The 135,689-nt window shown below is 39.1% G+C and overlaps 2 protein-coding genes, 1 long non-coding RNA gene and 1 other non-coding gene across 4 annotated transcripts; all 4 read right to left on the bottom strand.

Moving 5' to 3' along the window:
- Positions 1 to 37,220: 37,220 nt before the first annotated feature.
- On the bottom strand, positions 37,221 to 45,121 carry LOC103151361 (uncharacterized). The gene is made up of 3 exons (XR_001664662.1): positions 45,034 to 45,121; positions 38,052 to 38,141; positions 37,221 to 37,793 (listed from the first exon to the last, which is right to left on the bottom strand). It is a non-coding gene; the product is annotated as an uncharacterized LOC103151361 (long non-coding RNA).
- A 1,330-nt stretch (positions 45,122 to 46,451) lies between these two features.
- LOC103151368 (heparan sulfate glucosamine 3-O-sulfotransferase 3B1-like) lies at positions 46,452 to 69,166 on the bottom strand. Its single transcript, XM_007571388.2, has 2 exons — positions 68,348 to 69,166; positions 46,452 to 50,371 (listed from the first exon to the last, which is right to left on the bottom strand). Exons 1-2 carry the CDS (start codon positions 68,872 to 68,874, stop codon positions 49,753 to 49,755), a joined length of 1,146 nt encoding a protein of 381 aa, XP_007571450.1. The 5' UTR covers positions 68,875 to 69,166; the 3' UTR covers positions 46,452 to 49,752.
- A 4,154-nt stretch (positions 69,167 to 73,320) lies between these two features.
- cox10 (cytochrome c oxidase assembly factor heme A:farnesyltransferase COX10) lies at positions 73,321 to 106,267 on the bottom strand. Its single transcript, XM_007571398.2, has 7 exons — positions 106,111 to 106,267; positions 102,789 to 102,931; positions 102,276 to 102,666; positions 100,995 to 101,119; positions 79,631 to 79,701; positions 75,277 to 75,509; positions 73,321 to 74,192 (listed from the first exon to the last, which is right to left on the bottom strand). Exons 1-7 carry the CDS (start codon positions 106,139 to 106,141, stop codon positions 73,768 to 73,770), a joined length of 1,419 nt encoding a protein of 472 aa, XP_007571460.1. The 5' UTR covers positions 106,142 to 106,267; the 3' UTR covers positions 73,321 to 73,767.
- Positions 106,268 to 106,379: 112 nt separating this feature from the next.
- Positions 106,380 to 106,452, bottom strand: trnak-cuu (transfer RNA lysine (anticodon CUU)). The gene has a single exon. It is a non-coding gene; the product is annotated as a tRNA-Lys (tRNA).
- Between the last annotated feature and the right edge of the window lie 29,237 nt (positions 106,453 to 135,689).

The following is a 135,689-nucleotide window of genomic DNA, read 5'->3' on the forward strand; positions in this document are numbered from 1 at the left end:
ATATATAAATAAGAGAGGCTGGAATATGGTATCAGCTGGGAGCAGACCTTTTTGTTTTTGTGTCACTTTATGTGCAACTGTACAACATTATAAACCCAAATGTCATGTAATACCAACTAATTTCCATTAAATAATGCAGTAATAAAAGGCAGTAAAGCAGATGAAAAAACTACATGAAGGAGGGCCTTGTTGGAAAAAAACAAAATAAAAATCTAAATTCACATATTATACATAAAGGTGATGGGACTTTAATAAATTGACATTTCTTATTGAAATATTTACAGTATTTAATGTTTACTTACACAATCCTTCTCAAATATTATATTGTTGTGTGTTAAGATAGAAACAATAACATTTTTTTGTCCACAACTAACATTGACAGTCATTCTAAAACCCCCCAAAAATGACATAACCTTAAATAAATGTCTCTAATTATCATCATGACTGTACAAAGAATAAACACTATGCAAATCATATTCACTTGTGGAATAAAACAAATGTCTTAATCATTCATTCCACGTGGGAGTAAAGCAGAAATATGACCTGTCCAAATTCTGAGAATATCCTAGATTACCTCTAGTTGCTGGGATGTTTGCTCCTTTGAACCCTCATGAGAATTTCCACAAGAGTTTGATGAGCTCAGTTGGCTTGAGTCGGTTTGAATAATCCTGAAGTCTGCAATTCTTCAGCAGTTTCAGCTGGTAAGTGTGATCCCCAGTCTTTCAGTTGTGAAGCAAACAGCAGTCGCTTAATCATTTCATAACGTTTGATGGCAGTGAAAGTCGTGTACGGAGCCCCCAGCATTAGTCACCATCAGGACCGGCAGATCAGACCAAGAAGAAAAACAGAAATCCGTACTGGCCAGGAAACACCTGACCCGCTTATCTCTGATGAGAACAATGCCCTTGAATTCTTGAGCATTTGTTATTCATTCTTTGTTTTTCAAAAGTTGCTGAAGGTCTGATGCAGACTCTGAAGACAACAGGTGGGAAAGAACTCAAGACCCTTCCATAATGAGCTTAAGAGTCACACCACATCAGTTCAGAAGAAGATCTGCCTCAAAGCCAATACCTCACAGCTCATTTAGCTCTCTGCACATTTTTCATTTAGGGGATCCTTGATGGTGAAGGGAAGGAAAATCCCAATACAGGCCCCCAGGTAGACAGTAAGGAGGCTCCTAATTCATTCAACCAGTAATACATAGGCTTTTAAAGACATTTCATCTGCCAGCATTCCAGCTTCCAAGAAACCCTTCAAAACTGAAAATTATTCTGCTCAAAATTAGCAGATTACCAATTTGCCAGTTTGAAGTTGTGTGGACACTTAACAAAAATAATAATAATAATTAAAGAGCTTGACTCTGCCAAACAAAGAAACACACGTTCATAAACGGTAGAGGCAGGAATTTATTCTTACCAACTGGCACTGTGGGTCACACACACACACACGCACACGCACACACACGCACACACGCACACACACACACACAGAGAGAAGTTCACATTCCACTTGGAATTCACCAGAAAGCTCGTAGCTTTTCTTTATGTTCTCCAGCTATTAAAGTCAGATGGGAAAATAAAATCCAGAGGTATTTGGGAAGGAATCTGAGAACTGGGCAGATGGGTAGGGGGAGAAAAAAAGTTCAATTTTATTCTTTTCTTCTCCCCTAAAACAGGAAAATAAAACCTTTACCACACATCAGAAAGGAGAACACATATGTCAAACATTATAGGAAGGTGCCGTCACATTACAACCTACTCTGACAGACGAAAAAAAGAAAAAAAATATATATCCCAGAGGGTCTATGAATTTTGAATATCAGATCAAGCTTTCAATCACACCACAATGAAATAAATTGATTTTCCAGGACAAAATATGAAATAAGTGATTTTTTTTTTTTGTAACACACAAATAGATTAAATCGGATTCCATATAGTATCTGTAATAATCATTGTCCTCTGCCCAGACGCTGCGCTGTGTAGCAGATTACTGAAAAGTCTCCAAAGGGACAAATAAAAAAAAAAAGACACTTAAACATAATGGCTCATGTTAGCAGTATGGAGCATTAAATTCTCTTTTCTTCCCCTGAATTCATCCATGTTCGTTATTATTTGACTTCTGAGTTAAATAGAGTCTATGCGAGTAGGTGAGCGTGCGACCAAATAGCTTCTTGGAGACACGACCGTGACTTTTCTCGTTGAAAAACCGTAGGCTGTATATCACCGGCTCCACTAAAATCTACACTGTAACCGAATCAATGATCCAACGGCATTACAACAGGGCCACCCAGCAGAAAGACCCCATTTATGGAAACATAAGAGAAGGGGAGGAGGGTGGGGGGAAATGACCTAACTGCTATTTGGCTTAGAATATACTGAGGCTTTGATACAGGGCAGTCAACTGATGCACAGATTGAAAGATCTCATTCTGCTTTAAGACGCTGTAAGGAGGATATAATGCAAACCAGCCACAGACTGGAGGAGCTTGCGTGGGAGTTTGCATCAGTAGAGGGAGATCTGCCACAGCGACAGAAGCTCTCCGTGTTTCAAGCGTGATTTAGACATGAAGAAGCGGAACAGAATCTGGGAAGCGTCAACGACGACGAGCAGCCACGGGAGGGGACACCCACACGATCCGTCTCCATTAACTCCTGTTCACCTCTCTTTTGAACTGTCATTATGGATCTGCGCGGAAATTATTTACTGTATGTGTGTGTACGTAATCTTTGACCACCGCTAGCCATCTGTTTCTAATCGCAAAATAAACACCGTCACTGAACATCTGTGGTTAATTTCCGATTTCGTTGTTTAAGAAAAAGTGGCAAAACAAAAAACGATTTTTGCGTAACCCTTTAATGAGTCGAGTTCAATTTGGTTTATTTTACAGCGTCAGCTTACAGCAAATGTCATCTGAAGGCACTTTTACGAGACACAAATTATATACAGAAGCATACATCGTGAATTCAATCCAATCATAACGTCAAATATTGGGTCAACACTCGCAGAAACAGTGTGCAAGAAAATTCAAAAGCGTGTTTATATTAGTGCGAAATCACCTTCAAGGGATTTGGTTTGCAACACCATGGAAATTGTAACCATTTGTCAGACTTTATTGATAAAATTATAAGTGATTGCCAGAAGACAATAAATAGATTAACTGACTTTGCAGGAGCCAGTAAAGGAAAAAAATAAAATAATAGTCAGTCATTTCATTTTCTGGCAAATTTAAATCTTAAGGAAAAATGTATTCAAAATCCCTTTTGAATGATCTTTTAACGAGTCAGAAAAACTAATGGAAAAGAATGATTGTGACACTCCTTGAAAAACTAAGGAGCTTAATGTTCCCATCACTTTTCTGTTTTAAGCGTAAAGACAAATAAAAAAATGTTTACCCCCTATTTGTCCTTAGGATAAATCACTGATTCTATTTCTTTATTCAGCTGAGAGGCTTAAACCAGCTTCAGAGGTGAGTCGAGTTCTGTCTCACAAATCAGAAATAAAAAATAAATAAATAAAAAAGATTTTTAGGGTTCCTCAGGCTACACCAGTTCCCCAAGTTTGAACATCTACAGCCAGACTATTTATCCTCTACCCAGGATGTCACTCCATTCATCATCCTGCTGCTTGTCATAAACCTTCACTTAGCTGCATTCTTAGGTTACAATCAGGCTTTCATACTCATCCTCTGATGACTAAGCCAGACCCGAGAACAGACAGCAGATCCTCAGATGGTTCCAAATGGCATGGCATTTGAGGTAGAATGGTATGTGGAGATTTTGAAGAAAAAAAAGAAAAAAGAAAAAACCTGTAGAGTTCATGTGAAAAGGTCACCTTATATGATTGAGTTTCCTCTTGAAATCAACAAATATTGGAGGAAAGGTATAGTGTAATAAAAGCACAGACTGTGACCAAACGTTTGACTGTTTGGCAAAGAAGCCCCGACTCTGGAAAAGCTAGTTTAATAAGTTTCAAGATCAAGCAAAGAACAGCAAAAGTACAAAAAAACAGTTGAAAGAGCCAAAAACATCTACTCAGATCAAGTTAAGATAAATTTACCCCACAACTCATGTCAGCTCTGTAAATAAGATCTGAATACTTCTGTTCCCATGGCAAACCTCATCCGACTGAAAAAAATGCAAAGTAATGTTTTTTTCTCTGCAGCTCAACGAGTACATCAGATGCATTCCAGTTTTGTTTGAGGCAGCCAGGCACGGCTGCTGGAACGACAACACATATGTGTGTTTCTTGTGCAAATACCAGGATTTTGTTTGATTTTAAATAAAGCTAAGCAATAAGAAGAGCTACCCTGATGACAAACTGAGAAAGCGAGAATGGGCACTACTAACAAGACAAATGACAATATGAATGTCAAGAATTAGGATGGGAGGATTTACGCAATTCAGCACTCTGTGTATACTACTTGGATCTCTTCGTACCAGATCTATATTATGGATTTTGCAAAACAAACTGAATTATTGGATCAGAGTCGCTGAGGAAACAACTGCCAATAGTTGATATGATGATGCTCACAGAGATAGAGTTTCTTCTCTCAGGTCTCAGAATCAAGCCAGAATCAGAAAACACACAAAAAAATATTTCTCAAAAGGGGTTTCAAATAAATATAAAGAGACATCCCACAGCTTTGGTTAGTATTCATGTTAGAATTATTCTAGAGTGAAAATGGTCAAGAGACTCTTATTCCATGTCCCTTAATACGATATTTCCAGTACAGAAACAATGCAAATCATTGTACAAAGTTATTTATAAAAAAATAAAAAATCTGCACAAAAGATCAATCATTTTTACTGAGTGCTATTTAATCATGACAAAACATTTTGAAAAAAAAAAAATCTTCATTATTGTGAAATGGCAACATGTCTGAACAACTAAGTATTCAGAATGTTAAGATAAATTTAGTACAGAGAAAGCAAGCTGCAAAAAAAAAAAGAAAAAAAAAAGAAAAAGAAAAAAGGTTTAGGACCTGAGAGAATTATTTCCAGTTTTGGCTTATGAGGATAAAAGGGAAATCCACAGCAGAATTCCTAGACTGGAAACTTCGCTCAAGGGGCTGATCTGTAATTAATAAATTTGTAGTGTCTTCCTTCAGGAACATAAGATGGAAAATACCCTTGGCTTGGCGGGTATTTATGATTTAACTTCTCTTTTAGTCCACTCTTCTTTTTGTCTCTGTTTCTACTCTATGCCCAAGAGTAGAAACAGTCAAGACGCGAGAGATTGATATCTGTCAAGCTTCCTTGATCCAATCTGATTGACAACTGGCAGGTAAAAAACTCTGAAAAATATATATTTTTTTTCTTTAATTTCAATAAATTTCTCAGAAAAAGTGATAGATTTTGGCCTGCCCCCCCCCCCCCCCCCCACTCACCCCCACGTACTTTTAAGTTCTGTAAAAACTAAAAATTTGATTACTTTCTAGATTTCGCACACAAGGAATAAACACATTTCTCATCTATCTTCGCTCATGGGACGATCCACGTGTTCGACTTTTATTCCACATCTGTTTCTGGACGCTAATATCGCAATTTTTTTTTTTTTTTGGTTTCACTTGTCTGGCACAACGTCAAAGGATTCTGACTTTAATTCTAGCAGTAAAAGGGGATAAATGCTTTCTGAAAGCGATGCTAACACCATGACAAGCTTTTCGATGATGATTTATCACAGGCAAACATATGTGCTCGGGTCTGTGGGTATGCATTAGTGGCCTGGCCTGGATTTTAATGTCAGCTCTATTTACTATATCTATTTCATGACGAAAATACAGACATACCTCAATATCAACTGCAATGAGTTTAACGGTGCTCATGTACTGTGGGAAATACCTAGTCTGAAAGTATCCACAACAACTGCAGACAAAAAAAAAAAAATATCACTCTCAATCACTTGAGGGAAACCCTCAACTATGTGATGGTTTGGCTCTTCCCAGGAATGATGGACACATTTATGCCTGCTCTGGTAGTCGCATCAAACATATCCTGAAATCTTTAGTCATTTATTCAAGTAATGTTCATAGTTTTTTTTTTTTTAGGCATTTTAAAAAGTAAAGAATGCAAGTGGGATTGGAAATAAGCCACTCAAAATTAATTATATACTCAGGTTTTGTTTTGTTTCTGATTAAGTCTGACATAGCCCATAAAATAGATTTAGACGGATGTTAAAATCACGAGGAAGGAAAGGAACTACACAGTTGAAATGAAGTGACAGATTTAACATTTATACACGTATTTGATTAACTATGAATAAGAACATCACTTCAGAATTACACATTTTTGTCATATTTTGCTTTTGTAAAAGCCTTTTCTGATTTAAAAAAAAAATAAAAATTTATGGTCATGGCTTTCAGCACAAGAAATCCCAAAACTGTCAAAAAAGAAAAAAAAAAAAAATCGTTATCTAAGACCAGTAAAATATAAAAATTATGGTCATGTTATCGTCCATGGGCAAGACCGCTGACTTAAGTAAGGTGATTCAAAGACAACAGTAGCATATTAATGGGAATTGAGTTGAAGTAAGAAAGTGCATAAAGTGCTTTCTTTTTCCACAGACCATGCTACGTAAGCCTTCTGCACTTGTACAGCGTTTTGTCAAGTCCATAGGACCCCAAAGCACTTCACATTCACATTTCCAGCAATCAAATTTCTTGTTTTAATAGGATATGACATCACAAGCAATCTTACCTGGGATAAGAAGTAAAAAGAGTGGGCTGTTGTTCATTAAAGACTCCTCTTTTCATATGAAAGAAAATGTGCATTCCATTAAAAAAAGAAGTCTAATCCACTTTGTTTTAGGTCCAGTATAAAGTTTTCACCACCATCTAGCTTTGTCATTTGCTGGTGTTGGTTCACTGTATTTGATAAAGTCCAAAGTAAGCGCGGTCATCTGTCAGGGATTCTTGCAGCACTTCATGCTTCAGCCTGTTCATATTGTTTTACGGAGACTCTGGTTTACTTCTCCAGCAGTTCACACTTCTGCCTGCAGCGTCTTCACTCGCTATGAGCCATGTTCATCAAGAACACCAACAATGAAGGCTATAATATATGTCTGTTTCTATAAATCTGTTTCACAATTTGAACTGAGCTACTAAAAAGAAAATTGACTTTTTTATTACACATATAGTTATTAATGCTACACCTGCTATTGTGAAAGCACTGTGTTTTTACCAGACGGCCACTACGTTAAACACGTTGACTATTTGTAATGATGTTAACTACATTTTATACGTCAGTTTTTTGTTGGCGACACCAAGTTTTCTTTGAGGAATGTTCCTGGAAATTCTTCATTTGTAAGGTCGGATAGTAATACCACTTCTTTTCCTCTAAAATCACACGATCAAGCAGCTCTAAGCAAAATTTAGGTTTAAGGCTAAGTTAAAAAGACAAGGAGTGAAATAGGATTCACTTGGATTATTAATACAAAGGAAAACAATTTAACCATTTGTAGAAGACACTCCTCTTCTTCTCTTATGTTGATTATAACACTAGACTGGGAAGTTCCATTTCCTACAAGTAGTCTTTTGTTTTATGTTTTACAATTTGCCATTGATATAAAAACACTCTTGAGTGACTTCTTTACAATTTAAAAAGTGATTAAAGTAAAAAGTGATTTTTATTTATTTATTTTTTATTTCACTTTAGCAGAATGTCCCATAAAAATAATGTCCCTTATCATTCTACCTAGCAAAAGCTTCAATAGTTGTACCATTTCGGATAAACAAGACCAAACACGGACCCCCTAATCACACTGACCTTCTCTCTTCCTCTACAGTTGTGGTTCCTGTGCGAGCTTATCAGGCTGATAAAACCTTCTGCCTCCTTTCCAGGGAGCCTTGGAGCTCTCGGGCCCCCCCCGAGGGCTCTGAAGAGGATAAAGGCCGTCTCTCAGGGCTTATCTCTTCCTCACCCGGAGCAGGAGCCAAGGCCAGCCAGGTGGGCATCGCTGCAGCTCGTCAGCCGCATGCCAACTCCAGCAGCTATCACTCGTTAGTCTTGTAGCCTTGGGCTGTTTGCCTGAGTCCCCTCCATCACTATCTGCACTTGGCAGCCAGGGTCAGCAGACACCGAGGAGCAAATGTTGGTGTTATGTGAAAGACTACTGAAGAGCAAAGTGTTTATTTTGTACTGTTTTAACACAGAAAGTATTTCCTTTGAGGAAACTATCTAGAAGAAACTTCCCTGAAAGCATCAGATATTCAGATAAATGTTTGATTTCAGAGTGTTGGGAATATTTATGTGTGTACCAACGTGGATTGGATCCCTCAAGTTATTATGTGTGCATATAGGTATGAAGGAGGTTCATTAGCAATCTTATCGGCTTATTAATCTTTAGGGCAAAAAAATGTTTTCGCAACAGCGCCGAATCAGCAGATCGGGAAAGGTAACCATAGGGAGCGGATTCATAAAATATGAAATGTATATTTTTAGTTTCCAGGAAAAAAGCTGAGAGCTCCGATATCAAAGGAAAGAATGAATATTAAACAGATTTATACGTTTTTCTAATTCTGGTGGCAAAAGCTGAAAACTTAAGTCAAATGAGAGTGTGCCTTTATCTTTTAGCGGGAAAGGTTCTCAGCACCATTAAACTGGAAGCAGGAGAGCATATCCTCTATGTCAACCCAGTCTTATAAAAAAGAGAGAAATAGTGATTTGTTTTGGTATATATGCAGGGGTGATATTTTCTAGTGAGGTAACAAAACACAATGAAAGCCTGTTGTTGCATACATGGTTAAAATCCAGAGTTATCTTTTCATTTGACCAACAAACTGACTTGTATGAGCATCCACAGTGAAATATTATCTACATTCAAGCTCATGTAGGCAGACGGTTTCATTGTGCCACCATACATGAAATGAAATCAAGCAGAAAGCAACCAGACACCACTTTAAGTTCATGTTTACTTTGCTGCCGATCACATTTCCAGACTGCTGCTTAAAAACAGCAGACGTAACACAAGTGGTTTTCTGGTTTGCATTTTTAGGGTTAGCAATGAGCATCAAGTGCACTGCGGGGTACAAGTGAATACATGCTAAATTTAGTTCAAAAGAAACCAAACGGTGGATCCTTTACATATCAAAGCTGCAGAACAAGAAAGCTTATTTTCAGGATTTTTCACTGTAAGCTGTACACAAAATCCACTTGGTGCCAAGTTTATGAGAGCTGCGGTGGAAATCACACATGGAAACGTGCAGTGAATGCTTCATTTCTTCTCTCTGGATCTTGGTCTCTGTTGTTTATCTCAGTGGGTGCCAGGTTTCTTAAAGGCATCGACACAGTGACCATGGTTCACTTACCAATAAAAGGAAAATTCTTTTATGGTGTGTGTCGTTTTGCAACAACAACAAAAAAGAAGAAATCTGTGGCATGCAAGGGAAGTTTTACAACAAGCCCACAGAGCAGCACGAAAGAAAAACAACACCGGACTAAAAAAAAAGGGACCGCTGAGAATCTATAAGAATAAAGCACTGACAAACTGGCAAGCTCCAAAAAACCTTCAGGCTCACACATCATAGGCCTGACGATTCCCCGAGTCAGAGAGCGGGAAGGTGTGAAGGCTCAGTGGTGGAGGTGGGAGAAAGGGCAGCAGAATGATGCATGAGGTGCAGGGAAAGGGCAGGGCTTTGATGAGGGAGACTTTGACATCCCTGGGAATTTAACTGACAGGTGCAGACAGGACTGTAGCAACAAGAAGAGTGCAGTTACTTTAGCTGCAGCGTGCAATGCCGGGGAAGATGGGGGCAGGAGGGAAAAGACAACAATGAAAAGACCAACTGTGACAAATTTGTGGACCTTTCCAGGTTAAAGGCATTAACCCATGAAAGGTGTGGAGAGGAGGTTGTGTGCTCATTGTTTATAGATTTTGATAGGAAAACCTTTACATTTAGTTTCTAACATTACAGAGGTAGTCTTGATTTTTAAATCTGAAACACTAATTGGTTCAAGTTTGCAGTGGAATACGTCAAAACGTCTCCTGCTTAAAGTGGAAAAACTGCAAACCTTTGCGTCAAATTTCTTCCACTTTTACATGAACTCATGTTTCATTTCAAACAATTTAAACAGCAAAGGTCAAAAGACTTTCATGTTCTAAAAATTGCTCTCTAATGTGGTTTTGCTGCTTATTTAAGTTTACAAGTATCATTAATGGAAGCAGACTCCAAAAAATAATTACAATGAATTAGTCTTTTAGCAGTATCACACTGAATACTTAAAGCTTCAAATAAGAACATTTACACACTGGAAAAAAAAAATATATATGTTTGTAATAAGGTGTTCCACACTTGTTTGCACCCATGCTGTTAAAACTTTGTAAAATACCATTTAATCCACAGGACAGTCCGTAGCAGTGTTGTATAAAGTACTGAAATCTCAGAGTCAAGTAAAAGTATAGGTACCTCTCCAAAATATGACTTTGGTAAAAGTTCAAGTCACTGACTGAAATGTTACTTGAGTTAAAGTCTTAAAGTATCTGAAACGTCTCGTACTTAAGTATGGAAATTACTGTAAAAACGGATGTACTCAAGTAATGAAATGAAAAGTATAAGTAAAAAGTAGAACAAGCAAATGAAGTTTGAATGACATTTTTTATATTTTGGTAAACTTGTCAAATACATTTAAAATAATGTACACAACCAAGTGCAGGCAAAATTAAACCTGCTAATTGATATAACTGCAGGCATCATTTATTTAAGAAAATTAGGTGCTTTACCTAAACCACAAGGTTAACTTAACCTGCATTACAAATGAACCAACTTCTTAGTATCCCCTCCAGGACAGAAAATACAAAGTTTTTGTAAGCCTTAAGTTTTCCCTTCAAGTAAGGTCAGTGCTGAAAATGAGAAAAATAAATAGTCAGTACAGAAAATGCGGCCAACATGAAGAAAAAAAGCCGTTACCATTACTCTACTTCACAAACTATTGGTGTGAAGTAGATAACTGGCCTTGCAAAGGTCAAGTTAAGATATTCTAAAACCTTTAAGCACTAAATACAATATCGCTATGGCTTCCGTCCCCCCTTGAACAGAGGAGTCTAGGTAGCCTGCTACAGTCAACATTAGGCCTAAGCTAAATGCACCACGTGTGGAACTGAAACAATGCCAAACAAAGTTCATTTATACAGGCAACGTTATGCTCAAGATTTCACAATAGTGCCTAGTGACCAAGCTATAGTTACTGAAACACGAGGATTATAACCATTTCATGAGAAGTTACCTCGGATGCGTTTCTTCAAGTTGGACGGGGAGTTTTTGTAAGATAAAATTTCCACATCTTTGGGGAGGCATAACATACACTTCATGCGGTACGACGAATCTTTAACACCCACGAAAGAGTATATTGTGTTCAAATAAGCCCATGGGCTCTCATCACCAGCTGGTGGTTCCCCTGGAGCCGTGTCCGACGTAAAAGTAAAACGTTGTTGGGGTCTTCGTCTCCTCCTCCATGTGGCTGCTGCTGATTGCGAGACTTGCTTTGTGTTTAATGGGAGAAGCGAAACAGGTGTATCCTATTGGTGGTGATGAACAAGCCCAGGCAAGTAGGCTACCGACTTTGTTGCAGTCAATCGGTAGGTGGGGTCAAAGCACTAGCGTTTCTCTCTCGCGCTTTTTTGTAACGAGTAACTAAACCACACATTGAAAATGTATCGGAGTAAAAGTATGCAATTAAGTTCGGAAATATAGTGAAGTGAAAGTGAAAGTTATCAAAAAATTTTCATACTTGAGGAAAGTATGAAGTACTCCAAAATATACTTAAGTAGTGAAGTGTTTTTACTTCGTTACTATACAACACTGGTCCATAGTATGCTTCTACAACATTTCATTTCACAAGGTTGGAGCATTCAGAAAGAGAAATAGCTTTGATCGTTTATCGTTAAACAATTTCTTTATAACCGGAACTTTTATTCAATGAATGGGGAGTGCCGATTTAGCATAAATGATTAGACTTGTGGGGCCCTATTTACAAAGCCAATAAAATAAAAGTAAAATTGTAGTTGATAAAATATCTACACTTTATGACACTTTAGACACTGACACTCTGCCATCCTGTCAAAACGACTAAATCACAGGAACTATCTGTCCACAAAACATTTTGTAAACATAGTATTTCTAAAACATTAGTACATTTTGATAATTATAGCTCATAAAAGGCTGCATGACAATGACTTGTTAGTGTAATTTCTTGAACAAAAATGACAACAGTGACCTGTAAGGGACTTTCCTACCAGCAAGTTTAATCCCTGCTCTCTGTTATTTATTATTTACTGTCAAGGCATTAATTGGTTATTGATGGCAAAATACTGCCCATAATTTGTATCAAAATTGAGTTTGATTCTGTTTAAATTCGAGCAGCGGTAATTTTACTTTGAAAATAAACTTTAATTAAACAAACTCCATGAAAAACTATGTTCTCTTGGCTTTGGAAAAACCTAATGTGATGACAAAACAAACACTGACTGTTCACATTTGATTTTCATCTCCAAACTTAAATACGATCTGATCTCTTAGTTTAATGTCGCCACTGTCCAGGTTAATCAAACTAGTTAAACCCAATTTCTCAGTAGACGGTCGTCAAAAAGATGAAAGAAAAGGACATAAACTACGGCATACTTAAAGCTATCAAGTGGAACTCCCTCCACAAAGTTTTGGTAATAGTAGTCCACCCCGACTGGAAAAAAACAGCAAATGGTACTCGAGAGAAATCAGGATTTGAATTATCTGTTCAGACAGTAAACTTGGATTTAGGTTTTCCCCATTGTTTAGGTTGGCCACAGAGTCTTGATCCTGTTACCAAACCACACATACCTCGCTGTGCTGCGTGAAAGAGAGAACTGGTGGTGGGAGAGGTGGGGGAGGGCAAATCCTAGAGAGGTGAGACACCCTAAGCACAAGAGGCGTGCGCCCTGGAGATCTCTCAGGTTCCAGCTAAAACACAGACTGTTTAAGAAGGAATAATAAAAATGCCTAACCACGTTAAGCTTAAGTGTAAGTATTCTCATAACACCCCCATACAGAGGCACAAGGGAGTCCAGTCATTGAACGGGTTAGGGTCAAGCTTGCATCATTCCCCACAGCAAAACTAGATTGCTTTTCCTACACTTCCAAATTAATACAGACTAGGCTGCGTGAAATGCCAAGAATGTTTCAATCTGATTTGACATGAAGGAAGGATTGCTCAATTCCAGTGTTTCTAGCTTCCCGTCTCTCACCTGGACCCACATACAGACGGACAGGCAGTAAAAATGCCTTCCAGTTGTTTATTTCCTTTTTTATCCCTCCAGCCGATTTGAAGAGTTGGGCTGTGTATCATAGCTGACTCTGGCCTCAGGATCTTTGAGCAGATAACAGAGCAGTCTCAGGCCAGATGTGCCAAATTCATAACCCGTTATTATTCAATTACAGCACTCTATTAGAAACATCGGTTATTAACAACAGCCCACAACTCAAGCTGAGACAAAGATGAGAACAAGGCAGATTCCATCTTTCAGAAAGATATCAAACGGATTAGGGCATGTAATAAAAACCTAATGAGGTTTGACCCTTTAGGCAAAAGGTTAACAATCGTCTGTTACAAGATGCAGTAACATTTTCAAGAAACTGGTGGTAAGAAAAAAAAAAGCTGCTGCAGCAGCAGCAGCAGCAGCAGCAGCACATGTTTGAGGAAATTACAAATGAGACAAAACCACAACTTGTCACACTATAGGAATCAAGTGGGTCTCAAAGCAAAACAATGAATGATTGATTCCTGGAAAATGACTAAATCTAAGGACTCGAAGGGGGAAAAGGAAACTTGTGCAACTCCAAAACATATATATGTATAAAAATCAATCTAATGATAAAATAAACCTGTCCAGGGTGTACCCTGCCTCTCTTGCAACGACTACTGGAGATGAGTGCAACGAGAGCATTGGCATCTAAGAACAAGCGGGTACAGACAATGGATGGACAGAAGACTTGACGAATGGATAAAATAAACACAAAACACCTTTACTCATGTGAGCAAAGAGGCAAAGCTATGGATTACATTTGTTTGTCAAAGACATTCAACAAATCCTCGATTGGGTCGCTGTCATGCTCTTCAAACTGTTCTTTAAACATTTTTGTTTGGTGACAAAATGATCCTCCTGGAAGAGGCCACAGCCACCAGGATATACAGTTTTCATTAAATGCTGTAGTAGACAATCTGCAACAATCTTCAACATCCACATGGAGAGTAACTCCCGACGTTTTCAAGCTGAAAATTGTCAAAAAATGTCACATTTCCTCCACTGGGTCATCTTCTTCCCATAATGCATCCTGGTGCTACATCTTCCCTAGGAAATGGACACACAGGTACCCAGCCATCCATGTGATGTAGAAGAATGTGATTCATCAGTCTTAGTCACCTTATCCTATTGCTCCATGGTTTAGTTCCAATGCTGACATTTCTATGTTTGTCGCCGCCGAACATTAAAAAGAGAAATCATGTGGAAATCTCAAATGATTAACTTGCTTTAGATATCCATTCCTACACATAATCTCATAAAGAAAAACATATTTTATATTTGGTTTTGTCCCTCTTTTTTAGGGTTTTTCCTTCACCCTATTAGCAATAATGCACATCCATCCACCTGTCCGTTGTATTTTACTTATCCTATATCAAATTTGAACTCTGAAAATACAAACAATAATAACTAAAAGCCTTAGTTGTTAGTGATTGATTTTTAAGGCATGTTATGGAAATATTCTGACTTATATTAACTTGCCAGGATATAAAAAAAAACCCAGTTCACCAGAAGGAGGTGGCTGCCTGCTGGATGCCACTGTCCTACTGACGAGGAGCCCCAGAGGACAGCAGGAGAGAAGTTGGTGAGGAGGCGATGGCCCCACACAATTTCACGGCTTATTCTCTGCAGATGTGTCTGTGGTAGCTCATGCAAAGATTTAGTTTGTCCGCTGACAGGGGTGATGGATAGGCTGAGTCCCCACAGTGACCAAAAAATGAACAATTCCAAGGAGCAGAGAAGTTTAAAATAAATCTTAGACATGCACTTTAAATTCCTGTGATGAGAATATACAAAGGGAGCTTTGGTTTACGGATAGTAAGAAGCATATTAAAGATACAGTGATCTAAGCTTTCCACGGAGAAGTTATTGTTTCCAAATCAAGTGTGCTGCAGGACATTGAAGGTTTGAAAGGATGAAACAAAGCAACTTTGCTGTAATGCATTTTGCACGTTTTCTGCTGAAGTGGAATAATGAAATTAATAATGTCCCATCACGTTGACATCTTATAGGTCACAGCTTCTTTCTGTATCTGAAAAAGTCAAGCATAAAGCGACATCTGCAAAAGCACGAAATGACAAAAGAGAGAAAGGATGAAATGACCAGAACCCACCATAATCGAGTCCGCTGGAGTTCGTCAGATTAACAACCAATTGTGCCTTCATAGATTGGGTTTTCCTTTGTAGAAGCTTTTAACACCTTCTGTGTTTCCTCTGACTTCATCTTTAAAGATCTCACTGGCACTGAAATTGGCCAACTTTGATTCTTCCTCCAGCAGTAACAAGTTCCACATGAAGAGTGCTTTATGCCGTCTGTTAGCTTTTAGGTATGGTGATCTCACTGACTGAAAACCACTAAAAATGTTTGAGGTTTCAACTAGCCATTGGCGAGGGTCACCAGTCAAGTTCTCAGTGCATCTTTAATTTTGATTCTTTTCGAGGAAGATTTTGACGAGACAATTAAGTGGTTTAATCTATGGACAAGAAAATAAACCGCGCTCTTTTAAAAAAAATCTATTCAACTTGCTTTGTTTTTTAAATTTACATAAGTCAGAAAAAACTAGAGTATTTGTAGTTTACAAACAAGACAAGTAAAAATATGTAATGAGGTGACAGGAAAAGGAAGCATAAGAAGTGTACTGGAGTGGTTTCCCCATTCACCTGGAAAAAAAAAAAAACTGTTTCACTTCATTTAAATTTTGGGAATTTCCCTCAGGATGAGCCAATAACATGCTTAAGACACATGATTGATGAGATCCTATGGCTGATGAAAACAAAGCAGATGTTTTATAACCAGCAAAGTCCTCATGTGTAGAATTTTTATGGAGAGCCAACTTCAATCCGGTTTGTTTAGCAAGATGACAAAAACATCTAGTGTTTTAAGAGGCTGGTGAAATGACTTCATGTTACATGTGAAGATAATTGCTCCCCAGAATGAATACATTTTTCCTAATACGATACTCCAAACCTGCTAATTTGATTCATGGTCACAGCGAGGCACTTAAAATATCTGCAGGGAGTCATTCATCGGGAGTATTTTCCTGAGGAACGCAGAGCAATCTGGCCCAGATTCACATCCAACAGTGTGCAATCAAGCAACATGTAGAGTTTGTAGAGTTGTTGAGTTTAAATGACTGAATCGTTTTCATGGCTGCTTTTAAAACCTGTGCACTCGGGTTTTTACAAATTTCCATGTTGATGTCAGTCCCGTCATTCCAGGTGTGCTGGTTCTCAACATCCCCTGAGGAAAACTTCAGGATGCTCGACCTGCTGAACAAAGTCTGGGGTTTTCCCGTGTTTCCACAACCTCCTCTGTACATCCGATCATAATTCCTTCAGGGGAGAGAGTACATTGCTTTTTAATGTGTTCTCTCCCCAGCTTCAGTCAGGTGTTCCAACTATTTAATTGGAATGTTTTCCTTAATCTACAGACCTACATGTGCAGACACAAACCCAAATTCTTAAAGAGAGCAAAAGATAATTTCAGGAGTAAGAATGAAGTATATATAAAAAAAGAGAAAAACAATTATATTAAAAACATGCAGCTGAAAATTGTTCAGCTGCAGTTCAATGTAGTTTGGCTCTGATTGCAGATTAACTGATTACCCCCAAATTATTTTTATCAGATCCTTTACTGGCAGTGAAATCAAGCTGAAAGCGACAAGTGAAAAATAAAACTATTGAACTAAACTCTAAAAAGTGGGTTTTAAGATATTTAAAGGGGCAATATTATGTAATTTCCAGGCACAGTGTCATTTTATAGCACAAACAAGTAGCAATTTACTGAAAGAAATCTTTTCGAACAATATACTTCAGCAAACATCACCCAGCTGCATCGGTATCAGCACTGAAACAATGACACATAATGTGTAGCCCTTACTGTGCCGTTTCATTTATCCAACTTGATCTTCTTGTTCTGTTTCACTAAAGTCCTGAGATACAAAAAAAATAAGCTTACAAAATAAACTCACATGAGCTTACTGGCTTTTCTCTGCTTTTGGCAAAGATCACATAAAATGTGATATTACTAAGACTCCAAATTGTAAGACTTGATTAATTGTTTTGCTTTATTCTGGGGTTTTTTAATATGACACATCCTGATATATTACTTGGCAAGAAAAAAAATTACTATGACATAAAGTTGAAACATGAAAAGTCAAACACACAATATTAACAATATAATGATGAATATATACATTTTAAATAAAAAAAATACAATATTTTCTCCCATAGGATGCAAATTGAATTGTAGCTTTTTCTGGATTGTCAGACAATTATATTATGTGGCTTCAGTTAACTAAAGAAAAAAAAAAAGCACATCATCTTACCATAGCTAGAGCAACTGCTATACAATAAGTACTCGCGTGTCCTGCAGGGTCAATATGAAACCCATTTGTTCCTATGGAAGATATTTAAGATTATTTTATTTGTTTCCTGCCCTCACATGAACTGGTCAGTAATCTCCCTCAACCTACATCCAAAGGCCTTTTCCTTTCCACAATACAGTAACTCTACAATAAGACAAGAAGGCTGATCCCATCAGCTGGGGGCTAATCAGCCCAAGCAGGGGAGCCGAGGTAAGTGTCTGGAGGAGTACCGAGATGGGTCAGCTGGGTGGAGAGGTGGGGGGCTGCCAGACAGGAGGCAGCGGCCTGCACGAGTTACCAAGGAAAGGAGATGACAACTGAACCTTAGATTAAGTTTCAAAAGGCTCCAGCGGAAAGGAGAGATGGGGAAGGAAAAGAGAAAAAAAATTGAGATGGAAGTACAACAAAGATCGTTAAGGGATAATCTGGAAGAATTAGGAAGATAAAAAAAAAATGTCTGTGCAGCTTTACAAGTGTCAAAATGCAAAGCAAGTTTAGATTATATTGTATGTATGCTTATTTTCTTAAACTGCATGTTTCTAAAACAATTTTAAGTAAAAATCTTCCTTAACACTGATCACACACAAACACATAGGAGAGTATTGCAGATCCATGTTTGCCAGTTTTTCCCTTTATACCATGACTTGGCCCAAAGACTAAATGTGTTTTATGGTTGGTTTTTGAGCAGATTTTATATCCAGAAAATGTTCAACATGTGTACCTTTTATTGTCTTGGTCAAAAAAATGAATGCATTGTGATTATTTGAAGAAATAAACATCTTCCACCTCTTGTGAATACAGGTTTTTATTTTCTCTTTTCACATTGCCTCAAACATAAATACAGCCTTAATGCAGATTTTTAGGAAAATAACAATAGAAAGCATTAATGGATTGAAAAAAAACATATAATAAATGTTGTAAAAAAACAACAACAAAAACATAACATTGGCATTGATTTGTTTTGCCAAAGTTAAAAAGGAAAGCAATTAACAGTATATTGTAAGCTAGAAATGAAAAAGACAAATGGATACAGCTCACATCGAAACAGTTTTTTTTTGTCCTAAATTGAAATTCTTTGCTTTATTGCATTGTACATTTGTTAATGTATTTTGTATTTTGAATGTTTACCTCTTGTCAAAAAGTTACGTACAAAATAAGAGTTCCAAAATATGAGATGTTGGAAGACTGTTCTTCATAAAGGCACTGTGTCTTTCCTCAGCATAATAACAGCTTGTAAACACATGTGGTTTAAGTATAATTAAACAGCAAATCAAAAGCACTTTAAACATTTAAAAGGTAAACCTTTTGTATAAAACATACCGCAAAAAGTTTAGCATTTGATAAAGTCTCTTAGATGGTAGAAAAGACACCACCTCTATTCTTTATACTCTCATTTTTTATTTATTTGTCATTACTAAAAATTGTTTTTACATGTTTTCAAAGTTGTTCCAATTTTCTTTTTCAGTCCACAGCTCAATGGCTTGCATTAATGCATTTGGCATGGATTTTATTTTTTTTTTGCTCATCTGTAAAGACCATTAAAACCGAGTGATATACACTCCATGACTAAACGAGAGGAGGAACCATAGGAAATAATTCAGAGGGTTTGGTAAACATCCAGACCAGCAGTGGATTTGCTTTGATATGGAAGGAGCTGGCCTATTTGGATGGGCACCAAAAGATATAAGTAATGGCATTACAAGTTCATCAACGGTATTATAGGCAGTGGCTAAAAAGTCAGACAGTCAGACAAAACAGGTGATAAAGGTCACAAGACATAAAATTCCTTGAAGGGAGATTACACACTACTAGCCAGAGCAACAACAATAGAGACCGTTTAATAGAGTTTGAGTTGTGGATTTGCAAATATTGACACAAATAAGCGAACTAAAAAAGTCCTGGTCGCCCAAGATGGATCACAAAAAGGGAGGAGGTCATATTGTATACTTGGTTTCACAGAATCTATGACATTTGGATTTTGAGGAACAGTGGCAAAAGCCATTGTTGAACGTTTGGTTCCATAAGAACCAAATGTGAAAGGAGTCACTGGGGTCAGATGGGACCAAAACTGTTTTTTTTCTTTTTTTCTTGTTTTTTGCCTGCCTAGAGGCAAAATGCAATGTGTGGCAGGAATAAAACGATGCACATCCCTATGAACACTCACTGAAAATTGTGGAGGCAGCCTTATTATAGAGGGAGTCTTCTTTTCACAAGGGACATTGAAGTGGCTGAGAAGAACAGTGACACTAAATATAGCATAGTCCTGGGGAAAAAAACAAACTGGTAAATGCTGCAAAAAAAGATGTGAGACTACAGTAGAGGTTTGCTTTCTGGAAGGACAATCACTCTAGACATATACAGCTAGAAATACAGAAAAATAGTCTAGACCAAAACAGATTTATTTGGTAGAATGGTACAGTCAAAGACCAAAAAAAAAAAAAAAAGCTAAAAACGAATTTAAGTTGCTCTTTATGAATTATTCTCCTATTTAAGAAAGTCCTTTTGGTAGTCACTTTGGTTTATTTTTTTTCCAGAAGGGATGTTTCAAATAAGACATCTACAGTAATGCATGTGAACAAATTAGGATTACTTTCATAAACAACAGTGTTAAAAAGAAGAAAAAAAAGATAGAAGCTGGTTAATGAACAATGGTTTAACTTGGCTATAAATCAGGAGGATTAGGAGGCATATGTGAGGTATCCTAATCTCACTGGGGAGGCCCCTTGGCTCGACTGGTGTGTTTTACATTAGCCAAATCAAATGCCTTCTGCCAGTGAAATGCCCAGCAGATTTGGGCTCAGACTACACAAAACACACAGCCTATCTGCTAAATGTCAAAGCAAAAAAAAAGAGAGATGAGAAACTGGCTAATATAGATAAGGGTCCTTCATTCTTCTGTCATATTCATTCCATTAGGCTTACATCACCTGCCCCCTGTGCAAGACGCAAGTTAACAGAGCATTAAAAAATTCATCATGTACACATATTAATAGACCATGTATTTTCTGCTCAAATTAACTGCATCTCATCTTGAAACATCCGCTCATGCAGAAGTAACAGCATGCACTGTATAAATATTTCAGAGTGCCTCACTTTCTCTTAAAGTTTGGAAACTTGCACAGAATTCATACGGAGAAGCAAACAATTTGCAGTGACAGGCCTGACTACAGATAAGCTGATGATGCATCAAAGCAAACGGTGAAGAAAATTTAAACTTCTTGATAAAGGCAACACTCAGAGGGAACTTCTGAGCTGAACTCCTGCTGAACCTGAAGCTTTAGCCTGTATTTTTAGCTTGCTGCCTGAATGAGAAGAGTACCATCAATATGCACGTTCGGTAATAGAGCCCAGTAACTCTATATGGCCCCTTGATGTAGATGCTTTTTGCTGCTGTGTATGGACGTATTAATTATAGGTTTATGCTTTGACATTATTTACCAAGGGAAAGCATTTGTGAGTATCTAGGTTTAAACTCTGTCATATTTGTCAGAGGTAAACAAAGGAACGGAGACTTTGGACCTCGCAACTACGCACCAGCTGTCCCACTTCCTCTTGTAACAAATTCAAAAACACAAGACAAAATAATGGAGGTTATGAAGCAATGGGATCTGAGGTAAAGGCCAGATTTGTATTAAGGTCAATCTATCAGCATCCTATTACATCTAAAGGAGTGGCCTCCTTTAGATGTATTATGTGAAATGAGGTGGAAAATCTGAAGCATGCTCGGGAAGAAAGCAATCTCCTGGGTTGGCGCTATATATTTCTTTACTTATTTCGCGCTTGTCTTTCATCCAAACATAATTACTTAAAGGCGGTTGAAGTTGACTATGTGATTTCTGCTCCTGGTGTTGATCGTGAGTGTGGAAGTAGTGACAGAAAGGGAATTTCAAGTTCGCAAAAAACAGAATTTTCGACATGAAAACTGATTGCTAGCAATGAAGATGACCTGCAGGCCATTATAAGGCCAATCTGGGATTCCTTTACAGTTCAGCAGTACCACAGGCAAATCGCCTCCTGATGCATTTATTCAAGCAACAGCAGAACCTAACCAAGCTTTGAGTGCATAGAAATGAACATACTTTTCAGAAGCTTGACATTTTGTTTAAAATATGATTTTGTTTTATGACATTGGATTGTGGGTTTTTGTCATCTCTAAGCAAAATTATCAAAATTATAAAAAACAAAAGGCTGAAATATATTTGAATATGTTTAATAAATTCATATACTGGGCTTTGCATTCCTAAAGGAGCGACAAAAAAAATACATTTATTAATGCGAGTCAACTTTTTGATCAACTGTTTTTATAGGCAGGAACTGCTGAGGTTTTCTGGTTAATATCTAGATGATTAAGAAAAGGCATGGGAGAAAGTGCTGTGGTCTGAGATTGAAACTGAGCAATTTCGCAGCTCAGATCAGCCCACCATGCTCGGAAAAAGACAAACGATGATTATTACCGGAAAAACTCAACTGTCCAGCACATGACGGAAGAATGATGGTTTGTGGATGTTTTTCTGCTTACGGTACAAGGTGATTTTACCACATCCCAGGGACAATCGGTCATTTGCTGTAAAATCTAGGATGAGACAACTAAAGATGGATCATGGATGAATCTTCCAGCATAAAAGTAACTCAAGATACACTGGTAAGGGAACAATGAAGGGACCAAAGAAAAAGACATAATGGTGCAACCTAGTCCGTCACAAGACTGTACTGTAAAATATCTGCCAGAATTTTTGTGTTTTTAGGACTGCAATTACAATGGTTCATCAAAAATGACAAATATGCAAAGTCAAAGACTGCAGCTTTCAATAATTGCTGTGTGGAAAAGATCCACAGTCCTAGGAGGCGCCGTTCAAGCAAAGCCAATGTAGTTATGTACTAACCGGTACATAAAAAGGCAACAATGGTAATACATAGTCAGTGGTCTCTTTCAGATCAAACTTTCAATTAAGGATATAAATGTATTCTTTATGCCTCAAGTTCACTTGAGAGTTACAGAATTTCTTTTATGAAATTTTGTCACCGGGATAAACATGATAAGTTTGATTAAACATAAAATATAAACACCAAAAGGAAGAACCAAAATGCCCCAGAGAGGAAGCAAAGGGTCTATCAGGTGTTTCAGAAGCTCTGCTCAGAGCCGACACACTGGAAAGGTAAAATATCATGGTTCATAGACCGATTGGCAACATTATGGATTCTAGGTTTAAATAAATAAATGTAGTCACAGCACAAAGCTTCAATGTTCTCAGTTCTGAAAACCATCAGAGAGGTTAGCTGGATAATCTGTCTGCATATACTCACGGTTCTACTGTTGATGATTGTGATGATGATGATGATGGTTCTAAATGTGATGCATTTAGCCACATATTTGCCCTCCGAGAATACAGATTATATGTTACTCCACCCATTGTCAATAAATCCATCCAGATCATCATCACTTCAACTCCTTAGTCAGTTCCCACAACCCCCAACGTCACCGGCCACTGTCCATTATCCAGCAGACCAATAAAGATGAGATCACTTTTGACCAGTGGTCATTCAGACTGTCTGACCCCAACCCCCCACATTTAGGACAGAAGAGGTTGACCACAGCCTTTTGTGGACCCATTGTGATGGTCTAAAGAGCGGGACCCGATCTGTGTGGTCACCCTTCAGTGATTGATGCTGACCTGACCTCGGCAGTGGCCCGTCCCAAAGACGGTGGTCAACATGAAGCTACAGTTAGTCTGGAGTGGTTCTTTTAAATATTTCAATCACCAGTAAAATCTATGAACCATTACACATTCTGTAACTCTGGATCTTTTGTTTATTCATGTCATTCATGCTCTTGTCTTTTTTTTATTAGTGTATTTTTATGATGTCAATCCATTGTACCGCATTTTTCATGTTTTTGCATGTACAGTTTTCTTCATTTTGACGTTCTTTTGATGGCTTCGTGTTTCAATTGACATTTCAATTCTTTATTCTTCTTTGTATTATTTTTAGCATTTAATCTCCAAATTTTATCGCCATCTTGCACCGTTCCTCTAAACTTTAAACATTCACTAGCCCCTTTCCATTTCTCAAAGTTTTAAAATGCTACTTCTTTTTTCCTTTTCTTATTTTTGGATCTTCTTTTACAAGTTTATGGAATTCCCAAATTCCCTCGACTATTCTTCTTGCACCATACTTTATTCACATTGCTTCGCCATGTTGAAAGCTGTCGTGCACACTTTTACCCAAAGTGAACCACCCTCGGGCTTCTTTGGGTAATATGTAATTTCCCAAACCTCTTCCTCCTTTCACTCCCACCATAGGACGTCCTTAAGGAAAACCTCCCATCACCTCCTATCTGCTCCTTTTCCTGTCATGGAGAGAACAGTCAGCGCACCTCTCCACAGCCACTAATGCCTTCCCGCCCCCCTGTTTAAAGAGGTGACAACACCTCTCTCACTTGCTGTCAGTGGTGCGGCTCCGCAGGGTGCTGCACAGCTGAGCTAACTCTGAACATGGCTGTAAAGTGACGGAGAAGCCCTGGGACTGTCAACCAGCTTGTAGTTTACTTCTCCCTCGTTTCTCCTTTCCCGGTTCAATCTGCCCACGTTACACTCTCACACCCTGTCAGAGATTCTGGCATCTCCATCAAAACACACTTCAAAGAAAATAAACAGCTTTTCCACCTGCCCCAACTTTTTTTCTTTCCTGCCAGAATACATGTGAATCCCAACAAATTACAAAGTTCTCAAATAGTCAGTTCATTTCTGTAAAATTCAAAAAGTGAAACAAGATATATAGATTCACTTCTCACAGATCAAGGATTTCATCCTGACAATTTAAGACTTGTTTGTGATTAATAGAGGCAGAAAAATCAGTTTGTCAGATAATAAGACAAATCATAACATATTTTACTACAAATGTTACTGTATGACCATCTAATGGCCTATACAATCATATAAAGACTTGAGTGTGACCAGCAGTCAGTCATTTACACCCCTCCACAAGGGGGATGATTAACAAAAGGTAATTTCTTAAGAAGCTAGTCTTGTAGAAATTGCTGTATCCAAGCATATTGTAGAAAGTTGAGTGGAAGAGAAAAATGCAGTAGAAATTCCCAGTCATGGCTGGAACATGTTTTCAGGAAATGCTTCTGTAAAGCCCCCAATAACATGTCAAAAGACTTAATTGGGCTAGTGAAAAAAAGACTGTTTAGCTGCTCAGTGGTGCAAACTCATCTGTTTAGATAAAATGTTGCATTTCATTAGGAAACCAAAATTCCAGAGTCTGGAGGAAGAAAGAAGAGTCACAAAATCTAAGTTACTCGGAGGTCCACAAACTATTGTGCATAATTGATCATAAAGTAAACTCTGCGTTTACAATTTATTTATATGATTTTTAATTGTCGTTAGCTCTCACACTGGCCAAATGTGAGACAAAAATATTGACTAATTTTCCAACTAATGCAACAATTACAGCTGTCAAATATCATGCTGTCCCTCAGCTTTGAAAAGACAGATGGAAGTGATGTCAGAGTGGACTATGTGCTTTCACTTGACCTATAATTGGCTCATGGTCCAAGGAAACAGAAATATAGTGACAGACATACTAAAATGATCACATTTGAATTTTTCCCCCTTTTTTAACAGATGAGAGGGTTGAATGATAAGTGATCAATTTTTTGTTGTGGTCTTTCCACACAGTGTGTACTGATTTTAAAAAATGTAACATTTTTTTAAAAAACTGGTGCTTATGTTCTTTCACTGGCTTTATGTGTATCTGTGAACAAATGTCAAGAGAACCAAGGGAAATTGAAATACTATGATACCTGTATCATAACTGACATTGTTAGTAGTGTCAAAGTCAGCTATATAACCTATTGTTTTTGTGAAGAATCATTGCTTTGTAATAAATATTTTGGGATGACGGTTAAACGAATAAAAAAAGGCCAATAAAGTTGTTTTTTTAGAGAAGTCTGAATGGTAGAGTTTTACAAAACGGGTCACACAACCTCCCTTTTTCCTGCATTAAGGGTTTCAAAATTCACTTCCAACATTAATCTTTTCTTTATATCTTATCATAGGGGGTCAAAAGCCAAGTCTCTCCTTGGGGAGAAGATAAGAGATTTATTGAGCAGGTCCTGCAGCGTGGTCAAATGCTCCTTTTAGATCAATGAATTGTTACAATATTTAGGACTTCCAAAACAAATGTTTTAACTTTGACCTTTTTTATCCCCTTTGTTTGCTTAATATTTCCATTTGTGGACTGTAATTTTCTAGATGTGTGACCTAAATCTGATTTTATGACTGTTATTCAAAATACTTCTGAACAAGTTTGGCATTAAGATTCATACCAATTTTTTTATTTTTTTTTCCGAGGTTGATATTTATGCAAATGTTGCCGATTAGATCTGCATCTCTCATATCATTGAGGGTCTTGGTGGGGGAAGAGGTACCAAATCCTCCAACCTTCTGGTTATAGGATAAACGGCTTATTATAAAATGTAGCAGAGAGACAAATGTGTATTTTCACACTTCTCTCTAAATATATCACATTCACATTACAAATCGCTGGTCTTATTTACATGCTGTTGTGCATTATTTTACACTCCCTCTTCAGCACATGTCTCAGTCTGTCATAAGCACGGGTTGAACATGTGAGTTGCCTCGCTTACAGCTCTGTGTGAAGATGGCTAGATCCACGAACACATGTCAGAAAGTAGGTAATGTTCTCTTACACGAGACAGCATGGAGGCGCCAACTGTGCTAGGGACATGCATACGATCCACAAGACAACACATCCTATGAAAACAAAGAGTCATTTACATGCACATATGAATGTGTTGCATGTGCAACCGCACGCAGTGATGGGCATCATCTGACCTTTCATGCCAAGCCACAAGGGGCGAGGACCTGTGGTCTTTTGACACGACCTTGATCATTTGGGGATTCTTGTGCCGAACCCAAACAATAAACCCTGAAATCTAATCTAATATCTATCTCGGAAAGACAAAGAAACACCTGAGGAGGAGGGGTAAAACCAAGAGGGGCACATGAGTCCCAACCCAGCTTGACAGTTTATCTAAAGATCAGCATGGCAGATGGCAAAAGACGTGCCACATCCATCTTAGAAATGTGTCACCTGGTGCTGTGTGGCTTGGGATCTAAATTACTCCCAAGCATTCCACCCGCTTTGACCGTGAGCTTTGAATTTGGGTAACTTCTTGGTTAAACAGTTGATACTACAACACCATCCATATATGTAAAGAAAGACTTGAAGTCTTTCACTCCAGTAGAGTCAGTTGGTCAATATGGAGTTGATAGGCAACAGGTGATAATTGCTAAATCCTGGTAGTGATCATCATAGATACATGTTTTCAGAAAATGTGAAATTAAGATACAAATGTTGAAAATTGCAACGATGTCAGTTTTGAAACCCTATATTTACTTCTCTCATTCTTCCCCTAGTCATTCGTCAATATGTTGCTCCCAAAACTTTTTGTGTGACGCTTTTCTTGGACGCCATCATCAAAAACAGATATGGGCAGTAAGAGTCCATCCAATTTGCTAAGCAATGTTGCTTGTATGCAGAGAGCTAATGCGTAGCTCTTGGAATATTTTACACAGCCATACATCTAAAGTAGTCCTTTGTGATGTTGACATTGCACATGCTGATACTGCAAGGGCAAGTGTGCTTCAGTGTCCTGTGTACCTGTGACAACATTGACTGGACTCTTTAAATTTTTTCTTGGGCAAGGAAAACTCAAGGCAGCTACACTGCTTATTTTTATAAATGTAATAAAGTGACTTTACATTCACAACCAAAGCACAAGTCAAAAGTAAAGTACCATATCCATCAATATAGTAGTTTTATAAAGCTAGCTGCTCTGTAGCATTTCACATTGAATTTCAGCTATTAGCTGCAGTAGCTTGTAAATATATTCACCTGTTTTGGACTCATAATCAGATGAGTTCTGGAGGCATGGATGTTATTTAGGAAATAAAGAAGGTGTGATGTATTTGCACAAAATACATTTCAGTATTTTACTTGTACTTTCTTCTTGTTTCATTTTACAATTATGTGCCGCTTTGTGTTTGGCTGCCACATTAAATCCCAATAATATAAATTCAGGTTTATGGTTGGAATGTGATAAAATAAAAACATGTGAATGGTATGAATAGTTTTGTAAGGTGCTGCACTTTTCCAGTTCAGTCAGTATTTTACTTTCCCTGTTTTGGAATAGCAAACATGAAATTTGGTTAATAAATCTGAATTATTTTTATATTAACTCATACTGAAAGTCATGCATAGCAAGTCATGTATGAACACATAGTTTGTGCTAAAAAGCAGCCCCTTAAACAGGGATAAAAGGAGAAAAATAGTCTCCAAATAGGGAGTGCAAGGGAAAATAAAATACAGTAAAGACAGTGGACACTCAAAACGGTAATCCAGACCTTGCACCTGTCTACACTCTGCTGGAGTTCATCTGCCACCGAGGAAACAGCAGACGGAGCCTCATGGGGGCAAAGCCTGCTAAATCCTCACCAAAATCCCACCCCTGTTGTTCCAATAACACACACTGACACACGTGTGCACATACTGATTGGCAGCTCCGCCTGGGTCAACAGTGCTCTCCCTGACATTCCAACAGTGAGACACATACGGCGGTGTCATCTCACCTGGCTCTGGACGGCTGCCACAGCAAAAGCTGACGGAGAGCAGAGTGGTGTCAGTGTTTATTTAGCTGTATTAGTAATGTTTTAATTGACCCAAATGTAGGGAGGCAATAGTTCACTTGGGAAAATCTGTTGACAAGACGCCTTTTGTTTGTGAGTTGCATGTTATGGGTAAATGGCAAAAACACAGTTGTTGAATTGGAATTTAAAAAAAAAAAAATGCAGGCATATTGCCACATAGCTTGTAATGGACACAGTAAACACTGAACAACATGATTTTATCAGAAAAGATGAGGTCCTACATTCAAAAAGCTGTGTCAAAAAATTTAGAAGTCTAAAATGATGATTTCTTATCATCATTTAGGAATCATGAAACACAGTGGTGGCCCCGTCATGCTGCGGTGATATTTTTCTCCAATAGAAGGAGAAAAGAACGTCAAAATTAATGGAGCAAAAACCTGTTGATGCTGCAAAAGACCTGAGACCCTGACTGAGGTTTAACTTCCTGCAGGGCAAAAATGATAAATTACAGCCAGATATAAGATGGAAGAGTTGGGTAAAATCATACTCGGGTTCTTAAAAATCTGAGATGTCACTTGAGAATTTAGCTGATCCAACCAGCTGGACTTTAGATTTAGCAATTCGGGACAACATTTTTAATATTTGCATGTACAGCAAACAGTGGCTCTTTAAAGTATTGACCTGGCTGGGCTGAATACAAATCCACAAATCTTTTAGAATTTTAATTTGTACACAATTTTAAAGAGACATGGATCGATTTACTTCCACTTTTCGCTTATGCGAAAATGCAAATTTTATTGCATTTTATTCCAATAAAATGCAAAGACCGATTATAATGAGACAAAAGGGGGAAAAGTCCAGGGCTTACTAATTCTTTTGCAAGATGAAGGGTTTTTCACCAGATTATACAAAAGCTACACACATGTATTAGTTTATAGTTATTTTCATGACAAAAATACTTCTAAATTGGAGGGAGAAACCTGTAACCATATTTTAAAAAATGTCAACACAAAGTTTTGATGTGAGCAAATGGACCCTGCTGCTAATTGGTGTATACTCTTCTCTGAATGTGCATGTAATTTTTTTTTTTCACTGCTATCCTTTTATTGAGTTTTTTTTTTCATGTGTGATGAGTGTGATTCTTTTTTCTTACATTTATTAAAGTATGTGAATGGAAACTGCAGCTGACTGACATTTAACCCATTTTGTTGTTGTTAGACAACAGTAAAACTGGTGGTTGTCATGGCACCGCAGCTCTCTGTGGCAAAGGTTTCTGTATTAGATGTGCATTTCTCTGGCAGCCCCAACCCCCAGTTTATAAGCACAAGCACTCCCAAGTTCCTCGTCTTGTCACACTGAGCTCTTACGCTGAAAGCTGAGCAGACACAAAGAGACACTGACATCCAGGAGCCAGGGTTCACGCTCACTGCCGCGGCATTTAGTTTCAATTTAAGAAGTGGATGTCGGCTTTCCAGCCTACTGATTTCCTTTTCTTTCACATGTATTGATCTGTTTATTTACCTATAACCCGATTCCTCTTCTCACACACTTTTTTCTTATCTGGTCCAAGCACCAGGGATCTCACTCCCCAGTTTAAAAATTCATGAGTATTCAGACTGCTGCTGTAATCCTGACTGACACTAAAAGTCTGTCTAGATTTAGTGTCATAAAATTTTCATCTGTAAATGTACAGTCAAGCCCTGTCCTTCCCCTCTCTCCTAAGGGGCACTCTGCCTTCACTGAGAGATTTTTTTTTTTTTGTCTTGCCCAGTTTGCAGGCCAAGCATATTTTTTTTTCACTCACATGCACACTTGTATGGACATAAAATAAACAGGTATGCACACTGTGCAGGTAACACACAAGGGGAGCAGGGAAGAGAAAGATCACTGACATTGATCCACTGTGTTACATATGGACTTAGCAGCAATGGACCGCATGGGTACAATGTGACTGGAGTGGGTATTTTAGTGTGGACAGTCCCTATGGAAATCCAACAGCCAGTGAGTGACACTGAAGTACAACCGTGTCTTGGCTGACTCAGGAGTAAGAAGTCTGGTTCTCCTTTTTGTATGCGTTATGTCTTTTTGAAACCTAATGAGATTTTTATTTATTTATTTTTTTCTCCAGCATCTTATATGCAGACACAGTTTGACACGAGAACCAAAATCTTCAATGCTGGAACTTTTAATTAAATTTGCTGCTTTTATGTGACGGTATTTTTTAACTAAGGAACCGGGCCGCATTTTCAGTAGGTGCTGAGCAGCAACTCGTCCCACTGCAGCAGTACCTAAGAGTCCACCTCATCGCTAGCAGTGGGAGTGATGCTTACATCGCGGACTTCAAAGCTGTGATTTCAGCAGCATTACCCAATTATTCTGTCACAGTGACTGAGAGGTAATTGAGAAGCTTATTGGGAGATTTACACCAAACACAGAAATAATGGCAAAATGAGTTGAAGGCAATAAAAAAATAAATAAAATAAAAAAACTCTCAACACCAGACTGAGCATTTCAATCATCTGATACACAGGATTATTTTTAAATAAATTACACATCATTTCTTTCATCTGGGTCGAAAAGTGGTGGGTCTGCAATACAATCTGGATCCCGTTGATGCACATCTGAGTTACATCCCATTGGCTGCCACACATCAGCCGCCAATGGCACTGCATGTGGGAAAGTGGGACCTGTAATTATGTACGCCAATATAGATAAGTAAAAACTTTAGAAGTGGTTGTCTGAAGGGTTTTTTTCCCCCTCAACAATACCTGTGAATCCCTGAAATCTACACCAGTCCCAAAGCAGTATGGTTAAAAACTCACAATTTACAAAATAAAGCCGGCACAAAATACCCAGATAGGGTAATTGTCTCCACAAAAAAGTGCCTACAAATAATGATAATTGTAAAAAAAGAAAATTAAGTACAACATTCTAGTGTATGCAAGTCTGTCTACGTTCATGAACTGTGCAAACCTCCAAAGATCTTGAACAAACTTCTCGTTCATGTGAGGGCTATTAGCTTTCGACCCGCTTTATGTGTTTAATGTTCCACTTGAGTAAATAGCTGCAGTTACACAACCTGCAAACTTTGACTGCAGTCAAATAAGCGGATGTAGATATTTTGGCACAAGTTGTAAGCAATACTTTGAGGTTTAGTACTTTACATGTACTCAATTACTTATATTAAATTGACTTCAAAGAGCAAAATAAACAGTGGACAATCGCTTTTACTGGTGTTGAAGGGGAAAATAACAGTGTGATGAATTAAACTAAATGCTTAATTTATAGTGGAACATAAATTTGGCTTGTTATATGATTTTTTTATTATTATTATTTCTATGCAGAATTCTGCACTTTTTTTTTTTCCCATTAAATGATTTTAATGGGTATAGCGAGTTGATAAGACGCCTGGTGTTCAGGACCTTATGCTATCATTTAATGCCTTCAGCTCCTATCAGTTATTTTCTTCCCGGATGAAAGAAGTTCAGTCAAAGAATGTGTTGATGAACAGAAAGCTCATCAACAGCCATTCTTAAAGGTTAAGTGCTGCTATTGCCACTATAGTAAGCGCTCACTTATCAGGCGGAATTAAAAAACAAAAAAAGCCCTTTCATTGCCTGTCAGGGTAATTTTGCTCTTTAAAACCCAAGAAACTGTCCTGGTAGTGAATAAGAATCGGATAACACCTTCAGTGATGGTAATGATTCTCATTACCAGGCACCACTGGCAACCTCCATTACTTCCATCTTCAAAATCCACCTGCGGCCTTCGGACCACTCTTGCGTAATTCAAGAGGGTTAAGTCAGCTTGAAGAGAGCCGTAACCACGGTGTTGAAAAGCTCCACTCACACTAATGGACAGAATATGGTAGCAAGGAAGATCTCTCCTCTGTAGCCTCAACCCCATTTCCCATTGCACTGTTAAGGTTTTTCTTCTTTTTTTTTTTACTTTTCACTCTGGAAAGAAATCAAAGGCACCTCTACCATGTCTTCCCACCACTTACACACCCTTGCACCTCCTGCACTCTGCAGCAGCTGTAAAATATGCATATCAACATTTCGCTGTTCCCCATTGATGTTCTCCGTTCTTTTAATGCAGATTTCATTTCTACTCTCAAACACCTATCGACAACTAAATAAAAGTTTACCAACACGTTTTCTATTTCTATAGACTCTTCACCTCTTTGCACTTCTGCAGGGCATCTCCTTGAAAGCCATTATATCACCAACAAGCCTGCCAGCTTTTATTGGCACTTAAAAAGAAGGACGCCGAGTTTAGCTGTGGCAACCTACAGACTACCTCCTTAGTGCCCTTGCTAGTTTGCTCCTGGACATTTACTTCTGGTTTTTATTTTTATGGCACATCTGCATATACTGTTTATATTTTTCCTCCAGTGTAGATTTAGCAACTTCCTCCAATCAAGTTTTATTTTATTACTAACACAAGTTGAAATGCTCAGAGTACCGGAGTGTAGTGAGTTTGTCCACACTTTGTGTAGCTTGAACCTGTTTTTTTTTTGTGTTTGTTTGTTTTTTGTGGACTTAAACAGGCAAAAGCTAATAAAGTGAACTACCCAGACTCTGGTACTGCAAATTAACATATGAGAAAACATGTTTTATTTTATGTCAACACATTATAAATATATTTATGGTCAACAAGTTGTATACGTTTCCGGTACAACATGTCTTGCATGAGTGGTTAGGGTAATTAAGAGGATGCAATATGAAGAATCTTGAATTCATATGAGTTACAACATCTAATTTCCCTTTGGGATCAATAAAGTATTTTGGAACTTGAACTGGAAATCTAAAGAAATTATGTAACAAATTAGAAAGAAAGTAACAGATCCACCAGTCTGGAAACTGTAAACACTATGAATCGAAGACTGTATACAGTATCGGGTTAATGGCCGACAGCTGCCTCATTAAGTTTAACTTTGACTCTCCTCATCCTTGGCAGTCACTTAATGGCTCTCTGTGCTCAAAGTTTTACCAAGTCATTTCTAGTTCTTTGGTATCTCAATGAATACATATATTTTTTAAACGCAGAGCCATAAAGATCTGGATTTTTTCTCTCCACTAAAAATGAACACCTTAATTTAAAAACTGTATTTTGCTTTTACTAATATTTAAAATGGTTTCATATTCCGACACACTTAAGTGCGACAAACATGCAAGGAAAATACAATATCAGGAAAGGAGGCAAACACTTTTTCACACCAATGTATTTTAACAGTTCAACTTTTCGCCAGGTTTCACGTCTGAATGCAATACTTCTGGAAAATTTCTGCAAGAAATGAAAAAAAAAATGCAGTTTTTTTCCACCCACTCTGCTTCTACTCCATGTCTTCAGCTGTCAAATGTACATGATTCCATTCTCTGAGATTCAGTTACTATTAAATGCAAAACCCCATTTGATTTTCTGTCTTTGAACAAGTGCAAGGGAAGCCATTGCCCTGAAGACAAGAAAATGAATGTTTAAAGTGGAGAGGATAGCTTCAGTCAGATGAGCGATGAGTAACTCCCATCTTTTGATCAAAATGGGAACTCATAGTACAGAGAAAAAATGGCTTTTTATCTCTATGCTTCACATACAGGCTGCAAGCATCTTTTTTTAGAAACACTGCATCCTGTTTCCTAATGAATGGAAATAAGAAAAGAATGGAAAATGTGGAAAAAAAAAACAAAAAACATACCGATACAATCCACTGCATGTTTCAATTTACCTGACCCCATCAGATTACGTGCGTGTCTGATGGAGCATGAAATGTGTAAGTGTTGGTGGCATGTGGAGAATCTCAAGTCACATGGTGAATAACACACTACAGGTACGACTCAGAACGGCCGGGCGGCTGCTCGATGACTTGTGCACCTCATGTATTATGGTATGAAGTCAAATATTCCACCAAGACTGTGTTTATCATTACCACTAAAAACACCAAACACACACACACACACACGCGCGCGCGCGCGCACCCACGCACACATACACAGAAACAATCCCCGGCCCCCGTTTGTGAGAAACGATGCTCGGAGGGCAATGTCCACACACAGATGTCAGCACTATTAAAGCGAATGCCCACCAGCTCCAGACTGGGAGACAGCTATGAATAAATTCATTACATTAATGTATTGACCCTAAAACTGTAAGTGATGTTGAAATGCTGTTGTGTTGCAGGCAATTTCTGTAATAGTCAATAAGGGAATGGAGGAAATTATGCAGAAGAAATTGCTTCAATGCGGAAGATGTTTTCATTTGTCTAACCGACCATCTTGCTTCCTGGAAACCCAAACTGCCATTGTGTCCACGAGTCTGCAGAGAAAAAGCCTCAGCTAGGCTCCATTCAAATTTTTATGCAATCACTGGGAAGGCATGGAGCTTCCACCGCTTTTGTCCCAGAAAACCGCCTTGGCTACTCCACAATACAGGAATGCTCTGGTCCATTACATCAAGGCCTTACTGAGGCTGTGAGTGGGCTGCTGGTGATGGACCAACACAAGGAAGTGGCTGGCCAATGGTTTCCTGGTTGATGTGGTAGTTATTGAGTGTAGAGCACAAAGTCTTACCACTGAGGTTTGAATGAGACATCGACTAAGCGAAGAAGAAACGCAGCTCTGTGCTCACAAGACTGCACATGCACGCATGAGCCCACAATTGCACACTTGCACACACACACACACAGCAATGCTGCCATTTTTCTTTGATGTAAGGCACGCATGTAAGATGGAAACAGCTAGTTTTGTCAACGATAATACATTTCTTTAAAAAAAAATGAATAGGCCCAAATTTCCAAACATTCTCAGTTTGGACTTTTAAAAACTCCTTTTAAGTGATTTCATTTTTGTGTGAATGTGGATACGCTTTAATGGCTGATGACAGAATGGTAACTATTAGATACAATGTGCAGAAGCTCAGCATTTTAGGGGATTTTCTCCAAGTCGACTTCCTTTATCCCTGGCATCCTGAGTATATTTTCTCTTCAACACATTATTATGCCAACAGCTGGCAGAGGACCCCCTGCTGATAGACTGTTAGATATTGCCTCATTTGTTAGTGAATGCTTTAACCATTACAAAGACTAATTTTCCACCCAATGTTAATAATCAAGCATTAGATCAAATTACAATTTTCCCACACAGACTAGTCTGATTTTTTTCTTCTCTCCTTGCCTCATCAGAAAGAAAATTGAAGCCATCAATCTGAGGAATCTTCCAGCAGGGACACAGCAGAGTTCCTTGTTAACGCAGGTTGCTGGATCCTCCTTCGTGTGCATTATTGATGGCCATCAGCCGGTATGTGTCTGACCGCATTTAAGTGTCTCAGCGGGGGGGAGGGAGCAGTAATCAAACTCCAGCCACACAAACAGCACTGTCTGCTGCTTCAGTGCACCCTCTCATGTCTTCCATCAACACATTGAAAGTGGCACTCACAAGTGATGTGTTCAGGCAAACAAATATTCACATGACATCCGATGCGTATAAAGACAACCGACATGCTCTTATTACAGAAGTTTAAAACAGAACTGTTCCTGGATTCCAGGCTGTTTGCTTGTCTCTTGTTTTGTAGGGGTGTGTAATTGTTTGTTTTTTTTTAGTCAAATTTAAAGGCAGGTTCAGCAGGTAAATAGCTAATCAGCACAACCTTGTCAGCCCCCGTCACATGAGTTAATGCTGGTAAATGTGACGAGTTTGAATAATTAATATGCTGTCCCATTTCATTTCTTTCTCTCTCCTCCAAGAGAGTATGTTGAGAGTTTCCTAATTAATTAATTTGTCTCATCTAATCCTCGGGCTCCCTGAGGTGTTTTCAAACAGCAGCTTTGATAATAAAGATGCAAGTGAAGTTGACACACAACCAGAAAATTGCTGTCAACCAGAATGTTTATTTGACTTGCGTTATTTGTGTGAGATGTAATAAATGACAGTAAAACAAGCAACAACTACACACCGTCTGCTATTTATATATGATTCATAATACAGAAGAAAAATAAAGTCAGAGAAAATGCAGTTACTTAAATATGGTTCATTGAGACTGCAATAGGGCAAGAGAGAGACAGACTGTCAGGAGATAACAGGAAGGCTGGATGTAATTCAGCTAAGTTTCTTCCTTTTATTTTGAGATATTAAATTTGTAGATACTGAAGACAGTATGGGACTCTGCAATCATCTTGTCTTTTAAAACACAAACAAACTTTGTGTCAAGTAAAATCCCAGTTGACTTGAAAACATTTCCAGACAAAATTCTCTACATTGACATTTTCTTCTCACTTTCTAGCCAAAGAAACAATTAGATTTAAAAGCAGCAACAAATGTTTCCCAAGACATATTCATCTCCCCTAGAAAACTAATGTTTGAGTTAAAGTCCGACAATCAAGTCAGCACATGTAACATCTCATGCTTCACTAACATACGGCAGGACATGTAATTTTTTTTCTTCAGGCAAAGTGGCCAGGGAATGCTACTTAATATTAATGAGAAAAGTGCTACACATTTGGCCTATGAATTACACAGCAGGGTTGACAGTGGATAGGGCAAGAATATCAGGTTAAGCCTATCATTAGCAGAGTGAGGCGATATTGTTCCCTGGTCACCTTGCAAAGGGAAAAAAAATATGAAGTCAGGCTGGTGTCACGGCAACTATCGATGTCAACAGAAAAAGTAGGAAAAAAAAATAAAATAAAATCACTTGGAAGACTTGAGCATGAAGATCATGATGCAAGCACAGCTGCCAGGACATTTTGAAGAAAAATAAATGCATGTGCAATCATTTATGAGTGTCTTTAGTAAAAACTGAAATATATACAATCAACTGCAGTTTGAGTTAAGAATGAGAAATCAGATGGTTAGCATTTTTTTTTTGAGAAACTGGTGACCAATTGGTCAGGAAAATAAAATCCAATCATAGCCAATATCTACCAGATTCCAATAATAACACTCTTCAGTGTGGATAATTACAGAGGGGAAAAAGGCTTAAAGTTGGGTATTATCAGCATCAGTGAAGTGTTCAAATATAAAATCAAAGCAAATATAAACTCTTAAAGAAGCTATTAAAGAGAAAACAGCCAACATGTCTCAAAGTATGTTGGATGTTTATTTAGGACGCAACAACAGAGAGCTGAAGTTTAATGTATGATAGTCATTACGCTTCTGCAACAATTAATACCTTTACAGGTCAAGTTATCTCATTCAGCATGATATGTGTGCACTGATGGGGCTTAAATGACCTGTATAGATAAAGGTCAAATTAAAAAAAATTAAAGCAGCCCTTGGATATGCATCAATACACTTATTTTATTCTTCCCCTTTAATCAGTGGAGTCCACCAGATTACAGCTCTACCTTTGCTCTTGCATGCTTCCCCTTCCTTTCTATCAGACAGTCGTGTCTAAGGCACATTACAGAGACATCTATAGAGCTACCGTACGCTTCATGTGATGAGAAGGGAGGCTTTACACATGTATTCCACATGGTATTTCTGTCACGGGTCCTGCCTTGAAATCGCACAGACACCAAACAATGATTAGTCAGCTTTCAGGAGGAGAGAGCGCATGATGTAACATGGATGCAGTCTACCGGTCCGTTCTTCAATCTCAATATTGATTCACAGTAATTATATCAAGTGCATTTTTCCTGCCTTGCAAAATCATAGCAATTCTTTTTTATTTTTTTTAGTTTATTACCATACTGTAAAACTGTACAGCTCTCCACTATAATACAGCGACTGTGAGGGAGCTAATCTGTTTTCATACCTGTGGTGTAGGACACACTCCCCTCGTTTCCTCTCACTGCAACATCTTAAGGGTGCAGCCTGTCTGAGCATGTCCTACTTTCTGTCTCATCTGTGGATGGGGCAGAATGGGGAGGAAGACTAGGGGAGAGAAGCAAAGGGGAGCATGTTTTAGACATATTGAGGGGAAGGAGGTTGGTTCTGGCACATAGCCACAAGTGGGTAGAGTATCCAAAAATTGTACTTAAGTAAAAACGTATGTTTCTTGAGCGACATACGTTTTGCACGAGTAAAAGTACAAAGTGGCCATGCAGAAACGTTACACAGGAGCTGATTAACTGATCATAACATCTGATTTATTATTTAAAAATGTCAGGCAAAAATGCTAATTGTGGTAGTCTAAAGACAAAACGCTAATAAATGATGTTTTCAAAACAACAAATTCAGACAGGAGAAAATAATCTAAAAGATTTTTTTAAACTAAAACTTATGAAAATAAAACATAGAAAAGGGTACTTTTAGTTATAATTTATCCGACTAACTTGACTTCCAAATGGCACAGTAGGCTCAGCATACAAAAAAAAAAATAGGTTTTGTAAAAAAAATTAAACAAAAAAAGTCTCACTCAAACAGTAAGGTTGTGTGTTTGTGATTGGTGCTTTATTGGTTAAATGTTTTTTTCTTCATTCAGTGGAGTTATCCATCATGGGTAGATTAGCCAGAAATTGTACTTAAATTAGATTAGCGATACTTCACAGTAATATTACTCAGGTAAAAGTAAACGGCATGGTGTAGTAAAACTACTCCTACAAATAAATGTTTTTTTTTTGTTGTTTTTTTAAAGTTACCCAAGTAACTAACTAAATATGACCCAATACTGCAAATAACATATGCATTACTGTCAAACCTAAATCTGGAGGCTCGGTATCCTGTAATCAAAAACACTCATTCAAATGTATTCATGATGAAACAGTGGGTCCTTTTTTAGATCACTGCTCTGGTTTTGTTTATTGTGGGGAATTCCACTGAGACCATACAGCCCTTTCTGAAGTGTGAAGTCTCCTTTTTATGTTTTCCTTCCTTCCCGTCTGACAGTTTGGGAAATGCATCTGTAGATTTACCCCTCGCAGTTACCATCACTGCTGTTTACTTTAAAATAGGTCTATGTAGTTTCTGCAGGACTGGAGTTACAATAACTAGGAACCCCCAGGGAGGGAACGCATAAAAAAGTAAGGCTGCGCAATGCGTCACAAATTTATAATCATAACATCAGTGTGTGCAACATTAAGAGCCTTAGCGTTCTTATCCATATTAAGGCTTGTTTGAAATGCAATAATAGTTGGGTCATTTAATCCAAGTCTCCTGAGATTACCTGCATGTTAAATAGCTTATTGGAGTATAACTTATATAACACAACTTATACAGATGTTTCCAAAATGCTAAAGGTGTCAGAGAGTGTTGGAAACACAGATGAGACATAGAGTGATAAAGAAAATATATTTTATTGTTTTTACTAACATCTTTTTTTTAAAATAATGCCATTACGTGATTTTCTAATCCTGCACCGCTTCAAGGGAGAGAGAGATGCATAAATCAGGTTTTGTTTATCAATGCCGTAGTCCTGTTTACTTCTGATATTACCTAAGCAAATTGACACAAAATAAAAATATGAGCTGCAAATCCCGTGTTAGAGGCAGTAGTTTTAAATCTGTCAGAAAATAGATAAATTATCCCCGTTTTGACATCAATTCACAAGTCTTCAAGCTTTATTTTAAAATCAGCTCCACACAAGTGCATCAAATGTTGTTGGATGCTAAGTTTATAACAGCTATTGATCACAGAGGACTTAAAGGATTCCTTCCTTTGCTTAATTTGTTAATGCATCTGTTTGTTTTTTCCAAACAGACACAACTACCAGAATGTTTTAGGTGAACAGCCCTCAGTGCATGCAGAAAATATGAGTAATGCCTGTCCTTGCCCCTTTATAACTCACACTTTCTGACACAAAAAGCATATTGACAATTAGGTTCCAGGGTCAACTCTGACTTCATGGCTTACTGATAAGGAAGCCCAGGAGAAACTTCCTTATCAAGAAAAGATAAGTAAGTCCTTTCTTGATAAGGAAAGTCTCAGAGACTTTGTGAAAACAAAACAAATCAGAAGTGACTTGCTCCTTTTAAATTTCCGAAAGATACTCATGGACAGCATGAGGTGTGTGGCGACATGCACAGAGTTTGCATTTTCTGCGGCTCATCCATGTGGAGATCAGGTTAAATTTTAATGCTTGCCTTGCAGCCTTCGCCGTCATGTTTCCAGTCGATGTGACAAGGATATTGTGCAACTGCTTTGCAGCATCTTGAAGGTAATGTGATCAAACACACCACACGGCAAAATTCACCGGAGGTGTTATGTCGAGGGATGGGAAGGGCTGGGGTTTGGATCGGGGAAGGGAGGGGGGCAGAGAATGAGGAGAGTCAACAGGGGGTTTGCGTGTAAAGCTGCCAGGTGTCTCTTCCCATCCCAAACCCCAAAGCAGCAGCCGCCTGTACTCAACAGCCCGGGAGGCACTCTCAATGACAATAAGACATCATCTGCAGGCGCAACAATTACCCCCTGTCATTCTGCCGAGCCTCTCTGTTAATTACACAAACCATTTCATTCAAGATGGCACGCTTGGCTGCAAGCCCAGAAAATCATTTCTGCATCTGCATCTGTCGGATCCATGAACAGGTTAATCAGGTTAGTCAGGAGTTAATTCAAGTGGCTTTGATTCAGGGAACAAGCTGGATACGCTCCAGGAGAACGCACGTCCCTCCAACGTGCCGGGGTTGGGCCGTTTTTTTTTTTGTTTAAAAACGCTTTCATCGCTCCAGCCACATCCTGTTTGCGTTCTCCGGCATGTCTGTCAGTACTCCAGCTGAGCAATTATGACGTTCCTGAATTGTTCACATTAGGCAATCAACTGTGAAGCACAGCATGTCAGAACCTGTCTTTGATTCGAGAAAACGGTTGGGCTTCAATATCTATTCTGTAATATCCCCTAATGGCTCTGTTTGCACTGTCACAAGCTGTTCTGTAATACAGAATGATGTTTAATTTCTTTCTTTTCAATGGAGGTTAAGTTGTTCAGAAACGTAGCATGCAGTTTACCAGGCACACAGCGATGAGTTTGTTTTTTTTTTTGTTTGTTTTAGACAGGGACTAACTGTATTTCAGTTCAGACATTGGCATCCTAACAGGATTAAAATCATGTAATGTCCGCTTGTTTTTGGTCCAGTGTGCATAAAATTAAGTTTCATAATAAAATATGAGAATGACGAAGGCCGAAAAATAAAGTGGAAATTCCCTGAAAACCGTCTCTGCTTTTTTATTCCCTTTGGGTAAAGTCTGACTGATGAGAAACTCAATTTTACCCACCTATTTATTTACCGAAAACAGCATGCATGCAGGGGGATTTCTGCCATGTTCCACTCATTACAGACCATATCATCCTTGGGGCTTGGAGAGTGGGAACATGCCTTTGTAGTATATTCAGTAAATGCAATTTGGGCCAGATCCAGCTACATCTAACAATATATATATTTTTTTCCATCCAAGTCTGCTGCAGTAAATTTAAAACTTAATATGTTTCATTTTAGCTTCATTATTTGATATGGTTCAACATTTTAACTCCTCCATATTTAAATAAGTTACGTTTTCAGAAGTGTGCTGCTGCTGGGTCCTTTGTTGGGTTTGTGTTAGGCAGTCTCGCAGGAACACACAATCAGCACAATCCAGCAGACAGATATAGAGCATCTTTACCCCTGAGACCTCAAAAAGAAAACAATGATTTAAAGGCAACTTTAAAAATCTAGATCACCCCGAAAAATATTTTTTTAAAAAGCTGCTAATGAGGGTAAAGCTATTAGTCACATGCCAATCACTCAATATCATGCAATTTCCCTATCAGAACTTCTTTGAAAAGTGGAAATACAGGACTGTGGAACATAATTTACTGATTTCTTCTGTTTTTTTTTTTTTGTTTTTTTTTGTCACACTTGCAAGTTTCAGAATAAAAAATAAAAAGTATACAAATGATAATTTATTTAAGGAAGAAAAAGCTCACCATACCAACGTGGCCCTAAGAGAAAAGGTAACCTAAACCTACTTACCACTCTAGGGAGGAGCAGTTACCATCATTTGTACTATCAGGCAATTTGTCTTTGTAATGCAGCAGCGGTAGTTTGAACCACTCTTGCAGAATTGATGGACATTATAAACACTGGACAGTTGAGCATAAATGCTTATTTTAGATCCCACCAAAGTACCTCAGTCTGATTTGTATTATATTGACCGAGCCATTTCAAAAGCTTCATTCAGGCTTTTGTTTGTTTTTGTTTTGTTTTTTTTTGTTTTGTTTTTTTATCCCATTCAGAGGTGGACTTGTAGTGTGCTCTGCTGTACAACCTCTGAGAACTAGACCCTGAAAAGTGATTCAGTTTGCAGCATATAGAGTTAACTCCTCCATACAGTCATGATTGTGAACCAATCCCCAATAAACAGACAACTTATTTTCCTCTACAGCTACAGTTCCAGGAATAGAAATTCACTTTGGTCCAATTCTCCATGGATGAGTTCCTCTAAAACCACCTCTGATGGTTAATCCACTAATTCTTGTCTTGGCAAAATTACTTTTCATTCCCGTCACTCACTACTCTGTTTGCTCTGTAGAGTCTGATCAGGAAGCCGATCACCTAACACATTTACCGAAATATAAATATAGATCTTTCAGCTGTTCCTTGGGTTGTGGTCTGGGTTTTGGGTTCAATTCGTACTTGAATCATTACACTGCGGGTATGTTTCTTTTTTTTTTTTCTTTTCTGCAATGCTGCATTAGTTTTATGTCAGATGTGACAGTACATATAGTTTCCAAAAAAAATCCACTTTTGGAAATGTTCATCCACAGAATATTTTTTTTTGGGGGGGGAATCATGTTTTTTTAGGGAAATGCTAGCTGGGTCTCTATTTAATTTGTCCAGCAGGACTTTTCACCCAAGAACCTCACTGTGAACCTTTTCTTGTCCAGCCTCGGTCAGGAATTACAAGAAATATCTGGTACAAACGGAACAGTTATATTGTCACATAGGATCGAGCTCTGTTTGAAACTGATCTGAGCCGATAAGGCTTTGAAATGATATTTTATCCGTTGAATTATGTTTGATCCAAGAAGACTGCTGAACACTCAAAACTAACATCTCTGTTTGTGAGCAGGTATGTAGCAGCATCACCTCTGATACTGTGAATAAAAGACCTGTTAATACACTAAGGTGTTTCAGAGCCCCATCAACAAACAGCCATGGTATTTCATTATGAGCCATAAAAAATAAATAAATAAAAAACACTGGTAGCTTTTACAGGGAACGAAGGTGTGAGGAACCAGAGATGTACACTTCCGACATCCAGGCAGACCCACAACTACTAGCTGCCCAAACCTCCCACACAGCTCTGGGTCAAGGTCAGCCACACAGACCCCCCACTTCCATGACCACACTGCCACACTCAACAGTAAACAGGAAAACAAAACCATTTTGCCAAAACTTTTTGGAAGCCAGGCAAAATGTTAGCCCAAATAATTTATTCCATCAAACAAAGCAAGTTTAGGGAGCATTTTTACAGCTTTACGAGTAGTCATGATTTTAAATATCAAGACATAAATCAGTGTTAAAATTTCTTAGTTTAAAGCATTTTTTTTTATTAAATAACTTTGACATCCATGAACTGATGCTCACGGACCTCGTCCAGCTTCAGATACGAATAAAATTAAAAGGTAATGCAATTTAGTTTTTGTTGCATAGATAATAAAAAAATATATATTTAGTATTCTTAATACAAAAGATTTGACTTTGATAGCAAACAATACAATACAAAAAGAATACACAAAGGAGCTGCTGAATTAAATATCTAACAGCAAGAAATGCAGTGTTAACAATAGATGCACCAGACACTTTGTAAGGTACACCTCTTCAATTGCTTTTTGGGACAGGGCAGGAGTGAAATGCATCTTAGCATCTATAAGTGGTGATGAATTGCTTCAGTTTATATCATGCATCATAGGAAGAAGGACGTTTTAGTGAATTTTAATGTGGAAAGTTTCTTGGCGCAGGCTGTCCTGAGTATTTAACAGAGGCCGGCCCTGCATGAGCGAAAGCCAGAAAGCAGCAGTCATTCAGATGAAAATGCGAATGACCACACCAGTTGCTACTGCTGGGAGCTGAGAAAACAGAATAACAGATTGGAAAAACATTGCCTGCTTCTGCTTTGTATCTGCAGTTTGACTGGTGGTGGAGGCAGAATGATGTAGGGGGTACTTCTTTTTTTTTTAAACCCTTTTGACCACTTCGTGCCAGTTGAGCATCATTTAAATGCCCTATTACTTACATATTTTCTCAAGAATCTTTATGTCATATTTTAATTGCGCGAGAAACACTGAAAGAAAATATTAAATAAGCTGATTTTTTTTATAAACATGTAAATAAATATCAAGTATAAAACATCACTGACTTGTAAGTGCAGCACTGACATAAATTCACCATTTGATTATATTAACAATAGATGCACCAGACACTTTGATGCAGCTTAAATGTATTAAACTGCATCAGAGCATAGGTTTTGAAGTAATGCTGTGTAAATAAAACCATTAGTTTTTGATATATGAATATACTACTGGTAAGCACAGTTGTAAACACGAAGGAAAGCCGAGGTTGTAAAAAAAAAAAAAAAAAAGCTTTTTTCTTCTTTTTTTTTGTCAGTTTCAGTCACGATAGAGAACTATAGTGTCTGACCTGTTTTACCGGCGTATTTACCTACGACGTACGCCGGTAAAACAGGTGTCGCCAATAACACTAATTAGGACACTGAACCCTCATTAATCGAAATGGTATGATTGTTGGGAGAAAAATATTTCGTGTTTGACAGATATTATGTTGTCGTCGTACAACAAAAAGCAAAATCTGAAATCATCCTACCTTTATGAATATGGTCAATGAAAGCGTCGCGGTCTGAAGAAACAACTTGAAGCTGCTTTGTGGCCTGTGCGGTGGACATTGTGACGATATTTTTCTCATGCAGAAATTTCAATCGCATGCGCAGAGGGGAGTTCTACGTATGCGATTGAAATTTTACTGCGCATGCGATTGAAATTAAGTGTATAAACTACTTATGGATTCACCTCCATCCCTGATAAAAAAAAATGAAAATATACATCCTTTAATTATGCAGCCCATTGTCACTGTATTTTTTAATGTCAGTTTTAATATTACTTTTATTATTATTATTTTTTACTTTGTAATAAATCAGGTTACCCACTTTTAACATATCTAAAATTGCACAGTGGCATTCAAATTAGGTCATATTTGTTATTTATTTATTAGTTGTGTCTTTTAAGGGACAATGTACCACTAAGTAACATAAGTCTGCCTGTTAACTCATGGTGACACATTTAGCTAGCAACAAACACCCTGTGCAGATTCAGAATTTAAGCATTAAGTCACGATGCACATAGTTAGAATATCATTAGTTAGCATTTTGAAGGAGGTTTGCCCTGTTCAAACCTCAGACATTTAGCTTCATAAGCCTCCCAAGTGCTGAAAGAGTAAACACCATGGTAAGATCAAAAGAGCTGTCTGAGACATTTGGAGAGACGGTGGTTGCAGCTTATGAGTAAATTTAAATAGGTCCCAAAGGAATTTGATGCAAGTTATTCCACTGTCTGGAAAATAGTCAACAGGTGATGCCCAGGTGTGGCCTTCTGGTGCGGAGCTCCTTAGGAGCAGAATGCAAAAGAAGTCTGTAAAAACACAGCGAGCTGTTATTGCTGATATGAAAGTGCATATATTATACATATATATATATGTGTGTGTGTGTGTGTGCACGCGCGCGTGCGTGCGTATGTGTGCGTGTGTCTGATTACAAGAACAAAGGACTTGCTTTGTATAAGCAAAAACAAACGTTCTTGGACATGAACCTCATAGCAGCTGCGGCATCTGGCTCCATGTTTAGAGTATTTGTATGGATGGAATGTTCATAGTGATGTGCAGTGTTGGCTTTCAACCAATTATAGTGTGTTGTATGCAAGCCTAGCAGTTCAATGTCGGTCTCAACTAACCGGAGTGTAATTTTTACAGAGCATTACGATTCATTGTGCTTCTGTCACTTTGGGCTCTCATAGGTAAAAACCCCAATTCTGCTGATATGCCCCTTATTTTTTGGGGAAATTTTTAGACGTTTTCAAAGAATTGTCGGTTTCAATTTCAGAGATAGTTGGCGTCAACAGCACCTTTCACATTTACTGACACCTCTGGTAAAGCTGTGCTAAAACTCAGCACTCAACTTATTTGCATTTTGTAGGAAAATGAAGGAAAGAAAAGTCACTTCGATGATAGTTTGGTAAAATATATACTTTATTTCTTCATAAAAAGAAATATTATGAATGTTCATTATTGATTCATCTAGAAACATCTGTTCCATTTTTGCTTTTTTGTTGTGTAAAATTAATTCCTTTGATGTACATACAACAAAATACTTGAATTTCATGTCTTTTTCCTTTTTTTGTACATACAGATCTGCTAGTCTAAATCATATCATATGCAGATAAGAAACATTTTTAACAGTTTTAGATCTTAGAACAGGTTGAATAAAACTCAACCATAACGCAGCAAGCCGAAGGTCACATATGACTGCATTGGTTTTATCCTCCAGAGTTAACTGCAGTACACCTTTAAGTCTTAAGGAAAATATCTGGCTTTTCCTTCCGGAACAGGACGGTTTGATAGGAGAAGTCATCAATAATTATGCTCAAACTTTGCACTAGCGAAGGGTTGATGGAGACTAATTCTCACTTGGAGTATCATTACTCAGAGTGAACACAAAAGAAAGTACAAGAAAAAGAAAATTCCCCCTGCTAACAGCTGTTGGGTGGAGACAGCTAGTTTCAACTGAAAAAAAGGGGAAGTAACCAGTTTAGTGACCATTTTCTTAAATAAATGAAACAGGCTAATTGTGTTGGTTAGAGAGGCACAAAACGTAAAAAAAAAAAAAAAAGAAACTGGATAAACTGGGCGGTGGAGTGGCAATATTACCTTCAAAGTTAATGTGAGTATAGCTTGTGTACATTCAGCCTGAGCTCTATGCAAACACATAAAACCCTCTCCGGATGCCGACAACCCCTTCCTATAATTCCTGCATTGACAAAAACGACTACTACACCAGGCGTGCATAGCATAGTTTTGCACAGTAGGTCACATAAATGCCACTCTGTGCCCTTATAGTAGCATTCCCCTCGCTGCAGAATGTCGAAGACTGGTAACTTTACATCCTCACAATCTTGCATATCAATAATTCAAGTAGAAAGACAAAAACTCAAACTAAAGGGAGATAAAAAACAAAATAATAAAAAAAAAGCAGAGAGTGAGTAAATTGTATAAAACGGGACAGCAACTCAAAAGATTTTTTTGGCAACAAGTTGAGATTTGAGATGAGTTGGTGAAAGGTGAACATATAACATATGGATAAGGCATAAAGTATATTTAGTGCCTGGCAAAAGTATTTATACCCTTTGAACTTTGAAACATTGGGTTACATTAAAATAATTAGCGTCACTTTCTAATGTGTGAGACTAACAAACAGTAGTGAATGATTGCTAAATGATTGAAAAATAACTTTAAAAATTGATTTTACAGATATCTGTGAAAAGTGTGCCGTGTGTATCCGAGCTAACGGCTATATGAAGCTGAGATAAAACGCACATAACCGAACACACTATACCCACATTGAAACACGATGGTGGCAACTTTAGTCATTTTGCTATGAGAAGTGGGTAAAAGTCATTCTCTTGATGTGTATCAAAAGATTTTTGCACGTTTTTGACTCAGAAGGGAGTGAGCACAAATTCACGTCACACTTCACAAACTTTCACCTGTAAAACTTTTGAAAATCACACATCTTTCTTTGAAAGTTACAATTGTCCAGTACTTTGTGTTGGTCTGTCACATAAAAAAAACACATAAAAGTTTGGGGTTGCAATGTGAAAACTTAAAAAAAAAAAAAGCTGGTATGAATACTTCTGCAAGAAGATGTAAGCCATGAATGAATGAATGAATGAATGAATGAATGAAAATGGGATTTTGTGATGACACCACAGGTTGGACACGGAAACTCTGCACGACTCTTCGTGTTGGGGCATGAGTGCTTCACAACAACAAAACAAATCTTTTATTCCTTTGAACTGGTTAGTCTGCGACCAAAAACCACGCCACATGGACTTCTTCTGTTGGAACAAGTGGCATTTAAGCGAGGCGTTTGTGTTTCTCATCTCTCCCATCTGTATGCTAGAGCTCTCGCAGATATGCATCTCCGGCCACCTGCAAAGGTTTTCCATTTCACAGTGAAAAGAAAGGCACGCACTCCCTCTGACCCGCCTCCCTCTCCTCAACAAATCAAGGAAATTTGATTGAGACTTTGCGTGACCTTTGCTCTGAGCAGATAGGGCAGGAGCTTGGCTCTGAGCCAGCGGAGCAGTGAACGGGGAGGCCCAATCGATCTGCCGGCTACCTTTACCCGATTAGCATAATGTTAACATGGAGCCTTACGTGGTCTGAAATGGGATTTACTGTTTGATGGATGGGTCACTCATTAGAGCAGACAGCAGGAGTACTGAAAATAAAAGGGCAGCTGTATACTTTAAGCGTGAGTGACACAATGAGTATCAATTAGGTCTATTGATCAACCAGTTACCGGGTGGAAAAGGACGAGTTCTGCTGCTCAGGCCTATGCAAGGAACCTGAAAACCAGACTGTATGAATGAACTGAAGCACATTGTGACAGGATGAAGTTATACAACAACTATAACTAAGAATGCACATAAATAGGTGCTCTCCACGTCTGTGAGCACTCTGTACCCGTAATATGGCGCTTTTTTTACATAGAGATGCACCGATCGCGCTTTTCTAAGCCGATACTGATATTTACTTAAATCTGACGTGCTGATCTTGATTTTTTCTTCAAAGGGGTTGTAACGCATAAAAGTTATAAAACAGAGGTAGCAGTTTTGAATCCAACAAAAAGAAAATAAAGGGATTATAAAATGTTCCCATTTCATGGATAAAACCATGTATCTCCAATCTTTATCTTTAAACGGCAACAAAACAAAAACAAAAACTGCATCAAAATACACAGTCTGCTTGTGCATTTTGGGTTTTAAAAGAGGGAATTCTTAGCGACGATGCATTTAATTAATAAGGGGAAAAGAAATCAAATTCAGTATTTGACCTGCCGATCGCAGATTAGAGATGATCAAGGGAATCGATCGGGCAATTCTGACCTCTGCCGACTGATGGATGCATCTCTACCTTAGTAGTTATTCTAAAACAGTTTCGACTACAGTCTTTGCTGATCGTCTGCGTTGTGCAGCACCAGGAATTTACAGGACTACAGGTGGGGAGCCAGAGAAATCCAACCTAAGATGAGGAATGTTAAAACACATGGGTCAGATGTTATGTACAAATCTGGTTAGGCAGCTTAGTGAATTAATTGCTTAGAAATAAAAATAAATTATTATAAAATAGATTTCTGTACATTTTACATATATATAGCAATATCTCCACCTTTTTTTTGCCAATGAATTACATAGAAAAAAAACTCCTATAAGAAAAAAAAAAAAGAAAAAAAAAAGAAAGTCTTTTTTGACTTCAATCCCAACCAAAGTTATGTCCTGTCATCTGGTAGAACTTCATGTTGAAGGGCCTGTAGAAGTCCCGTAGCCTCTGCACCACCTCGGGATCAATGTTCGGATGGGTTCTCCCTTTGGTTTTTCCCAGGCAGTGGGGCTTACTGCTGCCCTCTGCCTTCTTGAGGCATGGGAATCCCTTGGTCTGGTTGAAGTAAAAGTGTTTGTCTGTGATGATCCTCTTGAGGCCCAGGAAGTCCTGCACGCGGCCCAGCTCTCCGGCCGGGTCGCTGATCAGACGCTCGCCGCTCACAAAGAGGATCTGGTCCATGGGGAAGTACTGCAGCCAGTTGTCCAGGTGTTTGGCGTAGATGCCGATCTGGATGGCGCTCCAAGAGGTGTCAATGAGCCCCGTAGTCCTGTTTTTGAAGGTGAGACTCTCAAAAGAGGGAATATCGGGCTTCTTAGACAGAGTCTGCGTGTAGTCGGAGATGGCTCTGGTGACGGGGTCCCTCACTACCACGATCAGTTTGGTGTCCCTGGACATGGCCGATATCCTCGCGGGGGCCTCTCTGGTCACAAAGTAGCTGGGCGTTTTCTCCATGGTGATCTGGCCCTCCAGGGTTTTTGGCATCAGATCCCTGAAGAAGAAAAAGCACACAAAAAAAATGTTTAGAGAGGGGAAACAAATCTGAGAAAGGTCTTGCATAATGTAATCAACTTGATGGAGTGCTCCGCGTTCTGTAATCAATGACTCACTGAGCCTGTTTAGCCTTGTTGTAGGGCTTAAAAACCTATTAGTGGAGGCAGCTCTCCAACATCAACAAGCTTAGTCACTCATAAGATATCTCGCTTCTGACAAGAGACAGAAACCTGTTATTACAGCACAACCAACCACAGTGAAGCTGCTGTGGAAGGTTTTGAACGTGGCCAATCTGGAGTTCAACGTTTTTAGAGTAGAGATGTTTTGACTCGTTGATGCCGATTTCTTTTAGGTCAATTTCCAATTCATATTCTAAGCACAAGGATATGTAAAGTGTACTGCAGATCAGTTGATAGAGTTAGCAGTTTTGAAAGCAACAGAAAACGAAGGAATTACAATTATGTGTCTAATTATATGTGCCTAATACATTTTTGTTAAACCAAGAAAAACATTAGAATGACAATATTTTTCTCTTCTTATTATAGTTTTGTGGAATCCATTTACTAGATGCCCAAAAGTGCTTTGCTCCACATTATACACCAGATAATCTGCATTGCTGACTCGCCTGCAGGCAATTGTGTCTCACCAAAGAAAAAAAAAAAAAAAAACTAAATATAATTTAAAGAAAAAGAAATAACCCATGAAAGTTAATAGCGTTGCCACATACACACACAAGAAAGGATTTAATTTTATCTGATATGAGAAGGCTTTTTCTTTGGAAGGCTTTGAAATGTGAAGAAATAATGAAGTGTTACTTGAAAGACACTACTCTTGAAGGAAAAGCGAAAGTGTTTTTTTTTTGTTTTTTTTCCCCGTACTGGATGCCAGAAGTAGTGACTAAGAGCAGAGGCTTCAATATGATGACAGTGTTAAGAGCTGTCCTGTATCTCAAGTTGCTTTTCCCATTTTGATAAACTAGACCAGAAAGGAACACAGATACTTTGATGTAGCATGAATGATATATATATTTTTTTTTTTAATGGTTCAAGGTATGAGCTCTCTGATTTTTCTAAGACATGGCCAAACAAATAATAATAAAAAACTCTTTCAAGGTCTAGTTTGGTGTATTCTCTCATAGTTTGTTTTGTATTGTGGTAAATTTGTCTAAATGTACAAACACTGTGGTAAACTACTATAATAAAACCTGAACTTTCATTAAAATTAGAGCTTTCTCTTTGGAACATTCTGGCTACTTTCCCATAACCTAGCAGAAACTCTCTTAGGGAAATTTAACAGGTACTTGGAGAGTAGTTTCTGGAAACTTAAAGGTTACTTTAACAACCTTACTGGCTACCAACCTTACTCGGCCAATGTGTTTTGATTACTTTCCCCTAAACGTACCAGGCACTCTTCTGGAAATTGACAGGCAGTTTCCAGTAACCTCTGAATTTACCTAGTGAGTTCTGAAGGAGTGAGCAATAATTTCCCTAAAAGTACCTGGTTAGTTCAGTAAAGTACCCAGAGTGTTGCATAACAAGTCTCTAAAATCCTTTTTTTTAGACAGAGGCCTCTAAAGCCTCCTCATAAAACCCAGAAAATGTTTGTAAAGGTTGCTGATGAAGACTTTATTATCTAATGCTAGCACCTATTGTTGCAAATTTTGTTGAAGACCAAATTTGCTGATTAGATAACTTGTTTTATGCTTCATATGCAGGCCTTTTGATCTTGGTGACAACTAATAACGCATCAGCTTCTTTAAGTGCTTTCTTGTGACTTTTAATTAAGTAAAACAAGGAACAATCAAAAAAATTATCAGGACAAAAAAGAAAAAAAGATGGTATGTTGGCGAAAACAGAAAACACCGACATCGGGTTGTACACGGTCACAGATAAGATTGCTGCTCCATCCTGTTCAAGGCTTTAACGCTCATATTCTACTGTTTTGACACCACAAATACAGTTAATCCTTTTGTAGTCCTAAAACGTATGTTGACTGAAAGGTGAAAAATGGAGGCTTCATGTGCACCCACTATCCTGCAATCTGTCCCCAGAGCCTGGGCCGCTGCTCCAAAATACACATGAAAAACACTTAAATTTAGTTCGTGTCCAGCTAGCTAATGGCTAATTCATACAGCATTAGCTATTTGTCAAAGCAAAGATTAGCATGCAACAATCTCAATGAAAAAGATTCTGTGTTGAGAGGGGAGAGGGGGGGTCAAAGGTATTGCTAGGTAGCCATTAAAATGCTTTATGGAAATGGTGTTGGCAGATTTGTGTAATCCCAATGCAGCGCCAGTGATCTAATTATGATAACATCATCTTGATTGCTGACACATCAGAGGGGTGAATAAATCAAATGCAGAGGCTCATTAGTAGCCCATTGTAATCAAAACAGATCCGGTTCATGTTTTTTATGAAGGAGCACACCCCATTTTTGCAGATAAAAAAAAATAAATAAATAAATAAAATGCTTTTAAAAAGCTGCAGGACCGAGACTCAAACTGTTTATGCAGCACATCAAGGAGTGCGACTCAAACATGCCTGACTGTTTGTCGTTCTCTTGATGCACAATGGCGATATCGGTTTCAAGCTTTTCGCCATTCCCTGTGCCAACATACAAAAAGAGTCCACGACTAACCAGAGAAGGCAAATGGCTTCCCATTTAATCCGATTTCAACGCGACAATGCAGCGTGGAGATAGGGAGGAGGCCTGAGTTACAATGTGCAAAGTGACAGATTATGCTGATCCAAGCTCAGGGAATGCCTTTTTTTTGTGAGGGGAAAAAAAAAAAAAAAAAAATCTAGTTGGGGGGGGGGGGGTGTGGGGGTTGAAGGAGCACAAAGCAAGGGGATGGTCTGACAGGGTCTGACAGCAAGAGAGAAAGAAAAGTGGTAAGGAAACTCCTAAAAGCGCCAAATCGACAAGAAAAGGACCCCCACTAATAAAAAATCCCAACCTCTGACTTTGCTTACTCTTTCTGCCAAAAAAAAAAAAAAAAAAAAAAAAAAAAAAAAGGGGGGGGGGGGGGATTTCGGAGGAACAAGTAGCTCTTGGCGAAACAATGACCATTATGTTCTTTTTTGATTTATGAGGTGCTGCTTTTAGAGATTCCGTCGCCAAACAGGCAATTCTGTGACACTGGGATCCTCTTTCTTCCTGCTTTTCTTTCAGAGTGAACCATTGTTCCTGAGCGCAGGGGTGAGCAGGGCAGTGGTCAGGGGCAGAGGGGCAGGGATGGGGGCAGGGTGAAGAGGAGTTGTTGGAGGAAGAAGAAGAAGAAGAGGAGGAGGGGGAGGAGGGTTGCGGGTGCTGATGGCAGGATGAGTGGACCACTTCTCCATCCTTCAAAATCAAGTGAGAGAAACCTTTTGGAGAGCTCTTAAGAGAAGCGTGTGCCAGAATCACCGTGCAAACAACACCCTGCTCCCCTAAGATAACAACGACTCCTCTGGGTCCAACCGTCTGGCTTGAGGAAGAGTAGTTCTGTAAATAACCATCACCCTCTTCAATTCATTTGCTTTACTATGAACTCTCTCATTGTTTGCCTCTCCAAACCGCCTCTCTGAGGGTATTTCCAAGTTGAAAGGCATACCAAACACGATGATAAGACCGAATCCACAGAGGCCCTTGTGAAATGACGGCCTCACATCGGGGCCGGCAACGTGGCCCTTTGGCCCCTTGTTTTTTTTAAAAGAGTCGTCGTCTTGCCGGAGCCAAACGGGAGGCAGGAAAAGGGTTATTTCTGTATGATGCCTCTGCCTCAAACTTGTCATGTTTGATTTGACGATAACAGGCTGCCAGTGAGCTCCCCGTGTCACAGCATTATTCTCTGAAAGGAAGCCATTTGACAATTGTTCTCGTCAATATAAAATGCTTTCAAATGTCTCGCATGTCAGGGAAGTTGAAAATGATTTGAATCTCAAATTAGGGATTGTCTATTTAAATGCAGACAAATCGGAGGGTGTTTCGTTACTGCGAGCAAAGAGAGGGTGCGGTTTTAGTGTCGCGGGCTTCTTAAGGTTGCCTGGAGATGTTTCTATGGATGGAAAACCCTGAAGTGAGAGTTGCACTCTCGTGGGAGGTGTAGTCGCCTAAAACAACAGCGTGCTTAAATTAGCTGGATGCCGAATCAACCTTTCAGGATAAAATACACAAAATCTAAAAGAAAAATCGGGCAGTTGCTATGTTCTTTGTCGAAAGTCCTGAACTTTCCTCATGTTCCTCACCCTTCTGCCCTCTTCATTGATCTACAGGGTTCCCTCGACCTCTTGGAATCAGGGTTTGAAGTTCGATAGAAAAGGGGCGCTTCCCAAACAGGAAGAAGAGGAGGGTGGAAATCGGGATAGGATTTCTGAAAGGAGCTCTTTCTTTTCAACAGTTCTCCGAACTCAGCCCTTCTCATGAAGCATTATTAGGAAATAACTTCATTCCCTAAAAATGAAAGTTGCACGTCACTGACAGACAAGCAGCCTGAGCAAAACTTGCTCGGTCACATATAGGTGTCCCTGTGTTGAATTCCAAAACCCTTGAGAACATTCGAGCTGCATTGCACAAACAAAACAAAACACGTACGGATGAAAGCCACACACAATTCCGTTTGCTCACTAAATGTTTGGAAAGCGCACACAGAAGCCAGGCGTTTTGAAATATGGGCTCACGGGCGCTTTACGTCTGACATCACATCTAACTGCAGAGCACAACTCTTGCTGTAAATTAAAGGAATAATGAGGACAGTTCATCTTTGCTCCGTTTCCAGCACTTGAAGCTGAGCCCAGGTGTTAGCATGTCACCACGGAGAGCTTCTTGACACTTCATTTCCTCCCTGAGGAGAACCAGACTTGCCTTCTTTAAAACTCGCGTCTTGCAGCATTCAGCAAGAGAGATGGATGGAGGAGATCTGTGGGCCTGTGCTTTTCATTCTGACGCGGTTTGCAGATGCAAAAAGCAGAGGCATGCCTACCTCTATGCTTGCCATATAATACGCCTGTCCTCTGTGTTTGCATGGACATTAGGCACCTCCATGCAACGCCACAGACGCATCAGTCTGATCAGACCGAGGTTTCAAATTTATAGGCCTCACTGAGTAAAGGTGTCACTGGAAACTCAAGAGAGTGGCTGCGCAGAAGCCCCCATCTAAGTCATCTGTCTGCTAAAAGGATTAATAATTCAGGCTGGCCTAGTATCACAGACTCAGGACGCTGCATATAGGAGAGAAAATATCATCCAGCCACAGTGAGAAGAGCCATCTGACAGCTAAATTCCTCCTCCGATTACTTGTTGTCAAAAGTTCCTGTCAGGCTGACTGGAGCTACCGCTGACTATTTTCAACTGTGGCCACCGATACATGGGTTGGCTCGGAGTGAGGAGTTAGAACAGGTAGTGTTCACGCTTTTGTTTCACAGTGTGTGCCTAATTTCAATGGATAACAGTTTTATCAGATGGGAAAGAGGAAGGGAGTTCGAAGGAAACGGCCCCAGACTGAAAAAAAAAAAAAAAAAAAAATAGAAAAAGAAACTCGCTGACACTTTGACACTCAAACTCAGAGGCTTAGATTTGGAGTCCTGATCTGGGTTGATGAATGCGGCTCCCAGAAGCCCCCTGAACCTCGTTCTGCAGCTGCACGAAGTCAGAACGGCATGAGAATCCGCCGACCCGCGGAGTAAACAAAACAGACGTGAACCGTCCATCCGTCATTTCTTAACTGAAATCAGGAAATCGCAGTCTGATACTTCAGAGTAGAGCTTCATACAGTCTGAATGCGTGTGGGTGTGCGTGTGTATATGAGCAGGGGAGGGAAAGTGAGTGACAGGCCCCATGAATCAACAACAAGAGAAGGAGAGTCAGGGCTTGCGGTCACACACCAACCCGACTGGTTCTGGGATCAAACCAGCTTGGTTTCTGGAGGCAACATCAGACATAGCAAAGTAAAAGAAATAAACAGAAAACTGTTGCCGCACGAGACATTCCTCTCTGACACTATCGCGGTCTGCGAGCACAAATTATTCAATTTTGCACCGAGCTCTCTCAAAATGTGTTTTTAAGTATATCTGCTGCTCTTTGGCACCTTTTGGGATGCAAACCAAGAATGTGCAGAGCCATAAAGGATCTTTCGGGCCTGCGTGGAATTACAGAGCGTTAATAACTCTGCAGAGACGTGAGACAGCCCACCATGTGGCATAAATAAAACAGAGGAGTTGGTGAAAGGGATGGCAGCGAGCAGAAAATAGCAGTACCTCCTCCTGTCCCCTGGGGAATTGGGGAGGGGCGGGGGGAGCATTCCTTCACAAGTACCGTCCATTTTTCTCTTCTGCCTTTTAAAGCGGTTGCCCAAAAAGCTTTGCTGGTTTGAAACATAAATGACGGGTGCATTTCATTGCCGACACTCAAACAACATCTTTGGAGTTTGTCCGACGTGATGCGAGACGAGAACATGCAAACTTTCAGGCCGACCACCAAATTTGTTCAGCACTCGTAATTGGCGCCAATCGGTGTTAGCTGAGGGATCAGAGCTAAAATGTCAATCAAAAGTATTTCTACCTAGTTATATATAAATAGAGCAACATAAAGTAAGGTAAAATTGCAAAATGGAAGGATTTTTCTCCATTTGAACACATTTCGTAGTAGCTCTGGCTGCCTGCTGATCACAGCGCCTTCTTGCATCAATTTGCTATGTCACCCCTGCATAACGTAGCTAAAAAAATATATATTTTTTTATGCTTTTCATCTTCCCACTCCTTCACAAGACCCAGATCTGTTTAGCGTTTGTCTAACAGCTTTTCCGTCCATCGATTCCTTCACCTGAGCCGTAGTTTCTTGATATCTTCTTTGTAAAGTGCAGGGAATGCCCATGTCTCGGTAGGTTTACAGTCAAGCCATGCTGTTTTTTTTTAAAAAATTTTTATTATTATTATTTTTAGAGGTTTTGGGACTTTTTTGTGTGTGTAACTGAACCCTTCACTAAACTCCACAAGCTGTGTGCCTTGGTCTTCAAGATGCTAATCTGACAAACCTTTAAGGCCAATCCAGGACAGCTGGATTAAATCTGACTTTTGAAGATAATCAATTCCACTGGATTTTATTAATGGGTGTCAGACTAAACCGGAATGGATATAGATGCCGGATTCACTTTTCCAATTTTCTGTTGTAAATTAATACAAATAAATAAACACACATACAAATCATTCTCCTTACACTTCACAATTAAACTTTGTGTTGATGTAACAAATAAAACCCTGATAAAACACATTCGTAAAACGTCTGTAGGTCTGAATACTTTTTCCAGACTCTATGGCCGACAGGTTCCACTTCTCCATCAGCACTGGGGTGGCTGACAGCTGGGATGCAAAAAAACCGATGGACAGTGAAAGAATGGAGGTAGGGGCGGGGAGGAGAAGGAAACAATACGGGCAACCAGGAACGAGAAGCTCCAGGTGAAGACTTATGCGTGGTAGCATTTGTGTGTGTGGGCAGAATCAAGCATTCTGACTGATTTCCTGACACTTGACATGCACCAGGAGGCACATGACTCCTTGATCTCTCTGCAGTGAAGATGAATAAAAGATGAAACAGACTCGAGATGAACATACATGTCGCCACCCCCTCCGTTCTCCCGAGACGCGCCGAGACAGAAGCAGTGAAGGGAGCTGCTTTGCATCCTGTTTGAATTGGCTGTCAGCCGTAACGGCATGCACACCTTTTTTGAAGACAGGTGAACTACATACTGTGTGTGTCAGGAAGAGGGGGATTTCCTCTTTAAAGTATGTCCCTCACATCTCCCCGTGTGTTGAGGTTATTATTTTGCTTCCATTCACGTTGCAGCTGTCGTTGCAGGTTAATGCTTCACAAATTCCTAAAGACAGCCTGACGTTCCAACATGTAATTAGCTGCATGGAGTCAGAAAGCACCAGTCTTGACAATTAACCTGCTTGCATTCAGAGGAAAATGGGAAACATCCACATTCCTTTGGTAATCCCATGCTTTCCTTTACATTTCAGCCTACCTGTTGTATCTGTTGTAATGCATTGACAATAGCCATTAAAAATATATCTTTCTTCTGGCTACAGTGAAACACAATGTGTTGAGATTTTCTGATTTACGCCTATGTTGCTTCTAGTATTTTTTTACTGCATATTTTTGATTAGGTTATGTTTTTGTGTTTCAGTTTCGTATTATTAAATTATGGAAAGGACAGCTGACTCATTCATTAATTTGTCAATTGGCTACCCATCCATCCATCCATCCATCCATCCATCCATGCACAGCAGCCGTCCAATATAGATAATACTTTGGTATCAAAAGAAAATAAAAATAAATTAAAAATGGTGACTCGATTGTCACAAATACGAGTGTTTACGTGAGACTTTGAAATCGGAGGTATTTGAATAGAATAACTTGACTCCGTTTACCAAATATGATGCTGCCTGCGTGTTATTTGTGCCACTTGCGCGATTCGCAGCACAACAACTGGCGTGAAGAGGAGCGTATGGCCGGCTTTGTCTGACCTGAAGTCAAAGTGTTTTTACAGCGCTTACGAGGGAACCCGATGACTCTTATGTGGAAAAGCAGAAAGCGATAGTGTGAATCAGGAGGGGAGATTTGACTCGGGGGGGCTTCTAATGAGCTCTGCTCTTTTACTGCCAGGCTAATGGAAACCTCAGGGGACCTCGGTCGCTCTCAGCCTGAGCCCGGCGTGCATGTCCTCTCTCCCACAGGCAGACCTGCTCTGCAGCGCTCTAATGGGCACCTCTGGGACTTTGTACCTGGGACAAGTGTGGCATCTAGGCAGGTTCTCTTCCCAGAACATGAGCGAGGACTTCCTCTGCCGAGCTATCTTTAGCACGAGTTTTTCTTTCTCTCCTCCTCCAGGTGGGCTGCTCTAATGCGCCAGTGAGTGTTTATTTGGCTGCCACGAATGACCAACAGCTCCGTAGGGAGGGCGTCTGGATCTGTTCTGACATGTTTAACAACATCCAAATTATCGCCTTATTAAAAGGGCCTGATTCACACGTTTCACAGAGGGACGGCTTGTTCGCTGCTTGTACACAAAAAGCTACTTTTATGAAGCTTTTAGAAAGCGTGTTGTCACATGAGAAATTTCTAAGCACGATGAAAGGTTTAAGGTTTAAGGTGTGAAACTTCCTGTCAACCTCCCTCCGTACCCCCCACCCCAACTCCCCTATTTCCACATAGTCTTCCCTGAACAACAGGAGCAGGGGGTTTAGGGGAAACAACATACCCCAGTGCTGCCACTCCCCTCTCCACAGGTCACTCCTTTCACTATTAACTGGTTGTAATTTAGGCTTGAAAAGCGCCTTTTCTCCGTTCCTCTACCTCCCCCCCACCCGGTCACCGTGTGTGTTTTTAAATAGGCCATGCCAGCTTAGGCAGCGGGGAAAGAGGGCCTCCGCGCTGACCGAAAAGGAGAGAGAGAGCAGCGAGGCCTGCCCACGAGCCCCGCCCAGGAATGGACAAACCGAGCGCAACATGTGACACTATTCTTGCTCGTCAGTGGCACAAGTGCACAGCTGGAAGAGTGGAGAGCAAGTTTTCATAAAGGGGACGGCTTAAGGGAGATTTTTTTTTTTTTTTTTTTTTTAGGGAGTAACTGGGAGCTGGACCTCTCTTTTGTGTGTGTGTGTGTGTGTGTTGTTATTGAGGGTTTGAGCAGAGAATGTGAACCTGCTGTCAGCTGTACGGTTGGCTGAGTCTTGGAGGAGCCGAGGAGTTCCAGGAATCAGGAAACAAGCTGAGATCTAAAGTATCTGATCATCCAGATTCAGGATTTCCTCTCCACAACTGGAAGAAGCACCTACACGCTCGCCGCTCCAGCGCTTAGCAGAGATTCTTCTTTTAAATTTTCACCCTTATTCTATATGATAATGAACAAACTAGAGGAAAAAAAAAAATAGGGAATTATTATGAAGAGGACGGGGTAGGTCTGTTTGGGGAGGACGTTTAAAGCACGGTTGTGTTACAAAACTACATTCCCAAGCTTTCAACATCTCATAGAGTGCTGTTTAATCCATCATCTGAAAATAGAAAGAGTCTGGCACAACCGCAAAATTACCAAGACATGGCTGTCCACCTAAACCAACAGGCCAGGCCCACAGGGCACACTTCAATCTCTTATCCAAATATTAAAAGAGCATAGATAAAGAGTCAATAACAAGAGTCATCCAGCTAAACAAGCAGAGCATTAATCAGAGAAACAGCCAAGAGGCCCATGGTGCCCCTGGAGGGGCTGCAGAGAGCCACAGCTCAGGTGGAAGGATCTGAGCAGGACAACCATTTGTCGCGGATTTCATAAATGTAGCATCAGAAGAGTGGCGACAACAACTGTTTGAAGAAAGTCCCACGATCAATCTGCAACAATCCACATAGTGGACACAGATTAGACAGCTTACAAAACGCCATGTGTGGTGGAAAAACAAACACCGCACATCCTGCCGATTGCACAAACCACACAAAGAGGCACGGTGGCTGCATCGTATTCTGATGACGCTCGTCTTCAGCGGTGACTGGGAAGCTGGTCAGAGTTGATGGACGGAGCCAAATCAAGGCGATAAAAAGTAAACCTGAAGCTGCAAAATAATTGAACCTAGAGTAAAGATTTCCCTTCCAGCAGAAAAAGAATCCTAAACATTCAGCCATACTTCCAATGAAATGGTCAACCTAGTTAAACTCCAGACCTATATCCAGTTGAAATGCACAAAATCCAAAAGCCATGAATTGCTTTTTCTTTAAATTCACAACTATGGGCTGCTTTGTGCTGGTCTGAAATCAGAATGAACATTGACGTTTGTGATGTCAGTGTGGTAAAATCTTTACATATTTTGAGCACTTAGTAGTTTTTAATCAATACTCCTTCAGGGTTTCTGAGGACTCTTAAAAGAGCCTCCAGAGAACCGCTGATTGAGACCACGTCTGACTGAGTCTGACTCCGAACAGTGGCGATTTAAAACTTTTTGCATAATTCCGTAAAGCTTTTAAAAACCACGTTGCCAAAAAAAATCCATGGAGGGATTTGCAGCTTCCTGTATCTCTGCAGATGGTCAACACGCCGCCTCTGTCAGCAAGCAGTCGTGGGTCTGACCCCCAGTCCGAAGCCTTTAACCCATCTCTATACATCACCTCCAATCAGGCCTGACCGATCAATACCCCTCATCCCAGAGGAGCCGAGTCGCTGTGACATTTGTGTTCGCCGTCTTGACTGTTGCAGCCTTTTGTGATTGAAGACGAAGATTATTTGTGGTTCCACAGCTGAGCCTGTCCAAGCCACCCCACAACATTTCCCCAATGTATGAAAACACTAGCAATACACACTTTTTGTTCCAACACCCTCCCCACTTCAGCCCCCTTTCTCTTCTTCAGGGCTTGATGCCTTTCACTGACACTCTATAGAACCAGGTGGCCTTTTTGGCCATTCAGAGGAAGGAAGCAGGGCGAGGTCAGCGTGGCAACAAAACAGCGGACGGGTCACCTACGTGGAAACAGGAGAGCTCCTGCAGCGAGCTGATAAAAGGCCATGCAGCCATCCAGAACTGTACCCGACACCGGTTTAAGAACTATCAGAGAGGGAGGAGACAGATAACGGCTCTCAAACCGTGCAGACTTCCGCAATCAGACCGAGTCTGACAGTGTCTCTCCCTCCTTTCCAACAATGCTCCACTTGTCCCTTTGTAGCACCTTAAGTAGCTTCTGCTGATGCTGCTTTGTGGGTCTGTTTACCTCCACAGAGTTTTTTTTTATTTTTTTTTATCACAGCTAAGATACAAAAGGGAGACCCGAGAGACATCCTGCTCAGCACGGCGCCAATTCAGCCCCAGCAGACTCCTGACAACAGCCGGAGCCTCGAACCGCATTATGTGAGGAACAGAAGCTGCACAGCTCAGACATGAACATTAACTCTTGTGATGTTTCAGAGCAGAAACCAGCATATGACTGACAAACCACTAAGTGCTCCAGTGAAAAACAAACTTCTCAGCAGCGCAAACACTGCATACGGAGGTTTTGTCGCTTCACAACTTCAAATTTCTTTGCATCTTATTGAGATTCGTGTCACATCTAAGCACAAGGTAGTGCATACTGACGAAGTAGAAAACAGATATGAGAGTTTTTTTTTTTTTTTTTTTTTTTTTTTTTCCATCAGAATTAGTTTTCCCCAAGTCTTGACACAGTTTCTCAACTGGCTTTAGGTCTGGACTTTGACTGGGCCATTCCAACAAATGAACAAGCTTTGATCTAAACCATTCCAGTTTAGCTCTGACTGTGTGTAAGATGAACCTCCATGCCATGTCTGCTGCTTTCCTTGGTTCCTATGCTGCCGTTTGTTCCCTAATTGTCTCGAACAAACATCTGAGGTTTTGCACCAAGCAGATGAATTCATACCGAGATTAAATAATCAAACAAGTGGACTACTACCAGGCAATCGGTTGCAATGGATCTTATTTGTGGGCGAGTGGAATAAAGAGGACCTGACAAACGTTTTTTAGATTTCCAAATTTTGAAAACCCATGTTGTTTTTTCTCCTTCGCCTTCATTATGCTCTGCTTTGCGTTGGCCTACCACTTAAAATCCCAACAAAAAACAAACAAAGTTTGTGGTTTTAACATGACCAAATTCAAAAAAAAAAAAAAAAGAAAAAAAAAAAAAAAAAGCTCATACAGTGTGAATACTTTCACAAATGACTGTGTAAAACAAGTCCATGCGACCGTCCGCTCCCTCCCCAACATGTACTTGGCTTCTGGTTTAAATCTAAAGGGAGGAGCGTCAGCCTGGGCCCTGACTGCGAGCTGAGACCAGAGCCCACGACACGACAGCAAGACCACAAAGCAGCAGTTATACATCAAAGCCCCATCTGAGCCAATATGGCTAAATGGAATATGAAAAGAGCAACACAGACCACAGGCTGACAGACAAGGGCCTGCAGTCAGTGAGAGTAAATAAAATTAACTCTTTGGAAAAATGTTTCAGCTGTTTTTTTTTTATTTGGTTGGGGGGTGAGGGGGGGGGTTCAGGTGATGGAAGGATGATTCAGAGTGGCATTACTGTCAAAAGAATAAAATGGAGTTTTAATATTCAATCAGCCAGAAGTAGGAATGATATACTGTATACAAACACTTTTACTTTATATCAATTTAATGCATCAAATCTGAAAACTCTCGCCATTTTCAGTCTTATTGAATGTTTTATAAAAATCTGATTCATCTGATTTGAATAAAAATATTTTGCTGATTGATTCGACGGTAGAATTAATTCTGTAAATTTCATTCTGTTGGACTTAAAACCACTCTATGTCTCTCAAACAATATGCAACATGCCTTTTCATTTAACATTAAAATTTGCCGAATTTTAAAAAAGAAACATTTACACAATACAGTTTTGGTATTACAGTATATCTCTGCATCCTGCAGAGTATGTTGGCATTAAAAAAAAAAAAAAAACACCTCTAGCTGGAAGCGTCCTGTCATGTTTGAAATACTGGTGCTCATAGGGATGTGCTCCCATTCTGAATAGCGCATGTGTATTGGGATAAAAGGTGGATTTTGCAGATCAGGATGCAAATTCCACTCTCCACATTTTACCATCAACTGGCCATCTCAGAAAGAGAGGTTAATGTTCCACACACACAAATAGATTATTATAAGCTGAATTAGTGAGAGAGAAACAAGCTGTTCTAAATTGGAAGCTCCATGTGTTTTCAGTATAGAGAGGTGAGTGAATCTTTATCAGTGTAGACAGAGCCCCCGCATAGCACAGCATGAGGTTAAGTTATGTTATAATTGGTCGATGCTGCAGTTTTTTTGTAGATTCAGTTGTGTCAATTCTGCAACGATGAACTATGCCCCCTACAGCAGCAGATATGTATGGCAGTTCATCTTCCTTCATAGCCCAAACACAAGACAGATACGTCTGTCAAACCACAAATCAAAACATCTCCACTTTTTAGGCTCCCTTACAAATTCGTAGACTTCCACTAGTCTTTGTTTTGTGTTAATTAAATATATTCTTTACACTAAAATTTCCTCAAATTTCTCCATGTATTTCAGTTTGTAATTTAGGTTACAAACTGATTTCAAAGTACTATACATTTATTAACCGTTTAATACAAGATAACATTTTCTTTAACTACTCTTTGAAATAAATGTTTTATTTGTCTTTATAATTGTTTGTAATTATCATTGTTTATGACTGCGTTTTGGACAATAGAAGTTTTAACTGTCCAAACTCAATAAAAGAAACTTTTATCCGCATCTCACACAATTTTTGAGAGTTCTTAAAATAAATTATTTTAGAATACATATTTGTTTTAGCTAAAGAAAAACATCTTGCATAATGGTGAAACAGGTGCAAACAGAAACTAATGAATCAATGTTTCTGTTCACACCGTGACCCTTTGAGCTCCAACGGCCTCTTTGTAAATGTATGTGTGTTCCTTTAGGCCGGTTCATGCTTGACCACACAGTGAAAATGTGTACCTCCTGATATGAGGACCCCTCGGTCAAACGCATGAATCACATGTTTTTGTCTTCGGCACAAATAAAAACTGTCAGAGGACATCAGAAATCCACAATAAGAGTTGTTATCTCCACCTCCTCCTCTCTCACACTCGCTTTGTGGAATTCCAGCTATAAACGTGTCTCCGGAAAGGAGGGAGGGGACGGGTTGGGAGATTGTCCAAATGAACAAACAAAACAAGAGGAGGGTTAGTTGCACAACCCCTCATACACTAATAACTGTCTCAATCTCTGTCCAAATGATCAGACTGCCATAGATTTAATTTCAATGCCATGCAGCTCTTGTATTTTTTTTTTTCCTGTTTTCCTTCTGTCTGGAAAATTCCATCTCTTTCCCCAAAGTCATCTCCAGTATCAGATCCTAATATTACACTCAGGAGGGCTTGGTGATGAATAAAGTATGACTTCCTTTCACTGTCCATCTTCTCTCCAGAAAATTAAAAAAAAAAAAAAAACATGTCATCACAGATTTCACTTTCAATTATACTGAAGAAGCTTTGAACAAAATCTTCCTTAAAACATCCAATTCAACTCAAATGCTTTTCAAATAACTTTTTCTTATAGTAAACTTAGAATCTAAAACACAAATTTAAGCAACCAGGGAAAAAAAAAAACAGCTAAAGTCCTGACTTCTTCCCAGAGTTTAAGATCAGTATTAGATTTCACAGCCTGAGACGTTGCAGAGACGCTTTTCCACATGCAGTTGCAAACTACGTAGGTGGAAACAGTAAAATAGCAGCCTGCCTGCACAGTCCCCAAAACTTTCAAACTGGTGGCAGTAAATCAAAGTTTGTATCACAGCAGGCGCACAAAGCATCACACAGGCCAGGGACTGGTGTCCCCATTTCAAATGCTCCCAACATTTGGTTCTAATTCGGAAACTTTTCCACCCTCTCTACATTGTTGAAGCGTAATACTCTGGATATTTAAACATCCATTTGTTCATTATTAACCCCCGAGGTGGTTCTCGTTATTCCTGCAAAACCCTAACCGTGTGGAGACAAAAAAATAAATAAATAATAAAGAAGGTGATCTTAATGTACAAGTAATTTCAGTAGCTGCTTTACGAACGGTCGAAGTAACTGATGAGGATTAAAAACCGCAGTTTAACCTTAATTAGGCTTTAAAACCTGTGCACAATAGGGAAAAAAAGACCAAATAAGTGAAATCTACTAAAGACAAATGGCGTCTGATTGTGTTGAGCGCAAACAAATGCAGTAATTAAGCTCGAAAGTGCTCCAGCTCCTCACATTAACACTTTATGATGTAAATGAACAGGATAAAGTTGGTTTAAGGGGTTTTATTCTACAAAGTCTCCTCATTTTGTTCACTAAATCCCCCTTTTTACACTGTTTAGAACCAACTGACAAACTAACGGTAGAAAAGGATGAAAGAGTGCACCAACTTTTCTTTTATTTTCCCCTCCTTCCCCCCCAAAACATAGGCGTTGCCGGGCCCATTTTTTTGTGTTTTTTTACCGGGGTGTTCCAGTACGCATCTGCCCCCAGTAAAATTATCTGATCAAATTTCAACAATTACAGCCCAAAGATTCACTTAAAATAATTACAGGAAGCTCCAGGAAGAGAAAGAAAGGAATAAGTAAAGATTAAAGATTCATGCACGGTGCTGTTTTGTACCGATAAGTGCAGCCGGCCATGCTCCAACACAAATGCACTATAAAAAGTTCAGAACAAGAAACGCTGCACACGCACAAGTTAGCCAAAATGTGATTTAGATTCTAATTGCAATTGCAACGCAGGTTTTATACGCGAATCTGGTTTCATCTAAAAAACTACAACTGGATTTTTTTTTAATTTTTTTTTACTGATAAACAGGCATCTGGCTACAGTTGCTGCTTATGCAATAGAAAACCAAATTGCAATAGTTTCTTGATGACTTTCTACCAGATCAGCCTGAAGCTTTCCTGGAGCATTTGCCTCACACTACAAAACAAACCGTTGGCTCAGTGAGCATGAACTGCATGGCACCCATGTCATTAGCTTACATTTGCTGCAGTCAAAGCAATTCACATTTTTCACTCCAACGGTGGAAGCTCAGTTCATATCACACATTTCTCCTGACAGGGTCTTGTGGAGCACAAACAAAACTTAGGGGTGAGTAGGTTCTGGATTTGTTTTTTTCTTGTTTGTTTGTTGTTGTTTTTTTACCCCTCATGAAGCACGGCAATTCAAATCTCAGGTAATATTAGAGATTTAAAATGTAGACACTTATCGAAGAGTTGATGATAGTAGTAGCTCTTTAAAACAAGGTAAAGCCATGTGGTAGCTATCTTAAAATCATAATTCAGAAATGAAGTCTACATGAGCTTAAAAGGATCATGACTTATTATTAAAGTACTGTAATTGTGTTAATTCCAGGGTATTTTACCGTTTCTATAGAATATTTCACAATAGCAAAAAAATAAATAAAAAAAATCACTGCATGTTTTAAATGTAAATTAGTCTCTATGAACTTCATGATTTCTGTTTGTGAAGAAAACATTTTTTTTTCTCAAAAGCTCTACCTATGTCAAAGGGTAATCACTTTTTGTTCCAGTTCATTATATAAATTAAGAGATAAATTTATCTCTTAATTTAGCTTGTTAATTACAATCAAGGATCCTGACGGATGTTAGAATGATGAATAATTCATACAAGTTTCAATCAGCCCTGATCTGCCTGATATTTACTTTATGAAATTCCCAAAAGAACAAAAGAGGTCGGTAGGATTTGTAAGTATAGATCCAATCCAATTGAAAAAAAAAATCAATCAACAACGCAAAGTTGGAGTTAACATGACGCTTCGTATCGCAGAATCAGGGTCCGAGTTTGCAACACCAAAACTTTAGTCAGCATAAACTCGCGTTTATTCAGCCTCCCGGTGTTTGCGTGCGAAAGTGCAGCGAATTGGGCCGCGACACCTTCGACTATTAAAAAAAAGTTGACACAGAAGCGCCTTGAGGGTGGAGGTGCAGTGTTGCGCCGCGTCCAACAGAGATCACTGCGCATCGCAGAACTGGCGTCCGAGACGGCTGCAGCAGCTTCATATAAGCGTCAAAATATGTTTAAAAAAACATAACTAAGCTACATGCTTACGAGAACCGGAAAAATTAAGCGTCGATTCACTAATGAGGCTAAAAATGCTTAAAGCGGAACAGAGGTCACATTTGACGCAAGTCTGCTCATTTTATTATGCCGAGATCGGAATTAAATTCCAGTTTCATTCACTCAATTTTCCGTCTTATTTATTATAAAGATTACAATTGCGCCTTCTTAAGCCAAACTTGATTGATGTAAATATGCAGCTGTGCGTCAAAAAGTAACAGAAACAAGCTCCCCCCCACTGAACGTCTTCCATCTCTTAAATTTCCCATAGTGTTATAAGCCCACAAAAGCTATTTAAGATTTTATCTCTTAATTAATAACGAATTTTGAAATTATCATCATCATTATTATTACCTGTACCACTCCAGTCCGTTCTCGTAGTTGCGGTCGAAGAAGTGCGGCTCCGCTCCCACGGCCCTGATGTCCGGGTGCACCCGCAGGAACTCCAGCAGAGCCCGCGTCCCTCCTTTCTTCACCCCGATGATGATCGCCTGCGGCAGCTTCTTGCTCCCGGAGCCGTTGGAGAAGCTGGACATGGCGCTCGGATCCGGAACTCTGTCTCTATCCGCGTCCAGCAGGTCTCTGGACGCCGCGGTCCTGATGGACGGCTCCTCGTAGTCGCTCTCCACGTCCTCCCAGGGCTGAGGCTTGGCCAGCAGTCTTGACACCAGGTCCGACCGCCTGCCCGTCGCCGGAGCGGTCTCCTTGCCCCGCGGGGTGTCCACCATCACCAAGCCGGGCATGGTGGAGCAGTAGCCCACGCAGGAGTAGAGCATGTAAACCCAGACCACGAACATGATGCTGAGCAGGAGAAGTTTCTTCTTCACGGGGCTGGACCAGAAGGCATGCAGGTTGTGGAAAACCGGGCTACAATATTCCATAAGCCTTCCTGGAGCAAATCAGATCCCAGCGGCGCATAGTGCCCAAACTCACTCCCTCTGGCACCTCTGCAATCCTCGCAAAATTAAACACATGCTCCCCCCTTCCCCAAAAAAAAAAAAAAAAAAAAAAAAAAAAACCTAATTAAAATGATAATTTAAAAAAAAAAAAAAGCTTACAAAGAAAAACACATAACTAAAGTGAAGGGGATCGAAGAGATGGAGACATCCGGGAAGGCGATCATAGTTACGGCTAAAACTGTGGAGTTGCGCCCGTCGCTCCTCGGTGGTGGTGGTGGTGGTGGTGCTGGTGCTGGTGCTGCTGCTGCTGCAGCTTCATCTCATCAGCTTTGTGACAGCAGCTGCCGGAGCCGCTCACCTTATAAGGAGCCGCAAACCGGAGTGACGGCGGTTTCAGCCAATCAGCAGCGAGGAGCTTAAATATGCAGCCGCTTGTTTACAGAAGAGGACCAATCGGATGGATGGAGGGGGGCCGTTTCTGAGCCGTGGGATCCTAGGTATGGTAATTAGGCGCGTGTGCGTGCGTGTGTGTTGGGCTACTGCTGAGAGGGAGTTTGGAAAACTTTTCTTATTTGGCAATTAAACTGAGGTTTTTCACGCGTTTCCCCGCAGGCACGCAGTTCAGATGAGTTCAGACGACCTGAAACCTAACAGTTTATTTTGACTTGTCTACACATGTTGTTTGACTTTGCTTTGCTAACAACAAAATAACCCGATTTTTTTTTAAGCAACAAAAGCAGGCAAACGCTTAGAATGCAAATCAAACGCTACCTACAGCTGTCACTAATTATACACTAATAAAAACATAATTTGGAATTATTAACTGGTTCACCAATTTGCAAACATTTAATGATCTAGATTTCGATCCAGATAAAGACGTAAGAAAGCTTAACAGCTAAAATAAACTCAGATGACTTAGTTATTTTAAGTGTACTTACTCAACATAATTAGTAAAATGACATTGTAATTGTCACTAATAATTCATTAAAAATAATTACTCAAATAAAATTGATTCTAACTGTTCTGTTTTTGTTGACTTGAACTTTAGAAACAGACAATAAGTATTTATTTGTATTTGTATTTTTTTTTTTTGAATGAATAAACAAATATGTGTATGATCTCCAGGAGGTCCATACACAGAATAAGAACATTTCTGAATACATAATCATCTTTTTAATTGTGAATTTAAAACATAAATGTTTAATAGTTTAAAAGACCTGTTTTCTGGATACAGAGCTAGTGTTACACCTCAGCTGGATTCTCCAAAGCAGCCGAATTAAGTTGTCTGAAATAGCAATAAATGTTTAAAATCTAAAAATAAAATAAAATAAAATAAAAAAATGGAATATAAACCCTTTTCCCCTGACAACCAGAGGACGTGCTGCTCTCTGAAATGACTGCCTCACAACGAGCAAGTACAAAAAGTTTGACTCTAAATTAGTTAAAGCTGGATAAGCGCCCCCTCTCTCTTCCAGTGCAAAAACCTTCTTGGCCACAATGACAATTGTCAACGTTTGCTACATTTATTCGTAATACAATCCACATGAGAATATGAGCCACACCGTCCTACTGCTGGACGTCACACACCGTACACAGCAATCGACTGAACCAACATCTGGAGGTACATTTAAGTAGAACACTTAAAATTGCTGGAATTTCATTAGTTTTGAACATCACAATTAAAAAGAAAAACTATTTTTTACAAGTAAAAATAACAGCTCAAATTTCACACCCCATTTCTTTTTGATAGTGTATTTATTTACCAGTTAACACACATATAAAATTAGCTGATTAAAGCAAAGGAAGACATTTGTCTCAATTTCTTTGCCCCTGACAAATACAACATTTTATTAACATCTTGTTCATGTTATGCCATCATTCCAACTTTACTTTTATAAACCAAACTTCTATATTTCATGACATCGATACATTGCTTATGTGACAGGGAATTTGTTGCACTGTTTATATGTTTCTGAAGACAGAAAGAGGTGTTGAGAGTTAAAAGTTAAAATCTCTTTTCTGCATTTCCTGGCGCACTGACTTAATATTAATTTATCATCATCTTTAAAGTAAAAACTTTATTTCTCTCACTCTCGTTCCTAACCACCACTTCCCATGACAAACGTGCATTAAACAGCAGTGACCCGCCAATGCTGCAAACGTTTCCTGTGGTTGATTTAAAATCCGACTTTAAATTTCAAAGTAAGTTGCATGATCTGAAACTGTGGTCATGAATAATTGTGTGATATGTTTCTATTCTGGTTCATTGTTTTTTTCTTATTTCAGGTGTATTTTCTCAACAACAGCAACAACAAAAAATACTATTGAGTCAGAAGAACGACACATTAAGATAAAACATTTAACTAGGACGTATGGGTCCATCACATCAACAGTGTTTAACTGTGGAAAGTAGAAGGAAAAGAACACATTGCTTTCAGCATTTTTGTACAAATGTAATCTGAAAAGTGTGGCAGGAAATCACCCCTAACCCCTTCAATAAAATAAAGTTCTACTCCATCTCCAAACTGAAAATAAGTAATTCAATGTGTTTTTCTTTCACCGTCTGTTTAATATAGTTTCTTCTGGGTCAGACTTTTTCTGTTGAGTCACTATAGGAAAATTAAAAATGAAATAATGGGATTAAACCTGGTGGGAACAGAACGTTTTTAAAACCAGGTTTGATCATCGTGTCGCCATAAAAGATTTGCACTGAAGAATCGAACTGGAAATGTTGTGGTTTGGCCACATAACATTTCCTTATAATGGCATCACCATTCCACCTTTATTTAGTTCCCTAAAGCTCCAATCCGGTTTGGAAACTCAGCTGATGTTACCACACATCTGCAGATATGTCGCTTTTACAGTTGCACATTTTATTCATAAAGTTCTACAATGCTTGTTTTGGACTAAAGGATTCAGAAAATTTAACTCAAATTAAATATTTTAAATATACTGGAAATGTTTTTTTTTTTTTTGCTTTTGTCTAGTTATACAGTTTATATATCTCAGCTTAAAATCCTTCTAAAACAATTTAAAGATTTTAAAGCTAACATGAAAGCACAAATGAATTTACTAAGGCTTTATCTGATCATTCTTCATTTCAACATCATTTAAAAAAAAACAAACTTTTTTTTTATTACAAACATGAATACTTTATGTTCATATTTCTTCATGTTGCACCTTAGTTTCCCCCAGTGGACAGAAAACTGTTTTTTTTTTTTTATCTCAACTTGAGAAGCTTGTAAAAATATTCACATCCCTTGGAAATTTTTCCACAAAATTGTATATTGCACATGCTTTCACGAAAATGTGAAAGCATGTGCAAGACCAAACCTAAACTATTGGCCTTTAGATAAAACAGTTCCGTAGGAAACATACACTGCACATCATCCTGAGCACGCCATCCTCATAGTGGAACACGGTAGTGGCAGCATCATGTCACAGTTACATGGTGTAAACTAAGCAATTAATAAATGGAAGAATGGACCAGTCAAAGTCCAGACCTAAATTCAACTGAGAAACTGTGGCAAAACTTAATTGTGCTCATAGATGTTCCACATATAATTGAGACTGCATTTCATAAATTTAACATTTTAAACTCACTTTCCCCCCCACCATGGCATACGTATTCACTTCTTTGTGTTATAAAAACTGATTAAAAATACATTAAAGTTGCCTTTTTTTTTTTTAAGCATTTTTGTCTTGTCGATGAAGTTTAGGCTTTCAAAATGACATCTTATTACTGATAATTTAAAATCTTACCTTACCACCAGGGTAGGAGAGACATTTCACTTCTCAAAAGGAATGGCTCTGAGCTCCCGTGTGCAAGCCAGAAATATGCAGCGACACCACAACACGTAGATCTAAACAAGGAGATTCCCCCGCGCGCTATAAACCCCGTCAGGACTCATCACGTCGAGCCTTTGAGGTGCCCTACAACATTCTGCCTCTCCGCATACTTCTTATCCGGCCGTAACAGCTGGCTCGGGCCTGCTCCGCTCCCACCCTCTGATATGAAACTCCGCATCCGGTCAGACACTTTACGAGGACATCGAGCCGTTTCACGTCTCTCGGCCTTGGCTAAATCCTGCCGGTTTTTATGGAGCGAGGGTGGCGGTACCGCTGGGGGGACGGGGGAGTAAGGAGGCGCTTGTCTGCGGCTCTGAGCACGGCGATGGAAATGTAACCAAACACCCAAAACTTTGGTGGAAATGGAGCACATGTTGAATGACAGGTGTAAGGGGTGGCCTGCTAAATAGAGCGGACGATTTGAGCTTAAAGTGAGCGTATCCATCGGGGTTTACAGCCGAAACCTGAATCCAAATATAATGGGCAGCGTCACCTAATGAGCTGCTTTGTTTTTCCGCTTGATAGGAGTGTGCTACATGCTTGACGTCAAGGAGTTCATCACACATGACACAGAACACATAGTTACAATCATTCTATATTTATTGGTTGAGGATAGCTGCCCTTTTGTCCAAAGGGGGATAAATGATCCCTTAAAGCAGGTTTATGAAGTTAAACCTCATACACATTTTCTTTTTGTTTCAAAGGAAAACGAGGTTTATTTACTGTCAAGTAACATGTCATCATCGCGTCTGTCCTGTTTTACCACTTCCTAAAAACCCGGTGACAACATGGTTTCCACCTTAACGAGCTGCAGAGGCTGAGGCTTTCCGTGAGAGCGGTGTAAACAGTACAGTCATTTCTCAGTCAGATATAAGACACAAGAACTGGTGGGACCCTTTAAGAATAAATATACATAACTACAGAACACACAATTAAAAGATTGCAACTTGGTGTGTTTTCTGTAAAGCAGTGTGTCAGCAAACATCTTTCCACCCAGGAGTACTGCGGTTAAAAGGAGGGTCCCGGTTATTTCGCAGACGGTACGAGGGTCAGAGGCGCCGCCGCGTCCCCCGGACTCCGACTGTACTTCTTACAGGTGAGCGCCAGCAGCAGCAGCATGGGCAGGTGCCACAGGCTGCAGAAGAAGAGCTTGCGGGCGCTGTTGCGGTCCCCCTGGTAGTAGAAGCGGGCGGCTAGGTAGCTGATGTACAGGTTGATGGGTAAGGAGACGACGGGGAAGTTCCAGGTGGTGATGTCCAGCGCGGGCGCTAGCGTTGTCAGCGGGATCAGGGCGAGGCTGTGGCGCAGGGCCACTCGCTTGCACATGCCCGGGTGAGTGACGGACATCATGCGATAGCCGCCGCGCGAGTAGTCTTCCCTCAAGTTCCAGCTGAGAGCGTTGAAGTGCGGGAACTGCCAGCAGTAGAGGAAGCCGCCCAGTACGAAAGCACCTGGTGGGGGTCAGGGGGGAAGGAGGGAAGACAAAGGGATTCAAAATCAAATAAAATAACTGTCCAACTTTGAATACCAGATGTCGCAATGCAATCATTTTATGTTGTATCAAGACAAAATGCACTTGGCTTTCAGAAGACACATGTCTGACTAATGTCACCGTACGACGACCTTTTTAAACCCAAACATTAAATGCAAATTCCCCGCTGGGTTTCTCTTCCCCTTTGTTTTTTTTTTTCAGGAAACATCTTCTGGCTGACAGTAAATGTTGTTAACTTTGACTGAAATCTGAAGTTTAAAAGCACAGACAACTAAGAAAACTTTCACCGCGCTCTCCCCACCATGTCAACATTTGTGTGGTCTAATGAGTCACTTGGTTTCCACATCCTGTCGAGGGTTCAAACAGAACTACAGAACCTACTGAGATCAAGAACCAATCATGTAAATGTTTGACTTTGCTTTAAAGGGGCAGTATTCTGTGTTTTCCAGTCACATAGTATCATTTTATTGCACAATCAAGCAAGCTTGGATACTGCAGTTCGGAGGAGGAGCTTTTGTCCTCGAAGGCGGCGTTAGGTCCAACCTAAGAGGTTTGCACAGCAGCTGAGTGGTTGAAGGACTAAAGAATCAATCCTTGTCAATTTTACAGAAATTCGCCCCTTCAAGCAGTTTTAGGATAAATCTTTGAATTAATGAAGAGATGACTTCACAATAAAAAATTCTGCTGTGTTTAAATTCAATTTAAATTCTCTGTCCTTAAAACCTTCATAAACAAAATGAAGGCTCAGCGTAAACATGCAGCATAAAACTGACCGTCGGGTCTCTCAGCGATGTTGAACCACATATGACACATTTGATGCGTCTTCTAAATGACACACTTAAGCGTTTCTTAGCTGGAAGTAACATGTCTTCCATTTATCAAACCTCAATGAACCTCTGGTTAAACACGATGACAGAAAACGAGAACACTCGCAGCATTGCTGAGAAACCAGCGATCAATGCGTCTCTGAAAGCAATCAAACTCGAAAGAAAAGGAGCTGTTCGAAAAGCAAGGAGGGGAAAGAATAGGCGTTACACTTGTACCTGGATCCAGACTGCCTGTGGCAGCGCACCAACCCATCACAGGGGGTATTGCTCCGACCACCGCTCCCACCCAGGTGTTGACGATGCTGAGCCTCTTGAGCGGCGTGTAGCAGCAGGTGTACAGAAAGATGTTGAAGGCGCCCAGGAAGCCTGTTAAGGGGTTTACTGCCAGCGTGAGAAGAGCAACTCCAGGAATGCCACAGGCCAGAGCGAATGACACGGCATGTAGCGGGCTGATAAGAACAGAAGAGAAAAAAAAAAAGAAAAGAAAAGAAAGAAAAACAAATCAGTTAAATCAGCGAGATAAACACGTACAAGACAAAAGCTTAAAAAGAAAAGTTAAATTACAAAGATTTGAGCTCAGGGAAGAGCCCGTCGCTATCCTGGGAACTAAAGGATGATAAAGTTTCGCAAGCTTGTGGAAACACAAGATAAGACGACGAGAGCCGCACGAATTTAGCACCGACACAAACAGACCCACAGGGGCCAAGAGCCAGCATGGCTGCGTCTCAAAACGGGAGCTTAAGAGGAAACTCATCTGATAAGAGCTCATCAGGGATAAAAAAAAAAAAAAAGAAAAAAAAAAGTGGCCTCGGCGAGATGAAGGAGCGTGCCAGAGATCAAAACGGGCTGAGAAAAACCGCAGCAGCTCAGCCTGCTGGCTGGATGAAGACAACTTCCTCCTCCTCCTCCTCCTTCTCCTCCTCCTCCTCGTCAGCAGCAGCCATGGTAAGGCCTGGTTCAAATTCAGCACCAACTGATCCGTAAATTACAGAGAGGGGAGATTAAAATCTTGACCAAACGCAGGCCTCTTCTTCAAAAAGCAAACAGGGTCCTTATTTTTGGTGTGGTGGCCACGCAGTGAGATAAGAGCATTAATGTGATCAGTGGTGTTGTGGCTGCTTCATGTGGCCTGAGGTGGAGCCGCTCAGGCTGCCTATGAGCTGTTGACAGCAGCTGGGGGTCGGGGAAGGAGGTGCGTCACTTGGTCAGAGGTGGGTTTGCTGCCTGATGCTGACAGTTTAGCAAAAAGAAGACGGAAAAGAAAAAAAAAATCATCATTTAAAACATCAGGAGGAAGCAGTGGTGGCAAGTTTGTTTGGCTCCAATTAAGGCCTGAAATTCAAACATGAAGCAAGAACACGGAAAACGTGTAAGATGTTTACGTGGCAAAAAGCTGCTAATTGCTCTTAAGCTACATCCAAAACAATTCTAAAACTTGCAACTAAATATAATGCAATTAAAAAAGGTGGGAGAACACTGGTCAGTATAAACCATGCAGGCTAAGTTTAGAAGCACAGATGGATTAGAAGCAAACCGACAGCAACGGTTAGCCTAAAGTCAAGATGGAGGGTAAAACAGATCTGGGATGTTTCTTCAGACTAAGATTTTAAGACTCCTTTGCTTGAGAAAAATTTCAAGATAAAAATATGACCCATATTCCTGCCACTGAAGAAAAAACAAAGAGGGTTTATGTTTCAGACAGAAGAATGGAATTAATGGATGGATGGATGGATGAATGGGTGGATGGAAAGAAATAACTCTCAATAAATAAATGAATTTTTTAGCAATAAATTGAGACATCAATGGGCACATGGACAGAAAGCCAAATGCACTGATTTTGCCCAGACGGCTGAATGAATGGATTGTTGGACAGATGTCTGTTTACAGAAAAAAAAAATCTGATTAGACCAAATTATTTGTAGTGTTTCATATCTATATCACTTAGACAACGGTAAAGAGAATTACGGTCCCGCAACACAAATATTCTCCCACATTTCTTCCTTGCCTGTTCTGATGTGCAAGATAGCTGAAGCAATTTCCACACTTCTTCTGACTTTGAGATTAAACCCATAGAATGTGGCGAAAGAATGGCTTGTTTGACAGGAACGTCAGCCAACCCATATGCTCCCTTGTCTTCACACATCATTGCATGTGTGACACAAAGGAGGAAAGGCTGATTGCTCAGATTCACAGACAGATATATAAATAACTTCTCTTGTTAGAGAAAAGTTCAAGGAAAAATGTTTACACAAACAAAATATTTTACATGACCACCTGTAAGCACTGAAAATATCCCATTAGGACTTTTGTGCAGATTACTTAAATATGAGCTGCTTAGATATAACTTGATATGTATCCAGTCCCTGGGAAAAATCTGTGGGCAAAAGGCAACACGACAGGTTTATAAAAGTGATCTTACATCTAAACAAGAGAGTTGTGGGTTAGGGCACAACTAACTCCTCACATCTGTTTATTCCTCTTACAACACCCTAATAAGTCAGCAAACAGCTATTCATCAGTCATCAGTGCAAATCTAACTGCAAACACACCAGACATAGACATCAAACGCATTTTGGTCACAATTCACCACCAAACACTAAACAGAACCTGGGTGGCCTAGTCCAAACAAGGCTCCTCAGCTGCTGCATGTTACGCCTCCTACACAGTGTTCCATTAAACAGGTGCATCTCAGGACAAAAGAGAATATCATCGAAAAATTCAGGTAATTGAAGATTTCAAATTGATTTTTTTTTTCCCATGTTATTTTGACCGTTTTCCAGCAGACAGCCGTAGACACCCTCCATAAGGAGAGTAAAAGACAATGTGATTGTAAAATAAAGTGTTTTTTCACTGAGTGCTAAGTTTAAAAATAAAAAAAGTTGAGTGGAAGGAAAAAAGTGTGATAGTAAAAACGGTCCACAAGCCTTAAGAGGATTGTGGAGCAAAAGCCCATTCAAGAGTCACAACAGACTGAAAGTATCAGGGGCATCGACAACAACTGTCACATTCCTTGTGTATAGCTAAAGCCTAAAAACCAGAAAAGAAATAATCAATAATAATAAAAAAAAACAATATTTCTATCTCAACAACAAGGTTTTATGGAAAAGGTGGTTTCTGATCAGCATCTATCGTTTTGGCAATGAACAAGACAGCTGGAGTTTGTTAATGAACTGACCTTTTCCCACCGCTTTTTATGATGCTTTGTACTGTACATTAGTAACTAGCTAACATCGATTTAGTTCTTCCAGATATGGATATTGTGCACTAATCCATCAACAGTAAATTTGCAATATATTATGCAGTCCTAGGCCAGTGTGACGCTTCCACAATGATGATGATTTAAGAAAGTTTGTCCTCTGCTGGTGTTGGTTCACTGTTTAATTTTTAATTTTTTTTTTAAACCAAGTTCAAAGTCAGCACAGCTGTCTATTAGGAAACTGAAGAACATTTTATGCTTCCCTTTACTAACAAGCTTTATGGAAATAATGATTTTTCTTGCAGGACTTGGTGCCAGTCCACACTGCCAAAAGTTCTAGTATCTGCTTTAATGACCATGTATAACTATACTCGACGATGACGAAAGACACAAGACTTAATGCATACCAACCGCAGGCCTCCATGCCAAACTGCATCGATGAAGTAATTCATGCAAAAGGAGCCCCAACCAAATATTGAGTGAATACAGTACAAGGACAAACTTTTCTCTGGGCTATCCTTACTTTTTTTTATTTGTTTGATGCATTATTCTAATTGTCTGAGGTACAGAATTTTAGTATTTCCATTAGCAGTAAGCTAATTAAGCTAATAAAACAAATGTTAGTTGTGTTAATCCTAAAGCACTGATAATAAACATTAGTTTAAAGGCCAAAGATCTACAGTAACACAGTATTTAGCAGAAGCTGCTGCTAAAAGCGCTAAATTCAATTCAAATTATTTCTGCTCTTAGCCGTCGACAGCCCTTGAGCACCAATTTAATTTTGACATTATATTTGACATGTTCTATAACGCATCTAAATATTGTATTTATGTTTGTATCTTGGTTTTATTTTGTTCCTGTTTGTTTCTTGTTTAAAATAAAGTTAATGGGGGGGAAAAAACGGAGAACATGATGAGAGAAAAAGGAGCTACTGCGTAAATAGTCTTCGAAATAGAAGCCTGAATATAAACGTCTAACTACTTCAATAGATAACCAAAACTTCAATGCAGATGACCTTTTTAAACTAAAAGCTTACAAGACAGTCAAGAAAACTAGCACTTTTGAATGAATCTGGAAAAATATATATTTAGGGGAAATCAAAAATATATATTTAGGGGAAATAGCACGAAATGTTTTCAAAGTTAGCAAAAGCGCTAAAGTGCTAAATGTAAAATTCACCAACAGAGAGTACAGGGAAAAACTCCTAAAACTGATTCCATTCCGAGTTTAACTCGAGTTGAATTACTGAGACAAAATAACTTTCCAATGAAATTTTGATGCATTGAGATACACCTGTACATTTTAAGAGAATACGAGAAATAAAGGTAAGAAGAAGCAGAAGTCCAATGTGGAAAAAAATTGAGAAATAAGTACCTGATCTGTCCTCTGACGAGGGGACGGTTCTTTGTTCGGTTCATGTTGGAGTCAAAGGGCACCTCAAAGTACTGTGACACACAGAACGAAAAGGCATGTTAATGATGAAGACACATAAACAAATGTTATTCTCCTTAAAGTACAAGACGTGAGGGACAACTAAAGTGCATTTTGTACTATAGCATTTATCAGTTTTGACTGTTTAGGAATTCTTACGTACAAGACACCTGCAAAAATACACATGTGGCTTGGAAAAGAACTCTAACATTTATTTATTTATTTTTTTTGCTTCTTACAGATGCAAATAAAGGTCAGGAATGGAAAGACCCAGCTGCCATGGCTTCTTTTCTACTTCTGTCTGCATGCAACAGATATTGCTCCACTTGCTTTGTACAGAAATGTCAGTGATTTGGTATGACAACAATTAGTGTACCACACAGAAACGCAGGGGGAAAAAAATAAATAAATAATTGTCTGCTTTTTAAAAAGTCAAACATGGTCAAAGTCAAGTGATCCTCCTAATGAGTAAATAAACTTGAGTTGCAAGGTGGAAGCAGTGAGCCGTTGGCCGTGGTGGAGGTGGGGGGACGGGGAGATGTAGGACTGTTCTGGGATACAACTTTGTAAAAACTACGTATACGCCTGTTTTATGATCTGCTCTGGAGGAGTGAGCTTCAAAGAGCTCCCATGAGACTGGCAATGTGTGACTAAAACGCAAACATATGGGGTGCTTAAAGACAGGAACTGGCTAATCTTTGGATGTGTGGAAACACACCTTCTTCGATTGAGGCCTTCGGCTAATGAACAAAACAGATAAAGCGCTGCCAGTACAGAGCTGCGGGATGCGTCGCTTCTGTTTATAGTTTCACTAAAATATTTAACAGACAATTTGCCCTTGTTTTACTTTAAAAGAGTCCTCAGACTTCCTCTTCTAAAGAACACTGAGATAACATAGTACTTCAGGCCCTGGTGGGATCCACATCAGTTGACACACAGTTTAGCTTTTAAGAACCTTATGATGTTGTGGATGTAGTATTTGTATGAAGCATGACATAGCTTCCAATGCTGAAAAAAATAACTGGGAATGAGCCAAAATGTAGGTTCAAACTTTGCGTAGGCCACTCTAAAACCTTCAATTTGTTCTTTTTGTTCATTCGGAGGTGGCAATGTTCATCTGAAATCCTGAGTTATGTTAACGCCACATATCGTGGACTTCTAAAAGAGTTTTCCTTTAACGAATAAAATGATAATTTTGTACTTTCCAAAGTTATCTTTTTCTGATATAATTTTTTGATGACCTCAGATGTCTAAATGTGACGGAGAAGCAAAAACAGAACAAATCAGCAAGGGGGCAAATTCTTTTTCACAACGCTGTAGAACATTTAAGGCAAAAAAAAAGAAAAAAAAGAAGAGAAATAAGATTAAAAAATAGAAAATAAATGGATGATAGTACATGCTTGGAAGAGGTTTAGTGGAGGTTACGCTAACCTGTTAAATATATATCCTAGCAATGAATCTGTCAGATTTAATATGACACTAGGGAAGATATTTATTGACATTTCTGACTTTAAACATATAATCAAATGACACAAGTGTTGGAAAACAAAAATGTTAAGAAAACCGGGACTTTGCAATAGAACCAAAAATGGTCAAATATCCTTTTTTGGCTGAAGGTGGCGCAGCAGAAAGTCTTAAACGGTACACACAGACGTAAAAATAGAAAGTGCAAAAAAGCTCTTCTCCTCAAGGTCCGGCGTTGTACGAGTCCACAGGGTCTGACGCACAGCTGTGGCTGAGAGGCTGGCGGACCCCGGAGCCCAGACTGAGGTGTTAATTCTATTTCCTGGGTCAGGAAATGCGTCAAGAGGTCAGGGGCCGCATGAGAGAGAAATGCACTTTGCGGCCAGGCGAGAGAAAAGCCACGCAGAGCTGAGCCAGGCCTCAAAGAGGGCCTAGGGCCAAGCTTGCTGCTGCAGCCCGGCTCATATAAAACGGATCCACGGTTTTCCAAAAACATTACTGTAACTTTTTTTTTTTTTTTAAATGGCAAAAATTTCTTGTTTAAAACAGTTCTCATGCATAGTAAAAAAAAAAAAACAGTTTAGGGAAATCCCATCAACATGTTTGCCATCATTTGGATGGTTGTCACGCTTGTTGTCAGATGATGATTTAAAGTGAGCACGGGTCACTCTGTCGGCCCCCCTGGGTGCAACATGCCGTTGTTTCACAGAACGCCCGGCCCGGCTCTGGTTTGGTCCTACAGCTCTGCCGGTTGCCGTACAGTTCCTCATCTGGTTCACATCAGCGGCCCTCTAAACCAGTGTGATTAGCCTCCATCCCGAAACACACACACACACACACACACACATACACACAGAGCACTGCCATGTGTTACAGTGATGGCAATGAAATAATTGGCCCACTTGTGTTTGGTGTGCATGCAGAGGCACTACTAGGGGTAAGTCCAGAGGCTGCAGCAGGTCTTCAGTCGCTTTAAGTCGCGATAACTTGACTTTGTAATTAACTGATGGAGGTCAACGGGTATGACTTAGAGCAGTAATGCTAGACCACATGAGAACATTTATTTACAATGACATTGCTACGGAAAGACATTATTCTAATGCCTGCTGAGGTGACATTGATACTTTAAAAGACTTCCTCTTAATAAAAGCAGTTAGAAGCTCTTCAGAGGACCCACAGTTTGCAGCCCCCTTAAAACGTCATTTTGATTTTAAAAACGAGCAATAGAGAATGATAATAAAATGAATCTGCATTGAATGCACAAAAATATCTATCACGTATCTATAAGGTGGAAAATCACAACTTGTTCATGTCTGCTCTTAGAACTTTGCAAATGTTCTTCAAATTTATCAAGTAAAAACTCTCATAGACAATATAACACGCACGATTTAGTTCAGGAGTGCAAAAGTTTTAATTCCTAATCTTTAGTTTTTTTTTATTTTTTTAGTAGACAGTTCAAGACTAAAACTGACTGACATTTGGAGCTTTTCATATTTCCATTTATCTCGACAAAGTCCCCGGCTCCATCAGAAGAAAATGACGCCACAGCATGATGCTGTCGCTACAATCTTCCAGTGCAGGTTTGGTGTTATCGAACATTCTCCCACACGGCTTTAGGAGGTTTTTGTCAGGCCTGAATATTTTATTTGGAATAAAAGGCTTCGGTCTTCGAACTTTAGAATGTGGTTAAAACAAGAGGAAAATTCAGAAGATTACTGTCACATGTGGAACACAACCACTCCTCGTTTCTGCAGCGCCCTCAGTGTTGCCGTTTGCCTCTTTGTCGGGCGTCAACAGTTTCAGGGTTTTTTTTGTTTTTTTTCCATTTAAAACTTTTTCTGTGTTTGTTCACTGCTTTACTTTGTAACTTCTATGCAAAATTTGGCTTTAACTAAAGGATTCAGACATCTTTACAAGACCATTTAAACTTTATTTCAGCTTCATCATCCAATATCCTATAATTAAAAGACAGATGTTAACTAGGAAGGCTGTAACTAAACGAGTTAGTATCATGAATCTACACACTTATCCAAAAAGGCTCTTCTTTTAATCGACATGTTTTCCTCAGAAGCATAAGTTTATTGGTTAGTTGACTTATGCAAGATATGGTATGTTAAAAGGTGGTATCTTTTACATCGCAAATACTTGATGTTTTATCAGGGATTTGAAGATCTTAGACTCATTTTAATAGGGGCTTCATATGGATGGATAATGTAGAAATCTTGAGCCAAAAATTACTTTAAGGTTTAAGATTAGTTGTTTCATCCTGAAGTCATTTGGCTTAAATTACAAACCTAATTGAGAATATTGGCTACTGCTTGTTTTAAGACAAGCAGAGTTCATTAATCATTTACTTTATGTTAATCCAAAAATAATGCTGAACATTATCCCTATAATTCTCTTAAAAACTCAATTAATCAGTACCAGTCTATTGTTTTTGAAACGTCAAACATCTACATCCCCAAAAAACAAAAAAACGGAAGTTGGGGAGGGACGACTGCTGTTTTCAATTATGAACACAAACGACCACACAAAACCCCTAATTGTAGGGAAAATTATTGGCCAGATGATAAGGACGGAAAACAGAGGAGACCAAAGCAAGGAGTGAGGCAGAGGGGGTGTTAAGTTACCAGATCCTCCGAGTTATCAAAGAAGGAGCGTGATTCAATGCCAACCACCAGGTCTAAATTGACAACAGACTGCAGGATGCCTTTCTAGTTTTTTTGGGGGGTTTTTCCCCCCCCCCGACACAATGAAGTAGCTCTGCATCAGGAGATAATTTATGGGGGATCTACAAAGTGATTTATGTTTGATTAAAATATGAGAAACCCACCATTAAAGAAAAAAGAGGAAGTGAGGCGAGGCCAGAAAGGAGCGGTGGAGTAACAACAATCTTTTTACTGTTTACTTGAGCGGCAAGAGTGCAGCTAAACACAGGAACCGGGCAACAGATCCAGCTAAGCAGCTGTAAACCTTTGACTCACAGAAACATCAGCTGGCCTAAACACCGCTTGCCTCTCCGTGGCTCTGCTGAGGGAACCCCAGGTGCATGGGCTAAAACCAACAACCACAAGTCATCACCTGTCAGGAAGTCACCTGTTTTGCGCACTCAAAACATCCACCGGGGCGAGTGGTGCTCTGTTGCACGCGAGGCAAGTCTCCAAAAACTGGATAAGAGAAACGGATCTGAAAAGCGTCACTTCAAGGCTAAACGGGTGAAATGCCTCTGATCCAAACAAGCAGTAAAAGCTTTTCTCGAAAGCCTGATTTCTGGTGCTGGCAAGAACTCCAATTTTCTGTTTGTTTTTTTTGTTTTTTTTTACAGTAAGAAAAATAAAAAAGAAAAACAGCAGAAAACAAAAGTATAATACATGCAAGTCGGTGCACATACACAAACAATGTTAAACAGGTAAAGGCTATTTATGTTCTGCTGAACGGTTAGTGAAAGAAAACCTGTTCTAGATATGTGAACAATGTCAAGATTGCAAGTCATGCCACCAAAAAAAAATGTTTGCGATGTTCAAGGTAGTTATTAAACTGTTAGCATGAACTGAAGTGCATATCCGAGTGATGAAATGAGCGTTATTAAAAAACAGGAAAGCCGGGAAAGGTGAGGACAGTTCAAAGCAGATGAATGTTGACTTATTGTACCTTTGAAGGTATTCACACTCCTGGAACATTTTGACATCCCCCCCCTCCCCCATCTTGCAACCCAAAACAACAATGTATTTCATTGGGATTTTGTTTGACACTTGTAGATAATTGGAAACAGGTTTTATTTAGGTAGCAACAGAGGAAAGGAGGACAAGTCCAAATCTACAGCACACTTTTGAAAACCACGAATCGATAGAACTGTGAATATGTTTACAAGGCACTGAATGAAGTTTGTGGAATTGGTGACCCAGACAGAAGCAGGGGAACGAGATGTCCTCGATTTTTGAATGACTAAACAAAAACAGGAACAGACCTGATCAAATTTATGTCACTTCACTTCTGTCTCAGAGAAATATTAATACTTAGATCAAGCCATTTACAAACAGAGGTGAAAGATAAGCCCCCCATCTGTGCCTGAAACGGTACATATGGCAACCAGCAGATGTGTTTGGGACTCGTTGCCCTCTGTGATCTCCTGGTGTGATGAAATGAAAGGGGAGAACCTCATCTGGTTAGTAATGAAAAGCTGAACATTTCTCTGTCTAATTCAAGACTCTAAATCAAAGAGGTTTAGTAAAAAAATCAAAACCAAATAGCCCACTACCATGTGATCAAAACATCTTAAGGTCACAGTTGGGAATGCCTTCTGGGTTAGAATATAAGAAATTTAACATCCGACCTCAAAAAGTGACTTTTTCTTTTTTGTTCTTCTCACTTTTCTAAGCACCTGAGCGCCACAATCCTGCTGCTTTACAACACTGTTTTCATTTTATTCCTCCTTTACAGGCCCCGTTTTACACAGTGCAGTACTTTGTCTTGCCAAAGAGTGGATCACGTCTCGCTTTCAGCTGTGTGTTGAACCCCAACCTCTTCTAGCGCTCTTTAAAGTGGTCTGTGCGGGAAGCGTTGGCAGCGGTTCAGCTGGCACGGCCTCGCTCCTGATTAATGGGCTGAGTGCGGGACAGTGAAGTGCTAAACTGTCCTCATGTTAATCAGCCAATTAATGCTCAGCACAGCCGCCTTGCCTCTGCCCTGAAGATAATCTGTTCCTTTGGAGATACTGACAGGAAAAGGAAAAGGAAAAGCAGAGGTGTGCTAGAAAGCGGCTTTAAAAGAAACAACCATATTAAAAAAAAAAAATCTTAAAAGGGAGAAGATAATAGAGGATTCATAATATTTTGACCTGAGCAAAGGAGAGATTGCCAGCAAGAGCTTTATCTCTATTAATAACTTCAACAAAAGCTAAATGATAGTAATTTGTATCCAACTGATGTGGAGCTCAGTCTCAAGCTGTGAGGCAAAGCTTAGGTCATGGTTTTGATCTGATCTGTTAAATTCCTTTTTTTTTTTTTATATTCTTTATGCGTTACAATGACAAGACCACAGTGCCTCCTGGTGTGAGGGAAGACTTGGATTACAAACAAAAGAAAAAAGCTTGACGAGATATTAAAGCCATTTGTTCACTGCATTGAGATGACATAACTTTAACACAATCTGATGTTTTTTTTTTTGTTTTTTTTAAAGCTCTGTTAAAGCCACACAGCCTGCCCTTAGACTGGAAGGAACAGACGAACTCAAAGTGGCAAAAATTATAGGTTCACTGAAAAGGTACAAAGCTAAATATGTTGACAGTTAAGATAATCACACTGAATTAACATTTTCTTTTAAGGCAGCTGCCTGGGAAGTGGAGTAGGTTCTGTCATTGAACGCAATGATAAAAGTGAGACATCACGCCATTAACCAACGGGGGTACGTCTGGCTATATTTAAGGTAGAAAAGATGTGGGGAAAAATTCAACCCTTACTCTATAAGGGTAGTGGTGTCTGTGCTGTCTTTTTAGGCTCGGAGAGGCATTTGATACTGTCATCATGGTCGAGTTGTCCAGACTGACTGCCAGTAGAGGTCCCGCAAGGCTCTGTTCCCAGACCACTAATTTTAGGACCTTTTTATCAGACGTCTGCACAAAAGTTAAAAACAAAATGTATGCTTCATGATGCATGTGCAAAAGTTGTCCAACAAGCATCTTTATTCTCACACCGGTTCTCCGGCCAACTGATTTTTCATATCTTGATATTACTCTGAACTAAACCTTAATGTTCATAAGTCAGATCAAAACTATTACATTTTACAGTTTAGCACCAGCTTTAACAGTGTTCTTTATTTTATGTCTTTATTAAAGCTTACACTTGTGTTTGGCACGTTTTTTCCCCCTAATTGATTCAGTTTTAGTAGGTTGAGGGTTGCTGGTTTCTTGGTATAAATGTATCTTTTATTTCATTCTTTTATGGTTTGATACCAAATTTAGCATGGTGGCTAAATCTGGCAGATTAAGAGGGTCTAAGTAGGTTCATGACCATACACTGTTCCTTTTCAAAAATAACTGAATAAAAAAAAACACGTAAGTGTTTGCAGAAAAGAACTGGGTATCGTTTACCACTGAATCAGACGCTGCATCATGTTCAGACAATCACTTTAACTCTACTAAACATATAAACTGTGCAAACAGCATTAATATCCTTGGAATGACCTTCCATATCTCCAGACTGAGTCTGATAAGTTAATGTTTTGGCCTAACGAGGCCATTTCTTAGCCATTTCTGATTGCCATTAGTTGTGCAGACAGTTGACCGCTTTCTATTCAGTCACACAAGCTGAAGGAAAACATATCAGCAAAAGCTGAGCAAGTAGAATTAGGCACCCGCTTTGTGTGTGTGGTCACTTGTTTAAAGAGAAATAAACAGTCCTTTCCGCCGTGAGGGGGTCATTTTGCAAATAACTGTGAGGGTGTGACTGACATGACGTGAAGTTTGAAAGCCTCTCTACAGTTGAAACAAAGGCCTGAGCATGGCCATGTGTATGTTTGAGAGAACGTGAGTGTTTACATTTTCAATCTGCAGCTGTGTCTGACCACAAGCAGCCTGGAAGCAGAGGGGAATGCGTATGAGTCAGCCTCAACAGCGCTCCGATATGGCTAGTCTGGAAGATCTGGAAGAAATTCAACGTTGGGAAAAAAGACAGGATGCCTATGAAGTCCTTCGCTGTTCACCAAAACATGACAGCAGCCGTCAGCACCTCTGGTAGATTTGTATTCCAAGCAATGACCCATGGATAAAATCTTTCCTTCGTTTGGACAAGCTCATTCAACAAGCCAATCAAATCAAAAATGATGAGGACCTCAGTGGAAGGAGTACAGATTTCTTAAAGTCTGTGTGTCACTCATTTACCCCCAAACAGCAAATTTCACTTATGGATAAAAGTCATCGGGATTTGGTGAGCAGTTTATTAGCCACTGTTAATTTTAACATGCTTCTTTAATAAAACGTAAAATAAAAAGAACACAATTTATATATGCATATAGTTTGTATTTCGATCAGTTATTTAAAAAGAAAAGTTTGCAATATAGTTAGCTAAACATGCTAAACATCAAATGTCTTGATTTTATGTGAGTGAAAATTGTATTAACTAATGAACTTAATTAATTAGTTAAGGTGGCCAGAATTAAAAACAGCTTTCAGTCAAACTTTCAAACAATTTTTTTTTTTCCCCACAACAAAACCAGGGACATGTGTATGGCAGAGCAGCTTTTTAAGGAAGTTGGACATATTAACATGCAATTTGTGGGAGAAAAGAAGAGTAAATATGTGTATCATTTCACAATGAGAGCCAATACGCATAATGTAAATAAGCAAAGAAATAAATGAATAAAAATAGAGAGCTAGCTCATGTCGGGTTACTTCAATTGATGACCTAAACACAGAACCAGTTGTTTTTGAGGGTGAATAACGAAATATAATAGCATCCAGATGGATGGTCAGGTGGTGGAAAGTTTGTTTAAAGTGGAGTGTTTAGTTTGCTCTCCCTAAATATTGTTTCTTGCTTTACCCATAATGAAGATGCACTCTCAGAGGTTGGGCCACAAGACACTTTGTTTATTTTGTGTCTGGACAGTGTACTGTTAAAGTGGACTGGTGAAAAATCCCAACTAAAACTTAGAAAAAAGTGAAGACAGACCAAACGCAGTATGTACAGTTCAATAAAAACAAGAAATGACAGTAAGATCATAGGATTATATGATCATGGGATATTTTTTGCCATATCTTATTGGGGAGCAATCTATACAGGAAAGATTTTACTGACCCACATATTGGGAACCTTAACAATCATTCTTAATTTGCTTTAATCTAAAATAGCTATTTCTACACTAGCATGTCCATCATGTTTGACCACCTAAATGAAACAAACTCACTCTCTCACTGCACACTGTGAGAGTAGCATCAAGTCTCTTGCTGTGAAACTCATGTGTGAACAGAATCCGGAATAAAAAACAAAAAGCCTGTACTGAATTTATGGCACTTTCTTTGATCTCCTTGTGTGCTTGTTTGGAATTGGCACTACATCAATATCCATCGTGACAGGAGCCAGGAAAGAATCACGGGGACATTTGTTTGAAAGTAGGTAACCTTGTTGTCAGATGTTAGAAAGAAGAAATGCTTTTCTAGCAGTTTGTTCAGTTTATTGTGTCGGGCTGCAGTTGGATGCTGGATTTTTCATCCCCTGTACTATTCCTTCCCATATATCTTAAAACAAGTGGTTATCACTGAGACTGAATGCAGGCAATAACACAGAGTTTATTGCTGAATAAGGAATTACACTGACTTCTTAGGCTAGTCCTCCTGTTGCAGGAGGTCAATAAAGTCAACTTCTGCTTGATCTCTTGCTTCATCAATAACCTTTCGTGTAAAAGAAATGCAACTCTGATTAACTGTATGTGTGTATAATATATATATATATATATATATATATATATATATATATATAATGCTCTTATTGTTACTTGTTTCAGGGAAACAATTATTTTTTTCATTTGGAGCTGAATTGATAACAGAAATAAGTTCTAGTTGTTTATAAGTCCACTTCTGTCTCATCTCATACTAATTATTCACACCTTATTATTTTTTAAATAAAATATACTTATTTATTTACTACTTTTACTATGTAAATAGTGATTTATTTTTTTTATCATACAGGAGACAGCATTTTATACCTTAAAGTGTGTTTAGTCTTTGGTAACGTCTTCATTTTGTGGTTGGGAATAAATGCAAAACGTAATAATGAAAATGTATCTCATTTTATTGAGGAAACATAAGCGGCTTAGCACAATTGAATAAAAAAAAGCTGACAACAGATAAATAAAGAAATGCCATTAGTGGTTGCCAGTGCAATGAGGATTACTTTATTAGGTGCAAGGTAATGTTGAGCTTTAGACATAAACAGCAAAAACAACTGTAATTTCACAGAACCTATGTTTTGCTCTCGATCAAAAGACAAAAAAAGAAAGAAAGAAAGAAAAAAAAAACAGCACAAAGGGGCAAGTTAAAAGGCCACAGTGCCTGAGTAAATATATATGCACTTGTTACACACACCCAGAGACACACACTTTGAACTGTTCTCTGAGCACTAATGAGCAGTTACTACACGACAGAGCCTGGCAGACTCCTTTTAACTACCATCAGCGTCTGCAGCGAATCTCGGTCAGACAGAGATCCTCACCCAGCAAAGCAGCGCTCCATCTTTAAGTGAGTCGAACGAGAGGCGGAGCACCAGCAGGTGAATCAACACGTGGAAAGGATAAGCCTAATGAGACACCAAGAAAGAAGAACAAACGGAAGATGGACTAATCTATTCCTCTGAAGTGTTGCCGGTATTGTTTGAAGCAGAAAAATGTATACTATGGCAATATTAGAAAATAGGAACATGATATTAAGGAAATTTGCATTTCAAACACAGAGGACTTTGTCTTTTCCTACGTCTGATATTTTTCCCAATATTTGTGCTTAAAGAATATATATTAACACAGGTGCTAATTGAAATGAATAAAAACAATTTCAGAACAAGAGTATATTTTTGAGTTCTTTCTACCCAAAAATCAGGTCTGGCACGCCAACAGGCCTCGCAACAACTGAAGCCTCAAGGATATTTCTCCGTTTAGTGAGACTATTATGAGTAAAACTAAAAGGCCACCCATGGTCACACAAAACACAACCTTTTTCGTATGCTAAATATCAGCCGTGGCATTTTTCAGTTCGTCAGGATGGGCTTTGTTGGTTACATAATGAAGGACAGAGGACAATGATGGTGGTTAAAGAGCAGAAAATATACAGTCTGAATAACCATCATTGGAGACCAGACCTTTTAAAATTTCAGATATGTGCAGACGGTGAGAGCGCAGACACAATTACTCAACCAGCAGTAGAGAGAGTTGGTCTAAATGTGAGGCGCCTGGCTGTTAATGTGATGTTTTCACAATGCCGAGCCGATACAGAAGATTTTACAAAAGGAAGATTCCTCCAATTTATAACATGTGATGTGAAGCAGACTCAGCGAGAAAATGTGACTTTCTGAAAAATCCAAAACAGAACAATTCAAAGCAGCCAGAAGAGAGGTAATGCATGTTCACCTGCCTGATAAGAATTAGAAGACAAGCTGTTGCATTTTGGACAAGCTCAAAGCAACAAAAATAAGGAGCTCGGCTATTTCACGGTTCTAATAAGTCTTATATTATGCAACTTATTTAGACTAGTTAAAACTAAATTAAAGAAGTCTACACTGAAAATAGATTATTTAAAATACACCTCAAGGTTTCAAAAAGCTTGCCAAGTTCTGTTAATACGCATAGAAGGAGCATTTTCAATTCTTTTTGACATTAGGATGAACTTTAGATTCAGTCTAATGAACCTTAAGTTCCACAAGAAAAACACGGAAATTGCAATAAAAGTACCAATCAAACCTGGATAGAGGACAGTTTGGGACTTGTTACTCTGTTTATTCATGCAAAAACATAGAGGGATTCTTAGCTCACCCAAAAGTATTACCACAGTTACCTTGCTCTTTTGAACCCAATATTATGTTTCAGTAGTGGATCTAACTATCACCCTTGTCAATCTAAATAATTAAAGTGGATTGTATTAGCCGAAGATGTAAGATAATGCTGTGCAACTTTCAGTAAATTACAAGGCAGATGTTTTCATGGCAGTGAAATCCTGCTGCTATCTGTTCTTAGTTGCAATGCCCTGCGGTGCAAATCAGCCTCAACAGTCTGATGAGGCTGATTTGCCCAAGTAGAAACTGAAAAATTACACATCTGTACATCAAGTGTCTTAAATACGGCGGTGTTAGTTTACTTTTCGTTATTTAATTGTCTGCTTGGCTATACGACAAATTGACTCTGGGGGAGAAAATAAACTAAACCATAAAGCGTGGACTTCCATATTCGGATGATGCCTCTAAAGCTGAATAAGTCGTCGAACCCTTTGAAACAACCAAATGTGATTTTGAGCAAAAACAGGCAGAGCCAGAAAACAAAAATAAATGACGCACACAAAACTTGGAGAAAAAAGAAAAAGAAAATACTTGCCGGTAATCGTTCTGTTTTCCAGCAATGCCCTTGCCCCAAAAACTTCTCAGATTGAATTTAATTAGCATGCAGTATTGGCTCATGGGCACACCATAAACAGGGCTGCTTTTGTTAATTATCCACGGATCTCAGCATTACAAAGGAGTGTTCCTACTTTCCTCTGGCTAAGTTACCTTCAAATAGAGGGTGAAAACTTGAGCTTCATGAAAAAAAAAAGCTCAACATGTAAACAAATCTGTAATTGTCACAAGAAAATGCTGTAAGTATGTTCTTCTCTTACTTTAACCAGCCTCATTAAGGGAAACAGATACATTCTTTAAAACCCAATCAATTAAACATCACTTGGTTGTTTTTACCATTTTGAAGGGACCGGAGATTTAAATACAAAGTGTGCGCTCTGTTATTACATCTACACATGTGATCATATCCAAAGAAGTTTAACAAACGAAAACCAGGAATAGAAAAAAAGAAAAAAAAAAAAAGAAGAAAACATTACGTCTCAGTTCAACACAAAACAGCAGGACATTCCACGAAAATTTGCTCTTTACTTCTCTCTCAGATTTCACAGCAGTAACCGTCCCACGCATCACAGCCCAGCGTGTACTCATCTGACTAACATGAGCGTTAGCAAAGATCTTCTGCATCACAGCAGAAGCTTTTCATTTTACTGTCAGAATAGTTGAAGTATACTCATGCCATAATGGGCTATTTGGAGAAACAGGGTTTGACGGAAAACAAAAACAACTTCAGGTTTTGAATACTTGCAGACAAAAGCTGAAAGAAGAAAAAAAAAAAGAGGAAACTTTTGCTACTTTGCACAAATATTTAACCACACAAAGATTTTATGTCAGGCAAAGGACCCTCGTTTAAATATAGGGGCTCTGTGATCATTAGGGTGAACAGATCCATGCCAGAAAAATATTAAAGACTGTTTGTATTTAATATATTAGTGTCATTGCAGTAGGTGGTCAAAATGAGCATATATAATTTAAAATATAAAACCCTTGCAATATTAAGTCTATAACCTTTCTTTGTGTTATTACGCAAGTTATCCAAATACATTTTTAACTGACCTAATTTAATCACATTTAACTGTACAGATATATTATCTAAATAAATCCGATTTACACTTGACAGATAGATGAATAACACATGCAGGTAATAAATATAAATCACATCTTAAAGGCTTCAAAAAATATTTATAATTAAATCTAGTTACTTTTGAACTTTTAAAAACTATCATTGACAAAACTTGCATCTTCACTTTATTCATTTTTATCTTGATGAAAGGGTCACTTGGACATTGTTGTTTACATTTTATTTTGAGGAATGCCATAAATATGAAAGTCTATTGTAAAAGTAGTAAGTTAAAGAAAATGTTTTTTTTTTTTTGAGAAAAATATTTTTTTTGCAATATAAAATAAGCCTACAAATACAAGACAGAAATTATAATTAACAGCTGACCTAGTTGAGACCATGACAAAGCTATTAAAAGTACTATAAGTAGTGATTTATTTTCCACTTTGTGTTTTTATCTTGCTAAATCCTGCCAGAAGCAGCACTGTTGACAGAAAAATGAAATACATCTGACGGAGTGGGTTTGCTGTTGCTCGGTTTGAAGGAGATCAGCGATTACTAAAACACAGACCCAGACTTGGCTGGAGAGCAGGACCGGAGCCAGAATGCTTTCTGCTGAGTAGTTTCCTCCTCTCTGACTCGTCTCTAGAAGCTGTCGGCAACTTCCCTAGACGGCCACGAAGCCCATAATCACTTAGTTTTGTAAAAATTAAAAAAAAAAGTAAAGGTTAATAATAAGGGAGGTTGCTCCACATGGTTCTCCATCAGTCTGTCCCGTTTCATGACTCATGTTGTGACCGTTGTGGTGAGGTACGTTTGCACCAACAAGATGTGGCCCTGACAGCACCGTAAGTCGTTTTGGCGTGATCTTAATAGAATGATGACATACTGCTGGCAACTGCAGGAAAACTACTGTTTTCTTCTCTGCCCAAATCTTCCTTTGAAGTAAGGTCACGTTACATTAATTTGTCAAGACTTGAGGAAAAGTCGGAACACAAAGCGCATATACACCATGTGTTTCCTTCCAACAGCCTAAAGCAGTTTATTGATTGACTATCAGCACAACTTGAAACACCGTATTTAATAAGAAATAAATTGATTCCTGAGAGAATTTCATCCAATCAACTGACATGACAAACATAGCATTTGCAACATGAAATTTGATTTTATATAATGAGATTTAGTTCAACATGTCTTGTGACAGGGAGACTGAAAGAAGTTGCATTTGATTAAATGCAAAAACTGTGAATGCAGCTGAAGAATTCAACTGATAAACAGAATCAAATGCAAGTATCAGAATGTTTATAGTATGTGAATTGTATTTAAAATTTGTCCCTAATCTGTTGAAATGAAATGCTTTTCTTGTGTTTTCATAGTTTTATATATTAACTTTCTTTTCCTTTGATTTCCTTGTTTCAGTTTTACACTATTCTAACATGAAGAACAGTAAGTTAAGTTCTGAAAACTAAGAATGCAAAAAAATTAATTAAAACAAAACAGAGAATAATGTAGAGAAACATTGATAAATTGTGTCGGATAGCAGAAACAAATTTATCCTAAATATGCTTTCATGCAATATTCTGTAAAAAAAAAGAAAAGAAAAAAAAAGAGAAATTGAATAAAAATTAAAGAAAACACAGAAAAAGCCTGTAAATCCTACAGAGACAATACCATAATTAAAAGTTGCAATTTGGCAATAAGAAAATTCACTGTTTTCTATCTCCTCTTGATTTGTATCATATCACTAAATCTCACTCGTTATACAGTCCCATCTTCCCCTCAGGGACATTATTGCACTGTGACTACCTCCAGAAATGGATCAAAGGTGTAACAGGGGGTGGGTCAACTTCAACCCCCTCATCCAATGTTTCGTGTAAAGGCTGCAGATTGAAACTGTGATCTGAAGCGGGCCCATTAACCTGCTACAATTCTGCTTGATTTTCCAGATACAACAACATATCTAGAAGCTAGCATGTCATCAACACTACGGCAGTGAAACCTAACACTTCCTTAGCAACAATATTTGCCCTGGGTAACTATGAGTTTCTGTTAGGGACAATATGAGGCGCATCACTCCTTTCATGATAGTATCAGAGGAAACCATCTGTCAACCGTCTGAGGCTACAAGAAATTCATTTGTACATTTGGAAATGGACCGGCATCCCACAGTCAACAAAAACAAAAGGCTTTGAAGAAATTAACTATTAAACAGGGCTGGCTGGTTAAATATTAATCCTAATCTGATTGGGTGATACCCACAGAGTCATTTTTGCCATGTTTCCAGGGCAATTAAAAAGCAAATGTCCATCTTTTCTCTCAGGCTGAATTAACAGCTTGCTGGAGACCATCAAAACAGAAATCTACAAAGCCTCAAAGTCAAAGATCAACTCAGTCTTTTGTTTTAACTAAGCTGGTGGAAAACAAGATCTTAAGGGCAGCATCTGCAGCAAGGGAGGGATCTCCTTTCATGTAAAACCGGCCATTTGGCGAACACTCTGATGTGCCTGACCTTTAAACTTAAAAAAGCCCCCCCACAGCCATTCTCCAAAGCCTTTACGAGGCAAACTACAGCAACAATCTATCATTAATATGAAGCATTATTGAATATCTGTGCAAATGCAGACAATTAAAAAGGTAAGAATGAATAGTTTCTAATTCATTCATCACGCCGAAAATGCTAAAAGGTGAAGTTCAGAATAGTTAAGTTACTATGTAATTCTACAATTATCATAAATATTATGACAATATCCAACAAAACTAACCAATGGACGACAAATAACTTTCCTTTGGGGTTTTTATCTGTTTGTTCCTTTTATCAGGCAAAAGTGTTGGTGGGTGAGTTTGTAGTCCTTTGTGTCACAGTTGGTGGGATTTTAGGAGCTACAGGCTCTTGTTACAACTTATGACATTCTCAAGAGGTGCTGCCTTCAACATAGTACCTCCAAACAAAAAAAGAGCAAGGGTGGAAAAAAAAATACAGTGGCAGTCTCAACTTTGACTAGGTCATTCTAAGACATCAATATGTTTTATTTTGAAACATCCCACTGTAGCTCTGGTTAAATTGGACTGATTTCCTGCTGGAAGAGAAGCCTCTGTCCCCATCTTTAGTCATTTTTATCTTTAGCCGTTTTGGATTGCTTTTTTCTCCTTTGGCTTTAAAAAGATCTTCAGTGTGGGACAGTTTAGTCCCATAAATTTGCATATGCGATTTTCAAAGAGTCATCTTGCTTTATGTGCATGTTTAAAAAAAAAAATATATATATATATATATATATATATATATATATATATATATATATATATATATAAAGGGAACATTTCACTTTAATTTTGTGTGTGGCTCCAAATCCAGGCCTCCATTGGTTAATAAATTTGATTTCCATTGATGATTTTTGTGTGATTTTGTTGTCGGCACATTCAACTTTGTACAGAACAAAGTATTCAATGAGAATATTTCATTCATTCAGATCTAGGATGTGTTATTTGAGTGTTCCCTTTATTTTTTTGAGCAGTGTGTATAATATATATATAAAAAAAAACTGACATTGTAGAAAGTTCATAGAGGAATAGTTTGTGTTGTCGTCAGACTTTGATGGGTTTAAGTCGAAAACATTGGGTTCGTGGAGTTCACTTAATTATTTTTGCACAGATCAATTTAGTTCTCTGTAAAAGTCGCTCCTCTATTGCTCCAACAGAAGTAAAACGACTAAATGTCCCCTAAAAATAAATAAAGTACAGGTTGGTCTGGATGAAATGAAAATGTATTTAAATTAATCAAACTTTCATATTTAAAAAAAAAAAAAAAAAAAAGATTAGTGAAAGAAGCATGTAGTTTACAGACAGCTGGTAACACACAGCTGTCTGTAAAACCTGTGTCCCTGTTCAATCATCCCACCCGTACAGTCAAAAAGGCCGACCAAGATGCACTGACACGAAAGCACGCAAGACGGTAAATAATGCATGTCTGCACAGGACAAGACAGCAGGGTGCAGCTTGAGGTGGTAAGCAGTGGATGGGGTTGAGGGTGCGGGGTGGAGGAGGGGGAGTCGTGTGGGGGCTCGGTGTGCGTGCCAGCCTCAGACAGCTCACCACAAATGAGACAAAGACACAACAGAAACGAGCTGCCTTCGTCACGACAGCAGAAATGACACAAGTCAAGAGACAAAAACAAGCCTGTTTGCATTTTCATTAAACAAACACGCAAAGCAGCGTGGTGTGACTTACGCTTCAGATGCTGTCAAAACACTAAAGACACACCTCCCGCGGCCCCCACCCACCCGGCATTCAAAAGCTTCATTAGGTCCCGTTTACAGTGCCAAGGACCCTGAGACCTCCCTGGGGTCTTTCAGGCATCCTGCCTCAAACTTTCATCTGACCCAATTATCCAGTTAGAAGAAGTGGAGGTCAGGACTGAAAGTGAGAATGGCTGGGCCACCTGCAGAGGATTTTGCCATAAACATTTTAGCTATCATTAGGATCATAGAATACTTGGGGGGGAAAACAAACAAACAAACAAAAAAAGCACTAAAGTTAGTTATTTTCAAATAACTTAGAAGTCCCATTATATCTACTCATCACAAAAATATAAACTCTGAAGTTGAGCTTTGTTGCTGCATATGGCTTTTCTTTCTGACTATTAATCAATTTGACTGTAACCCCAAAGAATTCTGGTTAAAATACCACGGCTATTATGCTCCGGTTCCTTTGGGTCAGTTTCCAAAATAAATGAATGTTTGGAGAAGGAACCACAACATTTCCTTTTGGCCTATGGGTGCTTCCCAATGGGACAAATGGCAGCCTCGGCTTTTCACAGCGAATCCCAAGTTCTGACTTGGGATCGTTATAAATTTCTCCCTCGCTCCGTTTCTCGAGGAAATCTGACAGTTGTGTGGTCACAAGATCGCACACTGCTCTGCCTCTTTGGATGCAGAACATTAAGGGATTAGCGTGGAGCACCAAATCCTTAGGAAGTCATCTTCGCTTGATCTTTGCACTGATTTGTCAGGCTTTTTGTTTGATTTTCTGTGTATTAGAGAAAACAAAACAAAACAAAACAAAAAAAACGGTCTTTGATCATCCCAAACTAAACTTACATTGAAAAGCTGGCATTTTAGGGATGAAAGGGAGTGAGAGGGGAAAAAAGCCAAAGGCAGCAGCTCTGAAGTTAGAGTTGCACAATTTCTACTCTTTTTAGGATTACCAATTTAGAAAAATGCACAATGTTGAGAATGCGTGTGGACAGTCAAAGATAAAACAGATAATCAACACAAACTGTTCTTTTGCGGATGCATAGCTATGTGCAAAAGGAATTTAAGTTCAAGCACATTACAAAAGTATTCACACCCCTTGACTTCTTCACAATTATCACATTACAATGGAGGGTTTCAATGGAGCAAACCAACACACTGTGGTTTATAACAGTAAAGTAGAAAGAAAAGGACACATAGGTGTCACTTTTCTTTTTCTAAATGCATTTTAAATTGAGATATTTCAAGCTTGGGTTTTTTTTTAATACAGAGAGTACAAACATACCATGTTGACAAAAACTAACACTTAAAGCGAAATGGGTGTCAATAGAGACAGAGACAGAGTTACAATAGACAGGTTTCAATCAAAACATACTCAGCTGAATAAATGGCCCAGTCAAATCCAAGTGAGAAAAAATTGAGATGAGAAAATACTTTTGCAAGGCACTGCAATTCCATTTTTTCTGCCAACAAGATATTATTCAGTCTTTCCTGATTCCAGAAGAAAACCAACATCAAAGTCAGCTGCACATCAAGACAGGTGGCTATTAAGACTGAAAGCACGATCCCCATCCCATCCCCAGCCATTTCCAATTAAGACTCCGATGACATTGTACTTAAAGAGAGCAAGGGAGAAAAGAGCTGCGAGAGATTCTCTCTCATGTAGAGGTTCAGGGTCACAAGCCAACAACATTGCCACAGAAAAACACTTCTTGGCATCATGCACCATAAGCTGAATTTAAAGTAAGACTCAAAGAGGCAATTGTGGAAATAAAAAAAAGAGAGAAATTTTAAACAAAGGTTCCACAAGGATCTCTTTTCACTTCGGTATATATTTATCCACAGAAACAATGCAGGATTCCATAATTGCCAGTTAGAGCAAAATTAAATACGAAATCCTAAAAATACTCACAATGCTCATGTACAATGCAGTTTTTCTTTAGGCATACACTGCAAATTATGATTTTATTTCATTCCGATTCTTTATTCAGGACTACAACACAATAAAGGTAAAAAAAAAAATGCACAGGAGGTCTTTGTTGTACAATTTCTACTCTTTTTAAGGACGACCAGTTTAGAAAAATGCAGATAAGGATTGCAAGGTTTTATCCTTACCTGCATCAAAAACATACCATCTTTTATCTTAATTTCACTTAACTCAAAACAGATGCATGCTGCTGATGCATTTAAAGAATGAAATGGTGGGAATTCTAAGTCATGATAAAAAAAACTCTGATTTTTCAGTATGAATTTGCATCCCCATTATTACAGTAAATTATTAGAAAATTGTCTAATTCTAATAGCTGGATGACTAACTGCTGCATTCCCAGACTGAACGCTTGTACTCATCTGAAAGGTATTTGTAGGTTAAACATTTGAAATGTGCATCAACAGGGCAGGAACCAGCTGAACTTCCATGGATTAGAACCGATGGACATGCATCTTAATACATGCATTAGCATGTATTAAGTGAGTGTGATTGGTTCTGGAAACTCTTTGATGCATAAATGGGGATATTTATGAAATTCCTTCAATGGTCTGTTAGATGCAAAGCTATCTCGATTAAATAACATAGCACACATGTTTTTCTTTTATTTTGGGTTGTTCAAACGTCTACCAGGGTTTAACTATTCAGTTAAGACAAGGACATTTTTCCAACATCTTAAAAATATTTACACTTCTGCTAAGTGTGAGACGTAAAAAAGCAAAGCAGCCAGCTCTGTTGTTGGGTCAAAACATTCCCAAAAATTATAGGTGACTCGTCTAAGGTCTTTGCATTATTTTCTACAGATACTCAACTATTTAGTTACTAAACAGAAGATGAGACATATGGTGAAGGCTCAGGTGGAGGTTCGCCTTAAGGGCACCAACTCACAGTATAATCAAGGTCTCTGCAAAATTACAGGCTAAAACCACAACTAAACACAGTTCAATCAAGGGCTAGCAAAGAGTTCACCCATTATGCTAAAATTCTCAAATCACAGAGCAAATTCCGACGTAAGACGTCAACACAAGACAGTGGAGGGAGGCTCTACTGACTCAGGCCATTCTAAGTGCCTCTATAGAAAAAAAAGGTCCTTTGTTTACAGATATGAAAAAAAAAAAAAGCTTTCAGGAGAGAAATAATGACAACTTGCAGGCAACTCGATGCATTTTTGAGATGTGTAGCTTAAATAGAAATGTGGAGCGGATGAGAACAAAAGGTGAGGATGATGGTTCTTGCAGATGTTTCTGGAAAATGATTGATTATTCTAAGACAACTGCGTGTAGAAGCATGTCGTCCAGCTACCTTATGTTTGTATTACAAAACAGTTGGAGGTCAACAAATATCCGTCTACGCCTGACAAAAGTTGACAAGATCACAAAAGATTTCCTCAAAGTTGCCACTTTCAGAAGATGTCTACAGCCTGTAAGAAACCTTAATGTTGGGTAGCAATATGAAAGCAACCGACCTGGTTAATGGAATTGGCAGCACAGGATGCCAGGCCTGTTCCCAGAGAAGACACGAAAAACAAGACGGGATCAAAAGGAACGGGAGCCATTGCAAAACCGGCTGCTGCAGTTGTTGCCACCAGAGCTGAAAACAGACAAAACAAGAAATACCCCCCCCCAGTTAAAAATCACTTAATAATAATTCCTTTGTTTAATTAATTTATGTGCTAGTAGTATACTCGTAATCATTTATTTCTCTCCATTTTGTTTTCCGACACTAAATAAAGACTTTCATCCATAAAGGCTATGCAGAAATATCAGTGTGCCACAGATTTAATGAGAAAAACCACCAGACGTAACAATGCATTTTTCATACCTGCAACCTTTACTGTGCATTTAGCAAATGGCTGCCTCATTTGCTAAATGGGGCAGCCATACTGAATGTTAAAATTAGGTTTGCTTGGAAAACTGGAAACCTTTCCAGATGGATTTGTTAGACAGTGTTGGAAACTTTACTATGATAATTATTAACTGGTAAAAGTGTGATCAATAATCTAATATGTAAACTGTGCACAGTGGTTATATTTCAGGTTGAAATCTCCCAACATATTCAACTCTATCTTATCTTCATCATTTGGCAGTGCAAAACGGGAGTGAAATTTTAGACTGCAAAATCAGTTTGTTAGATATGTAGAAAAACTACATATCCATAGATTAAGTATCCAGTAGAAGTTCTGATGGGAACAGTGTGGGTTGAACATACAGTTTCTTAATTGACATACTCAGCCAGTTAATTTTGCATATTTATTTGGTTAGCATGGATAACAACACACTTTCTCAGGTCTTTCATAAAAAGGACTGTAGACCATGGAAACATTATATCGACACATTATAGCATTTCTAAAACTTTGTATATCTTGATACCAACAGCAGACCCATGCTTACTTCTGCCAAGTATAACTTGAGAAGCAAAAAAAAATAAAATAAATAAGCTATCCAAGCTGTTTCAGTCTAACAAACAACTACAGTTCACTGTCTTTAATGGTCACAGTGCAGAGCCCAGAGAAAAACAACCATTTTTATATTATACTAGCATATGATATTTTTTGAGGTTGTGAAAATGCAACCAATTGAAACTCCAGTATACGTTGATAGCAGTAAACAGTCATTACATGAGAAAAGTAAAGATTTTGTCAATCATACAGCTTTTTGATGAATTATAAAACAGCCAATAAGACTCAATGAAACCAGAGATGTATATATATGTATATATCAACACGGTGATGTTTAAGGTACTCTACCTGTAAGTTTGATTTTAGCAAGTCTAGCGTAGACATCTGGTAGGTCACCCGCATCGACTTTCAGCGGCTTCCACTGTCTGTCGAGACGGGCCTGCTTCGCCTCCTCCGTCTCCACTTGAACGTGCGGAGGCTCGTCTGTGGTTGCAGCAAAATGGGACGCAGAACCTTTTGGAGTTGTTGCACTTTGCGTACCAGGCTTTGCAGCGAAGTTTTCAGGTTGTGTTTCACGCGTTACATCCTCCGACAGTGGGGCGACTGCTGCGAGCTCAGCATTAATCGCCGGTATTCTCTCCACCTGTCTTTCAACGCTGGCATCTCTTTCATCGACAACTGTCGGGTCGTGCTTGGGGACCGCGCGCTGCTGAAGTCCACTGCTGGTTTTGGTAACATACTATGAAAACAAAGTGAGGAGCAAAAAGGGACAAAATGGTTTACAGATTTATTGTTGGGTTGATCAATTTTGGCACAACACATTGGGTTAGAAATAGGGTTGGTAATGCCCAATGAGGATACCTGTCGTTTCAGAAAGTTAAGATGTTGATACGTCAGCGAGTTTGAGGGATTTCTTTTGTGGAGGTAAATAAGACTTCGAGCAGTCTGGTCACATCGAGGAGCGATTTGAACCAATCGCTCTTTTATTCTTACACCTAGAAAACCTGTGGGAAAAAAAGAAACACAATTAATCCCTTAACACAGTACTAAGCCCTGACAGGAAATATTCCCAAAACACACTTGTTTCATTATGTTCTCCATTGAACTGACAGGCATATTTTTGTTAAGTGAGGAATGTTTTGAACCTCTTCTGACAATTAAAATAATTCTTACATTATCTACTGATAGTCTAATGCAGTGGTTCCCAAACATTTTCTCCTGGACCCCCCCCTGTAGTTTCCAAACATTCTCTGGGCTTCCCTTGTGGATTACCAAAATGGAGAGGCTACCTGGTTGAATGATGTGTGTGAGTGGTGGGGGGAGTGGGAAGTGATCAACTTATTTTGGCGACAAAATGAATTGAAGAAGCTGAACATAGACAACATTGTCAGTAGCCTAGAGGACACTTGTTAAGCTTAAGGTGCTGTGTTGATATTAGCTAGTCATCATTTAGCTAACATTACCTGCATCCCAGCGCCCCCAGTGCCTCAAGGAAGGGGGCGCTCATGATCCCAGACATTAAGACAGTAACAGCGAGCTAGCAGCTAGCCATGCAGTAAAGTCAAGTGCAGCGATACATTTATAGTTTTCTCCTCTTACCACAGCAATCACTAATTAATAATCCCAAAATAATCAGTAAGCCTAAAACCATACTACTGCAACAGACTGAATGTTCTGCTCTTTGTGTGGGAAATATCTGAGTATTTATTTTTTTGTGGCGTTGTTGTCAGTTGCTATGGCAACGAGTGTGCTTGTAGCTGCGCTGATACAGAGAGCGAGAGAGACGTGGTTTTGAGTTGTTCTTTAACGATTTTCCCTTTGCTGTGGAGCACAGCACGAACTTAATAATATCTACGTCCAAGTTTGATTGCGTTAACGGAATTTGGCCACGTCGGCAGTGTGGCCATGGATGGCATGTAAAGGAATAGCCTTTTTGCCCTCCAGCATTGTCCGCATGCGCAAAATTTTCTTATGTAAACATGTAAACATTTCTTATGTAAACTTGCATGGGGTCTAGATTTGTAAATCTGATGACGATTAAGTCAGTGCCTCACCAGCTATGAATCTCACCGCACGTCACTGCTGCATCCAACAGCTTTACTCAACTCAGTCAGTTTGGAGGAAAAACTGTGAAAAGTTCTTTGCGTTTTTGCTGGTTTGCTGCCATGATTCTAACACACCCCTGAGTGCAGCAGCAGCAGCAGCAGCAGCAGGTCTCCGTCGCTGCCACACAGGTGTAAACCCAGTGCAAGCGTCGTAGCGCTGATGTTGTGTTTAAAGGCAGCTCGGAAAAACAGCTTACAACGTGATAACAATGGCTTATACCGTTTTATAAGCCATTGTTATCACAATGGCGCGACCCACAGTTCTCAAACTGTGGGTCGCGCCCCACAGTTTGGGAACCTCTGGTCTAATGCAAGAAAGTACGGTTATACGACACCAATACTGCAAGAGGTCTCTTAGAAGTTTTGTTGGTTTGATCAGAAGTCATAATTAGTCATATTTCATAAGAGTCAACTGGCCTAAATAGGCATAAGAAACAAGATAAATAGAATATGTTGAGAACATTTTAGGAAGCTTTAATTAAGTAAAATAAGTTGCATGTAAGATAAAATCAACTTGATTCAATTAATCTCCATTTCTTATAAAAAAAAAATACCACTAAGAAAAACAGGCTCTGGCTTTATCACTCTTCTTCCTATTGGCAGTCACATTTTGGCATTTTTCCCTTCCTACTTCCATTTCATACAGACCTTTCAAAAGCCATATATTTACATTTATTTCTCTAGGTATTTTGGTATTTCTTTTATTTTTCTAGATTTATTATGTAGGTAATAATGGAAATACTTGAGTCCCAGGAAGAACACAGTTAAACTCTATATATAACTCTAATATCACACCCTACTTTCATTTGTAATGGTTCTAATGTCATTAAATCCAGCTATCTCTCCTGAAATATGATAGATTATGACACCTACCCATCCCTAAAATAACTCCTGGTATCCTGGTAGATAACACGTCCTGGACAAAATTAAACACATTCCCTTACAGAAAAAGAATAAGCAGGTTTTAGAATTAATTATTTGAAATCCTCAACACCAAAATTGGACACAAAATTTCTCAAAGGTGGGCAAAATGCCCCAAAGTCCACTCCGGAAGCCGGATATGAAACAACCAATGTACTAATATGGTAAAATGGAGAAATGACCAAAACACAGTAAAATAACATACATTAAGTGACATGCTTGAATTGACTTGCATTGTTTGTGATTACACATCCAGAAAAATAATTGTTACAAAAGTAGACATTCGAAGTCTTTCAATCATTTCATATTATTTGAAGTGGTTTTAATTTCAAATGAAATAGGCACAGCAAACTTTTAATACAATTAAACCATACATATTAATTTCCCTGAGAGTTTGTATAGCACCCCATTTCCGTATCTTATCCCCTGTTTGGACCACCCGAGACTTATGAAATATGATAGACTTTGATGACAGGTAATCAAACTAAAAATATCTCAAAGAAACCTCCTGTTGCTAGATACAATTTCTAGTAGCCATATTGGGAAATTATTGTATGATGGACTATGAGTATATGGTACAATTTAATTTTAGTCGTAGAAATTAATTAAACGAATTAATTGTCGGTCACAAAGATCAAATGTCCAAAACGCCCAAATTAGGCAGACACTAGATATAACTCAAATATTATGAGTTTTACATTTTGTGATATCAGGAAGAGTAAATCAAGGCTTAATAAGCATATTTCTGTTAATCTACTAGGAGTTTATGAGTACGGGGATAGATTTCCAGTTCGTTATTCTGTGCAGCTTCTATCATTTGCTATGGTATGTTTGTTGTTGTCTCCCAGCCACGTCTTATAGCTAATAGAAGCATGCATCCTTGTGTTATTTCTGCAACTATTTCGATATTCAACAGTATCATTTAAAGCAGAATGGTGGTCTTTAGCGAAAGCTATGTTTTTGCATAGAAACCGATAATAGACAGCCGGACAAAGTCACTTGTAGACTCCTTTATAAGCTAACTCTCAACCAGTAAGCTACATGCTGAACTAGCTTCTGCATTAGCTTTCGGGCTGCTAACAGCGTGCAAGACAAAAATGTGTCTGTAAAGGTAAACAGCTGGCTAACGGAATATTACATTTTTCTCCTGCCCTTACCTGTCAGTCTGCTGCATGGCGTTTTATACATGTCTTAGGATCATAAAGCTGCCTTCAGGTTCGACCCTTTCACAGGCAGTGAGCCGCCATTTTGACCTCGTTACGTATGTAGAAGCACTTCCGGGATGCAAATGAGTGACGACGGCAAAACGAAAGAGAAGAGACAAATGTGTTTTCTCACTGAAATCTATCTGTATACCACGTTCAGTGACCAAACCCGCTAGGCTTTTAAACGGCATCTCATGTTTCAGGTCTAGAAGAAAAACTTGCGCCCAACGTGGGGCTCGAACCCACGACCCTGAGATTAAGAGTCTCATGCTCTACCGACTGAGCTAGCCGGGCTCATGATGTCGCAGAAAGGGAGACCAAAATGTCGAAAACATTCGTCAAACGTGAGCCTGCGGTACCGACGTAATGTTTAGTAGTATTATTATTGATGAATGTAGTAATAGTACTCTATGTCCTGGCCATTGCCTTGCATGGCCAGGATGTAGATATTGCATAATATGGAAAGAAAATAGAATGTGGTTTCCAAAGTTTTTCTAAAAAGAAAATCTTCCACAAGAGTGGATTCTGCCTGCTTTGTTGGATCTTAAATATTTAAATAAAATATAGTCCGACCACTTGCTTAAAACTACACTATGTATCTTGAAAAAACATATACAGAAAAGGGAAAACACATCACCGGTCAGCAGACGAAAAGGAAACAGAAAAAAAAAAAAAATTAAAAAAACAATTTAAACCTCTAATTTCAACCAGAAAGTACCAATATAAAACACAGATTAACCAATTAGCATAACCAATTCCGACAAAATCGCTCGACAAAAGCACTGGACATTCAAATGCTCAAAACAAAAGCCCAGAAGCCAACACAGAGAGGAACCACACAGCGGAGCCCCAAACCGCACGCCACAACCACTCGCTAACAGCAATGGCGGCAAGTCCATCCGGGCAAGACCCCACCAACAAAACGCCAAAAATAAAAACGCAAAAAAAACAATTAAGATAAGGACTAAAATGCAAAAAGTTAGCTTATGTCTAGAAGGTACAGTGTTTTGTGTTTTTTTTGTCACCAACTGTGTATGTATCGTGTTTTGTGTGCGGAGGAGCGATCAGAAACGGCAGAGAACAGACTCGAGGTGAGGCAGGCAGTTCTCTTGCCTCATCGCAGGGGGCGCTCATGATCCCAGATATTGTGACTGCACAACTGCAGAGTAAGACACAGTGAGTTAGCTATGGAGCTAGCCATACAGTAAATAAGTAAAGTACAGCAATATATTTGTTTTTTCCTCTCTTCCGATGTCAACATGAAAGACTACATTTCTACACTTAAACAGTTTTCTAAAGTGGATTTTCAATTGAAGCAGGAGATAATAACTAAAGGAAGACCAACACCGGAGCTGAAGGTTTTGCTTCAAGACAGTTTCATGATTCTTAAACGGAGTAGAAAAGACATGCCGAAGATAGACTTAGCTTTAGATGAACGGATATTTTTGTGCAGAATTAGGGGTGCATGGATATCATTGATAAGTAAAGGTAAGACAGCAATAAGGTGTGTTTGTTTAGTTTTTTAATGAAATGTGCGTTTTGTCGACTACAGTTTGTATGTCAAAATAATTCAGTAAAGTAGACGTGGTAGCTAATCTACCACAGCAATTATTTATTAATAAAACATTAAGCCTAAAACATACTACAACAACATACTGAATGTTCTGTTCTGTGTGCAAAATTCTTGAATGTTCTTTTGGTGTTAAATCCTAAAATATAAAGCGGCATTGTTGTCAGTTGCTATGGCAACGTGTCTGCGTGTAGCTTGGCGGATTTGCTGTGGATTATATACGAAATTAAAACCTACATTTCTAAGTTTCACTGAGTTAACGCGGCTATTGATGACATGTAAAAGATTAGTCTTCATATATATATATATATATATATATATATATATATATATATATATAGAGAGAGAGAGAGAGAGAGAGAGAGAGAGAGCGCGGCCTAGTCTACTGAATAAATTATTCTAATGAAATAAATTACCAGAACTAAATTACAAAACTGTACAAAAAAAGAGAAAAACAGAAGTACCTACTTATATCCTGCCCATCATGACTGCATTCAAGTCTAGTTGTACTTGTTTCAGTTGAAGACTGTAGATCATAAAATTGCGCAACACTGCCTGTAATTTTATATATTTTTTTCTCATTTTGATTCATGTCAAAACATAGTTCTTTTCTTTAAATAACACAATATAATGATGCTTTTTCTGTTTTATTTGAGTTCTTTCACTTGCCTCCTTGCTTCCCTGCTACAAATACACAGTCTAATCCTCATGCACTATTAGGATTAAGAATGATGAATGCCGACAATACACTAGGCCATTCCAGATCTGGCATTAGCGAGGACCTTTATTGCATGGGATAACCATTATGTTCTGTCCTACAAGATTTCGTACTGCACTGACCCGGTCAACCTCTTTACATTTGGTTTTCAATTGATGGCTGAAAGTGGGGGTTTATTGCTTGGTTTTACACCATACTATTTATCTGTGGGCAGTGTTACACTACTACAGTTTTCCATGTTCAACTAATTTTCCATGGAAGCAGGATAGACGTTCCTGAATAGCCAGACCTGCCAAGTTAATGGCTCTGAAGGCACCGAGTCAAACCATAATCTTTTGTGTAGCAATTTGTCGGCTACTGCTGTTGATGATTGACATCCTGCTTGGTTTCTGGGACTAACATTAATAAACATACACGTTCAGGAGAAGATAGCCACTGCTACTCTGGAACAGAGTGGAATAATGTTTGCTGGTTGCTGTGAGGAAAAGCTTATCCCCTGCCAGTGAGAGTGAATTGGTTTTGGCCTGGGAGTAACTCCAACCATTCTTGTATCCCGACTACTTGATTATTAGTCTGGCTGGTTGGACAAATACCCTGAAACTGCATAATTGCATGTTAGCTCGAGTTTTAGAATTTGTTGCTGAGAGCTTCAGGTGAAAAAAAAAAAAAGACAACGAAACCACTTCATTGGACTGGTGAAGTGGATTCAAGCTTCCAAGTCAAGCCAGGAAGCTTGACTTGTTTTGAAGATTGCACAAAACACAAAGCCGAACGTGCCTTCAATGCCCTCTAGCCATAAGGTCGGTAAAAAGACAAAACCTGGAGAACAGATGGGCAAGAAGGGCTTAAAGCAAAAGAAGAAGTTAGTGGGGGTCTGTTCAGCCCCAAAAGGGTCTCTGAAAGGATCTCTATAGTTATTCTACCTCTTGTGGTGGTCTCACTATGAGGGCCTTTTATCACTGCGTTCACTGCATCTTGAAGGAAAAAATGAAATGGCTGTATACAGTCTCTCTGGAGAGCAACAAAGAAACAAAAGGAATGAGGGCTTGCATTGTCTGCGTGATGACATAGTTTATCTGGGTAAAAGCCGGCTGATGTCAGCCAGGGGACAGTAGCATTTTTTAAGGGAGACCATTAAGTCTACTTCGCCTCCTTAAACAGCATTCATGTTGCTTCTTTGACATCCATAAAGTCTCCATGTTGTTTTTGTTGTTGTTGTTGTTGGGGTTAAGTGTACGCAAATAAAAACAGCGATGAGCCAAAACATTATGGCCACTGACAAAGTTGTTCACTGCTTGGAAAGGTTGAGGATCAATTAGGTTCCTTTGCAAATTTGCATTACCGTTTTGTATTTATGTGTCACCATTTTGTCCAATGCTACTTCTATTTCAAACCTATTTGTCTCAGAATTGTTTTGATAAATAAATACACATATTTCATGGTATTAGGGTGACAAGACTGAGTACGAGAACATGTCACAATAAAATAAGTTACAGCTTTTGTCGATAAAGTGATTAAACATGAAAGCGTTCAAGATGTAGAGTACCGGCATAGCACATTGCCATAACTGTAAGTCAGGGAGGTTGGTATAGTCTTGATTGCAGACTTTCAGTACTTTCATGCAGTGTTTCTGGTGCAGGATCAGGAAGAGATGGCCAGAGTCTATGTGATAGAAAGAAATGCTGATGAGGTGAGCTTTGTTTTAAGATAACAAGGGGTTTTTTGGAATCTCTTAGAACTGTCTTGAGCAGTAGATTTTAGATCTTTAGCATAGTTTAAGGTCTTTTTTTTTCCCCTTTGGACTTTGGCCTCATTGACTTACATTTGTCTTTCTGAAGAAAAGTTTGTGAAACATAATTTGCACAAGACATTTTATCACTTGTAAAACAAGTTCTTCATTTGAGTCATAATTTTCTTATCTGCACATAGGGAATACGTATAAATGTAGTACGTCTTGTCAAATAAAAAATAAGAGAAATGGTGGGGTTTAACAGGTATACTCAACACACTACTCTACATTACTTTATCCACTTTGACAAAAATTCCAGTTCCAGCTCAAGATAAGTCACTAATTTCAGATGAAACCTTTATTTATTTAAAAGTGTCAGAGACCTCAGGTTGTTAAAGCAAAGGGGGTAATTTTTCAGACAGTAATGTGTCTTTCTTTTTTCTTTTATCCGTTAAAGAAAAGCTTAATCTTTTATTTAAAACAAAAAGAAAAAAAACTTGTTTTATGTTTGGCACACAGGGGAGTGTGCTCAGAGCTTACAATAAAAACAATATTCTCTCAGGAATCTCCAATAAATGTCGGCGAATTACGGGGGCCTCCTAGACCTGTCATCACCTCACTTCATCTGCTCTGATTTACAAGCACTGTACCAGAGGTTTGTGTGCCATCACTAATCCCACAGGGATGACCCACTAAGTGGCAGCGGAGTCAGACCCTTGGAAAAACAGAGCGGGGGCAGACAGAGCTGCATAACTCCAAGCAGAAACAGATGCAGAGACACTCTCCTGTTTATAATTGATTTTCAAGGCCAACATCTTGTTGTCACAGTTTGTCTAACGAGCCCGCTGGCTGGCGCCCTGTTGCTCATCAACCACAAAGTGTCAGTCGGGGCAGACGCTCACCACTCCCTGCCCCCACTAGGATGGCACCGTGTTGGAAACCTGACATCACCCCTTGGTTATTTCACTCTGGGAATGGTTTGTTTCTGGGTATTAGAAGTGCAGGCTGACTTGTTTTCTGAAGATATTCTGAGTTGGTCCAAGTATTCAAAACCTCCAGGGAAGACCTGGTGACTCTCCCAGCTGCTACAAAGATTTCCACAGACAACAGGTATCGCCAAGCCCCTATGGCCAGCCATGTTTATGTCTGAGATCACCCATGTCTTTGTGGGCCTCAGTGGCTAAGCTCCTAATTGGCCATGGCTCATCAATCAAAAAAAAATCTCATCCAAACAGCAGAGGAAACTGAGGCCCATGGAATGGACGTTAAGCCTCCCAAAGGTCTAAAAGTAGGCTTTGGGAGAGGCCTGCGGTTTGTGAAAAACCACATTTATTTCAAGTTGATGTCAAGCAATGTCTGGGTCTGTCTTTTGTCTTTCTTGACATGAATACGGTCTTTTATCCCTCAACAATAAACTAACAAAAATTAGCTGTGTCCGCCAAGTTTCAAATTAAGTTGAAGATGCTTTTTAATGCAGAGAATGTAATAAATAAATACTCAGACAATGTTTACGGCGGCTCACCTCACGGAAATGTTCTTTATCTAGGTAACTCCACAACACAGAAGGCCACTCCAGATAGGGTCAGAGAGGTTAGAACATCTCCTCAGCCTTTGTGTAGCTGTTGTTTGGTTTGGCTCAACTCTCCTCCAGGATTTTGTCCACAGTTTAATGCCGATACCACAAATTTGTCAAGAGGAATAAGTGGAACTCCACAGTGCATCCTGTTTATGGGGTCACAGCAAAGTCTCGCTCATGTCTTCGCATCCATAGGCAGGAATGCTCCGTGTGTTTTTTCCATCAGTCTGGGTGTGTTATTTATTCATCTTATTTTATTATTCCCTAACTCCTTTGTCTCTAACGCGTCTTGGTTATTCATTTACCACAACAACTTCCCACAAGTCTGTCTGTGAGAGCTGATGAAGGTCTTGGGAATTTGATGAAAACCAAGTTGGACTACTGACAATTCCGGGCGACGGGGGCCTCTATTTGCTTTTTCATAAACACAAACACTTAACGTCTTGGTCTACGTCCAATTCTCTCCAGTAACCAAGAGTAATCAGCTATGTCATCCTCGTCATAAATTTCAGCAGAGCAGCAGCTCTGAAGCACAGATGGGAAAAAAGACCTTGTTCAGTCACACTTGCCTCCGCATCATAAATCCACGACCGTCTTCATAAAGGCAGCTTCCTGCCTCGTGTGTAGCTCCCAACAGAGGAGGAGGATAAGGGGGAGAGGCAGGAAGCTTCTGAAGAAGTCCATTTGCAAGATGGACTGTCTCTTCGTCCCTGGAGAAGTAATGTCGGGTTTCGAGGCATTTTTTCTTTATCAGATGCAGATTAACAGCTTTCTATTACTCGGTGTATGCAAACTGATTGGAAAGTACAGGAGGGAGATAGCTCAAATGAACTTGCATTATTTTAATTTATTTGTAGTTTTAAAGCAAAAGATTTAAAGTTGAGAACACAGTCTTATCTGTAACATGTTACAAAGGGAAACTAATTCTGGTCCAGCATGAGTGTTAATTAAAGCCTAACCTAACTGCAATCTGTCAGCGTACTTCAATGTTCACTGGTTGCTAGACCAAGTTCTGGATTTTTATTAGAGCATTCCAAAATTTTAATTTTCTTCCAATGAAGAAAATTGGAATTTCCATTAGCCCCCTGAAACGTTTTGGGAAAAAAGTAATAGGCTATCAAACTTGAAAGAAACCCCAGGTCCAACTACACTTTGTGGCCTCAGCTCATCATACTGCCGTTACCATGGTACACTGTTTTTGTATCAAACCTAAAATTCAGGTTTGGTTTCATCAGATAGAGTTTCTGATAGAGTTTAGGAGATTTTAGCCAATACTGGAAGTGGTCTTTCGAAGAAAATGTTTCTTCCTTGAAAACTGTATTGTAATTCAGAGTTTTTATTTTTCTATAGATTGTCACTTACTTTTGCAATATGTAGCGACTTCATATACTTCCAAATGGAAGCAATTTCTTGGCGCCTCGTTCATCTTTTGATCCCTGACACAACACCAGTACTGTACCAAAGTAGGAATTAGGCAGCTTGTCACGTAATTGATTATTTACCTGGAAGTCAATCTTAATACAATACTAATTTGCAAAGGAAGTATCAAAACGCTGGTTGCTCCAGAACAAGAAGGTTGTTGCTAATTTTTCATTTGAAAACTAAATGAGGGAAAGTAAAATATGATGTTCCACAGCCCACCAATATGACTCTCCCTCCCTCTTTTCGAAAGTGCCAGAATGACAAAGTACATAAGAAAAGCATGGTGGCAGAAAACTAGGGAATCCTATCAGTGCATGAATTTAATTACCACTCAGATGGCTCCACATAATGAGGAAAAGGTGGATGTGCAAAAGAGACTTGCATAATTCATTTCGCTTTTCTCATTTATAGCAACCCTAGCCTCCTCATTGTTCCTCTGTATTTCCGGGCAGCACAGCTTTCTGGTCTATGATCAATATTTTCTTTTCAACCAGAAAACATTTGCATAAAGAGAATTATCTTCTTACTATGGGCCACCAAGGAAGAACTTGCACTGCTTTTATGTTCTCTTTTTTTTTTTTTGTTCTCTTCCTTTAGTGCTGGCAGAGCAGCACTAAAGTCCGCTTACGAGATCTCTAACAACTCGTCAGCCTTTACATGGATTTTATTCTAGCAAAAATATAGAACTTTTTTTTTTTTTTGGTACAATTGAATTTAAATTGTATGACTTGTTTTGAACATTTCTGTTATTCTTCCGAAAGCATTTCACAACGGTTTGCCAGAAATTAGGCCCAATTCTTCTGGCAGAACTGGTGTAACTGAGTCAGGTTTGTAGGTTAATACTGCTCACACACTTCATCGGCTCTGCCAAAAAAAAAAAAAAAAAACATGACTTCTAATTTTCCTGAGCTCTGGATGTGAGCTCTGGGTCTCTACAGCTCCTCCAGAGTTACCATGGATCGCTTCATTGACTAATGCTCTCTTTCTGTCAGCTCAAGTGGATGGCCATGTATTTCTAGCCATACTCTTTCCATTTTTCAGATAATGGATAGAACGGTTCTCTGGAAGATTATCTTATAACCTTACCACAGCCTTAACGTTCTTCATGCATTCTTCATGTTCTTCATGAATCTGTTTGTTCACTAATGTTCTCTAACAACAAACCTCGAAGGCCTTCACAAAAAAGGATGCTGAATTAAATAATATTGCTATGAAATTATACACAAGTGAGCTTTACTTACCACTTAGGGAACGACTGAAGCCAGTTAATTGCACTAGATTTTATTTAGGTGTGTCACAGAAAAGGAGGCACGATATAAATGAATGTCATTATGTAATTGTAAAATCCTCTTTGTCCGTCTACTTTGCAGTTACGCAGTGCATCGAGTCGATCGCATGAAATCGCATGAAATCCAAATAAAATACAATAACATTTGCAGTACTGTATTTTGCAGATGTGAAGTGAAAGATGAAGTTTCAATCCTCGTCATGTTTCTTTTCTTTTTAACTGAGCCTCGGAGGTTGAATTCCTGACATTATGAGGCCCCAACGCCACAATAAAGACACTTTGGTGGTTTCTCAGAGCAACTTGTTTGGTGTGAAAGTGCCTGTTTGTGCTTGCTTGCGGAGTGCGATGAGTGAAAGTACACGTGAAGAATGTGTGTTTGAGAGTGTAGGAAGATGAGGGAGGGTTGTTTGAAACTTGACCCAGGGGGCCTGTTGGATTCATGAAGGGCCTCTTTTATGTCCCCCTTCTCATCCGGTGTCTGACTTGAACCGTCCCGCTTGAATCGAGTGCTTCCTTATGGCCAAATGTTTACTCTGCTACATAGGAATATTAAGCAGGTCTCTCTGTGAGGAGGTGAAAAACCCCAACGATGTGGAGAATACCCGTTAAAGCTCATCAGCCAAACAGTCGCAACTTTCAGGTGAAAATACCCCTCTGCTCGTGAAAAATCAACTTCTGCATAACAAATTACATAGATTTATTTCTTTTTTGTTTCTTTTTTCCCCCAACATTTGTGCCAGGTGGAATAGTCATTATCTGGCATCACTTCCATAGGAGGATTGCAGGACGAGCAGACAGGCGTTCCATGCTCAAGATTACTGCAGTGCTTTATGACATAAAGGCTGTTGTAATATTAATACATTTTTAGGCATCCAAAACACGAAACAAAAATATTCGTATATCTACTCATATTGTAAATGCTGTCAGGCGTTTTTTTTACATATTTTCTGTTCATGCCTCAAGTTTTCACTGATCTCATAAAATGCTGTAATATGAAACTGTTTTTAAAAGTAATTCTTTAATTCTTTACATGGATATGAAAACGTTTCATATCCATGTAACTTTTTCCACATCATAATCACAACCTAAAGCAGATTTGATTTATTTATTTTTTTTCTTTTGGAATGTTAGGTGACACTAACATTGTGACACTGTGTGCATTTCCAGCTAAGTGATATAACATAGTACAAATATGTTGCGCATACGCAGCCTCAGGTATCAGTGAAAAACGTCCAAATTCAGATTTCAGGACCTTGTGGATACTGCAGGACTAATTTGATAGAGAGTTAAATAGAAAGCAGGTTTCATCCTCTCTATGAAAAACAGATGTTAGACTCAAATCCTTCCTGTTTGTGCTTACAGTGTGACTCCAGCTGGACACATTTGAACAGGAAACAGACACGTTAAAGGCTGCAGGGCTTTTGTTACTCGTCCTGAGAAATGTATCATCCAGTGAAGAACACCTGCGATTCGCATTGCTGCCATTTTAATGAATAAAAATGGACTTTGATTCATAATGGATTCCTGCTTCGTCGCCTCTCCTCTTTTCTCCAGGTGAAATTATCCTGTTTTACCATCTCAACCTTTGTATTTAAAGAAGAATAATCTCAAACATCTGTCTTAATCTTTACTCTGAAAACAGAAGGAATGATGAGCTGCTGATTACTATTCAAAGACAGCGCCGCTGTTGTGCTTCTATTATCTAAAATTGGAAACATGACTCTACAGCGTTTCCTCCTGCACGGCAGTCCCCCATCACCTCCTTAATAACTTTAAGAAAACATAATCTCCACTGTGAAATTACAATGTGCCTAAACATATTACCTCTGAATCTGATAGCGCCTGCATTTAGCGACTTAATTCTAATTTCAAACCTTTTTTTCCTTCTACGAAATTAAATTTGCAGATAAAAATTTGGACTCTGCCATGGCCATTTAGCAAAAATAAATTAGATAAGTCCTTGTCAAGACAGACAGATGAATGTTTTGTGCGTATTCCGTTCCTGCTTCACCTAGATGGCTGTGTGGGTAATTTCATCTTTAGGGTATTTTAGCGGTACATCATCACTTTCAGAAATGGAAGAACAAATCAACGCTGGTCATCAATATTTGGTTGGGGTATTTTAAGATATCTCTTGTTCTTCATGTTGGAAGAAATGTATCTGATACTTTAGATACATTACTCTGTAAAATATCAGATCTTTGTCGAACTGGTTGTTTCTGTTTTTATGTTGCTTTTGAAATAGGTTATTTCTTCCACTGAAAAAAAAAAAAATTCTAAATAATCATCCCAGTTTTGAAATATTTGCAGAAAACCAGACACTTTAAATCAGAGAAACACGTAAACAGTTCACTCGAATCCCTAAAAGCTCTTCTGGCAAAGCCGTTAATTTACTTTAGAGCAAGTCTTCCTCCCTGAAGGCAGTACGACTTCATGCGAGCAAGACACCGGAGTGGGATGAAGTCTCAGTGGACTGTCATTCCTCTTGAAGACATAATTGTCTCCCGAGCTCCGCATGTCCTCATCTAAACCTTTCCACTCCTCCATCTGAAAGTGATCCAGGCCACCGAGTTTCCTCCAACACCTAATGATGGGCGTGTCAAGTAGCTGGAATACCACTAACAGTCAACGAGTGCATTGCACAATAAAAATGGGGAAACTGCAAAAGTCATACCTACACACGAGCCTGTTTGGTCGTAAATTCGACATTTCCTTTGTCTGATGCCTGCCGTGTCTAGAAATCCTTTGGAAATTGTATGCATCTCGTTTGGCTGCGTGAAAACGTGTTTAATTTGCTATTAATGCCACCGTGCTTTTGTCCTCAAGGATCTGATCTGTTCTGGTGATATTTCTTTTTTTTCCATATCATCTTCTGCTACAGCGCTAGAGCTAAAAAAACGTCTTGTTTAACCTTTCTGGTCATGAAAATTGAAGAGTAGAGGCTCCATTGGCTTTGCTGCCCCACGGAAACAAGATGCAAGTGTGTCAGTTATGTTGTGTGACTATCAAGTTTGCCTTAGAAACCGGTTGTATATATATTTATCTTTGAATACATATAGCTAATCTATAAATCTTTATGTTGGCACAACATAAAGAAGTTGAAATCTCTTAAATTATGTGCTTGATAAAAAAATATATATATATATATATTGGTCTCAGTTTGAAATAATTAAAAACAATCTTCTGTATGACATCCAATAGATTAATAAGATATATTTTTTTCTCTTTCTAGAAGCTCATCAAGATCACAAACCACGCACTGTGCAGGTTTAACGTTAAATGAGATGATAGATTTTATGTATGAAATTCAACCTTTGTGTACACTTTGATTCTGAATGTGGAAGTATTTTTGCAGCAATCTCTCAACATGACATTACCCGAAAACAAATCTACAATGAAATGATTTCTCTACAAGATGAGAAAAAATGGTTAATAAGCAAAAAAAAAAAAAAAAAGATTTACCTCTTTGTGTGCGTCTGCTCCACTGGTGGCTGCGCCAGATATTGATCATCCTCGAAGGCAATCGCTTGCATTTTTAAACGCTTCGCCATGCTGCCGAGTTTCATCCTGGCCGTTCCGTCCGGCTCATGAATTACTCAGCCTTTCTTCTCATGTTTAATTCAGGCTTAGAAAAGCTGTTGACACATTCTTTATGTCAAGTGCCTGTCGCTTTTATTGGGCATTTTATCATTCGTTTTAGAGCGGTACGAGCGCTGCTGCATGCTCAGAGTGTAATTATTTACAAAGATCTTTGTCAGCACTGGCTAATACAACCTGCACTAATTGCTAGTGCCAGTTTTTAATGAAAGCTCTGTTTCTGTTTGTTTTTTATGAGTTTTTTGTATGTAACAATCCTCTGAAAGTAAAAAATAAAAAAATAATAAAAAAAAACACTTGGTTTACGGGTAACATCTTTAAAAGGAGTAAATAAGTGCTACTTGTCGTACTCTGTTCCTCCAGGATTAGCACGGGCCTCTCATCTTCTTTTCCGATTAATGCTTTCCCTGCAGTTGTGTGTCCATTTTTGGACAGCTTGTGATTTTGGTTTTATAACCTAACCCGGCCTTAAACTTCTCTAAAACGTCCTCTACTTTGCCGTCTGCCGCGTTCCGTGGTCTTCCAGGTGTCTCTGATTTGTCTCCTAACAAATCAGAGACCTTCACAGACCAGCTGTATTTACACCGAGATTAAGTCATACAGATATGGGCTCTTGTTTACAAATGAGGTGAGTTTTGAAGGCAGTGACTGTTTTTTTGTTGTATTATTACAAAAAGTCCCAATGACACCGACTGAATACTGAGCCTGCGACGAGACAAAATCGGAAAAAAGAAAAGTTGGAGCAGTGTGAATACTCTGGTAAGGCACTGTACATATACATGTCATGTGTGTGAGACCCTGCGTCCGTGGAGATGCAGCCAGCACATAGATATTATTCTGCTTGGGTGGGCTGAGGATCTGCTGGAAATCTCCGCAGCGCAGCTGCCACCAGCAGCAGATAAACCGCTCCTGGTAAAACAACGGCCGAAACCCGGTGTGGGGGATTTATCTTGTACACAGGTGTCACACTTAATACCCACATGTATTTATAATTGGCTGCAAAAAAAAGAACAGGAAGGGGCGATGCGCGCAGGACGGGTTCGGGGGAGATCTTAGCCGATAATCTCGTGTACGTTTGAGGCCCAAACGGAGGGATTTCCCGACACGACCTTACGTTCTGTCGGAGATGGGACCGAAAGTGTGTTTTTGTGTGTCTTTTTGATCTGATCTTACATGACTTTAACATTGTAAAGTTGCAATAAACTTCCAAGATTCCACGCCGGACTTGTAATGTTCCTGGGAAAACACTGGAGTGGCTGGAAACCACTTTGCTATTACTCAGAGGCTAATTAAAATTTCAATTCCCTTCCCCGCCCTCCTCCTCCTCCTCCTTTTTCTCCTCTTTGCTTTCTCTTTCCCATCCCACACATCCATATCTCTCATGGAAAGTTATATGCACAGATTCACACACACAGACCTTCCACACGGTCTTCCATGCACTTTTTTTTTTCTTATCTCTCCTTTGAGCTGAAGCGGCTGCTTGTCCCCAGTCACACTTAAGTCAGGCATCTGGCTGCCTCAGTAACTCTGACCATTTCTCTCCTTATTTAAAGCTACTGTATGGGTTTCTTCATTGTACCCTGGCCAGATTTCCCTCTTCTCCCTCTCTGTATCAATCAATCATGCGTAATTGCTCAATTACTCTACTGAAAAGCCAAGGAAGAAGAAGGTTTTTTTGTTTTTTGTTTTTTTTTCCTTTAGCTTGAACCGCTTAGTCTCCTTCGGTAAACAGACACAGGCTGGAATGATAAAGTATGTCCCCCTGAATGACTCAAGGGGGTAAAACTCCCTAATTAATCTAAATATTAGTTAAATACGTGCTATCTATGTTTCAGTCTTTCTAATTTTCGCTTGCATATTGTTGGAGCAATAAAACTTTTAAGACAAAACGAAACGTTAAGTTAATATTGAACGATTGATCTGAAGGATAATTTCTTGAGCTCTTTCTTGAACTTGAGCTCTTGAGCTCAAAAGAGCCAAAATATGTACAGCGTTTTTTTTCCTTGTTTTTTTTTTTTTTCCTTTCTCCCAAACCAAACAACCAGCAACTAAAAAAGCATCAACAGCTTTAAAACCTGCAAAGTGGCCATTAAAACTCTCAGAGTCTCCTTTCTTCCCATCTCCTTTTCTTCCCACATGTATATTGTTGATGGTTTTATTCCCCCACAATCACACAATTGTTTTCTTTCTGGTGAAGGCGCTCCTCACTCTGGGAACTCATGTGTAAACTAAAACAAAGCCAGTGACTTCTCATTGAGAATTTTTCAGCCTTAGAAGCTCTTTTTTTTTATTTCTCCACACTGCCAGCCAGCCATGATGTTGTTTTGTTTCAGACTCAAGTTGGATATGTCTGTGAGCGCCTCAAACTCCGTTGTACTTTACTGGGATTTTATGTGAAGAACTAAAGCAAATAAACATTCGATTGTGGAACTTTTGAAAGTTTCTGCAAGTAAAATACACCAAAAGCTCGAACTCCGCGTAGCTTCTCTGTCCCGGCTGAAGAGCACATCTGCATGCCGTGACGCTACCACCTACATTTTCTTGTTTTTTATTTATTTATTTATTTTTTAACCACACAGATCAAAAAGTTAAATCCGAGTCTCGTCTGGGAAACGTCTTCCACGTTTGACACCATCTCTGCATCTCTTGTGACCAAATGCATATACGGTCCAGATTGTGCAGCATATGACCAAATAGTTCTCAGGTCTTAGATGCAACTGTTGTTGCTGTGGGGACTGAGTCCAGAGAACAGCTGTGAAGGCTGAGCAGCTGGTTGTGGCGTCTGATAGCAGACGTTATTACAGCCGTTAGCCTGCTGTTTGAGGCCGCCGTCCTCCTGCAGGACGATGACCCTGTTAGTTCCTGTGCTTGGCTGCCCTCGCTCTGCCGAGCTGGCCGCGGAGCCGTGGGTGTAACGAGACACAGGCAGTTGTGTTTATTATGGGCTCTCATAGCACGGACGCTACCAAGAGAAGACTTTAGCCCGCAGGAGGGGTCATTTATGTCATCAGCGACAAGAGTGTAGCTGTGCGAGCTTGTTCATCTGTTTATAGAAAGCTTATTTAAAATGAACACACGATGCTCGCTAACTTAGTTTTGCAGCAAAGATGTGCAAAGAATGAATTATCTCTGTGCAAAAGCATAATCTCACGATTAAAAACCTTTAAAATTAAAACCTTTTTTTGTCATTTAAAATCACTCTGATGACATCGTCAACTTGAGATTAGAATAGAGTTGCAAATTTCTACTAAGTACATCCATAAACTCTTGATTGGTCACCCATTCCTGTGTCCTTGTTCACTATGGTATAAACCATGGTCCATCACCTCTTAGCCACTCTTTAAAGTGAAAAAGAGGACAGAGATCTACATAAGTAAACCTACAGTCAAGAGCTATTCACCTAAAGGTACACATCTCAGCAGTCACAACAATAATTTAAAAGTAAAAAAACAAAAAACTGAAAGTATGACAGACAAAGCAGCAAGGACCTACGTTTATCTTGCCACCATGGAAAGTAAAAAAATATATATATATATATATATATTTTGCTGCTGTTGCAACATATTGTGAGATCCCGAGGGCCCCAAGTCTCCATAGCAGCCATTTAGCTCCTATATCTACATGCCGATGAGTTGTGTTTGAGGTATGTCAACAGAAAGCCTTTTCAATCTTGCCATCACCGAATTTTTTATTTTTTTTCCTGAGTTTGAAAAATTCTACAGGAACTTTAACTTGAGCTTCAGTCAGATGAGAGTGAAAATGAACCTTTGAGTAACAAAAATTCTGGGTGGGTTTGTCTTTAACTTTGCACTTTGAGCTGCTTTTATTATGAAGGTTGCTTAATAAATAAGATTGACTGATTGATTGACTGATTGATTGACTGATTGATTGCTGTGATGTAAAACAAACACAAAATTTTTACTCTGATATTCCCCACTTACGCAAATACCATGCAGACAGAGAGACTCCAGATTCAAACCTGGAACCGTCTTAATAAGAGGAAAACAACAGTGCCAGAAATTAAGCAATTAAATTCATTTAATTAACAAATATTTATGTGGNCTCAGCCTTTGTGTAGCTGTTGTTTGGTTTGGCTCAACTCTCCTCCAGGATTTTATCCACAGTTTAATGCCGATACCACAAATTTGTCAAGAGGAATAAGTGGAACTCCACAGTGCATCCTGTTTATGGGGTCACAGCAAAGTCTCGCTCATGTCTTCGCATCCATAGGCAGGAATGCTCCGTGTGTTTTTTCCATCAGTCTGGGTGTGTTATTTATTCATCTTATTTTATTATTCCCTAACTCCTTTGTCTCTAACGCGTCTTGGTTATTCATTTACCACAACAACTTCCCACAAGTCTGTCTGTGAGAGCTGATGAAGGTCTTGGGAATTTGATGAAAACCAAGTTGGACTACTGACAATTCCGGGCGACGGGGGCCTCTATTTGCTTTTTCATAAACACAAACACTTAACGTCTTGGTCTACGTCCAATTCTCTCCAGTAACCAAGAGTAATCAGCTATGTCATCCTCGTCATAAATTTCAGCAGAGCAGCACCTCTGAAGCACAGATGGGAAAAAAGACCTTGTTCAGTCACACTTGCCTCCGCATCATAAATCCACGACCGTCTTCATAAAGGCAGCTTCCTGCCTCGTGTGTAGCTCCCAACAGAGGAGGAGGATAAGGGGGAGAGGCAGGAAGCTTCTGAAGAAGTCCATTTGCAAGATGGACTGTCTCTTCGTCCCTGGAGAAGTAATGTCGGGTTTCGAGGCATTTTTTCTTTATCAGATGCAGATTAACAGCTTTCTATTACTCGGTGTATGCAAACTGATTGGAAAGTACAGGAGGGAGATAGCTCAAATGAACTTGCATTATTTTAATTTATTTGTAGTTTTAAAGCAAAAGATTTAAAGTTGAGAACACAGTCTTATCTGTAACATGTTACAAAGGGAAACTAATTCTGGTCCAGCATGAGTGTTAATTAAAGCCTAACCTAACTGCAATCTGTCAGCGTACTTCAATGTTCACTGGTTGCTAGACCAAGTTCTGGATTTTTATTAGAGCATTCCAAAATTTTAATTTTCTTCCAATGAAGAAAATTGGAATTTCCATTAGCCCCCTGAAACGTTTTGGGAAAAAAGTAATAGGCTATCAAACTTGAAAGAAACCCCAGGTCCAACTACACTTTGTGGCCTCAGCTCATCATACTGCCGTTACCATGGTACACTGTTTTTGTATCAAACCTAAAATTCAGGTTTGGTTTCATCAGATAGAGTTTCTGATAGAGTTTAGGAGATTTTAGCCAATACTGGAAGTGGTCTTTCGAAGAAAATGTTTCTTCCTTGAAAACTGTATTGTAATTCAGAGTTTTTATTTTTCTATAGATTGTCACTTACTTTTGCAATATGTAGTGACTTCATATACTTCCAAATGGAAGCAATTTCTTGGCGCCTCGTTCATCTTTTGATCCCTGACACAACACCAGTACTGTACCAAAGTAGGAATTAGGCAGCTTGTCACGTAATTGATTATTTACCTGGAAGTCAATCTTAATACAATACTAATTTGCAAAGGAAGTATCAAAACGCTGGTTGCTCCAGAACAAGAAGGTTGTTGCTAATTTTTCATTTGAAAACTAAATGAGGGAAAGTAAAATATGATGTTCCACAGCCCACCAATATGACTCTCCCTCCCTCTTTTCGAAAGTGCCAGAATGACAAAGTACATAAGAAAAGCATGGTGGCAGAAAACTAGGGAATCCTATCAGTGCATGAATTTAATTACCACTCAGATGGCTCCACATAATGAGGAAAAGGTGGATGTGCAAAAGAGACTTGCATAATTCATTTCGCTTTTCTCATTTATAGCAACCCTAGCCTCCTCATTGTTCCTCTGTATTTCCGGGCAGCACAGCTTTCTGGTCTATGATCAATAATCTCTTTTCAACCAAAAAACATTTGCATAAAGAGAATTATCTTCTTACTATGGGCCACCAAGGAAGAACTTGCACTGCTTTTATGTTCTCTTTTTTTTTTGTTCTCTTCCTTTAGTGCTGGCGGAGCGGCACTAAAGTCCGCTTACGAGATCTCTAACAACTCGTCAGCCTTTACATGGATTTTATTCTAGCAACAATATAGAACTTTTCTTTGGTACAATTGAATTTAAATTGTATGACTTGTTTTGAACATTTCTGTTATTCTTCCGAAAGCATTTCACAACAGTTTGCCAGAAATTAGGCCCAATTCTTCTGGCAGAACTGGTGTAACTGAGTCAGGTTTGTAGGTTAATACTGCTCACACACTTCATCGGCTCTGCCAAAAAAAAAAAAAACATGACTTCTAATTTTCCTGAGCTCTGGATGTGAGCTCTGGGTCTCTACAGCTCCTCCAGAGTTACCATGGATCGCTTCATTGACTAATGCTCTCTTTCTGTCAGCTCAAGTGGATGGCCATGTATTTCTAGCCATACTCTTTCCATTTTTCAGATAATGGATAGAACGGTTCTCTGGAAGATTATCTTATAACCTTACCACAGCCTTAACGTTCTTCATGCATTCTTCATGTTCTTCATGAATCTGTTTGTTCACTAATGTTCTCTAACAACAAACCTCGAAGGCCTTCACAAAAAAGGATGCTGAATTAAATAATATTGCTATGAAATTATACACAAGTGAGCTTTACTTACCACTTAGGGAACGACTGAAGCCAGTTAATTGCACTAGATTTTATTTAGGTGTGTCACAGAAAAGGAGGCACGATATAAATGAATGTCATTATGTAATTGTAAAATCCTCTTTGTCCGTCTACTTTGCAGTTACGCAGTGCATCGAGTCGATCGCATGAAATCGCATGAAATCCAAATAAAATACAATAACATTTGCAGTACTGTATTTTGCAGATGTGAAGTGAAAGATGAAGTTTCAATCCTCGTCATGTTTCTTTTCTTTTTAACTGAGCCTCGGAGGTTGAATTCCTGACATTATGAGGCCCCAACGCCACAATAAAGACACTTTGGTGGTTTCTCAGAGCAACTTGTTTGGTGTGAAAGTGCCTGTTTGTGCTTGCTTGCGGAGTGCGATGAGTGAAAGTACACGTGAAGAATGTGTGTTTGAGAGTGTAGGAAGATGAGGGAGGGTTGTTTGAAACTTGACCCAGGGGGCCTGTTGGATTCATGAAGGGCCTCTTTTATGTCCCCCTTCTCATCCGGTGTCTGACTTGAACCGTCCCGCTTGAATCGAGTGCTTCCTTATGGCCAAATGTTTACTCTGCTACATAGGAATATTAAGCAGGTCTCTCTGTGAGGAGGTGAAAAACCCCAACGATGTGGAGAATACCCGTTAAAGCTCATCAGCCAAACAGTCGCAACTTTCAGGTGAAAATACCCCTCTGCTCGTGAAAAATCAACTTCTGCATAACAAATTACATAGATTTATTTCTTTTTTGTTTCTTTTTTCCCCCAACATTTGTGCCAGGTGGAATAGTCATTATCTGGCATCACTTCCATAGGAGGATTGCAGGACGAGCAGACAGGCGTTCCATGCTCAAGATTACTGCAGTGCTTTATGACATAAAGGCTGTTGTAATATTAATACATTTTTAGGCATCCAAAACACGAAACAAAAATATTCGTATATCTACTCATATTGTAAATGCTGTCAGGCGTTTTTTTTACATATTTTCTGTTCATGCCTCAAGTTTTCACTGATCTCATAAAATGCTGTAATATGAAACTGTTTTTAAAAGTAATTCTTTAATTCTTTACATGGATATGAAAACGTTTCATATCCATGTAACTTTTTCCACATCATAATCACAACCTAAAGCAGATTTGATTTATTTATTTTTTTTCTTTTGGAATGTTAGGTGACACTAACATTGTGACACTGTGTGCATTTCCAGCTAAGTGATATAACATAGTACAAATATGTTGCGCATACGCAGCCTCAGGTATCAGTGAAAAACGTCCAAATTCAGATTTCAGGACCTTGTGGATACTGCAGGACTAATTTGATAGAGAGTTAAATAGAAAGCAGGTTTCATCCTCTCTATGAAAAACAGATGTTAGACTCAAATCCTTCCTGTTTGTGCTTACAGTGTGACTCCAGCTGGACACATTTGAACAGGAAACAGACACGTTAAAGGCTGCAGGGCTTTTGTTACTCGTCCTGAGAAATGTATCATCCAGTGAAGAACACCTGCGATTCGCATTGCTGCCATTTTAATGAATAAAAATGGACTTTGATTCATAATGGATTCCTGCTTCGTCGCCTCTCCTCTTTTCTCCAGGTGAAATTATCCTGTTTTACCATCTCAACCTTTGTATTTAAAGAAGAATAATCTCAAACATCTGTCTTAATCTTTACTCTGAAAACAGAAGGAATGATGAGCTGCTGATTACTATTCAAAGACAGCGCCGCTGTTGTGCTTCTATTATCTAAAATTGGAAACATGACTCTACAGCGTTTCCTCCTGCACGGCAGTCCCCCATCACCTCCTTAATAACTTTAAGAAAACATAATCTCCACTGTGAAATTACAATGTGCCTAAACATATTACCTCTGAATCTGATAGCGCCTGCATTTAGCGACTTAATTCTAATTTCAAACCTTTTTTTCCTTCTACGAAATTAAATTTGCAGATAAAAATTTGGACTCTGCCATGGCCATTTAGCAAAAATAAATTAGATAAGTCCTTGTCAAGACAGACAGATGAATGTTTTGTGCGTATTCCGTTCCTGCTTCACCTAGATGGCTGTGTGGGTAATTTCATCTTTAGGGTATTTTAGCGGTACATCATCACTTTCAGAAATGGAAGAACAAATCAACGCTGGTCATCAATATTTGGTTGGGGTATTTTAAGATATCTCTTGTTCTTCATGTTGGAAGAAATGTATCTGATACTTTAGATACATTACTCTGTAAAATATCAGATCTTTGTCGAACTGGTTGTTTCTGTTTTTATGTTGCTTTTGAAATAGGTTATTTCTTCCACTGAAAAAAAAAAAAATTCTAAATAATCATCCCAGTTTTGAAATATTTGCAGAAAACCAGACACTTTAAATCAGAGAAACACGTAAACAGTTCACTCGAATCCCTAAAAGCTCTTCTGGCAAAGCCGTTAATTTACTTTAGAGCAAGTCTTCCTCCCTGAAGGCAGTACGACTTCATGCGAGCAAGACACCGGAGTGGGATGAAGTCTCAGTGGACTGTCATTCCTCTTGAAGACATAATTGTCTCCCGAGCTCCGCATGTCCTCATCTAAACCTTTCCACTCCTCCATCTGAAAGTGATCCAGGCCACCGAGTTTCCTCCAACACCTAATGATGGGCGTGTCAAGTAGCTGGAATACCACTAACAGTCAACGAGTGCATTGCACAATAAAAATGGGGAAACTGCAAAAGTCATACCTACACACGAGCCTGTTTGGTCGTAAATTCGACATTTCCTTTGTCTGATGCCTGCCGTGTCTAGAAATCCTTTGGAAATTGTATGCATCTCGTTTGGCTGCGTGAAAACGTGTTTAATTTGCTATTAATGCCACCGTGCTTTTGTCCTCAAGGATCTGATCTGTTCTGGTGATATTTCTTTTTTTTCCATATCATCTTCTGCTACAGCGCTAGAGCTAAAAAAACGTCTTGTTTAACCTTTCTGGTCATGAAAATTGAAGAGTAGAGGCTCCATTGGCTTTGCTGCCCCACGGAAACAAGATGCAAGTGTGTCAGTTATGTTGTGTGACTATCAAGTTTGCCTTAGAAACCGGTTGTATATATATTTATCTTTGAATACATATAGCTAATCTATAAATCTTTATGTTGGCACAACATAAAGAAGTTGAAATCTCTTAAATTATGTGCTTGATAAAAAAATATATATATATATATATTGGTCTCAGTTTGAAATAATTAAAAACAATCTTCTGTATGACATCCAATAGATTAATAAGATATATTTTTTTCTCTTTCTAGAAGCTCATCAAGATCACAAACCACGCACTGTGCAGGTTTAACGTTAAATGAGATGATAGATTTTATGTATGAAATTCAACCTTTGTGTACACTTTGATTCTGAATGTGGAAGTATTTTTGCAGCAATCTCTCAACATGACATTACCCGAAAACAAATCTACAATGAAATGATTTCTCTACAAGATGAGAAAAAATGGTTAATAAGCAAAAAAAAAAAAAAAAAGATTTACCTCTTTGTGTGCGTCTGCTCCACTGGTGGCTGCGCCAGATATTGATCATCCTCGAAGGCAATCGCTTGCATTTTTAAACGCTTCGCCATGCTGCCGAGTTTCATCCTGGCCGTTCCGTCCGGCTCATGAATTACTCAGCCTTTCTTCTCATGTTTAATTCAGGCTTAGAAAAGCTGTTGACACATTCTTTATGTCAAGTGCCTGTCGCTTTTATTGGGCATTTTATCATTCGTTTTAGAGCGGTACGAGCGCTGCTGCATGCTCAGAGTGTAATTATTTACAAAGATCTTTGTCAGCACTGGCTAATACAACCTGCACTAATTGCTAGTGCCAGTTTTTAATGAAAGCTCTGTTTCTGTTTGTTTTTTATGAGTTTTTTGTATGTAACAATCCTCTGAAAGTAAAAAATAAAAAAATAATAAAAAAAAACACTTGGTTTACGGGTAACATCTTTAAAAGGAGTAAATAAGTGCTACTTGTCGTACTCTGTTCCTCCAGGATTAGCACGGGCCTCTCATCTTCTTTTCCGATTAATGCTTTCCCTGCAGTTGTGTGTCCATTTTTGGACAGCTTGTGATTTTGGTTTTATAACCTAACCCGGCCTTAAACTTCTCTAAAACGTCCTCTACTTTGCCGTCTGCCGCGTTCCGTGGTCTTCCAGGTGTCTCTGATTTGTCTCCTAACAAATCAGAGACCTTCACAGACCAGCTGTATTTACACCGAGATTAAGTCATACAGATATGGGCTCTTGTTTACAAATGAGGTGAGTTTTGAAGGCAGTGACTGTTTTTTTGTTGTATTATTACAAAAAGTCCCAATGACACCGACTGAATACTGAGCCTGCGACGAGACAAAATCGGAAAAAAGAAAAGTTGGAGCAGTGTGAATACTCTGGTAAGGCACTGTACATATACATGTCATGTGTGTGAGACCCTGCGTCCGTGGAGATGCAGCCAGCACATAGATATTATTCTGCTTGGGTGGGCTGAGGATCTGCTGGAAATCTCCGCAGCGCAGCTGCCACCAGCAGCAGATAAACCGCTCCTGGTAAAACAACGGCCGAAACCCGGTGTGGGGGATTTATCTTGTACACAGGTGTCACACTTAATACCCACATGTATTTATAATTGGCTGCAAAAAAAAGAACAGGAAGGGGCGATGCGCGCAGGACGGGTTCGGGGGAGATCTTAGCCGATAATCTCGTGTACGTTTGAGGCCCAAACGGAGGGATTTCCCGACACGACCTTACGTTCTGTCGGAGATGGGACCGAAAGTGTGTTTTTGTGTGTCTTTTTGATCTGATCTTACATGACTTTAACATTGTAAAGTTGCAATAAACTTCCAAGATTCCACGCCGGACTTGTAATGTTCCTGGGAAAACACTGGAGTGGCTGGAAACCACTTTGCTATTACTCAGAGGCTAATTAAAATTTCAATTCCCTTCCCCGCCCTCCTCCTCCTCCTCCTTTTTCTCCTCTTTGCTTTCTCTTTCCCATCCCACACATCCATATCTCTCATGGAAAGTTATATGCACAGATTCACACACACAGACCTTCCACACGGTCTTCCATGCACTTTTTTTTTTCTTATCTCTCCTTTGAGCTGAAGCGGCTGCTTGTCCCCAGTCACACTTAAGTCAGGCATCTGGCTGCCTCAGTAACTCTGACCATTTCTCTCCTTATTTAAAGCTACTGTATGGGTTTCTTCATTGTACCCTGGCCAGATTTCCCTCTTCTCCCTCTCTGTATCAATCAATCATGCGTAATTGCTCAATTACTCTACTGAAAAGCCAAGGAAGAAGAAGGTTTTTTTGTTTTTTGTTTTTTTTTCCTTTAGCTTGAACCGCTTAGTCTCCTTCGGTAAACAGACACAGGCTGGAATGATAAAGTATGTCCCCCTGAATGACTCAAGGGGGTAAAACTCCCTAATTAATCTAAATATTAGTTAAATACGTGCTATCTATGTTTCAGTCTTTCTAATTTTCGCTTGCATATTGTTGGAGCAATAAAACTTTTAAGACAAAACGAAACGTTAAGTTAATATTGCACGACTGATTTGAAGGATAATTTCTTGAGCTCTTTCTTGAACTTGAGCTCTTGAGCTCAAAAGAGCCAAAATATGTACAGCGTTTTTTTTCCTTGTTTTTTTTTTTTTTCCTTTCTCCCAAACCAAACAACCAGCAACTAAAAAAGCATCAACAGCTTTAAAACCTGCAAAGTGGCCATTAAAACTCTCAGAGTCTCCTTTCTTCCCATCTCCTTTTCTTCCCACATGTATATTGTTGATGGTTTTATTCCCCCACAATCACACAATTGTTTTCTTTCTGGTGAAGGCGCTCCTCACTCTGGGAACTCGTGTGTAAACTAAAACAAAGCCAGTGACTTCTCATTGAGAATTTTTCAGCCTTAGAAGCTCTTTTTTTTTATTTCTCCACACTGCCAGCCAGCCATGATGTTGTTTTGTTTCAGACTCAAGTTGGATATGTCTGTGAGCGCCTCAAACTCCGTTGTACTTTACTGGGATTTTATGTGAAGAACTAAAGCAAATAAACATTCGATTGTGGAACTTTTGAAAGTTTCTGCAAGTAAAATACACCAAAAGCTCGAACTCCGCGTAGCTTCTCTGTCCCGGCTGAAGAGCACATCTGCATGCCGTGACGCTACCACCTACATTTTCTTGTTTTTTATTTATTTATTTATTTTTTAACCACACAGATCAAAAAGTTAAATCCGAGTCTCGTCTGGGAAACGTCTTCCACGTTTGACACCATCTCTGCATCTCTTGTGACCAAATGCATATACGGTCCAGATTGTGCAGCATATGACCAAATAGTTCTCAGGTCTTAGATGCAACTGTTGTTGCTGTGGGGACTGAGTCCAGAGAACAGCTGTGAAGGCTGAGCAGCTGGTTGTGGCGTCTGATAGCAGACGTTATTACAGCCGTTAGCCTGCTGTTTGAGGCCGCCGTCCTCCTGCAGGACGATGACCCTGTTAGTTCCTGTGCTTGGCTGCCCTCGCTCTGCCGAGCTGGCCGCGGAGCCGTGGGTGTAACGAGACACAGGCAGTTGTGTTTATTATGGGCTCTCATAGCACGGACGCTACCAAGAGAAGACTTTAGCCCGCAGGAGGGGTCATTTATGTCATCAGCGACAAGAGTGTAGCTGTGCGAGCTTGTTCATCTGTCTATAGAAAGCTCATTTAAAATGAACACACGATGCTCGCTAACTTAGTTTTGCAGCAAAGATGTGCAAAGAATGAATTATCTCTGTGCAAAAGCATAATCTCACGATTAAAAACCTTTAAAATTAAAACCTTTTTTTGTCATTTAAAATCACTCTGATGACATCGTCAACTTGAGATTAGAATAGAGTTGCAAATTTCTACTAAGTACATCCATAAACTCTTGATTGGTCACCCATTCCTGTGTCCTTGTTCACTATGGTATAAACCATGGTCCATCACCTCTTAGCCACTCTTTAAAGTGAAAAAGAGGACAGAGATCTACATAAGTAAACCTACAGTGAAGAGCTATTCACCTAAAGGTACCCATCTCAGTAGTCACAACAATAACTTAAAAGTAAAAAAAAAAAAAAACTGAAAGTATGACAGACAAAGCAGCAAGGACCTACGTTTATCTTGCCACCATGGAAAGTAAAAAAAAAAATATATATATATATATATATTTTGCTGCTGTTGCAACATATTGTGAGATCCCGAGGGCCCCAAGTCTCCATAGCAGCCATTTAGCTCCTATATCTACATGCCGATGAGTTGTGTTTGAGGTATGTCAACAGAAAGCCTTTTCAATCTTGCCATCACCGAATTTTTTATTTTTTTTCCTGAGTTTGAAAAATTCTACAGGAACTTTAACTTGAGCTTCAGTCAGATGAGAGTGAAAATGAACCTTTGAGTAACAAAAATTCTGGGTGGGTTTGTCTTTAACTTTGCACTTTGAGCTGCTTTTATTATGAAGGGTGCTTCATAAATAAAATTGATTGATGGATGGATGGATGGATGGATGGATGGATGGATGGATGGATGGATGGATGGATGGATGGATGTGCCATTCAATTAACAGCCATCTTCTACCATCTGGTACCATCTCTGTACCCAGAAAGAAATTTACTGTGATGTAAAACAAACAAAAAATTTTTACTCTGATATTCCCCACTTACGCAAATACCATGCAGACAGAGAGACTCCAGATTCAAACCTGGAACCGTCTTAATAAGAGGAAAACAACAGTGCCAGAAATTAAGCAATTAAATTCATTTAATTAACAAATATTTATGTGGGCCGCACCCCCCAAACCCCCACCCGAAGAATGAATGCAATCAAATAAGGATTGGTGAAAGGATTTGCTATGAAAACTGTATCTGTTCAGTGCATGATGCTGGGAATAAAGGCTCCGTGCAATAGACTAAAAGCAGAAAGTGTAATTCTTATTTATTCAGGAGCACGTTAACAGACTTGGATGGCGTCCAGGAGGCCGCCTGCATTCTGCGATTGCAGGCGGCCGCTAATTGATTCGAAGTCGGGCACAAAATGTCAAGAAAACATTATTCAACAGGTTTAAAGCAACAGCAACTCGGGAGGAGCCGCAGATGAAGTTGGACCGATGTTTGATTAAAACACTCCCAGGCAAAAGCGGGTGCACGGTTTTCTAGCTTCATTTTTTTTTTTTTTTGTCACGCGTCGATATCTTACAAGAGGAACATGTGCCAGGAGAAATGGCGTTTGCTCTTTGCACCTGAGTCTTAAACACTTCAGATTTTTTTTGCATGAGGGTAGAAAGAGAGGGGAGGGAAATGATGAGAAGAGGATGAGCCATGAGATGTCTTTAGTCTGGCTGCTATTATCATCATCTGTTCAGAGGTCATTACCGCCTTGGGAGTCTGCTGTCTGGAGCAAATTACGAACGGAGGGGGCCAATGGAGCAGCTGCAGACAAAGCTCATCCCACCACCTTAATCCGGAGGAGGACAAGGAATAAGAGTGGTGAAAAGGAGAGAGAAAGTGCCAAGCAGAATCCAGGAAACAGATTCGCCAACCAATCACACCCACATAATATGCCAGCAGGTAGAGAGAAGGAGGAGGAGGAAGGTAAAAGGAAAGTGTCAGAGTCAAGCAGTGGGGTGGGAAAACAAATAGCCGAGGAAGTAAGAAGAAGAAGAAGAATCTGTGAGAAAGAACATTACAAGACGGAACAGCTCCATTGTGCTGAACTCATCACACCCACGCCGGCTTTTGCTAATCAAAAAGAGGAAGAGCTTAATAGCTGGAGAGGGGGAGAGGAGATATAAAGAAAGAAGCAAGAAAAGGAAATTGTCTGTGGTATTTATCACAGTGCTTCCCGCCTTTACGTTATCACTAAGACTCTTAAAAATCACTTGAAGTTTAAATGTTGAATTTCATATACTGAACCCCACGGTAAATTTGCTGGATGTGGCCAAGATTAGCATGTTTTGGTAAACTAGTCAGCAGCAACAAGGAGTCATAAATTGAAAAACCAGTGACATGCAAGCATTTTGCTATATGGACATGAGGTTTAATTTTGGATCCTCAAAGACCAAAACATGCTTGTTAGCTTAATTTGTCAGTTTTCTTTAGCAACTCAGTGTGTGTGTGTGTGCATGTGCGTGCGTGTGTGTGTGTGTGTGTGTATAGATGTGTAGTTCTCCATTTGGATGAACTTGCAACCTGTCCAGGTTGTACTCCAAAACCGCAGGTTGAATCTTTATTATATGAAATAGACCCAAAACCACTGGATGTTTTTGATGAACTGATTTTGGAAGCCATTTCACCTTCCTGTTAGCTGGAGCTGTGGCTGTGCCTTTAAATCCAACAATAGAGAATAATGAGAGTAATTCTCCCATTGACCTAAACTTCACCTTTAAGTGCCAAAATTAATTAACAAAATAAAATAAAATTAAAAATAAAATAAAATTGAAAATAAAAATCAGTGTGAAAAACTCTGGATTGGATTGGAAAACGGTTTCACTCATGCAGTCAAGTCTGCATTAATAATTGCACGGCTCCAAAACATGTGTATGTTTTGGTAAAACTTGAACATTTTGAGTTACACTAGTAATGTCTCAGGTTCATGTATATGAGAAAAATATGCCAAAGACATCAGCTAACATCTATGTTTTAAAAGAGGGATTATTTCAAAACCTGATGTTTGTCGTTATTCCAGTCCCTGGATGCAGATGCGATCACAAAGTAATTAATTAAGAATAAAAATAAACAATATATAATTAACATGACATCAATGTTTGATGTCATGTTTTTCCTCCTATTTGGGTGGAATACAAGGACAAAGAAAAGTGTGAAACTTAAAAACTCTGCGGCCCAAAAAGTTAAGCAAGTTTTTGTGCAACCAGCAGATTCACTTCTGAGTTACTTCCACTTTGCAGGCTTCCTGGGCGAGAAAATGGCTTCGATTCTCCTTTGAAACGCGGTGCTGATGTTGGCACTCTTCTCTTATGGGGCACTCTGTTCTTCTTTTCCTCTCCCAGTCTGCTGGTCCTCCTTCCCCACTAATCTTGTTCAGTGTGTAATATGTTTTCTGTCAACCTGATTAGGTTTCACTGTAAGAGGATCACTTGGCCAATTGTTCCTCTGGTCTTTCTACTCGGTTAAAAGCTTTGGCACCATTTATTTCCTCACCTTTATGGTATGTTTGGGTCATTCTCCTGTGGGTAAATACCTTGGACTGCAGTCAGTGTTTGTCTGTCATACATTGAGTTCAAGGTTTTGCAAATGTGCAGCATGTAATGGTTTTGAATATTGTGGATTCTACAACACATTCAGCATTTTGATTTGCCTCTCTAAACTTAGATGGATTTTTTGTTTTCACTGAATGCTTTCTGCATGGTACATTCAGTAATAATAACGATAATAATAATAAACGTCAGTTCTATTTCATGGTTTCAACAATCGACAGAGAAAGCAGCCTGACTGCTCCAGATCTTTTTCTGAAAAGTTTTATTTCATCATCATAATGCAAAAACGATTCCTATTGTTATCTAATTGGGAAATCATCCTCAAATATGTAAAATAAACTTTAAACTTCTGCTTTATCTGATCTGATAGATTGAGTAGGATGAAAAAAAAAAATCATCATGTCACTCATGTTTTTTCTTCCCTTTTCTCTGTAAATGAAAATATGAAATAATGAAATGGCTGTTGCCTTAAAGCAGGGGTGTCAAACTCAATTTCACCGAGGGCCACTTCAGCATATTGGCCCCCCTCAACGGGCCACATTGACGGTACAAATCAGGAGTGCATCCCTGCTAAAACACCCCAGACAAACGGTTGACTTCCCTCATTCAGGTCTGTAGAGGCTTATAATGAGTCAATGGTCCAGGTGTGTTAGAGAAGGAATGCATCTAAAGTTGCAGATGGTAGCTCTGGAAAACTAGACTTGGGCAGCCCTA

Source organism: Poecilia formosa, unplaced genomic scaffold (assembly GCF_000485575.1).
Source record: "Poecilia formosa unplaced genomic scaffold, Poecilia_formosa-5.1.2 Scaffold7, whole genome shotgun sequence".
Taxonomy (NCBI): domain Eukaryota; kingdom Metazoa; phylum Chordata; class Actinopteri; order Cyprinodontiformes; family Poeciliidae; genus Poecilia; species Poecilia formosa.

Excerpts from the sequence above, each read along its gene's own strand:
- LOC103151368 (XM_007571388.2), bottom strand. The coding sequence starts at position 68,874 with ATGGAATATTGTAGCCCGGTTTTCCACAACCTGCATGCCTTCTGGTCC. Across the intron at positions 50,372-68,347 it reads AACGGACTGGAGTGGTACAG|GGATCTGATGCCAAAAACCC; the intron begins GTAATAATAATG and ends TTTCTTCTTCAG.
- cox10 (XM_007571398.2), bottom strand. The coding sequence starts at position 106,141 with ATGTATAAAACGCCATGCAGCAGACTGACAG. Across the intron at positions 102,932-106,110 it reads GCCATGCAGCAGACTGACAG|GTTTTCTAGGTGTAAGAATA; the intron begins GTAAGGGCAGGA and ends TTTTTCCCACAG. Across the intron at positions 102,667-102,788 it reads TTAACTTTCTGAAACGACAG|TATGTTACCAAAACCAGCAG; the intron begins GTATCCTCATTG and ends TTGTTTTCATAG.